This window comes from Mobula birostris, chromosome 8, assembly GCF_030028105.1.
Source record: "Mobula birostris isolate sMobBir1 chromosome 8, sMobBir1.hap1, whole genome shotgun sequence".
NCBI classification, from domain to species: Eukaryota; Metazoa; Chordata; class Chondrichthyes; order Myliobatiformes; family Myliobatidae; genus Mobula; species Mobula birostris.
Genome location: NC_092377.1, coordinates 162,071,827 through 162,216,005, shown reverse-complemented (window position 1 = coordinate 162,216,005; position 144,179 = coordinate 162,071,827). Strand labels below are relative to the sequence as shown.

Here is a 144,179-nt window from a genome sequence, read left to right as displayed (position 1 = left end):
CTTATGAATCTTTTCTGCACCCTCTCTGGCTAAATCACATCTTTAGCCTCCAACCTGATAGCATGAACATCAAATTCTCTAATTTATGGTAATTTCTTCCCCCTTCCCCTTCTCTATTTTCCATTCCCCATCTGCCCCCCCACTCTTTCTCTTCTCTATCCCTGCCCATCATCTCCCTCTGATGCCCCTCCTTTCCTTTCTCCCATGGTCCACTCTCCTTTCATATCAGTTCCTTCTTCTTCAGCCCTTTACCTCTTTCACCTATCACCTCCCACCTCCCAGTTTCTCATTTCATCCCTTCCCCTACCCACCCAACCTCCCCCTCATGTGATTTCATTTATCACTTGCCAGTTTGTACTCCTTCCCCTCTCACCCCCCTCCCCAACACCTTTATATTCTGGCTTCATCTTCCTTCTTTTCCAGTCCAATGAAGGGTTTTGGCCCAGAATGTCAACTGTTTATTTCTCTCCATAGATGCTGTCTGACCATCTGAGCTCCTACAACATTTTGTATATATTACTCTGGATTTCCAGCATCTGCAGAATCTCTGGCATTTACATCTTTTCTGTAGCGTGGCAACCAGAATGGCACATAATGCTCCAAATAAATACAGCATAGCCAATATTTTGTACAACTGTAACAGAACATTCCAACTCTTCTACTCTTAGGCCTTTTTCACCACCCTGCCTGTTGAAGTTATCAATTTCAGAAAGCTATGTACTTGTATGCTCAGCTCTCTCTGTTCAACACACTCCCCAGGCCCTTGCCATTCATTATATATGCCTGACCCTAGTTTAACCTCAATGTCAATAAAACCCAGGATTTGATTATAGACTTTAAGAGAGTGAAACTAGAGATCCATGAACCAGTAATCATCAGAGAATGGTTGAGAGGATCAGTAACTTTAAATTCCTGGGTGTCACTATCTCAGAGGACCTGTCCTGGACCCATCATATAAATATTATTGTGAAGAAAGCACGACAGGGCCTCTACTTCCTCAGGAGTCTGTGGAGGTTTGGCAAGTCATTGAAAAGCTTGGCAATCTTCTATAGATGTGTGGTGGAAAGTGTGATGACTGGCTGTATTATGGCCTGGTATAGGGACACAAATGCCTTTGAACAGTAAAATCCTACAAAAGGTAGTGGATTTACCCCAGTACATCATGGGTAAAACCCTCCCAACTACTGAGCACATCTGCGTGAAATGTTGCTGTAGAAAAGCAGCATCCATCATCAAAGATCCTCACCACCCAGGCCATGCTGCCATCAGGTAGAAGATACAGATGCCTCAGGACCTGTACCACCAGGTTCAAGAAGAGTTACTACCCCTCAACTATCAGGCTCTTGAAGAAAAGGAAATAGCTACACTCATTTAAGGACTCTCTTATATTGCTATTTCATGCTTGTTATTTATTGCTATTTATTTATATCTGCGTTTGCACAGTTTGTTTACAATTTCTGATGTTTGCAGTTACTGTTCTATAGGTTTGCTAAGTATGCCAGCAGCAAAAGAATCTCAGGGTTGTACGTGGTGACATATATATACTCTGATAATAAATTCTACGTTGAACTTTGAACTTCAATAATGATATCAAGCAGCACTCACCAATAACATGCACACTGATATTCTATTAGGGTATCACTACAACTACTTGGCTCCAGACCTTATCAAAGCTAAATTCTAGAGATGAGCTAAAAATGATTGCCACTGGTGTCAAGAAAGCATTTGAAGTCATAAAATTAAGAATATTGTAAATTGTAAAGAAGTTAGTGATAAATTGAATTAACCTATAGACAGGGTGATGGAATGGGCAGATATGTGGCAGGTGAAGTTTAATATGCATAAGTGTAAGGTAATACATTTGGAAGGAAGAATGAGAGTAGACAGTATGGAAAGTACACCCAGCATGGCAGCGTAGCATTAGCATAATGCTTTATAGTCATAGTCATACTTTATTGATCCCAGGGGAAATATAACACCAGCAGGTGCAAACAGGGCTCAATTTCTGCTGCTGTCTGTAAGGAATTGTACATTCTCCCCTTGACCTCATGGTTTTCCTCCAGGTGCTTATGTTTCCTGACATATTTCAAAGATGTACAGGTTAGGTTAGTAAGTTAGGGTATGCTATGCTGGTGCTGGAAGCACAGCACCACATGTGGGCCGCCCCCAGCACAATCCTTGGGTGGTGTTGGTTGTTGATGCAAACACATTTTACTGTATCAATCTCGATTAATATTAAGATAGTCTTTAAACTCTTTCATCTTTAATGCTGTCCTAAAAACATGCAGGAGCAGAATGACTTGGTCCGTGGGTACACAAGTCACTGAAAGTGCCAGGGCAGGTTGAAAAATCATTTAATAAGCTATACACAATTCTTTTTCTCATTTCTGATGAGGGATTATAAATTTCAAGTGTTGACTGTTTCTCTTTCCACAGATACTGTTGATCTGCTGAGTTCTTCTAGCATTTTCTGTTTTCTTTTCAGATTTCCAACATCTGAATTTTTTTGATCTTCACAATGCAGCCCAGTCCTTCGCACAACCGAACTCTCCGATATCGACTGTATCTGTTCTTACCAGTGCCTTGGAAAGACAGCTAACAAAATCAAGGGCCCTGCCTACATCAGTCATTTCTCTCTTCTATCCTCTCTCATCGGACAGAAGATGCAAAAGCTTGAGAGCATGACTCACCAAGCTCAAGGACAGGTTTTATTCCACTATTATCAGCCTCTTGAACAGACCTCTTACATGATAAATTTGAACTCTTCATCTCTCAGTCTACCTCATTGTGGTCCTTAGACTACCTGAACTGCATTTCCTCTGTAAAAGCAACATTCTGTTTTCTTTTTACTACCTCTAAGTAATTATACAAAGGATGATCTGGAGGATAGCATGCAAAACAAAAGTTTTTTTTACTGTATTTCAGTATGTGCAATAATAATAATAATCCAATATCAATATTATAAAGGTATATGGTATAAAAGCAGGGAGGCTATGCTGGAGCTTTATAAAACACACTGATAGGCCAGATTATTGTGCTCAATGATTGCCTCATTGTGTGAAAATATTAAAGAGGGACCAGAATTAATTTATGGGAAGAAGTTTCTGGGTGGAACTAGTGAGTTGCTCTGGTTGAGAGCCTGGGCAGAGATGTTGGGCTGAATAGCCTCTTTCTGTGCCGTAGACATTGTATGATTCCAGGATCATGTATAACATCTGACACCCTGGGAAAATTGAATTCAATAGGAATCGAAAGCAAGACATTCCAATGGTTGTGAGCCTTACCTTGCACAAAATTGTTAGAGATCAATTGTCCCAGGCTCAGAATATTACTACAAGCCTTCTTCGTGGCAGTATCCTTGCATACAACCATCTTCAGTTCGTCATCAATGACTTTGCCCTTATGATAACATCATGCAACAAGACCTGAAAAATATAAATAGTACAGTAAGGCTTATTACAAAAGTATCAAGCAATAACAATCACTAACAACAGAAAATTTAATCAACTAGCCTTGATATTGAACGGTATTACCATCATCAATCCACATCCTGGAAGTCACCTTTGAACATAAACCCAACTAGACCAGTTACCTAACCACTGCTGATATAAGAGCAAGCAGATCCTGGGTATCCTGCAGTAAGTGTGGTAAAGGGCAGCACAGCAGCGTAGCAGTTAGCACGCTTTACGGAGACAACTGTAAGATCAGGGTTCGATTCCAACCACTGTCTATAAGGAGTTTGTTTGTTCTGCCTGTGACAACATGGGTTTCTTTTGGGTGCTCCAGTTTCATTCTATATTCCAAAGACATATGGTTAGGAATAGTGAGTTGTGGCCCTGCTGTATTGGTGCTGGAAGCTTGGTGACACTTGTGCGCTGCTCAGCATAATCGTCGCGGATTTGAATTGACACAAATGACACATTTCACTGGATGTTTTGATATACATGTGGCAAACATAGCTAACCTCTAATCTCTATGCTTTGAAATCCCAAAGAGTTCCCACAGCATGTTTGTGATACCATACACCATTCTTATGCCATTCAAGAGGCTTGACGTTATCCAGGACAATAGACCCACTTAACTGGTCCCCCTCTGCCACCCTAAACATTAATTACTTATACCATTATCACACAATGGGAGAAGTGTACATCAACTCCAAAATGTACTGTCGTTACTCATCCAAAACCATGAATTCTACCATCAAGAAGTGCAAGGTCACCAGGCGTGATGTAACACCGTACTCCTGCAGGTTCCTTTCCAAGTCAAACAACCTTCTGACTTAAAAATATATTGTTGTTCCTTTAGTATATCTGAATCTAAATTCTGGAACTCCCCTCACCTCACCAGAAGGACTGCAGTGGTTCAAGGTGGGTACTTTCTCAAGAGCAGTAAGGAATGGGCAATAAAAATTGGCCTTTTTATTGAAGCCTAGAATAGTAGTGTCATTATGGAAAAGGAGACTTCAGCCCACTGAGTCTGCATCAACCAACAACCATCCATTTACACAAATCCTACATTAACTGTATTTTTCAAAATTCTCATCAATGCACCCCAGACTCTGCCACATACCTACATACTAGGGGCAATCTATAGTACTAACCCACACACAGCTTTAGGATGTACAAAAAAACCAAAGCAACCAAAGTAAACCCATGCAGTGTTGGGGAGAATGAACAGTCACCATGCAGACAGTGGTCAAGGTAAGGATTAAATCCAGCTCTCTCACTTTGTGATGCAGCACCTCTACTAGCTGCTGCTCCTGAATCCCCAAAGTCACACAGAGATCGTACAAACCCCTTACAGACAGTGGTGGGAAACGAATCCAAGTCGCCTGTACTGTAAAGTGTTGTGCTAACCACTATGCTACTGTGCTACCCCTGCTTGAGATAGACTCTTGGATTTCCTTTTGTTAGCAGTCAGTCTACTCCCATATAGTCTCTTAGTTTTTCACTTCCTCTCTAATGTCTTTATACAGGAAGTTCTATTGTAATGTTACAAGAAACATCATATTATAGAAAACTGCATTCTATAAACAATAAACAATTGCGCCAATAGGTAAAAGAAGTGTGGGGCTAGAACTTCAGACTTGAAATAAGAAAGTTATTTTTCCCATGTGATTTTCAAAAGTAAAGATGCTAAGCAAACGAAAGACTGGATGTACATTATTGAATGAAGCATCTTTGTACAAGCATCAATAGAAGCGATTTCTTTTTAATTTTCCATGTCCTTTGGCAATGCAATTAGCAACCTGTGTTCTTAAGAAATAATTGTGTCTGATTACTATAGGGAGTTTAGATGTGAAGAGCCTTTTATTCCAGAACTGTGCTTTTCAAAGACAGTTTTTTTATCTGCTTGTCAATTTCTAAAGTAAACTCTTAAGTCTTTCTCTAGTTCCTGGTCAAAGTCATGGTATAACAAAGTTGATGGTGTAGTACAAATACTATAGTGTATTTGTTTTACATGGATCATCTGTATACAACTAGTGTTCATTGATTCAATATAATTATATCCAATCCACATTCTAGAAAGACATGAAAGAACTATCTGTATTCAGTTTGGCTTTTTCTTATAGTTATCTACATTTGATTTGTCATATTTTAACATATCTTAAACAGCTACATGCTTGGACTGTGGGAGTAAACCAGAGCACCCAGAGAAAACCTGTGCAGTCATGGGGAGAACGTACAAACTCCTTACAGGAGCGGTGGGAATTGAACCCGGGTCGCCTGTACTTTAAAGTGCTGTGTTAACCACTATGCTACCGTGCTGCCCAAGAACACACATGTCACCATATACAACCCTGAGATTCATTTCTTGCAGGTATCATCAGCAAATATATAGAATAGTAACTATTACAGAATCAATGAAAGATCAATCAGAGTGTGGAAGACAACAAAGTGTGCAAATGCAAGTATAAATAAATAGCAATAAATTACAACAACATGAGATAATGAGGTAAAGAGTCCTTCAGGTGAGATCATTGATTGTGGGAACTTTTCAATGATGGGGGAAGTGAGTGCAGTTATTCCCTTTAGATCAAGATCCTGACAGTTGTGGTGTGAGTTCTGGAGCTTTTGTACCTTCTACCTGACGGTAGCAGCGAGAAAAGAGCATGGCCTGGGTGTTGCTTTCCTACAACAGCATTTCATGCAGGTGTAGATTGGGAGGGCTTTACCTGTGATGTGCAGGGCCGAATCCACTAATTTTTGTATGATTTTCTGTTCAAAGGCATTGGTATTTCCACACCAATGAAATACATTGGCATTTCACTATTAATATAAGTGTTATATACTCATTCTTCGGGATGTGTGTTTCATAAGGAAGGCTTGAATTTATTGCCTGTCGCTAATTGCCTTGAGAAAGTAACACAGGGCCACCTTGCATGCCAGCAATATTTTAGGGGAATTTTCAGGATTATTGACTCAGAAACAATGAAAGAACAGTTATTTACTTCCATGATAGTGTGCTAAATGATGATGAATAGCTTTATTTGTCACATATACATCAAACATACAGTAAAACACGTCATTGGCGTCAATCAAATCAGCAAGGATTGTGCTGGGGGCAGCCCGCAAGTGACACCACACTTCCAGCCAATATGTACAAATAGCAGGGGAGCTAAAGGAGGTGGTGTACCCACGTGGCTGCAGCCTTGCTTTCCTGGTAGAGGTTGTGTTTTGAAAATGTCAGAATAACCCAAACCCAAACAAGCAATTACTGTTCATTTGCTCTGATATGAAGTGGTTAAAGGTGAAAAGCATTTAGTAAAATTGGATGGAAACATGAGAAATGATGGAGTGGAATCACTGGAAATACTAGTGTGGAATTGGGGTCCTAAATATTGACAGACTACTTGGATTCAATGGTTTGCTCTATCACATCAGACCTAAATACAGTAACCTCTGACAATCCATCATATTTGGGAGTTTGCTGGTGTCAGACCGGCAAATTTTCCTTACTATTATATGTTATTTACATTAATACCTCAGCATAACTTATTTTTTCCTCCAAGTGTTGCACAGTATTGAACAATTTTCCAACAAACAGGACTGTCTCCAGGTGACATGGAAACTTGGACCCCGGTGGATGGAAGGGGAATATAGGATCTGGAACTTCGACGACTGGCGAGGGAGCCCGGAAAATACAGCTTCGGTAAGTATGCGGAATCAGCCTCTGTGAATATCGAGGAAAGTGTGTGGAGCCAGTATCTCGGTGAACTTCAGGAGACTGTTTATTATTTTTCTCGTTATTGTTTCTGCATTATGCAATACATTTGAATTCTCCAGGACGAAAACAGCGTAGTTGAAAGTTTTGAAATCAACGTCCCCTTTAGCTGTCCGGCAGATATCTTCCGTTCAGGTTTTGGCGCGTTTCAGCATTAGCGCATGCGCTGTAAACGCAGCTGCTCCGGCGTAAGGGATAAACAGGTGCGAGCGCGGTCTGGTGCGCATGCGCTGAAAACGCCTGCTCCGGCAGAAGGGATCAACAGGAGAGAGCGCTGCTGGTACGCATGCGCTGAAAACGCAACCGCCCTCGGAGCTCCTGTGACTAACGGGAGGGAGCGCATGCGCGGTCCGAAAAGGTGCATGTGCTACCTGAGCAATGGGAGCGACGACTGGAAAGGAAAGGTAGAAGCAGGGTGAAATCAACCAGAAAAAATACAAAGATGGACGTAATGGAGAATGAAAGGGTCAACTGGTGAACAAAGGAATTGAATTAGTTGGAAATAAATCAAGTGAATAACAAGCTGAGTAAAGAAGTGTCAGGTCACTGGAGTAGGGATCTAATCGCAGACCTAGTACTGTGCACACACACAGTGATATTAATTGAGTAACAAATCCCGAGGTGCAAACAAAGTCAGCGTCAAAGTTCAGGCAGAGATCAAAACATCCAGAGAAATCCAAAAACCAGAATCAGGAAACAGGGAGACGGACAGAGTACAGATATGAAAACTGGAAAGGCTCAGGAAAATTGACTGGCACAATCTGGCAACAAACAGGTGAAAACACAGGACTAAAATACACTGAGCAATAAGCAGAGAGGCAGATGATAGGTGCAGCACAATGAGACAGAAGTGGCAGCAAAACAGGTAATAATGAAGAACAGGTGAGAGGCAGAGTACTCAGTAATACAGAGGCCAGAGTAGAGCAGGAGCACATGGGACATGAAAACAAACAAGAGCACGTGGCAATACAAAACCACAGACTGACAGCTAGGGGGAAAACACAAAAATACAAAGTTCAACTGGAGGTACTGACAAGAAGACTTAAGCAAATAAACAAATGTTAAAATCGCAGTTGAGTCTTCGATCATACAGTGATGTGGGATAATGATGCAGTAACGATCAGCAGAAGGTGCAGGAAATCTGCAATAAAGATGGTATTTTTATTTCTATTCAAAGTTCAAAGTAAAATTTATCAGAGTAAATATATGTCACCTCATACAACTCTAAAAACTAGGTATGATGTGCGGAGGGCTACTTCAAAGGCAAAGAGATAATTTCGAATGAGGTTGGAGGTGACATTGGATGCACAACAACTCTGGCAGGGTCTGCAAGACATTACTTTCTACAAAGTGAAACACAATATGAATGGCAGCGATGCTTTACTACCAGATGAACTCAATACTTTCTATGCACTCTTTGAAAGGGAGAACACAACAACAACTGTGAAGATCCCTGCTGCACCTGATGATCCTGTGATCTCCATCTCAGAGGCAGATGTTAGGCTGTATTTAAAGAGAGTGAACCCTCACAAGGTAGAAGGTCCCGATGGAGTACCTGGTAAGGCTCTGAAAACTTGTGCCTACCAACTAGCAAGGGTATTCGTGGATATTTTCAACCTCTCACTGGTGCGGGCGGAATTTCTCACCCGTTTCAAAAAGGCAACAATTATACCAGTGCCTAAGAAGAATAATGTGGGCTGCCTTAATGACTGTCGCCCAGTAGCACTCACATCGACAATAATGAAATGCTTTGAGAGGTTGCTGATGACTAGACTGCATTCCTGCCTCAGCAAGGACCTGGACCCATTGCAATTTGCCTATCGCCACAATAGGTCAATGGCAGATGCAATCTCAATGGCTTGCCACATGGCTTTAGACCACCTGGACAACACAAAGACCTATGTCAGGATGCTGTTCATCGACTATAGCTCAGCATTTAATACCATCATTCCCACAATCCTGATTGAGAAGTTGCAGAACCTGGGCCTCTGTACCTCCCTCTGCAATTGGATCCTGGACTTTCTAACCGGAAGACCACAGTCTGTGCAGATTGGTGATAACATATCCTCCTCGCTGATGATCAACACCAGCGCACCTCAGAGGTGTGTGCTTAGCCCACTGCTCTACTCTCTATATACACATGACTGTGTGGCTAGGCATAGCTCAAATACCATCTATAAATTTGCTGATGATACAACCATTGTTGGTAGAATCTCAGGTGGTGATGAGAGGGCGTACAAGAGTGAGATATGCCAACTAGTGGAGTGGTGCCACAGCAACAATCTGGCATTCAACATCTGTTAGACAAGAGCTGATTGTGGACTTCAGGAAGGGCAAGATGAAGGAACACATACCAATCCTCTTAGAGGGATCAGAAGTGGAGAGAGTGAGTAGCTTCATGTTCCTGGGTGTCAAGATCTCTGAGGATCTAACCTGGTCCCAACATGTCGATTTAGTTATAAAGAAAGCAAGACAGCGGCTACACTTCATTAGGAGTTTGAAGGGACTTGGCATGTCAACAAATACACTCAAGAACTTCTAAAGATGTACCGTGGAGAGCATTCTGACAGGCTGCATCACTGTCTGGTATGGAGGGGGGGGGGGCTACTGCACAGGATCGAAAGAAGTTGCAGAAGGTTGTAAATCTAGTCAGCTCCATCTTGGGTACTAGCCTACAAAGTACCCAGGACATCTTTAGGGAGTGGTGTCTCAGAAAGGCAGCGCCCATTATTAAGGACCTCCAGTACCCAGGGCATGCCCTTTTCTCACTGTTACCATCAGGTAGGAGGTACAGAAGCCTGAAGGCACACACCCAGCGATTCAGGAACAGCTCCTTCCCCTCTGCCATCCGATTCCTAAATGGACGTTGAACTCTTGGATGCTACCTCACTTTCTTATATACACTATTTCTGTTTATTGCATGTTTTTTAATCTATTCAGTATACGTATACTGTAATTGATTGATTTATTATTATTATTTTTATTTATTATTATTATTTTTCTCTTCTGTTATGTATCGCATTGAACTGCTGCTGCTAAGTTAACAAATTTCACATCACATGCCGGTGATAATAAACCTGATTCTGATTCAGAGATTTTTTTTGCAGGCATGCTTAGCAAATCCGTGGAACAGTAACTGTAAACATCAGGAACTACAAACTCTGCAAATGCAGATGATAAATAAATAGCAATTAAATAGTGAGTATGAAATAACAAGATAAAAGAGTCCTTAAATGAGTGTAGTTATCCCCCTTTGTTCAAGAGCCTGATGGTTGAGGGGTAGTAACTGTACTTGATCCTGGTGGTGAGAGTCCTGAGGCTCCTGTACCTTTATCAAAGTATATTTATATGTTACCATATACAACCCCGAGATTCATTTTCTCGTGGGCATACTCAATGAATTCAAGAACTATAACAGAATCTATGAAAGACCACACCCAACAGGACAGAGAAACAACCAATGTGCAAAAGACAACAAACTGTAAAAATACAAAAAAAAATAAGCAATACACATCAAGAACGTGAGACGAAGAGTTCTTGAATTTGAATCCATAGGTTTAGGAATAGTTCAGTGATGGGGCGAGTGAAACTGAGTGGTTATCCCCTCTGGTTCAAGAGCTTTATGGTTAAGGGGTAGTAACTGGTGATGTGGGTCCTGAGGCTCCTGTAGCAGCCACGAGCAGAGAGCACTGCCAGGGTGGTGGGGGTTCCTGTTGATGAATGCAACAGCACTGCACCGTCCTGTGATTAGGCCAGGGTTAAAATGGGTGGGTTGCTGGGTGGCGCAGCTCACTGGGCTGGAAGAGCCTGTTCTGAGCCGTATCTCTAAATAAAAATGAAAAACAAAACGCTATGTTTGGGGAAAGAGAAATAGTTGACATTTTAGGTCAAAGAGCTTCATTAGATGAGTTCTGAAACGTTAACTTGCCTCTAAAATGAAAACGTTAAGAACTGGTCGACATGGAGTCACATATAAGCCAAAGCAGATATGGATGGCTGATTGCCATTCCAGAAGGAAGTATTGGAACCAGACGGGTTTTTACAATGATCTGCTAGTCTTGTGGTTTTGGTTACTGACACCTATATTTTCATTTTAATTCATAATTTACAGGAATTTAAATTCTGCTGTGATGGTATTCAAACTTGCACCTCCAGATCCAGTGGTCCAAAACTGAGGCTACAAGTCTTGAAAGTTAACTACTCAGCCAGAATGTACTATGTCTTCACTCTGGATGCCTGCCATTTCTGCCCTCCCTCCATTCCTTCCTGGCAGCACCAATAAAGTAAACATTTATCAAGGTCGTGAGGTTGTAATGATTACACGTATCATTATTGTGTTGACACTTTTCAGAACATAATTTGATTGTTGGCTGGAGATTAAAGCACATTGTGGAAAATACATTTTTCCCTTATTGGAACAAAATAGTTATTAAACTTAATTCCTTGGTAAACTTCCTCCACTTCTGTTCGTCAAAGTTCAGAGTAAATTTATTATTAAAGTATGTATATGCTACCATATACTGCCTTGAGATTCATTTTCTTGCAGGCATTCAGAGTAGAACAAAGAAGTACAATAGAATCAATGAAAAATTACACGCAAAGACTGAGAAATTGTGCAAATATATAAAGAAACACGAACGAAATAAACAAACAAACAATACTGGGACTATGAGTTGTAGAATCCTTGAAAGTGAGTCCATAGGTTATGTGCAATGATTAGTTTAGTGTTGTGGTGAATGAAGTTACCCATACTGGTTCAGGAGCCTCATGGTTGAAGAATATCATCCTGAAGCTGATGGTGCGGGTCCTAAGGCTCAGCAAGTCAGGCAGCATCTATAGAGGAAATAAACAGTCAATTTCAATTCTCTCTCACTTTGAGTGTCCAACCTGGTATTTAAATATTGGTTTAACATGGCTCCAGTCATTTGAAATCAAGCTTACTGTAACTCAGGTATACAATGATCTCTGCATAACAATTGAAAGTTTTTCTTATCCTGGAATGCCTTGATGAGATCTACTTTACTGATGAACGTCCCTAACAACAAAAAATCCAAAGTTGCTTTTTTCGTTTTGTAAAATCATGTTTCCACTTAAAAAATTGCTTGAAAGTAGTTAGATGAATTAAGTTACAAGTTGACTTTGGGAGAAGACCTTGAACACAGCCTAGATATTCCAGAATTGTGTCTGCATATAATTAATTCAAGGATAAATGCAAGTTATGCATTGCAGATCATTATGATTCAAAACTACTCATGGATAAAATCCAAATAAAAATTCTAGGAACTTTTATTTAGGAGGAGTTAAGTTTAGCAATGGGAGGAGCTAAGGTGGTGCTAGAGGGCGACTTCTTCAAGTTCATCTGAGAAACAGCTTAAATTCCTCTCCTCAATGTCTCTTCTTTCCTTTTCAAGGTGGCTGGGGTCCTGTCGGAGTCTGTGACCTAAAGCTTCACTCAAACTGTGGCTCTTCATGGGGGCGAGTTCCCGCTCTCGGAGCTCGCCGAGTGGCCATTTTCAATATCTCTGGGAGTGGCCTGGAAGATATGCAGCTTCAGATTGTGGCCTTGGATGGCCCCGTGGGTGACTCTATTTCATGGCGGTGTTGCCAACTGAGGCAACATAGGAGATCGGAATATAAAGACAGCAGGTGCGGCTATCAGAGCCCTCTGCACTCAGGCGATCTCTCTCTCTCTTATTGGTGAAGAGTCTGCTGGTTCTTGAGTCGGGTGAACTTGAATAAGCGATGCTGCAGACTGTAACATCGAAACAGCAAGTTGTTGGTTTCACCCTTTCTGTGACAGGAGTGATACATCTCTCTCTATTGTTGGGGAGAGAGAGGGGGGGAGAGGGGGAGAGAAGGAGTGAGGAGGGAGAGAGAGAGAGAGCCTATGGCATGTTGAAGTGCTGAGTTATGGTCTGCAGTTTTTGATGGACTTGGATCATGCTCTCTTTGGGATCTTTGCTATTGCTTGCATGGTGGGGTGGTGGGGGGTGTCTGATGTTTCCTGCTGGAACAGGTGCGGGGGGGACAGGTTGATGTTTTGATGCTACTTGTGCGTGGGAGGAGGAGGGGTCCAGAAATTTGTCTTCCCCACAGACAGCCACGAAACAAAGAAATAAACAGCAAACCACACCCAAATGCAAAAGAAAAAATCTGGCAAACAGCAACAAAAAATATGAGTAAAAAAACACAGGATATAAAACATAAAATCAAAAGAATCTAGCATATTCAGTTCTGCTCAGTGTTTGTTATCTGCAGGCCACTCCGATTCAAAATTGCCTAAAAAATAGCAGCAAAAAAGGAGCAACTAGAAACCAAAAACACATCATAACGTGAAATACAGTGTCCAATCCACAAACTGCATCGATTAAACCTTGCCCAAGACCCAAGATTCTGGTTCAATCCTCCAACAGCCTCGGGGGTGGGGGGGGGGGTGGAAGAGAGAAACCATTTGAATGTAGGGAATTTCCTTCAGGAGTAGCAAGTGAGAGAACCAACTAAACTTGAGGAACAGCACCTTATATTCTGTCTCCTCTTGCTACTGAACCAATTTCCCCCGGGATCAATGAAGTATGACTATGACTATGACTATGAATTGGCTGTCCCTATCATCGCATCATTTAAAATTAGCATATGAGGCCCTTGGGACGTTATTGCAGATTTCCAGTATTTCAGTTTTTTCACTTTTAGATTTCAATTGAAATCTAAAAATTTCTTTTAGATTTCTATTTCTGAAAGTCACAGTGGTCGGGTCTCTGGGACTGAGTCTGCCTCTGACTCAGATGGGAAGGGGGAAGAAGAGGCATGCTGTGGTGATAGGGATTCGTTAGGGGAACGGACAGGAGGTTCTGTGGGCGAGAGTGAGATTCCCGGATGGTATGTCGCCTCCCGGGTGCCAGGATCCAGAATATCTCAGATAGAGTCCTCAGCATTTTTAAGTAGGAGTGTGAACAGCCAGGAGTCATTGGTCCACCCTACCAATGACTTGGGTAGGATGAGTGATGAGGTTCTTCCAGGAGAGTTCAAAGAGTTAGGTGCTAAGTTAAGGGCCAGGACCTCCAGGGTTGTGATCTCAGGATTGCTACTCATGCCAAGTGCTAATGAGGCTAGACCTAGGAAGATTATACAGTTTAATATGTGGCTAAAGAGTTGGTATAAGAGGGAGGGCATAAGATTTTTGGATCATTGGTCTCTTTTCCAAGGAAGGTGGGACCTGTACAGAAGGGACGGGTTGCACCTGAATTGGAGGGGTCTAATATCCCTGCGGGAAGGTTTGATAATGCGACTCAGTGGGGTGTAATCTAGGATTGCAGGGCAATGGGAACCAGAGTGCAGAACAGTTAGCAGAGAGGTCATGGAGGCAGATGTTGGTAAGACCTCAGACAAAGGAATCAAATGGTTGAGCATGATGTGACAAATTTGAAAAGCATTTATACAGGACTGAAGGTGTTGTATCTGAAAGCGCATAGTATATAGAATAACTTGCAGCACAGTTGAAGATTGGCAGATGCATGCCAAAAGGGCAATGTTACAATAGTCATGGGGGACTTCAATATGGAGGTAGATTGGGGAAGTTAGGTTGGTGCTGGATTACAGGAGGGGGAATTTCTAGAGTGCCTATGAGGTGGCTTTTTAGAGCAACTTGTAGTTATACACACTAAAGAATCAGCTATTCTGGACTGGGTGTTGTGCAATAAACCAGAATTGATTAGACAGCTTAAGGTAAAAGATCCCTGAGGGGAAAGTGGTCACAATATGAGCAAGTTCACCCTGAAATATGAGAAGGAGAAGCTAAAATTAGATGTATCAGTATTACAGTGGAGTAACAGGAATTACATAGGCATGAGAGAGGACCTGGCCAGTATTGATTGGAAAAGAGCACTGGCAGGGATGATGACAGAGCAGCAATGGCTGGAATTTCTGGAAGCAATTCGGAAGTCACAGGATATATACTTCCCAAAGAGGAAGAAGTAAAGGAAAGATAACACAACCATGGCTAAACAAGAAGTCAAAGCCAACATAAAAGCCAAGTGCATATAATAGAGCAAAGTTTAGTGGGAAGTTAGAGGGATGGAAAGCTGTACAAACCAACAGAAGGCAACTAAAAACACCATTAAGAAGGTGAAGATCGAATACAAAAGTAAGGTAGCCAATAATTTTAAAGAGGATACCAAAAGTTTCTTTAGATATATAAAGTGTAAAGGAGTGGATATTGGACCATTGGAAAATGATGTTGGAGAGGTAGTAATGGGGATCAACAAAATAATGGATGAACTGAATAAGTATTTTGCATCAGTTCTCACCGTGGAAGACACTAGCAGCATGGTGGAAGTTCCAGGTGTTGGGCCATGAAGTGTGTGAAGTTACTATAACTAGAGAGAAGGTTCTTGGGGAAACTGAAAGGTCTGAATTAGATAAGTCACCTGGACCAGATGGTGTACACCCCAGAGTTCTGAAAGGGGTGGCTGAAGAGATTGAGGAGTCCTTAGTAATGATCTTTCAAGAATCACTAGATCCTGGAATGGTTCAAGAGGACTGGAAAATTGCAAATGTCATTCCATTCTTCTAAAAGGGAGAAAGGCAGTAGAACGGAAACTATAGGCCAGTTAGTCTGACCCCCCTGTGTTTGGGAAAATTTGGAGTCAATTATTAAGGATGAGGTCTCGCTACTTGGGGGCACATGATAAAATAGGCCGTAGTCAGCATGGTTTCCTCAAGGGAAAATTTTGCCTGACAAACCTGCTGGAATTCTTTGAAGAAGTAACAAGCAGGGTAGAGAAAGGAGAATTGGTTGATGTTGTGTACTTGGATTTTCAGAAGGCCTATGACAAGGTGCCACACATGAGACTGCTTAGCAAGCTACAAGCCCATGGTATTACAGGAAAGGTTCTAGCATGGATAAAGCAGTGGCTGATTGGCAGGAGGCAGAGAGTGGGAATAATGGGAGCCTCTTCTGACTGGCTGCTGGTGACTAGTGGTGTTCCACAGAAGCCTGTGTTGGGGCTGATTCTTTTTGCGTTATATGTCAATGATTTGGATGATAGAATTGACAACTTTGTTACAAAATTTGTAGACTGTATGAAGATAGGTGGGGGGACAGGTAGTTTTGAGGAAGTAGAGAAGCTAGAGAAGGACTTAGATTAGGTGAATGGGCAATGAAATGGCAGATGGAATATAGTGTCGGGAAGTGTATGGTCATGCACTTTCGTAGAAGAAATGAAAGGGTTGACTATTTTCTAAAGGAAGAGAAAATACAAAAAAAAACGCAAAGTGACTTGGGAGTCCTTGTGCAGGATTCCCTAAAGGTTAATTTGCAGATTGAGTCTGTGGTGAGGAAGGCGAATGCAATGTTAGCATTCATTTCAGGAGGACTAGAATATAAAAGCAAGGATGTAATGCTTAGACTTTATAAAGCACTGGTGAGGCCTCACTTGGAGGTTTGGACCCTTTTTCTATTCAAAAGGTTCAAAGGAACATCTAAACAAGCCTGATGCATTTTGAAAACAAGTCCTGTGGAGTGATGAAGTTAAAATAGAACTTTTTGGCCGCAATGAGCAAAGGTATGTTTGGAGAGAAAAGGGTGCAGAATTTCATGAAAAGAACACCTCTCTAACTGTTAAGCATGGGGGTGGATCGAGCATGCTTTGGGCTTGTGTTACAGCCAGTGGCACAGTGAACATTTGCTGGTAGAGGGAAGAATGAATTCAATTAAATACCAGCAAATCCTGGAAGCAAACATCACACCGTCTGTAAAAAAGCTGAAGATGAAAAGAGGATGGCTTCTACAACAGGATAATGATCCTAAACACACCTCAAAATCCACAATAGACTAGCTCAAGAGGTGCAAGCTGAAGGTTTTGCCATGGCCCTCACAGTCCCCTGACCTAAATGTCATCGAGAATCTGTGAACAGACCTCAAAAGAGCAGTGCATGCAAGACGGCCCAAGAATCTCACCGAACTAGAAGCCTTTTGCAAGGAAGAATGGGCGAAAATCCCCCAAACAAGAATTAAAAGACTTAGCTGGCTACAAAAAGCATTTACAAGCTGTAATACTTGCAAAAGTGGGTGTTACTACGTACTGCCATGCAGGGTACCCAAACTTTTGCTGTGGGCCCTTTTCCTTTTTTGTTATTTTGAAACTGTAAAAGATGGAAATAAAGAAGTTTTCTTGCTTAAGATATTAAAGAAACATGTCATTTTTAACCTTATGCCATTTGGAAATCAGTTCATCTTTTACTCGCTTAGCTATTCACAGTAACCTTCTCCGTGGATTGTCACCTTGTTGCGGTGGAGAAGCTTGTGTGGTCCTGTGATCCCGAGAGCAATGCCGTCTGGAGCTATATGGTAGGGTCACCCATGGCGGTAAGGTCAAGGGTGAGGTCCCTGACAAAGAACAATCCAACCAAGACCTCAGCAGTGGAACAGGCTGATGAAGTTACTTTGAACCCAACGGCTGTGAAGGCGGATGAAGTCTGCAACAAATCCAACAGTTCCAATCGTCGTGGTTTCCATGCCATTGGAATCAGTTGGTTGATTTGTGAAGTATTGTCTGCTTCTTGGAGTGCAACATTAAATACACGTTAAACAAATACACACACAGGATCTTCACTCTGCGGGCTGCTTCTTCAGAATGAAGACCATCATCCTCGACCTCGAGGGATAGCCACGACGATGACGGTAACAGAAAGTTTGACCAGGGGTGCCCCAACCTTTGCATGCCACTGTAGGTAGGGTTCCTAAGACTTCTGCACGGTACTGTATTTGTCAATGTGGAGCAGAGAGCAAGTTTGTAAATCTTGCAAGAGCAAAGGATGTTGGGAATGGCGAGGGCGGAGCACTGCGGAGGGAATGTGGGACAGGTGGCAGAGAAGAAGTACCAGTGGCAGGGAGTGACACGGGAGCAGACGCATCTAATCCAGAGACACCAGGCAAAGTCATTTGATTCCAAACAATTGATTTATTGATCATTACAGAATGTTTCTCTGGTGCTTCCCACTCCCTCTCTCTTCCTTCCCCTTTTCCCACTCTCAGTGCACAATAGAGACATATCAAATCAAGCTTATCATCATACACATATGACATGAAATTTGGTTTTTTTTGCAAGGGCAGTAGTACAGTGTATTACACAAAATTACTGGAGTATTATGCACTTGTCTTAGGCACCCTATATAAATATATACATACACATATATGTGTGTGTGCCCGCCCAAGATTTTTGCACAATACTGTTTATAAAGTTACTTCGAACTTTGAACTGTGGGCCTTGGCCTAAAACATCAGCTCTTTATTCCTTTCCATTGATGCTGCCTGACCTGCTGAGTTCCTCCAGCATTTTGTGTGCATTACTATTATTTCCATTGTCAGTTCCAGAATGTTTAGTGTTGATGTTATGTTGCAGGTTTGTCAGACTTGGTTGTTTGTACTCATATTTAAGAAGGCTCCTTTAAAAAGAAATCCTGGGTTACAAGAAAGCATGCTGATGGATGATGAGCAGTCTCCATTGACTCCTCCACTTCGTAACTATCCAATCAAAAGTGACAGGAAACAAATGGGGCATGACCCACACACACCAGGAGGTAAGGTATCCTCCGGGCGTCGCTGTATGTGAAATGACAGGAGTTATTTTGACACTGTTTCTTAGGGCTGTCATATGATCCGGCAAACACACAGCACAGTGTTACACAGCTTTTGAACAAACCAGCAACCCTGTCTTTCAGAGTCTGTATCAAATGTTTTCTACCAGCCCCCAAGCTTCTCACTGAACTCTCTGTCTGTTGCAGCTAAATTTCCTGTTTGCTTGCAAATTTTTTTAGATATGTCTATTAAATGCTAAATATGAGTTAATTTCTTTGCCTTAACACTGTAACAACGCTCCCTGTAAGAAATATTTGTGTGTGAAATATATTATAAAATAAATCCTTGCAGCAAAGGCTGGAGCCTTAAGTAGTTGAAATAGTTTATTTTATTAAATATTGAAAGTCGTTTTGAGTTATTTTTATTGATGCTCAAGTTTATCCTTACATTTCCATTACTGTTTTTATTGTGTAATTGCAGCATTTCACTGAATTATGTATGTGAATGTTGTTGTATTGAATTGTACAGGAGATCCCAGTTGCACTTCTGGTCCACAGTATAATATGTGGGACTATAGTTAGGTTCTCCAGTCAGAGGCAGTGCTGTTATATTCCCGAAGAATGAGGAGATTTGGTCTGTCACCAAGGACTCTAGTAAATTTCTACAGATGTATCGTGGAGAGCATTCTAACTGGTTGTGTCACTGTCTGGTGTGGAGGTGTCACTGTATAAGATCAGTAAAAGCTGCACAGAGCTGCAAAGGTCCATCATAGGAACTACCCTTTCCAATATCGAGCATATCTTCAAATGGCGATGCTTCAGAAGTTTGGCATCCATCGTTATGGACCCTCCACTGCCCAGAACACCCCCTCCTCTCATTGCTACCATCAGGGAGGATGTACAAGAGCTGAAAACACACACTGGACATTTTAAGAATGGTTCCTTCCCCTCCACCATTAGATTTCTGGTCAATAAACCAACCCATGAATGCTTCCTCATTATCTTTGCTCTACTGATTTAATTCATTTTTTAAATATATATTTCTTATTGTAACTTATGGAATTTTTTATGTGTTGAACTGTATTGCTGCCGCAAAGCAACAAATTTCACCACATATATAAAGTGATATTAAACTTGATTCCGATTCTGATATCTAACCAGTCAATATTCTTGCCTCACACATAAAAGTTGCTGATGAACGCAGCAGGCCAGGCAGCATCTCTCCTGCTGCGTTCACCAGCAACTTTTATGTGTGTTGCTTGAAATTCCAGCATCTGCAGATTTCCTCGTGTTTGCGTTTTTAATGCTCTTGCCTTTCCATCTTCACCATAAGAGTGAAAACCTGGGAACTTGCTGTCATGTAGAATGATAAAGACAGATGACAGAGAAATACTGACTTAAGGAGGAGGGAACCAGAGGTCTATGTGGCAGTCCACATTGGGGATCTGAGGTGGACAGGGTCAATAACCTTGAATTCCTCAGTCTTATCATTTCAGATGATCTGTCCAGGGGCCAGCACAAAAGTGCAATTACGGAGAAAGCACAGCAGCACCTCTACTTCCTTAAAAGTTGCAAAGATTCAGCATGACAACTAAAACTTTGGTAAATTTTTATAGACATGTGGGGAAAGAGTCTATTGATTGGTTGTGTCATAGCCTGGTATGGAAACACCAATGCCCTTGACCAGAAAATCTTACAAAAAGTAGTGAATATGGCTTAATCCATCATGAGTAAAGCCCTCCCCAGTATTGAGCACATCTGTCTCAGGAAAGCAGCATCCATTATCAAGGACTCCCCCCCCCCCCACCACCACCACCACCACCACCACCCAGGCCTTACTCTCTTCTCAGTACTGTCATCAGGAAGATGGCCCACGAGCCTCTGGACCCACACCACCAGGTTCAAGAACAGTTATTACCCCTCAACCATCAGGCTCTTAAACCAAAGGGGATACTTCATTTGCCCCATCACTGAACTGTTCTCACAACCTATGGAATCACATTCAAGGACTCTTCATCTCATGTTCTTGATACTTATTGTTTATTTATTTATTATTATTTTTTTCTCTTCTAGCTGCCCAGTTTGTTGACTTTTGCACATTGGATGTTTATCTGTCCTGTTGGGTGCAGTCGTTCATTGATTCTATTGGCTTCTTGGATTTACTGTGAATGCCCACAAGAAAATGAATCTCAGGTCTGTGTATCATGACATACATTGACTTCAATAATAAATTAACCTTGGACTTGCAGGAAATTCTGGAAGTATTCAAAACGATGGATAGCATCAGTAGAAAGAAAGAGACAGAGTTATAATTTAAGGTCGGTGACTCTTCATCAAAATTGAATTTTGGTTTTTCTCTATCTCCCTTTGTAAGCTGGGTACCTTCTCCCTCTTTACAACTTGACCAGAGTTTTCATGTTTGCTGGAATGCTGTCCAAATTTACAAAGTAAAATTGAATAAGCTTCCATTGATTCCACAACCAGGATCCCATCCATCAAGGCTCTGGCTTGCATTGCTATTAACTAACGAGTCTGTGAAGTGCCCTGAAGTACTACAGTCCCACCCAGCTCAACCATTACATACTCATCTGCTAAGTAGAATGTTTCCTTAGTGAGCAGCACAAATCTCCTTGACTTGGTTGTCCACATAGCTCCAGTGCACTGATTGTTTCATTTTCTGCTCTTTTGCTTCTTTAAGGAGGCCCTAAGTGTCATTTCCCTTCTGGGTCAGGAGTAGGGGCTTGTGAACTCAGGTAGCATCTGAAATGAAAGCAATGCTTCCAGTGTTCAGACCAGCTCAGCCTTATAAAAACTATTTTTAAAAGCATATTTCCTCTGCATGTTGATCCACCAGGCATGAAAAGGAAAGTGTAGCAACTTCTCTCAACTCAAAAGTTTTGGGCGCCTTATGTAAGAAATGTTGTGCTGACATTGGAAAGGTTTCAAAAGAGGTTCACAAAAATGATTCTGGGATGGAAAGCACAAAGAAGAGTAAATCTGCAGATGCTGGAGATTCAAGTAACACACAAAATGCCGGAGGATCTCAGCAGGCCAGGCAGCATCTATAGAGAAGAGTACAGTTGACGTTTCGGGCCGAGACCCTTCGGCTGGAGTCTTGCTGAAGGGTCTCGGCCTGAAACATTGACTGTACTCTTTTCCATAGATGCTACTCCGGGATTGAAAGGCTTGTCATATGAGGAATGTTTGATGGCTTTGGGCAACGTCATGGAAATCTATTGCATGGTGAAAGGCCTTGATAGAGGGGATGTGGAGAGGATGTTTCCTGTGGTGGGGGAGTCTAAAACCAGAGGTCACATCCTCAGTATAGAGGGGCATCCTATTTAGACTGGAGATAAGGAGGAATTTCTTTAGCCAGGGAGTGGTAAATCTGCGAAATTCGTTGCCACAGGCAGCTGAGGAGGTGAAGTCATTGGGCAGAGACTGATAAAATCTTGATTAGTCAGGGCATGAAGGGATATGGGGAGAAGGCAGGAAATTGGGGCTGAGAGGGAATGCATTGATAAACTGGCAGAGCAGACACGATGGGCCAAATGGCATAATTCTGCTCCTATATCTTATAGTCTTGTGGTCTTAAAAGTGAAGGGAGAGATGTTTGTTAAAACAACAAGTACTTTGTGAAATAATGTCAGGACGCTGGAGCAGGGATCCAATCGCAGACCCAGTACTGTGCTCACAGTGATATTAATTGAGTAACAAATCCCGAGGTACAAACAAAGTCGGCGTCAAAGTTCAGGCAGAGATCAAAACATCCAGAGAAATCCAAAAACCAGAATCAGGAAACAGGGAGACGGACAGAGTACAGGTATGAATGCTGGAAAGGCTCAGGAAAATTCACTGGCACAATCTGGCAACAAATAGGTGAAAACACAGGATTGAAATACACTGAGCAATAAACAGAGAGGCAGATGATAGGTGGAGCACAATGAGACAGAAGTGGCAGCAAAACAGGTAATAATGAAGAACAGGTGAGAGGTGGAGTACTTACTAATACAGAGGCCAGAGTAGAGCAGGAGCCGGGACAGGAGCACATGGGGCATGAAAACAAACAAGAGCACATGGCAATACAAAACCACACACTGACGGCTAGGGGGAAACCACACAAAAAGACAAAATTCAACTGGAGGTACTGGCAAATAAACACAAATCTTTAAACGAAATTCATGTCAGGATGAGTTGTGTCAGGAATACCATAGTACTCTGCTCTGCCATTCAATCATGGCTGATTTATTTTCCCTCTGAATTCCATTCTCCTGCATTCTCCCCATAATCTTTGACACCCATACTAACCGATCTCTGCTTTAAGCATACTCAAATGACTTGGCCTCCACAGTCATCTGTGGCAATGGAGTTTCTCATGCATTTTATGTGTTGTTCTGGAACCCAGCATCTGCAGATTCTCTTGTGTTACTAAATGAGAGTGGAGTGAGTGATCAGCATCTTTAGATACTATAGAATATGTGAGCTGCATATTCAGTATTTAGAATGGGCAATACATATATTGATACAGTTCGAGGTAGCAGCATTCTACAATAATCAAAGTGAGTAGTTTGTAGCTTCACATAACGATAGATTCAATTAATAACTGCTGAGTGGGTGAGTGCCATTGCAGGATAAATATATTTGTAACACATTTATGCTACTTAACATCAAATGCACAGTGTAAAATCATTTTTAAAATCTATTTTGCATGTTTATCCAGCAGTATAATTTTCTCACAGTGAACCCCATTTGCTTGGCAAGTTGCTGGTGTAAATACTCCCTCTAAGTTACTACAGAGAGTCTTGAAACAAGGCATGAATGTGCCCACTATTCAGAATGCCACTTGCATTTCTGATATTTAACATTTTACCAGTCCACATTGCCCTTCAGTTTCAGAAGTCGGTTCCTATACACGTTTTTTAAAGCACTAATTGCACTTCCTTTCCGTTTCATTTGGATGATGTCCCATTTCTCTCCTTCCCCACCTGCAGGCAATGAACTGTTCAGGGTGAAGGAGCAGCTTCACAGAACATTACCTTGGTGTATCTCCATTTACCAGGACAGAGATCAGATTATTGGAAATCTTCCCATATGTGATACCTTTCAAAACTGGCCTCGAGTTAGCAATGTGAAGCTGATTTGTTCTGGTAACAGACTTGCAGCGTGTGATGTGGAAAGAGGCAGCTTTCTTTTCTGCAATCACAGTGGCCTAGAAATTCTGGTGCGTCCAAAAGCATCAGTGATGTTCATAGTCATAGATTAGGCTGGACAGAATAAGTGATGGTAAACACAAGAAAGTCTGTGGATGCTGGAAATCCAGAGCAACACACACAAAATGTTGGAGGAACTCAGTAGGTCAGGCAGCAGCTATGGAAATGAATAGATAGTTGATGTTTCAGGCCGAGACCCTTCTCTATTCATTTCCATAGATGCTGCGTGACTGACCGGCTGAGTTCCTCCAGCATTTTGTGTGTGTTGCCACTGAGTAAGTAATGGGTTGTTAATGGTTTAGAAGAAGTTTGAAGCCAGATCTGAGTTGGAGGTGAATGGGGTGTCATTCAGTTTAATAACTGAGCATAATGGAGTTGAGAGGGAAAATAAATCTGCCATGATTGAATGGTGGAGCAGACCCGATGGATTGAATGGCAGAGCAGACTCAATGGGCCAAGTGGTCTAATATTGCTCCTATGACTTGTAGCTTTGTGATTTGAGTTGATGGTGGCTTATGAGGAAGGTGTTGAAAATCAGGCCTCATGAGGGTCAGCCACTGGTTTGAGGACCAGGACAGTGGGAGAAAAAGTGCAACGTAACATAGTGGCTAGAGCGACACTATTACACCTCAGTGCATTCTGGAGTTTGGAGTTTAATTCTGGCGCCGTTCTGTAAGGAGTCTCTGTACGTCCCTCCCCCCGCCCCCTCGTGGAAGGCAAGGGTTTTCTTTGTGTCCTCCGGTTTCTCCTGCAGTCCAAAGATTTACTGCGTCGGTTAATTGGTCATCGTAAATTGTCCCAGAAGGGCCTACTTTGAGCTGTATCGCTAAAGAAATAAAATAAGTAAATCATGTGGGGTCCTTGGACAAGTCAATCAGTATGGACATTCCAGTGGATTAAATGGCAAATGCTGTCGGACTTGTATGTGTCCAGGACAAAGAAATAGGCAGGGAAAATCATTGCAGACACTATCCGCCCTGCAAACTGCCTTTTCCAAAAGCTCCCTTCTGAAGAGCACCAGAGGGCTATTAAAACAAAAACTTCACATGATCTTAAAAGTTTCTTCCTTCAGGCTGTTAACCTGATCAACCATTCCAGTTAGTCCCCCACAACTTCCCATATCTGTTACCCTTATCACTGCACTGCAATGTAGACAGCTTAAATGACTTTTTATAGTGCTGTACATTGTAAATACATTTTGTCATTTATGCAAATTTTATTCCATATCTGTACTTTAACCTCTATTTTTACTTTGCTCATTTTTTTCCTGCTTTGAGCTGGTTCCATGGTTCATCTTTGTTTCGTGGCTGTCTGTGAGGAAGATGAATCTTATGGCGGTATACTGTATGCATACTTTGATAATAAGTGAATTGAATTTTTAAAATTATTTATAATTGTTGAATGATGTTGCTTTTTGTTGCATGTCAAGCCCTGATCAGCACACCGCTGCAAATTCCTTGTACATGAAAATGTATATGGCAAATAAAGTTGATCCTAATGCTTGCCTGCTATGGCAAGCCTAATTTGGTCAAATTACTGTACCTTTTACAGAGCACTTGTGATAAGTAACACTGATGATAACAATTTTGCTTCCTGAATACATTTGGGTGTATTTTATGGATTTTGAGCTGCTGATCATGAAAATCATGACATTTACCTGTCATGCACCATTTTTTTTTAAATCGCCTATACTTGTTATTTCAATTCATAATTCAAGTCGGAATAATTGACACCAAGATGAAGGAAAGCATTTTTGTTGGCCCACAAATCAAACAGGTCAACAATGACAGATAACTTGAAGAACTTCAAATGGGACCAGAGGAAAATCACATGGAAGGCATTCAAGAATGTTGTTGAAAGTTTTCTTGGCAACTACAGAGCACTAAACTACGTGCAGCTCGTTGACAACATGTTTCAGGCACACAAAACCATGAAGTCACTGAAGATTCATTTTCTGCATTCCCATTTAGACTTCTTCCCTGCAAATCTTGGTGCTGTCAGTGACGAGCACGGTGGAAGGTTCCACTCGGACGTTGCGATCATGGAGATACAGTATCAGGGCAACTGGAATCCATCATTGCTGGCTGATTATTGTTGGACACAGAAGCAAGAAGCCTCAGGCACTGAGAACAAATGAAAATCATCAACAAAATATTTTAGCCTAGTTGAACTATTGCAAAGTGTCAGCACTATTATGCAATTAAACACATTATTTTCTCACGACCAGACTGTGCAACAGTTTCTTCCCCCAAGCCATCAGACTCCTCAATTCACAGAGACTAGACTGACATCTACATAATTTATTATTATATTGTAATTTGTCCTCTACTGTGCCTATTGTCTTGTTTATTATTTATTGTACTGCCCTGCACTGTTTTGTGCACTTTATGTAGTCCTTTGTAGGTCTGTAGTCTAGTGTAGTTTTTGTGATGCCTTACGTAGTCTAGTGTAGCCTTGTGTTGTCTCACTTAATCTAGTGATAGTTTTGTGTTGTTTCATGTAGTACCATGGTCCTGGAGGAACGTTGTTTCATTTTTACTGTGTACTGTACCAGCAGTTTATGGTCAAAATGACAATAAAAAGCGACTTGACTATTTTCAATAAAGGTTAATTTCTTGTTTCTCGAAATTCCTACGTGATACAAGTAGTTGAAGTTATATTTGTTTTCAGTTTCAAGTGGTCTATCATAAACAAAAAAAGTTCTGAGGAAAGCAACACTTTCGAAAAAAAAATTATTGGCCAGAGTAATTGAGCCTCTCCTATTGACAGCATTACAAAATAAATGTATTACAGAGTATTTGCAAAATGATTTGACAGGGGCGATATACATGTGAGAAATAAAGCTAATCTTTAGAATCTTGTCTGTTGCTTTAGATCAGGGGTTCCCAACCTGAGGTCCATGGACTACTTGATAAGGCTCCATGGTATGAAAAAGTTTGGGAACTCCCGTTCTGGATTCTAGCACCTGCAGTCACTTGTGTCTTCTTCTCTGCAGTGATGTTTTTATGATCAGCCAACTTTCAGTTGTTTGTAGGTGTGAAACGTATGTGTATTGTACATCTTAGAATCACTGTGTGGAAGGAGACCATTTGGCCTATCAAATCTGCTGAGCACATTTCTTTTTATCCATTTAAGAAGTTAAAATCAGCTTTGAGTGCTATACTGAATCACTTCCCAGTACTATAATTAAATCTTCCGTTTGCTATTTCCCCTATTTGCGCCTGTCAGATTGTAGCCATAAAAAATGATTTTCACCATACTACCTCTGATTCTTCTGACAATCACTTACTTCTGTGACCTTTGGTCCTTGGTTCCTTCTCCAATAGGAACAGTGCCCCTTTAGTTCCTCTGCCCACACCCTTCTTGATTTAAAATACACTCAGTGGCCACTTTATTATGTACCTCCTGTACCTAATAAACTGGTCACTCAGTGTATGTTTGTGGTCTTCTACGGCTGTAGCCCGTCCACTTCAAAGTTCAACATGTGCATTCAGATAACCTTCACACCACTGTTGTAATGTGTGGTTATTTGACTTACTGTCTGACTTGAACCCGTCTGGCCATTCTCCTTTGACCTCCTCTCCTGCTGTTTTGCCCACAGAACTGCCGCTCACTGGATTTTTTTTTTTGATTTTCACTTCATTCTCTGTAAACTCGAGTGTGAAAGTGCCAGGAGATCAGTTTCTGAGATTCCCAAACAAGCCTGTCTGACACCAACAATCATTCCACAGTCAAAGTCGCTTAGATCACATTTCTTCCCCAGTCTGATTGTTGGTCTGAACAACAACTGAACCCCTTGAAAATGTCTGCATGCTCTTATGCATTGAGTTGCTGCCATACTATTGGTTGATTAGGTCTTTGTGTTAACGAGCAGGTATACAGGTGTCCATAATGAAGTGACCACTGAGTGTATCTCTGACAGATGTCCTTGCATACTCTTCGGCTCTAAGAAGAACAAACCCAGGTTCTCCATCCTATCCACATCACTAAATTGCAGTGCCTGTAACAAGCCAGTGTTTCATAAAGGTTCATCGTGACTTCCTTAGTGATGCTTCAAAAAAGTGGCATCCATCCTTAAGGACTCCCATTAAGGACCTTGTCTGGTGTCATTACTCCCATCAGGGAAGAGGTACAGGAGCCTGAAGACACACGCTCAATGTTTTAGGAACAGTTTCTTCCCCTCCATCATCAGGTTTCTGAATGAGCAAAGAACCAACCCATGAATACTACCTCACTATTTTTGCTCTTTTTTTTAGGGCAGCCATGAAGGTCCTCCATCTCTGTCTGTCCTTGACCATCTTCTCTATTGTGCCCCAGGTTCCTCATTTATGCCTCTATGGTACAGCACCAAGTTGTCTTTGGTCTCCCATGTTTCTTCCGCCCTTCAAGGGTCCAATAAAGTGTTGCCTTCAGGTGCCCAATCCATCTCCAATGTTTCCTCGCGATGATTGTGGCTATGTCCTCTTGATGACACTGAAGGGGTAGGAAGTGGTTGGACACCTTTCTTGGCCAGAAAATACAGAGGATCTTCTAGAGGCTTATGGTGTGGAATGCCGATAGCTTGGCAAGGTTGCTCTCTGTATTATGTTGGTATTCTGACTCGTACAAGAGTGCGGGCAGAGCACAGCTCTGGCATAGCCTCACCTTTGTGTGGACGCTGTACTTGGTTGATCCCCATATGTTGATCATTGATCTGAAGAAGTTACTTGCTTTGCTGAGTCTGCGTAACGAGCAGTAAATAAGTATTTTTGATCTCTTTCTGCATTAGTTTTGTTTATACTGCGTATATATTTCTTAATGTAATTTATAGTACTTTTCATGTATTGTACTGTACTGCTGCTACAAAACAACAAATTTCACAACATATGTCAATAAAACTGGATTCTGATTCTGTCATACTATAGATTCTTACTTTCTACCTTACCTTTCATTTATAATTTTGTATACCTCCAATAATATTTGGTCCATTGAATGTTCCTGTGTACTGTAGATGGTTAAGGCCTGAAGTTCTGATTCTAACCTTGTTTATAAAGCCAGGAATTCCATATGCTAATTTTAGCTGGTTTATTTTAGAATTTTTTAATGAAAGAACAGCTTGCAATGGCATAGACTAGTTGTTTTGAATGGCATAAGCCATTTGCATAATTTATGTGTAACAGTTTGGAGCAAGTAACTTAGCTACAATCATTCCTGGTGCTGAATTTCTGAAGGTGATGCAGCCTTGGACCAAGCTGGAGTCAGTCTCAAGCTCTTCTTATAAAAGACCTGCTTTGTAGAATCACTTCATTAACAGTTTTTACAGTGCAACCAGCCAGCGTGACATAAAATCCTGCAAAAAATAATGCCGCTGTGTGTACTGGATGGCTTTTCGGTGATTGTTCACTTTATTCGCCTAATCATTACTTTGTGCAGTGAGGAAGAACATTCAAACTGCTGACCAAAGTTTTAAATCCCTTTTTTAAGAGTTTCTTGCTGTCTCCTTTTGAGTGTCTCTAAGCTAATCTTTGAATAAGAGAGAGCCAAGTGGAGCCTGAAGTGGTCCTGCCGGGTTAATAGGGGGCTAATGAAGTTTGGGTTGCTCTGTTTGTTTTCTTAATGAGTCTAACACAGAAACAAAAGTCACAATGAAGCATATTTTAAAAAGCAGCTCTGGAGTGCTGGTCCCCTGTTGTGATTGCAGTTGCCAGTTTTACATCACTAACTATAAAAGAGGTTTTGAATTCTTTTATCAGTGAAATGATCTTTAAAATTCAAGATGCGAGATCAAGATTGTTTTTCATGTCATTTCCACTAGAGGAGAATGAAATAATTGTTACTCCAGATGTGAAGCAGCATATACAAAAACAAACTAAGATAAAGAACAGAATAATTAAAAACTACAATAAATGCAAATACATAAGATAGCTTCTGTACATAGATGATTGTACGTCTATAAAGTGACACTAGGCACAGGAGTGTCTGTACATAAGGAAATGATAAAGTACTGGTCGCAGTGTGGGTTAGTGAGAGGAGGTGTTGATCATACATACTGCTTGGGGAAAAAACTGATTGAATATTATCTGTTTCCTATCGAAAATATGCTGTCTATATGACTGTAATAATGTATAGGATTTTAAAACCTAAAAAATTACTGAAAGCTTTGATTTTTTTTCCTCCAGCGATGAGCTTGTAAACTAAAATGTGTTGTGCAACAAAGAGAATGAAAGAATAGTGTGTCTTGTATTCTGAAGCATTGTACATTAAATTAATTATATTGCTCAACTTAATGGCACATATAAGCACAGCAGCAGTTTTACACGCAGTCAGTTACCAGTTAATTAGTATTTCCAAGTTGTTGATTTAGGGAAGAATGGTGGCCAAGGTCCCAGGAGAATTTTTTTTATCAAACATGGAGTGTTCAACGTGAATAAATCTGTAATGTGGGAAAAGGAGATGGGATAGCCTTGAAAATAAAGAATGAAGTAAAGAGAGTAGGAGGAAAAGGAGCTTAGTCCAATAACATTGAACCTATGTGGGTAATGGTATTGGTGTACAAAATGTGAAAGGGCTGACGTTGTGTAATTCCCTCGGGGAAATAAAGATAAGTTTAAATGGTTTGGCATGGACTAGGTGGGGCTCGTGTCGCTTCAGTGACCCGGAGCGTTATGTTAGCTGCAGTTGGGGCCTTGTGCTTTGACTCTTGGTAGGGTCAGTCATGCCAAACAGATCAAAGGGTAGAGGCCAGACTAAGAGTGGTCCACCGGTCCTCCAGGTTCTGGGTTTCAGCTCAGGGCTAACAACCCTGACAGGTAAAACAAAATTTCATTTCATTGCTGTCCTGAACGCCAACAGTGTAGCAGGCATCAGATGATGATAATGATATGACTCTAAAACAGTGGTCAAGTGGGGGCTAACTACAGCAGTCAGAGATGGAACTATAGAAAAATGAAATTAAAGGAATCTTAGAAGGGAAACTATTAGATCCTTAGCTACATATACAATCTATATTCGTAATTGTGTTGAGAGCGCTGTTGAATTTATCCATTCTGATATTGATCCAAAGTTGAGTGGGAAGTTAAGCCGGGAGGAGAATGTAAATGTCTGCTTGGTCGAGGAAGTGCCAAGTGAAAGGTAATGTGGGAAGATGTGACGTTATGCTTTGATATGGAGAATCAGAATCAGGTTCATTATCACTGACATTTGTTGTGAAATTAGTTGCGGCAGCAGTACAGTGCAAGATGTGAGAATTGCTATAGATCACAAAGATGAATAAATAGTATAAAAGAGGAATAATGAGATAGTGTTCATGGACTGTTGGGAATTCTGAGGGAGCAGCTGACTAATTTTAACTGATAATCTCAGAATTGGGCAGATTGTAACTATCAGCAAAGTGTGACCATGAAATAAATAGAGGGAAAATAGTGCATGAACAGAAACAATCAAAATATACATAACTGGATTATGAGAGGTTGTACATATGGAAAGGAAGAGATTTCTAAAAGTAAACTGGGGTTCCATAGAATCAAAGTCAGAAGAAATCATAGAGGCAATTCAGGAAAGGGTAAGTATTTTAAACAAATGCCTACTTTCAGGATAGAGGTTACAACAAACAAACCAGGAATTGAGGTGGACTAAAGAGTACATGAGACTGAGGAAGTAGTGATTATTAGTTTAAAAAATAGTCATTGGTAAAGTGGATTTGATGACACATTCACTTGGGTTTTTAAAAGAGGCAGCTGCAGACATAGCATCTGCGCATTGGATTTTATCCTCCTGATTTTTTTTATTCTAGATGAAACACAACTTTACATTTCCATCACGGGCAAAGTCATTGAGCATATCTACAAAGAGTGCTGCCACTAGAAAGCAGCGTCCATTATTCAAAGACTCCCACCATCCAGGCCATGCTGTTTTCTCACTGCTGCCATCGGGCAGGAGGTACAAAAACCATCAGGTCCCACACCACCAGGTTCAGGAACAGTTATTACCCCTCAACCATCAGGTCCCACACTACCAGGTTCAGGAACAGTTATTACCCCTCAACCATCAGGTCCCACACCACCAGGTTCAGGAACAGTTATTACTCCTCAATCATCAGGTCCCACACCACCAGGTTCAGAGACAGTTGTTACCCCTCAACCATCAGGTCCCACACCACCAGGTTCAGGAACAGTTATTACCCTACAACCATCAGGTGCCACACCACCAAGTTCAGGAACAGTTATTACCCTACAACCATCAGGTCCCACACCACCAGGTTCAGGAACAGTTATTACCCTACAACCATCAGGTCCCACACCACCAGGTTCAGGAACAGTTATTACCCTACAACCATCAGGTGCCACACCACCAAGTTCAGGAACAGTTATTACCCTACAACCATCAGGTGCCACACCACCAAGTTCAGGAACAGTTATTACCCTACAACCATCAGGTCCCACACCACCAGGTTCAGGAGCATTTATTACCTTACAACCATCAGGTCCCACACCACCAGGTTCAGGGACAGTTATTACCCTACAACCATCAGGTCCCACACCACCAAGTTCAGGAACAGTTATTATCCTACAACCATCAGGTCCCACACCACCAGGTTCAGGAACAGTTATTACCCCTCAACCATCAGGTCCCACACCACCAGGTTCAGGAACAGTTATTACCCTACAACCATCAGGTCCCACACCACCAGGTTCAGGAACAGTTATTACCCCTCAACCATCAGGTCCCACACCACCAGGTTCAGGAACAGTTATTACCCCTCAACCATCAGGTCCCACACCACCAGGTTCAGGAACAGTTATTACCCTACAACCATCAGGTCCCACACCACCAGGTTCAGGAGCATTTATTACCCTACAACCATCAGGTCCCACACCACCAGGTTCAGGAACAGTTATTACCCCTCAACCATCAGGTCCCACACCACCAGGTTCAGGAGCATTTATTACCTTACAACCAGCAGACTCCTGAACCAGTGTGGTCAACTTCACTCATCTCAACACTGATAGATTCACTTTCAAGAACTCTACAACTCATGCGTTCGGTATTATTTACTTATTAATTAATTATTTTTTTATATTTGCAGTTTGTCTTCCTTTGCACATTAGTTGCTTGTCAGTCTTTGTGTGTAATTTTTCATTGATTCTATTGTATTTCTTTGTTCTACTGTGAATGCCTGCAAGAAAATGAATCTCAGGTTAGTATATGGTGACATACACGTACTTTGATAATAAATTTTCTTTGAACTTGGAGTAAGAAAGAAGCGAGTGACAGAATATAAGGAAAATACACATTTTTGCCTGAGATAAAAAGCAAAAGCTAAGATATATCACTAAAGTTGTTGTAACAGACCCTTGGAAAACCACAGAAGGATAGGTTGGGTGGTAAAAGGAAAATCATCTTGGAAAAATCTATGAAAGGGTTTTTATAATGCACCTAGTGGAGTAGATAAGAGTGAGCTAAGTAGGAACCAGTGAGTGCAGATCATTTGGATTTTTAGGAGGAATTTTATAAGTAATTGCACCAAATACACTTTATTGTATTTTTGTCAATATATTAGCATGTCTTTAGGATTAACTAATGAAAAGAATCAGAAGCTTGAAATCATTTACATTAGCGTGAAGAGTGGAGAAGTAGAATAAATTTTTAGATGAGATAAATGCTGGTATTCAGAGAGATTCACACGTCCATGTTGCTTTGCAAGCTCAGGAAGTAATTAAGAAGGTAAATGTTGTGTAAGCCATCATTTAGGGAGTTGGAATACTAGTCTAGGGAGGTTTTGCTGCAGTTACGTAAGACATTGGTGAGATTATACCTTAATGCTTTATATGTGTTTGTTATTCCTCTCTGAAAAAGGATAGAATTATCCCTCGAAGTGATGGAGACAATTTACTGGATTGAATGCTGGGGTGAGAAGGCTATTTATGAGGAGAGGTTGGAAGGATTATCCTGTATCTTCTTGACTCTAAAAGAATGACTCAATATTTGTGAACTACTGAATTGAATTACATCCTGTTTCCTTGGGTTTAATAGGGTTGATCCTGAGAAATTGACTGGGCAGTCCAGGAGTAGGAGTAATGGTGTCAGAATAAAGGGTTGGTCATATATAATTGAGATTAGAATGTCATCACTTGAACAATGTAATTCTTCAGTTTCCTACTCTGAAGTGTTAGATGTATATTTCAAAAACTGGTTGTGTGATCAAATGATACAGGTAGGATGAGAAAGTGGGTTTGGTGAAGAAATTCTCCCATTATTGAATAGTGGAGTTGGATGAGAGGAAATATGGTCCTCTCTTATTCCATTTTGTTCTCAGATGCAGGAGAGAACCTTTGGTAATGTAGTGTCCTTCAGTACTGCACTGAAACAGAATCCTACATTTAATATTAGAACATACAACAGGTCCTTTGGCCCATGATGTTGTACCGAATTTATAACCCTGAGATCAATCTAACCTTCCCTCTATTTTTCTATCAACCTTGGGCCAATTTTAAGATATCCCTCATGAATCTATCAGCACCTCTGGCAGGACATTCCACGCACCCACCAGTCAAAGTGTACAAAAACTTACCTCAACACTTTCCTTCACCTTAAAATTATGCCCCCTCATATTAGCCATTTCTGTCCTGGGAAAACATCAATGGCTGTCCGCTTGATCTATGCCTCTTATCATCTTGTACACCTCTGTCAAGTCACTTCTCACTCTCCTTTGTTCCAAAGAGAAATGCCCCAGCTCTGTCAATTGTTCTTGGCAAAGTGGTTTGCCATTGACTTCTTCTGGGCAGTGTCTTTACATAATGGGTGACCCTAGCCATTATCAATACTCTTCGGAGATTGTCTGCCGGGTGTCAGTGGTTACATAACCAGGACTTGTGATTTGTACCAGCTGCTCATATGACCATCTGCCCCCATGGCTTCACACTGCCCTGATCGGGGGGCTAAGCAGGTGCTACACCTTGCCCAAGTCTAACCTGCAGGCTAGTGGAGGGAAGAAGTACCTTACACTTTTTTGGAAGAGATGTATCTCCATCCTATCACCCAAACAATTAATCCAACAGTTTAACTAACACAGAGAGTATTTTATGACTGCAGCTGTGAAACTTAAGTTGTATTAACTGTCAATGTAGAAAGCTTTTAAGTAAGATCAATTATGTCGGGTATACCTAAAATAAAAATGGTCTGAAGCAGAAATTTTACCAGTCTATTTTAATCTTTAAATCAGCAAATTGTCACAATACCACCCTCCGCCAACTTCTCTCCAGACGTAGTACATCTGCTTATGTCGTCAATCACATCATTGCAGAAAGAGAAACGGTGAGATCTTCCAAAAAGTGTTATTAGTTGGCCTATATTTTATTTTATGTGGAGAAGTTAACTTGTGCTACACACAAATTACATTTTAAAACTCAGTAACAAAACAGGATTTGATCTTTTGTTCACATGTATGTAACACACTTAACTAAATTAGCTCTGAGCCATAGACATACAGATTCATTGAGGCTACACTGACAATAAACATTTTGAGTTTGGGTAAAAAATTCCTGAGTGCATTGAAAGTCTGTGAATGATTGCAGCATTCTTGTCAATCCAAGTTTCAACAAGAGAACCAAGGCTGAATTTGGCAGGACGCCACAAAATGCTGGAGGAACTCAGCAGGTCAGGTGGCATCTATGGAGAGGAATAAAAAGATGACATTTCGGGGCTGAGACCCTTCATCAGGACCTGAGTTCTTCCAGCATTTGGTGAGTGTTTCTCCAGGTTTCCAGGATCTGTAGAATCTCTCGTGTTTGGATTTGACAGGAGTTAAAAGGGACCAACTTTACTCTTTATGTTTCTGTGGAGTGTGAGGCATCCATGGAGTCGTGGGTGTGTCTTACTTCAACTATGTATCAAAGTGTTCACTCCCACCTTGTTCCAACACCGCTGCCCTCTCGATATGGAGCGTTGTAATTGGAACTTTTTTAATGTATAGATATAATGTTTGCCAAAAGGAACACTCACAACACACTGGAGGAACTCAGCAGGTCGGGCAGCATCTGTGGAAATGATCAGTCAACGTTTCAGGCCAGAACCCTTCGTCAGGACTGTAGAGGGAAGGGGCAGAGGCCCTATGAAGAAGGTTGGGGGAGGGTGGGAAGGAGAAGGCTGGTAGGTTCCAGGTGAAAAACCAGTAAGGGGAAAGACAAAGGGGTGGGGGAGGGGAAGCAGGGAGGTGATAGGCAGGAAAGATGAAGAAAGAATAGGGGAAAACACAATGGGTAGTAGAAGGAGGCAGAACCATGAGGGAGGTGATAGGCAGCTGGGGGAGGGGGCAGAGTGAAACTGGGGTAGGGGAAGGGAGGGGGAGGGAATTACCAGAAGTTGGAGAATTCTATGTTCATACCAAGGGGCTGGAGACTACCTAGACGGTATATGAGGTGTTGCTCCTCCAACCTGAGTTTAGCCTCATCACGGCAGTAGAGGAGACCATGTATGGACATATCCGAATGCGAATGTGAAGCAGAGAACGTGAAGCCAAAAGGATGCATTACCCTACTGATGGCCAGAAGTTAGTGTGTAGAAATAATACAACAGTCTTTCATGAAAATGTGCAAATGTAGAAATCATTATTTATTTAACAGCTTTTAGCTACTAAAAAGGACTTTTAAAACCATTATTATATAGACATTTTGTTAAAGAACTCTTATTAAAATAATACCATATGGCACAATTTTTTTGACTAAAATAGCACACAATTATTTTCCATTCAACTGAAAAAATAGAAATTTGATATTGCCACTCTATTTTTGTCTGTATATTACACACAGTATCCCTTGACCTGAGATGCATTTATGCACAGATAAACAAGAAAGTGCTGGAAATACAGTGATTATTGAGTTAGCATTCCACATCAGTATTTTTTCTAGCAATGAGAAATCAGTTTCCAATTCCGATGAAGATTCTGAAAATAAATATTCATTTTAACAGTACATTTCTTTAAAACTTCTTTCTAACAGCACAATTCCAGCATTTTCAGATTTCCAGTTTTCCCCCCTGTAATTTGCATTTGAAGATGGCGCCTTCTGAACAGACTGAAAGGGAGAGACTGCCGTCTGGTGGCTCCATCAAGCAAGAGCAGCGCACACAAAATGTTGGAGGAACTCAGCAGGTCAGGCAGCATGTACGGAAAAGAGTACAGTCGACGTTTTGGGCCGAAACTGGGTGGACACCGCTGAAGGGATTTGGCCCGGAACATCGATGGTACTCTCTTCCTAGGTGCTGCCTGGCCTGCTGAGTTCCTCCAGCATTTTGTGTGTGTTGCTCGGATTTCCAACATCTGCAGATTTTCTCTTGTCCATCGAGACCATTTTGAGAACACTAGGTAATACCCTGTGCATTTACAATTGTACATCTTTTTAAACATTTCTCTAGTTTCAACCCTTGAATCTGCAGTTCTCACAGTGCCATTCTGTAGCCAAACTGTACCCTTACAACACACAAATGCATGTTATCTGAATCCCAACTACAAAACAAAACTTGGTCCGTTATTTTCACCTCTAGCTATCAGATAGCTAATGGGCCGAGACTTTGTTAACTTGAAAGGCCTTTGATCCAAAAAACCTCATTAATTGCATTTAAGCCAGTGAAAATAAACTGTAGGAGACCAGCAAAAACAACAGGTCGATGAAACAAAAATTGATAACCACTTGTTCACTGTTGTACCCGTCAGTAAGCCTGACTACTGAACAACATGTGATATTATCCCATTAGGTGAAATCATTGTAATAATTTTAGGGACTGCTTGGGTTCGTTTGTCAGTATTAGATTCTGGGCATTGTTTGGATTCTAAAAGGGAAATCAGAGAAATAAAACTTATCCCTAATAATCCCGGGGTAGATCAATAAGCTTTAACGGTTTTCTTCTCAGACAGACGAGCTAAGTGAGGAGAGCTGAAACGTGGCGCTTCTGTCCAATTAAATCACTGGCCTTTATTGCATGCGAATTTGAGTTCAAGAATAGAGGTATCTTTCTCCAAGAGTCTGGGTGAGGCTAAATCTTGTGTTCAAGTCTGGTTTCCCTGCTTTGAGAAATATAAATTTGCCAGATTGATTCCTTGGTGGGGAGGGGGAGGGGGTGGGGTGGATTTGTTACATAAGGAGAGATGAAGCAGACTGAGCCTGTAATAGGTCCAAAATGAAATGCACAGAATTCCAGCGGGACACGACAGTGTAGGTATGGGGAGGCTTCCTGTGGTTGGGATATCCCATGAAATTTCATCACACAGAGGGTAGTGAATCTGTATCTTTAGCTTTATGTGTCACATGTACTTCGAAACATTCAAACATACAGTGAAATGCGTTGTTTGTGGCAAATCAAATCAGCGAGGATTGTACTGGGCAGCCTGCAAGTATCACCATGCTTCCAGTACCAACATCGCATGCCCACAACTCACTAGCCCAAACCAGAATGTCTTTGGACTGTGGGAGGAAAGCTGAGCACCCGGAGGAAACTCATGGTGAGGGGGAGAATGCACAAACGTCTTACAGGCAGCGGTGGGAATTGAAGGGCGATCGGTGGTCGCTGGCGCTGTAAAGCAAAAGGCTAACTGCCGAACTACCATACTGTGAACCTTTGGAATTCTCCACCTATTGAATAGAAGAGGCTTAATTATTAGGTACACTTAAAGAAGATTCTCACAAAGGGATTGAAGGAATATGGGGTTAATGAAAGGGAGTGGATTTCATAACTGGGTAGGCACAAGAGACAGATCCAGTTTCTTATAATCCAGCAGACATGCACATTCAGTTGCAGATCAAATGGTGATGATTTAGCAATCATTTGGAAAGCAGTGACTAAACCTAAGCTCTGAATAGATGGAGAACATATTGAAGATAATAGAAAATGCAGGTGTGGGCAGATGCAGTTTGCTTGAGCTATTCTGCAATTATGTTATTTTGTTTTCTGTCCGCTTTATTCCCCTACAGTAAAGACAGCTGAAGGGTGCTGACAGGACCAAACTGTTGTTGCTCCAATCAGTAGACAGAATGCAAAGGAAGCTCAGTCCCGGCACGACCAATGTTTGGTGGAAAATACCTGAAGGGAAAGTTGAAACTTTCCCAGAATGGTTTATAGAGTCATAGAGAAGTACAGCACAGAAACAAGCTCTTCGGCCCATCTAGTCCATGCCAAAACCATTTAAACTGCCCACTCCCATCGACCTGCACTGAACCATAGCCCTCCAGGCCCCTCTCATCCATGTACCTAGGTAAACTTCTCTTAAATGTTGAAATTGAGCTCGCATACAGCACTTGTGCCGGCAGCTCATTCCACACTCCCACAACCCTCTAAGTGAAGAAGTTTCCCCTCATGTTCCTTTAAACTTTTCACCTTTCGCCCTTAACCCACGGCCTCTGGTTGTAGTCCCTCCCAGCCTCAGTGGAAAAAGCCTGCTTGCATTTACTCTATCTATACCCCTCACTATTTTATATCCCTCTATCAAATCTCCTCTCAATCTTCTATGTTCTAAGGAATAAAATACAAACCTATTCAATCTTTCCTTATAACTCAGGTCCTCCAGAGCTGGTAAATTCTCTCTGTAATCTTTCAACCTTGTTTACATCTTTCCTGTAGGTAGGTGACTAAACTGCATACAATACTCTAAATTAGGCCTCACTAACGTCTTATACAACTTCAACATAGTATCCCATTTCCTGTACTCAATACATTGATTTATGAAGGCCAACGTGCCAAAAACTTTCTTTTTTACCACATTTACCAGTGACGCCACTATCAATAAATTATGGAGCTATTTTCCCACATCCCTTAGTTCTACCACAGTCCTCAGTGCCCCACCATTCACTGTGTAAGATGGTTGGTCCTACTGAAGTACAAATCTTTGCACTTATCTGCATTAAATTCCATCTGCCATTTTTCAGCCCATTCTCAGCTGATGCTGATTCCTCTGCCAGCCAGGATAGCTTTCCTCACTGTCCATTACATCCCACGATCTTGGTGTCATCCACAAATTTGCTGATCCGGTTAACCACATTATTATCCAGATCACTGATATAAATGAAAATTTTATCTATAGTTTTCGTATCATCTGATTGCAGTTCTCTCTATTCTTTTCCTCTACCACCCTGTACCAGGAACGCATAGAGGGTCCTTGAACAAGTGAGAATGGATAGACACACCAACATTTCAGATGATCCCCTTCATTGAATCTGTGCTAATATATTTGTACAGGAGGCCTCCAGCTGGAATGTCTGTCTGTTTAACTTCCCCTCTTTTAGGTGGTGAGCACCTTAAGTACTCCTTTGGTCTTTGCAATGTTTTTGCTAGAAATGTAAATCTGGCTCCTGTTCTCCTCTGAAATGGAATTTGGGTTTGGTTTTGAGTTTGTTAAATGCTAATCCTGTGCCCAAGTATTAAAAGCTTGAGCTTTAAACCAGCTGGTTTTCCCATTTAAAGAAAACATCTTATCATAAATAACAAAAAAGCAGATCTTAATGTCGGTAGGAGAGAGTGGGCTTGTTCTGTAGAACAGATATATAACAGACATCTTCCTTATGTTAAATCTTCTTGAAGGGACTTTAAACCACAGAAACAATTACAGCTTTGAAATAAAATACCCCCGGTGCAGTGAAATCTTGAGATAATTCAAACTTGGATATTCACGTTATATTTTCCTTTACCCTCATTAAGAGTTTGTAGGCCAATGTGCAATACTAAACCCATTAAGTGCTGCTGGATCCTTTATAGCAATAACTGTATCGCAGTTCCTGAGAAATTCTGAAATACATTTCAGCACTGCTAATTGTGGACATTTCATTTAAAAAAAAGATTTAAGAAAGAAGCTTAGCTTTATTTGTCACATGTACACCAGAAAATACAGTGAAATGTGTTGTTTGCATCAACGACCAACACAGTCCAAGGATGTGCTGGGAATCAGACCGCAAGTGTCACCATACTTGCGGCGCCAACATTGCATGCCTATAACTTGCTAACCCCAACCCGTACGTCTTTGGAACTTGGGAAGAAACTGGAGCACCTGAAAGAAACACACATGGTCATGGGGATAATGTGCAGGTGGTAGCAGGAATGGAACCCTAATTGTTGGTGCTGTAAAGAATTGTGCTTACAGCTACACTACAGTGCCACCTCCCCCCCCAGTTAATAATAGGGTTTGGCTCCAGTGCAAAAGCTTCTGTATTATTAACACCCAGGTACAAAGCTATACTACTATCAGCTCACCTGAGAAGCTTAAAAGATTGATCTAATAGGTTGGGAACCTATTTTCATTGCCACTTCCATTATGAGTGAGCTAACAAGGTGCCTTTTTAAAAAAATAATTATCTACGCAGTTTCTTTCTCCATATACATTATTAGCTCCAAATGGCAGACTAACTTTAGACCCACTAGGTTTGTCCACTGAGTAGCCATTTCGTATATTTGATAATTATATGGTTTCTGTCTTAAGCAAGGAGGAAAGTGTACAAAGTGCACAGTGTGCAGGAATTGTTTTGATTTGATGCAGTAGTATAAAACTGGTAATGTTGAACTTGCAAACCATTTTACATTGCTTCCCAATTTAATTTCCACTGAAGCCGCTGAGCATAAAATACACGATTGTGCAAAGTTGAGGTATCTCTGCTGCCTTGCCTCTGATAAAATTCAAGCATCACAAAACAGAACCATACAATTAAGGAAAGCTAGACCTAAATCAAAAGCAAACACAATACGCAACTTGTATCAGTAACCTGCAGGCATTTCTTTGTTTCTTTTCTATTCTATTAATGATACGTAAACCTAGTAGAGATGTCTGAAAAGAACAAATAATAGTTTTGTTTTGGTATGTTCTGACTGCAGTCCTGTGACACTTTGCATGGCAGCCATCTGTTTGGCTTTTCTAAACCATTCAATGTTTTTTTTAATTTTTGGTTTTTCTTCCGCTTTATACATGCAAATACAGTATTGACACTTTACCAGAGTAGAGATCACTGGTTGACAACAGTTGCTTTCATTAATGAATGAATCACAGAAGATGGAGGGCAATACCATCAAATATCGTTGAGATTTTGCCTCAAGCCTGCAGATAGATGGACCTTACAGCACAGAAACAGGCCCTTTGGTTCAATTTATCTGTAATATTTATGGCTAACAGGATTCTTCACCCTGCTTTTATCTTACCTATCACATATATGACAAAGGATGACTGGTGGCCCAGAGCCTTGCAAGGGCATAAGGCACAATGCTAGAGAGAAAAAAAATCCAGTAAAATTAGTGACCAGCAGCCACTGGCTGTAAACCTGCCTTGTTTATGGTTAGTCACTCCACACAGACCATGAAATAATGCCCCGATGAGGGGTTTTAGTCCAAATCACTGACTCTTTATTCCTCTCCATAGATGCTGCCTGACCTGCTGATTTAACAGCATTTTGTGTGTGTTACTCTGGATTTCTGGACACCTGCAGAATCTCTTGTCTATGTGAACACGAACTCTGTATCACTTTAGACAGTGTTTTGGCCCTCTATGCCTTTGCCAAACTGTGCAGCAGATCTTTTCAGTTAGTGAATAGGTTCCTCAGTGTGACTGAGCCAGGAGGTCACATTTTCAAAATGCAGGCTGTGCTTACATAAACATTATAAAACAAATTTAAAATACAAAAATAAAATACCCCCCCCCCAACTCTTATGTTGGTCACTACCATCTTGTATAATATTTTCTTGACTTTCTTCATATATTTCGTTACCAGAGTCTGATTTCAACAGCCTCAATGTGTTTTAAACAAAGTTTTGCTCTACAACAATTCTTTTTAAATTAATTTTCTATGCCTGCTTGGAATAATTTTCCTGTATGTCCTCCGCTCTGACACATTTCTCTTCACTTTGACAATTGGTACCTCTTCCTGGTTGAGGGATGGGCTGGAATGTGATTTTTTAAGGTTGCCTCCTTCTTCTTCCAAGGTGCTAAACAACTGAGCATCCAGTTTGTCAAGGTCATCAGTGTGTTCTTTCAGCTTGATTTTTAGAAGCTTCACGTAGGTTTCAATCCGGCATTTCTGCAAATAGTAAATGCATTTGAAAATTGTTCTCGAGCAGTTTGGTGAGTGACACTTTCGAAAGAATAAGGGCAAATTGTAAAACACAGAAAATGTTGGAGGAACTCACCAGGTCAGGCAGCATCTATGGAAAGGAATAAAGAGTCGGCGTTTTGGACCAAGACCCTCCATCAGGACGCGGAATGCTTTCCTTTCCATAGATGCTGCTGGACCTGCAGAGTTCCTCCAGCACGTGCATATTTATTTATTTATTTGTTGATTGATTGAGATATAGCATGGAGTAGGCCCTTCCTGCCTTTTGAGTCATGCCGTCCAGCTATTCTCCTGATTTAGCCCTTGCCTAACCCTGCCTTGTCGCGTATTGAGTGTTACTCTGGAATTCCAGCACCTACAGGATCTCTTGTGTGTATTATAGATTGCACAAGAGTATCTAAAACATTATGTACAGCTTTGATTTCCACATTGGAGGAAGGATTTGATAATGCTGGAGCAGGTGCAGAGATGACCTGAGGATTCAAAGTCTATCAAATACAAACCAACCTCACCGTCCACTCTTTCCTATCCTGGTTTCCCCAATTCTCCAGTTTTTCCCCATTCTTCATGCTAACACAAAGCAAATAGTTGCTATCCCTTGGAAGATTAACTGCTTCATGTGGTTCTGATATGAGGTCATCTGTAAAATAATTCAGATTTTATATCTATACTGATGCTACCTGATCAGCTGAGTATTTCTAGCATTCTCCTTTACATAACTATGTTCGGTATCTGCCAACTTATTTTTCCCCAGCACATTTTTTTCCTCTCTACAATTCTCATTCATCTCCCTGAATCCTCCAGCAATGATTAAATTAACATTCATCACCCTTTCTTAAATGGTTAAAGATTAGCTTTTGTTGTCACATATATATTGAAACATACAGTGAAATTTGTAGTTTGTGTCAATGACCAGTGCAGTACGGGGAATGTGCTGGGCAGCTTGCAAGTGGTGCCATACTGCTGGCACCAACATAGCGTACCCATAACCTACTAACCTTAACCTTACATCTTTGGAATGTGGGAGGAAACCAGAGCACTCGGAGGAAACCCACGCAGTCACAGGGAGAGAGTACAAACTCCTTACAGACAGTGTGGAGGCCACATCATTGGGGGTACTAAAAGCAGAGGTTAATAGGTTCTTGATTAGTCAGAGTATCAAAGGTTATGGAGCGAAGGCAGGAGAATAAGGTTAAGAGGGAAAATAAATCAGCCATGACCAAATAGCAGAGCAGACTTGATGGGCAAATGGCCAAATTTCTGCTCCTATGTCTTATGGTCTTATTTAAGATAATAATTAGGAGGAGTAGCTTCACAGAGAAGCACAGCATAGAAGCAGGCCCTTCAGCCCATCTAATCCATGCTGAAACCATTTAAACTGCCTACACCAGGCCCATAGCCCTCCATACCACTACTATCCATGTACCTATCCAAACTTGTCTTAACTGTTGAAATCAAGCTCACGTGCACCACTTACAATAGCAGCTCATTCTATATTCTAACAACCCTCTGAGTGAAAAAGTTTCCTCTTGTGTTCCCCTTAAACTTCCCACCTTTCACTTTTAATCCATGATCTCTGTTTGAATGGAATGAAGTTGAGGAAAGAAAATACTCCCAAACTGTGGTTGGGACTAAAGCTTCTTTCTTAAAAGGGCACCAAAGACTGAAGCTGTCAATGCATTTAGAAAGTAGTTGATGTTGTGTAAATACAAGATTCGGGACTGGCATCTGGAGAAGTGGGTTTAGTCTTAATCCTGTACTTCCCTCTTAGAATTTTATATGATACTTCAAATTTAGACTTCTCTAATGCAATAGTTCTGCCGTTTCTCTAACAACAGACTTCTCTGCATCCCTGTCCTTAAATACTTTTTTTACACGCAGCTTCCATCAGTCTCCATCACTAGATTTAGCTTCACTTTCACTTCCACTTTTTCTATTAAATTGTACCCAAATGTTTTTTTTCTTCTACTATGCTGCTGATGTTTCGGATACAAAGCTATACCAACTGTAAACCCTAAGCTAGTTTCACTAACAAGGCTATTTCCCTGCTATCAAAAAGCACCTCATAATTCATTTTAGTTACTTTCCATACTAGTCTCTCCATTTCTTTGGACTTTCCCTTCTCTCAGTATTAAACAATCAAATAGTTTTCTTGAAATCACTGTTATTATTGTGAAGAAAATTGCTACTTTAGTTAGTTAATACCTTTCATAAATTAGCACAGTAGTATTGTGATCACGCGAATTGAGCATGTTGTCTATGGATGGGTTCTCAGGTGACTGTAGAGGCCAATCTGGGATCCATATATTCTGGAGCATTATGGGCAACAGTAAGTGGTGGTTGTGGTTAGTGGTTGGGTCTTTTGGTTGTTTAGTCTCTCCTTTCACAGCTCTAATAATATCAAAACCAAGCATCATTCTGGAAATTCAGAATTTGCTGATGTTGAGATGGGGTTTCTTCCTGAGAATCTGCATAACTTTTCAGAATTATTGCTTCCTATTCAATTGTGTCCCACTTTATGTGTTCTAAATTTATTTACTTTTAATTACTTTAAAAAAGCTAATTTTCTATTTTTATATACTCTAGCCAAATTATAATAATCTTTAAAAAATCATAAAGTGACAACATGGACTGTTTGGTGCAGTGAATGAAATACTCTCTCCTCTCAGTTCATCTTCACCCGACTCTACTGGCACATACTGTACTACCTAAGTTTGTGCATTGCTATTTCAGAACACTGGTGTGCCAGCATTCAAGTCTGTCAGGTTCAGCTACTGTATCCAGTGTTTACTGTATGATCTCCTCTACAATTACTCATTGTAGATTGGTGTACCACTTCATCAAACACCTTCGCTTTGTCTGCAACAGGGTGGATTTCCCAGTGCCCAACCATTTTAATTCCACTCTCCAACCCCATTCCGGCATGTCGGTCCATGCCCTCCTCTACTGCCACAATGAGGGCAGTCTCAGGTTGGAGAAGCAACACATATTCCTGATGGCATGAACGTAGATTTCTCCAACTTCCAGTAATTAGTCCCTTTTTCCATTCTCCAATCTGGCTCCTCTCTTACCCTTTCTCTTCTCTTCACTTGCTTATCTCTTCCCTCTGGTTCCCCTCCTCATTCACTTTCTCGCATGGCCCACTCTCCTCTTCTTTCAGATTCCATATTCTAAAGCCTTTTACATTTTCCACCTAGCACCTTCTGGCTTCTCACTTCATCCTCTCCCCCCTCCCCACCACCTTCTTATCCTGGCTTCTTCCCCCTTCCTTTCCAATCCGGAAGAAGGGTCTCAGCCAAAAATGTCGACAGCTTATTCCCCTCCATAGATTCTGCCTTACCTGCTGAGCTCCTCCAGCATTTTGTATGTGTTGCTCTAGCTTTCAAGCACAGTGCTTACATTTAAAGGGGTCAATTCCTGGAGTTCATTAGTTAAATTTCAAAAAAAGGAGATTTAAATTTGGAAAATCAGTATTCAACTGCTCAGAACCTAGAACACTGGCACTAAATGTATGACCTTCCTCTGGGAGATCACACGATCCTACACAATCTGGGTTATCTCTCCGGAAGGTGTGAAGATTATGGCAGCTTTAGCAAGTCACCTTCATTAGTATAAACACATTTGGCAAATCAAAGATCTGCTATGTATACAGTATTTTTAAATCAAAGTGGTGGAGTCCGAGCCCGAGAGCAAGGAACGAGCTGAGGTTTGGCTGATTTAAGTACCAGGCCAGATTGGAAAGGTCAGGGTGCCAGGGCCGGAGGAGAGGGACAGGCTGGTGTTCAGTTTACTGCTCAGGAGGTTTACTCATCTCTGTGCTGACCAGAGGCTGTGGCCTGCAACCGTCAGGCTCCAAGATCGGCTTCGTGGCTGCAAACTCACTTTTGTGATCTTCAGTTCTGAATGCTATTTGTTTACCTCTATTGTTTGCGCGACTTGTTTTTTTCCCCCTGCACGTTAGGTGTCTGACGGGTTTCTTTATTTAATGCATTCTACTGAGTTTTGTGGCTGCCTGTAAGGAGACACATCTCAAAGTTGTATATAGTATAAATTGTTGTTGTTCCTTTCCATGCTTTGTGGCCTATTGGGTGGCAACACTGCTATTTCTTTAGCATTTTTGTCTGTTTTTTTTATGAGTCTGAGTTGCTAGCTCGTTGCTCAACCCAGCATGGACGGAAAGCGTGCAAGGAGCCAGATGGATTCGAACCACTCGCCTTAAAGTCCGGTGCGGATGCCACTGCACCACTGGCCGGTATATAGTATATATACTGTGATAATAAATGTACTTTGAACTTTGTACCTCGTATTCAAAATACTCCTGCTTCAACTTGTACTCTTCAAACTCCTTTGCTTTGCTCTTCTTGTCGGGAACATTCAGTTGATGATCATCAAGATCGTCTAAAATCGACTGCAACATGGAATCATGGGATTCAAGCTGTGCCTCCTGAAACAAAGCATGAAGTTTATTGTAGAGATGTCAAGAGATTGGAGCATTAGGTTAATTGAAGCCCACTAGCAGGTGTCTTATTTAGAAGGTAGCCTTCTGCCCCGTCGTGCTCCCCTGCTATTTGTACCCAATCTAAAATATGCATCCTTATTCAACTCAGTGACTGTAAGTGCCTTTGGTTATTAATATATTATTGTCACATGTACCAAGATACAGTTTGCAGGCCATCTAGATAGATCATACCATACATTGAGGCAGTACAAAAGGAAAAATAAACAAAATGCACAAGATAGAGTAGCAGGCACAGAGAAAGTGCAGTGCAGTTTAACTTTACCTCTCTGTCTTAGAAATTAACCTTTCTGTATCTTCAAGAACCTTTCTATACCTTTAACTTTTCCATATCTTCAAGGAGCGATGCCTCAAAAAGGCGACATCCATCATTAAGAGCCCCCATCATCCAGGATAGGTCCTGCTCTCATTGCTACCGTCAGGAAGGAGGTACAGAAGCCTGAAGACACACACTCAGTGATTCAGGAACAGCTTCTTCCCCTCTGCCATCTGATTTCTGAATGGGCATTGCACCCATGAACACTACCTCAATACTTTTTTATTTTGTTATTCCTTTTTTTTTGCATTACTTATTTAATTGAACTATTTATTTACAACAAATTTCACGACATAGGCTGGTGATAATAAACCTGCTTCTGATTACACAGCACAATAACAGGCCCCTCATCCCACGATATCCGTGCTGACTATGATGCCAATTTCAATTAATGTCATTTGTTTGTGCCTGGTCTATATCCCTCCCTCCCCTGCCCATTTAAATTCCTCTTAATCATTGCTATTGTACCTGACAACACAGACTATTTAGTCATAATCATGCAGCATTACAGCACAGAATTAGGCCCTTTGGCCCATCTGGTCCATGCCAAACTGTTACTCTGCCTTGTCCCATCAACCTGCACTCAGACCACAGACCTCCATACCCCTCCCATCCAAGTACTTATCCAAACTTCTTTTAAATGTTGAAATCAAATCTGCATCCACCACTTATGCTGGCAGCTTGTCCCACACTCTCACCGCCCTCTGAGTGAAGAAGCTTCTCCCTCTAGTTCCCCTTAAATATTTCACCTTTCACCCTTAACCTATGACCTCCAGTTCTAGTCTCACCCTACCCCAGTGGAAAAAGCCTGCTTTCATTTACCCTATCTTTCCCCCTCATAATTTTGTGCACTTCAATCTAATCTTCCCTCATCCTGCTATGCTCCAGGGAATAAAATCCTAACCTATTCAAGCTTTCTCTGTAACTCAGGTCCTGAGGTCCCAGAAACATCCTTGTAAATAGTTACCACTTTTTAATTTTTGGGAATTTTCTGTGAGTTGTCTTTTGTAGATTACCCTTTAACAACTCTTCAATAATACATCATTAACAGTAAAGTGCTCAGGGATGTTCTGTAAAGAACATGAAAGATATTATATGAATCTTTCTTTCTTTTATTTGCCCTAATCAAAGTAGAACCTCCAAGAGAACCATAACCTTTATGTAGGGTTTGGAGGCTTACATGCCTCAACAACTCACAGAGCTATGTTGGCTAGAGAGAGGTACTTGTGCTTTGGCTCTTGGTAGGGTCACTCATATAAAACAAGTCAAAGGGTAGAGGCCAGACTAAAGTGGTCCACTGGTCCTCCAAGTTCAGCTCAGGGCTAACAACCCAGACTGTTAAAAAAGATTGTTATAGAAACAGCAATGAAGAATTCTTCTATATACGTGTGTGACAGTATGGACAGACAGAGATGGAGGACCTTCATTGCTGCCGTAAATGCCAGTGGCATAATGGGCAATGAGTAATCAAGGTAGAAAAGGGTTCCTCTAATTTTTGCTTCAGTCCATCAAATTAAATTTATTGTTAATGTACGTACATCTCATTCATACTACACAAAATGTGGGCTTAGTGACTGTGAGCTTTGCAGGCCTCTGTGTGATGGACTATGGACCCATTTTGCCTGCTCTTGGCTTCAGTTTCATGCGCTCAATTTTGTTCTGAATGCTGACACTTGCTTTATTGTTTGCATGATTTGATCTGATTTTTTTTCTTTTTCTCACTCTCTGTGCATTGGGTGTAGTTGGGTTCTTTTGGGTTTCTTGTCTTCTGTTAAGCAGAAGAATCTCAAGGTTTGTATAATTTATGTGTACAATAAAATGTACTTTGAACTTGAACAAAATTCAGCTTTCAGAGTCCTTGAACTGATTTGTAATCTTCAATTTTTATAAGCAGAAAAACATAGATGTTTGGAGGATTCTGACTTCTGTATCATCCCAGTAAGGGCAACCCCCATGTTATACCTGCTTGAATAACAGAAATTTGCTCTTACAAGTCACTAGCTGAAAATTTGAGAATCCGAATAGACTTTATCTTTACAGAATTTATTTGTAGAAGAAAAAGTAACAAAACACAAAATGTAAAATTGATTGAACTTGCACTTCTTCATAAGTGTACAAATGACACAACTTCACGTAACAATACAGACCACTATTTTTTTTTAGGAACCCAATGACATGGAGGTTGCTTGGAATTGTGTTCACCCCTGCAATACGCAATTCCTCATGATTTCTCTAGCTCTACCCTGACAACATAAACAAAATTAAGCAAAGTTGCAGTAGAGTGATACGGAAGCATTAGGACAGTAGAGTAGCAGTACATGTGACAAATAAAGCTAATCTCTTTTAGAAGAATTATGCAAAGTAGTGAGTTTATCATCTTAAATCCAAATAACCATAAGTAGAAACAAGGTATTCATTTTATTTACTAACTGTGGTTGGAGGGTAAGTATTGGCAAGAACATTATGTATAACTTTCACCCCGCCTAAAGTCAAGTCAAAGTTGTCATTTAACTATGTACATGTATATAACCATATAATGTATATAGAAACAGGACAATGTTTCTTCGAACCAGGGTGTAAAGCACGTAACACGCATAGCACATGATAATTATGAAGATAAGGATAAAATCTACAGATGAATCACACATAAATAACAAGCTAAAGGAGACAAACTTAAAATAAATAATTGAGGGTCAAAGGTATACCAATTTATAGAAAGCATCAAAAGCAACTTGTAGGCTTCGGAAAGTAAGAGAGATGGAAAAACCAAAGCACAGAATATGTAATTTTATTTTATGGAGAGTATGGTAATTAAAGGAAGTTGGGAAAGTGAACGTTTTTGTGTCTGTGAGCAATGTCACCCAATCATCATCTTCAATATGTGCCACATTGTCATCATGGTCTTCTATCAGCTTATTCTTTTCTCTATCCATGACCAAGATTGTTCTTGGCAAATGTTTCTACAGAAGTGGTTTGCCATTGCCTTCTTTTGCACAGTGTCTTTACAAGACAGGTGACCCCAACCATTACCAATACTCTTCACTGATTGTCTGCCTGCGTTAATAGTCGCAGTGATATGCACCAAGCTGCTCATACGACCATCCACCACCTGCTTCACTGGCTTCACATGACCCTCATCAGTGGGGAGGCTAAGCAGGTGCTACATCTTGCCCAAGGGTGACCTGCAGGCTAGCGGAGGGAAGGAGCGCCTTACACCTCCTTTGGTAGAGAAGTAGCTCCACTTTGCCACCAGCTATTACAAGATCTCAGAGAACTATATTTTGATATTTTACTATTTTCTTAGGAAACAAACACTTTGGTAGTAATAATACACTAAAACTAAATTATATCAATGCATACAGGACTGTACCTCTGACTGTTTAGAGGCAGTGGCTGGGTAAATTGGACGACTGAACTTCCTCTTTGATCCAATAGCTGCTGGGAATGGCGGTGAGGAAAACATAGCAGCCACGAGATTGATGCGGGTGATCCAGGAATACATCTGTTCGGCACTTCTATTGGGGACGACAGAAAGGCAGTGTTATTATTGAAGTACTTTCAGTAATTGAAATATAATCACTTTCAAGGAAAATTTCAGGCCTGAAGGAAACTGTAAATCTGGTGGTACGACTTACTCAGAACGTCCACAATTTGCTCCAAGCATGTCTTGAAATATTGTGCTTATGCATTATAATAGAGTTCATAATGAACAACACCCTGGCTTGTGTTTTCCAGAGATGGGAAATGCTCGTTGATATCATCTCTGGAAATCAATACTCATAGTTTCCATAATTCTTCTCTTAGCAGGCATTAACTCCTGCTGTAAACTCTGGGTGATGGAATTACTAATTTTATAGAAAGCATTCAGGATCATCTCCTAAAATGTGTTTGAATCAACCAGTGAGGTTGTTATTTCAAATATTTTGCAATATGATTAATGAATAATTTCACAGTAAGTGCTCACAGTTAGATAGAATTTTACCTTGAACTTAAGAGTAACACACCCATGCCTAAAACTACACTTTAACATTTATAGTTGTGAAAAGCCGAGTTTCATAGTTATGAGGATAGATAGCTAAGGTTAATTGGAAAATAAAATCAATAGTTTTGGTGGTTTATAAACAATGATAAAATATATAAAGAAATACTCATTAATTCTTAGTGATTATTAATTTCACTGAGAAATAAAACTTCTTCTGAAAACTGATTCATCATGACTAACCGAGGAGTTTATTAGTTTGAAAGAACAGAACAGTACATCACATGGACAGGCCCTTCGGCCCACAATATCTATGTCGTCCTTGATGCTAACTTAAGACAATCCCTTGGGTCTACACATACCCAAATGACAATTAAATGCTTCGATCATATCTGATTCCACCACTTCCCTTGGCAGTATGTTCCAGACACCCACCACTCTTTATATAAAATACTTCAGTGCAAATATCCTTAAACTTTTCCCCTCTCACTTTAAATCCATGTTCTTCTGTATCTGACATTTCCACCCAAGGAAAGGACTCTTACTCTCTACCTTACCATAATTTTAAATATTTATAACCCCTCCTTCTCCTACACTCCACAGAAAGCGATCCAAGTTTGTCTAACCTCTCCTTATAGCTAATACTCTCTAATCCATGAACATCCTGGTGTACCTCTCTTAGACCTTCCACATCCCTCCTACAACTTATTTATTGAGATACAGCTTGAAATAGTTTCAAGCTGCGCTGCCCAGCAATGCTAGCCTAATCACAGGACAATCTACAATGACCAATTAACCTACCAACCAGTACGTCTTTGGACTGTGGGAGGAAACTGGAGCACTTGGAGGAAAACAACATAGGCACGGGGAGAACATACAAACTCCTTACGGACAGCAGCAGGAATTCAACCCCGGTCGCTGGTAACCATAAACCTGAGCTACACACAATACTACAAAAGTTTTACATAGATGCAACATATTTTGCCAACTTATATAGTTAGTATCCCGACAAATAAAGGTAACTATACAGTACGCTATATCCATTTGTGTTGCCAGTTCCAGGAAACTATGGATTTATACCCCATGAATCCTCTGTACATCAATGCTCCCAAGGATCCAGCAATTTACTGTATACTTTCAGGATACATTTGACTTACAAAAGTGCAACACCCCATACTTGTCCAGAAGATCCTTATAATGTTTTATTTTTTAAAAAATTAGAGGTACAGCACAGTAACAGGCTGTTTCGGCCCAATGAGTCCAGTTACACCCATGTGACCAACTAACCTACCAACTGGTTGGAGTGCGGGAGGAAACCAAATTATAGTACATCTTATGTATGGCACTGTACTGCTGCCACAGAACAAGTCTCACGACATATGCCAGTGATAATAAACCTGATTCTGACAACCTGGGAGTAGATGAAGGGAACGTGGAGAGAATAGGTTACAGGACAAAATAAGTTGTGGAACAGTATCACTCGATGAGTCAAAATGATCTCCTTCTTGGTCATAAGGATTCATAAAGGGGGTGGTATGGCAGCACAGTAACTACTGTAACGCCTTACAGTGCCAGAGAGTTGTTCAATTCCCGCCATTGTTTATAAGGAGTTTGTACGTTCTCCCTGTGATTGTGTGGGATTCCTCCAGATGCTCCAATTTACTCCCACTTTGTTTTAGAGATACAGTACGGTGAAAGGCCCTTCTGGCCCAATGAGCCCATACCACCCAATTACACCCATGTGACCAATTACTGTAACAGACTAACCTGTAGGTAATGCTACCACCAGGTTCAGGAGCTGTTATTACCCTTTAGACATCAGGCTCTTGAATCAGAGGGGATAACTTCACTCACCCCGTCACTGAACTGTTCCCACAACTTATGGACCCACTTCCAAAGATTCTTCATCTCATATTCTCAACATTTATTGCTTGCTTATTTACTTAGTTATTTATCTATATATCTATCATTTTATCTACATATCTTTTGTATTTGCACAATTTATTGTCTTTTGCACATCTATCCATCTGTTGGGTGCAATCTTTCATTGATTTTATTGCATTTTTCTATTTATTGTGAATATCCACAAGAAAATAAATCTCAGGGTTGTATCTTTTAATTTTTTTTTATTGAGATACAGCGTGGAATAGCCTCTTCTGGCCCTTTGAGTTGTGTCACTCAGTAATCCCCTAATTTAATCATAGCCTAATCACAGGACATTTTTCAATGACCAATTAACCTACCAACCGGTAAGTCTTTGGACTGTGGGAGGAAACCAGAGCAGCCGGAGGAAACCCATGCTGTCACAGGGAGAACGTACAAATAGGCAGTGGCGGGAATTGAACCCAGGTCGCCTGTACTGTAAAGCATTGTGCTAACCATTACGCTACCATGCCACCCAACATAATGTATATGTAAATACATATATGTACTTTGATAATAAATTTACTTTGAAGTTTGAACCAGTTAGTAAAGATTAGTTAATTGTGGGTATGCTATGTTGGCGCTGGAGGTGTGGCAACATTTGTGGATTGCCTCCAGCACATATTCAGACCGCGGTGGGCGTTGACGTAAACAACATATTTCACTATATACATTTCATCATATACGTTGGGAAAGCATTAGATCCTTTTTCATTTCACTGTATGTTTCGATATTTTGATGTCACATGTAACAAATAAAGCTAATATTTAAGCACGAAAACCAAAACTATTCAACGATTAAGCTGCACATTTGAATTCACTTTGGATACTTAGACCTATTGGAGTTTATTTCCACAATAATTAATAATAACTGAGAGGCGCTCTGGGAGAGGAGTGTCGAAGGTACTAGGATTCACTCAGTGTTTTTGTCACAGCAAAACTGATATGATACTTACTGAGCCTGGAACAGGAAGATTCGCCAGTCAGCTGTCTGCAGACGGAAAACATGAGGGCGCTTGTTATATTCAGCAGCTTTGATTGCCAGTGAGTGGTGAATGCTGATCGCCTCCTCTGATGACTGCTTGTCAGGCCTGTACTCATCCTGGCAAGAGTAATGTAATAATGCATTTCATTTTGTTACTAGGACTGAGAGTAGATAAGAACACCTTGACAACAGAACCAAGGTAGATGCAACTTTAGATTTTATCAACTCACACTTACTGACAAAGAAATATTGCAATGTGGGTTGACGTAGTTTTAAGGATTAGCTTTAAAACCCAGGATCTCCTTTACTGGTTTAATTTTACAGCTTTTCTAGAGTTAGCTGGCATTCCTCAACATACTTTCAGAGTGGCCAGATCCTATCTGATCTCTGGTTGCCCCACTGGATCAGTGAGATTTATTGTTATTCTAGAGCAGGGATTCACAACTAGGGGCCCAAAAATGTTTGGGAACCCCTGTTCAGGCAACATCTATGGAGAGGAACAAAGAGTCAAAGTTTCAGACTGAGAAGGGTCTGCCCAATGTGAAGTACATAGCCTTCAGTACTGGAACATTCTGTAGGCACCACATAGTGTCCTTGAGAAAACTACAGTAATGAGTTTTAGTAAGTTTGAAGCCCAGGAATGGAAAGGTCAATAGATTGGTGGATACAGACTACTTCATCACAGGCAAAGCCCATCCCACCATTGAACACATTTAAATGGAGTGCTGCCACAAGAAAGCAGCATCCATCATTAAGGATCGCTACCATCCAGGCCATGCTCTCTTCTCACTACTACTATTGGGTAGGAGGTGCAGAAGCCATAGGTCTCACACAGTCAGGTTCAAGAACAGCTATTACCCTACAACCATCAGATTCCTGAACCGATAACTTCAGTCACCCCTACTCTGACTCATTCTATGACCTAGGCTCACTTTCAAGGACTTTTTATAACTAGTGTTTCCAATAATAATTTTACTTGCACAGTTTGTCTTCTTTTGCATATTGGTCTTTGTCTATTTATCTATAGTTTTTTTTGTAAAATCTTATTGTATTTTTTTACTGTAAATGCTTGCAAGAAAATGAATCCCAAGGTAGTAAGTGGTAACATATATGTACTTTGATAATAAATTTACTTTGAACTTTATCATTATCTCATTGACCATGCCTTCAGATTTTGTGTTTCATTGTTTTAGAATTATTTGGTGCTTAAATTCCCTTGTGAAAAAGGAGGTATATTAAAACTCTTGGAGAAAATATGGTTCAAAATAGTACTATTTTGTTCTATTATTTTGCAATGTTCACTGTAGATTAGTTTAAGTGGACTACAAAATTGTGTTAGTAACATGGGATCTAGCATGTATAAGATCTATAGTACGTATCTCCCGAATGCCATCTGGTTCAGTTTAAAAACTCCCACAAATATTACCACTGATTCAGCTTCATTTCTGAAATATGATATTAAAATATATTGCACTTACTGTTGAATTAAAAATAATAATGGAAGAAGGGTAGAGGTCTGTCAGCACTTCCCAATGATCCAACACTGTGTGAAGTTTAGTACAATCAAAATCGAAGTAAATTAATTATCAATGTACGTATATGTGATCAGATACTACCTTGAGATTCATTTTCTTGCAGGCACTCACAGGAAAATAAAGAAATACAATAGAGTTTATAAAAAAAAGATTGACAAACAACCAATGTGCAAAAGAAGACACATGGCACAAATCAAAATAAATAATACTGAGAACATGAGTTGTCGAGTCCTTGACGGTGAGTCTGTAGGTTGGGAAATCAGTTCAGAATGAGGTGAGTGAAGTTATCCGAAGGTTGATGGTTGTAGGGTAATAATTGTTCCTGAACCTCGTGGTGTGGGACCCAAAACATTTGTACCTCCTGCCCGATGGTCGTAGGGTGACGGGAGTGTGACCTGGGTGGCTGAGGTCCTTGATGAGGGATGTTGCTTTCTTGTGGCAGCGCTCCATGAGAATGGGCTCAATGGTGGGGAGGACTTTGCTTGTGATGGACTGGGCTACACAGACCACTTTCTGTAGGCTTTTCCATTCCTGGGCTTCAAATTTGTTGAAGAGCTTCTGAGTTACAATATATTCCTAAATTTTTCTTCACTCTTTATCTGTAGTTCAATGAAAGGACACTAGGTGGTGCTAACAGAATGCTCCAGTACCGAAGGCTCCGTATTTCACATAGGGCAGCAAAAATAGGAAATGTCCAACTTTGACCACTAGAGACGAACATATTCAGTCTGATTGGGCTCATGACTGGCCAGATAGTTCAATGTTCTCATTCCCTACGCCCATTAAACGTTTTAGAATTGCTAAAGTGGCACCTATTGGCTTAAAAGCAGATGCAAACCTACCCCTGCCAAATTGTAGCATCACACAAAATGCTGGAGGAACACGGTGGATCAGTCTATACAGGGAAATGGACAGTTGATGTTTTGGGTTGAGACCATCAGCATCTGCAGCCTTTCTGGGTCTGCAAGTTGTAATTAGACCTCAGTTAAAATCTGGATCAAAGCTCCATTGACATAATAGAGTATATTAGGGAATGATTATTAATATCCTTGTAGATTCGTAGAAAGAAAAGCTGGCATAGAGGGACAGTGTTCCCATTTTGTTATTTTTACCATGACCTTAAAGATATAGGGGTAAAATTAGGCCATTTGGCCAATCAATTCTGCTCTGCTCTGTCATTTGACCGAGGCTGATTTCTTTTCCCGTAGGAGATTTGCAGTCAGAACTGGTCAGGTCACCTCAGAAGTGATCTAGTACTAAATCTGAAAACTTAGATGTACTTGGTATAATTCATATCTAACAATTCAGAAATGTTAACAACTTGCAATTGAATTCTGTATTTCATGTTTTTTTGAATAGAATAGAAGGAGACTTTTCTTTTCCAAACCATCACACTTTGAATGCAGTTTTACTCCTCTTTTCGGAATGTGGTGAGAGAAGATGAAGAATTCCATAGATGAAACTCTGAGGAGAAATGAGTTGAGTTATGAGTAAATGGTGAATTGAACTTATACCCAGTGGCCACTTTATTAGACGCCTCCTGCACCTAATAAAGTGGCCACTGGGTGTATGTTTATGGTATTCTGGTACGGTGTAGCCTATCCACTTCAATATTTGATGCATTATGTATTCAGAGATGCTCTTCTGCACACCATTGTTGTAACACATGGTTATTTGAGTTATTATCCCCATTCTGTCAGCTTGAACCAGTTTGGTTCTCCTCTGACCTCTCTTATTAGCAAAGCATTTTTTGCCCACAGAACTGCTGTTCACTGGATTTTTTTTTGTGTTTTGCACCATTCGCTGCAGACACTAAAGGCTGTTTTGCATGGAGTTCCCAGCAGATCAGCAGTTTCTGAGACACTCAACACTCAACTCATTCCACAATCAAAGTCACTTAGATCACATTTCTTCCCCATTCTGATGTCTGGTCTGAACAACAACTGAACCTCTTGACCATGTCAGCATGCTCTTATGCATTGAGTTGCTGCCACATGATTGGCTGATTAGATATTTGCATTAACGGCCAGGTGTACAGGTGTACCTAATAAAGTGGCCTCTGAGTGTGTGTACTGATGAAGAGTCTTGGCCCGAAATATCAACTGTTTATTCATTTCCATAGATGCTGCCTGACCTGCTGAGTTCCTCCAGTATTGTGTGTGTGTTGCTCTGGATTTCCAGCATATGCAGGATATCTTGAGTTTATGAATTGAACTTAGTTAGAATATTAAAAACAGAAATATCAACGCTACAGGCTGAAAAGCAGTTTGAGAGTTGTTTAAGGCCTGATTTGAGAGATTACCTTCAGCAAGTAGATGATTGTTCCCTTTAATACAGCATAAAAAGTTTTCCAGCTTCTCTTTCCCCAGGGTGCTGCGGATCACAGGAAAGCAAGAATTAGAAATAACCTGCATCACTGAGGCCAATTTTACTGAAATAGAGAACATGAAATAGAGACCTTCATCAATCGTGGGATTGAGTTTAGGAGCCGAGAGGTAATGTTGCAGCTATATAGGACCCTGGTCAGACCCCACTTGGAGTACTGTGCTCAGTTCTGGTCACCTCACTACAGGAAGGATGTGGAAACCATAGAAAGGGTGCAGAGGAGATTTACAAGGATGTTGCCTGGATTGGGGAGCATGCCTTATGAGAATAGATTGAGTGAACTCAGCCTTTTCTCCTTGGAGCGACGGAGGATGAGAGGTGACCTGATAGAGGTGTACAAGATGCTAAGAGGCATTGATCATGTGGATAGTCAGAGGCTTTTTCCCGGGGCTGAAATGGCTAGCATGAGAGGGCACAGTTTTAAGGTGCTTGGAAGTAGGTGCAGAGGAGATGTCAGGGGTAAGTTTTTTTACGCAAAGAGTGGTAAGTGCGTGGAATGGGCTGCCAGTGACAGTGGTGGAGATGCATACGACAGGGTCTTTTAAGAGACTTCTGGATAGGTACATGGAGCTTAGAAAACCATAGGGCTATGGGTAATCCTAGTTAATTTCTAAGGTAAGGACATGTTCGGCACAGCTTTGTGGGCCGAAGGGCCTGTATTGTGCTGTAGGTTTTCTATGTTAAAACTGTGCTTCTCTTTAGGTCTCTGTTGTGTTCAGTGTTGTCCTGCTGAGCACTGTGGGCGTGCTATGTGGGACTGGAACGTGTAGTGGCACTTGCAGGCTGCCTCCGGCACATCCTTAGATTGTGTTAGTTGTTGACGCAAATGATGTATTTCACTGTATGTTTCCACGTACGTACGATAAATAATGAACATGAAATCTGAATCTGAATCTGGAATCTGACCTCACACAGTTTTATGTAGATCCTGTGGCTATACAATTCTTTCACAAATGAGAGCTGAGGCTCAGTGTTGAGCACAGAGACGTCCTCCCTCGGCTTCCTCGGCTATGGTAGCATTAATGAAAGCATTCAGTTGGCCTCTGAGGAAGGGTGATTGAAAGCTTGGGGATATTGTAGTGGCGATGGGTGAGGCAGAAGTGGCAGTGACAGGGGAAAACCACAAGAGGTGTGATTTGGGGAGATGCAGTCTGGAAGTTAATGGATAAAAGATTAGCTTTATTTGTCACATGTACATTGAAACACAGTGAAATGTCGTTTGTGTGCTTAGTTGCCAGCACTTCTGGCACCAACATAGCACGCCCAGAACTCACTAACCCATATCTGGAATGTGGGAGGGATCCCACGTGGCCACACAGAGAATATGCAAACTGCTTACAGACAATGGCGGGAATTAAATTGACCCCTGATCGGTGGTCACTGGTGCTGTAGTAGCATTACGCCACCCACTACACTATAGTGCCGTCTCGTGAGATGGACATCTCGGATTCTCCTGCACAGGCACATGCAAGGTGAAGATCCTTGGAAGTAACATTAATGTACAGAGCATTCAGCCATCCAGTTACAATCTGCTTGACTTTGATAGGTCTTATGCTGCAAGGAAGAATTCTGTCGATGACATCAAAACATATAAATTATTTGATGCCACTACACCTGCCCAATGATCCTTACATGTTCTCACATTATTGTATATGGAGATCCCCAAGCAAATTTTCAGATGAACACCACCAATGCAGTGAAAAATGCAATTTTTTTGGATAAAATTAGGCATGTTGTATGCAAATATGCAATATGTAATAGATGATTGCCCAGGGTTTCCTATGTCCTATAGGATTGCCCTGCATTCTGGGGGCATTTACTATCCTGGACACTGTTACAAGTAACCCAAGAGATAAGAACAAGGTGGATTGCAGGACAGCTGGGGACCCTTCATTGCTGCAGCCTTCACTGCCGTTGTGATGTGTCATCATCTGCCACCAGCTCCGCTGCTGAGCTCTTGGTTGTATCAGTCTTTGTCTAGAACTTCCCCCTTGATCTTATCACCATTACTGACCATAAGCGCCAGACAGCTAAACTCCAGATGGCGTTGCTCTTGGGATCTCAGGAACTCAAAAGCCTCTCCACTTAGAAGGTGATGCCGCAGTTCCTATTTTTTAATGGTATGTCTTCTCGTTGACTGATAGATCAAAATGTAACCCTTTTCTTTAAGTGTTGGGCTACCTCAGAAATGAGAGCGTTGTATGACAGATTTCAGCTCATTGTGTATCATGGTGATTGAAGTTGAAACAATTGGAGAATAATGGAACACTAAAGGATGTGGGCAAAGATCTCTGAAGCCGATGTATCATAAGACCATAAGACATAGGAGCAGAATTAGGCCATTCAGCCCATCAAATCAGCACTGCCATTCCAGCATGGCTGATCCTAGGTTCCTCTCAACCCCATACACCTTCCTTCTAACCATATCCTTTGATGCCCTGACCAATCAGGAAACTATTAACTTCTGCATTAAATATACCCACGGACTTGGCCTCTACTGCAGTCTGTGGCAGAGCATTCTACAGATTCACCACTCTCTGGCTAACAAACTTCCTCCTTACATCTGTTCTAAAAAGTCACCCCTTAATTTTGAGGCTGTGCCCTCTAGTTCTGGATACCCCTACCATAAGAAATATCCTCTCCGCATCCACCTTATTTAGTCCTTTCAACATTTGGTAAGTTTCAATGAGATCCCCCCCGCATTCTTCTAAATTCTAGTGAATACAGACCCAAAGCTCCCAAACGCTCCTCATATGTTAACCCCTTCATCGCCAGAATCATCCTTGTGAACCTCCTCTGGACTCTTCAATGACAACAGATCTTTTCTGAGATATGGGGCCCAAAACTGTTGACAATACTCCAAGTGCGGCCTGACTAGTGTCTTATAAAACCTCAGCATCCTCTATTTGCTTTTATCTTTTATTTCCCTTGAAATAAATGGCAACATTACATTTGCTTTCTTTACCACAGACTCAACCTGTAAATTAACCTTCTGGGAGTCTTGCATGAAGACTCCTAAGTCCCTTTGCATCACTGATGTTCGAACCTTCTCCCCATTTAGATAATAGTCTGCACTATTGTTCCTTTTACCAAAATGCATTATCATACATTTCCTAAAGCTGCTTTCCATCTGCCACTTTCTTGCCCATTCTTCCAACTTGTCTAAGACCTGCTGCAATCGCATTGATTCCTCAGCACTGCCTACCCCTCCACCTATCTTCGTACCTTCCACAAACTTTGCCACAAAAAGCCATCAATTCGTTTATCTAAATCATTGACAATGTGAGGAGTAGTGGTCCCAATCCCCTAGTCATATGGGAAGATGGAGCAAATTTAAAGGGCTGAAAGATTTCTGTGCTTCCATTTAATGAAATAATCTGAATCTAAAAGGTCATAAGTTAGTGACATGATTTGATTACTTTTACAAAAAAGATTCCACTCCCTTCTTTTGATTCCTACAAGTAATTCTAAATGTATATCATTGGAAAGTCCATTTAACACTTTCTCCAGATCATCATCTTATAAATAGAGTCATAGAGCACACTGACAGGCCCTTTGGCCCGTCTAGTCCACACCAAACTGCCATTCTGCCTGGTGCATCAACCCACACCCGGACCATAGCGCTTTATGCCCCTCCCCAACCATGTACTTATCTAAACTCCTCTTAAATGTCGAAATCGAACCTGTATCTACCACTTCCACTGGCAGCTCGTTCCACACTCTCACCACCCTCTGAGTGAAGAAGTTCCCCCTCATGTCCCCCTTAAACATTTTGCCTTGTACCCTTAAAATTTTACAACCTCTCTCATACAGTGCTGTGTCACATTGATCTCTAAGTTCGTGCAAGGAATTACTTTCTGACTGCACTCTCCCTGAGCAGAACAAGCTATCACTGTGCATACAACCACCCATGAACCCACATCCTTCCGCTGTAACTTGTAGGCCATTGCTATGTGCTTGTTGCCATGGCAGCAGCTTTGAGGCCTTGGAGGTGAATTTGTTTGGCCATCTGCAGTGACAGTTTTCAAATTGGGAGAAGCAGCTTTCAAATTGTTGCTGATAGCAAATGTTTCTGTAGAAGACCCGGGGCAGATAATTATATAGGAATAGAGGTGGCATGCTTGCATGAGGTAAATCTATCATGTGATGTTTAAATTTCTATCGTAATTTGATCCAACCCTCACCTCACCTCACCTACACTATGATAACTACACTGTACTTTGATGCTATTTATAGCAACATGTTGATAACTCTTACCTCTCTGCCTCTTGTCCAATTTTGGTCTCTGAAAACTGCTTACCCATAAGACATAGGAGTTGAATTCAGCCCTTCGGGTATGCGCTGTCATTCAATCATGGGTGATTTATTAACCCTCTCAACCCCATTCTCCTGCCTTCACCCCGTAACATTTGATGCCCTTACTAATCAAGAACCTATCAACCTCTAATTTAGATATACCCAATGACTTAGATTCCACAACTATCTACGGCAATGAGTTCCACAGATTCAGCACCCTCTGGCTGAATGACTTGTTATTTAACCCAACTCAATAGTATGTTATACCTCATCTATACAATGACAACTACACCGTACTTTGGTGCTATTTATAGCAAAGTGTATATTGTTCTTACTCTCTGGCCCTTGTCTCATTTTGGTCTCTGACAACTGCTTACAATTTCCTCCATTATGTAGAACGTTTGTGCAAATTAATCCCCTTTCTTAACCTCCACAAAGCTTGAGATTTCTGTTGTTTTCATCCTCCTTTCTCACAGCCATGAAGTGTTACACATTGACTCTGACTCAGAGGTGGTGGGTTCAATTCTAACCTTGGGACATGAGCAGGAAACATGGACGATCACTTCAATGCACTATAGTTATAATGTTAACTCAAGGTCCTTCCTTACTTCTCCCTCTGTTTCTCTTTCTATAGTAGTGGACAGTGCTGGGATTCTTCCAACTGGAACAGTGAAAGGGAAAAGTCACTAACTTTTTTTGCCATCGGTGTCCGCGTGGAACTTGCGGCTGAGAAATCCTTGCTTGTAGGTTGGAGCTTTGTGATCTTGTGGGACTTCCAGGAAGGGGCTGCCTTTGTCTGTCGCACCTGTTATGTTAATAGTATCTTCTGACGTTGGCATGATGGATTTCTGCAGCTCTTCTTCATCTCTTGAATAATTAATGAAAAAGAAGATGGATTTTAATCTGATCTGGTTCTGTATGATGAATATTTTAATAATAGCTAATGCAATCTGTTACTACTTGATCCATCAGGATGGCATCATAATCAGTTGCTCTGAGAACATGTTACAAGCCATCCTCAGATTAAGAATGCCAGATTATAGACACAGCTACACTAAATTCAAAAGTTTGATGTACCATTCATTACTATGAACAGCACCATTAGTTCCCCCCCCCCTCCATTTTTAGTAAGTGTTCTTTCTTATCAATCTTATGTGTTTTGGTGCCATTCTTTACTATACTGTGAAGGTACAGTTACCATATTGAGTGATTCTTATGTATTTTCCAATTTATGGACAAAGTCTACTTATGGACTTGTAAAAATGGAACTCATTCGTTACCACATTAATTAACTGCATAATTACAGTATTTGTTGGATTGTACTAATCCGCATGTCCCTACCTAGATTGGTTCTGTATAAACCTGATCTCCTATCCTAATCTCCTTATGGCTTTCACTGGATTAAGACTCAAACACCTTTTATATCAACTTGATTTCTCTTACAAGATTCGCTGTAGGCTAAAGACTCATGCCTGAGTTCTGCATAAATCTGATGTCTGACACCATCTACACCTGACGTTCCTCACTGAGCTGGGTGAAGATCTGACGTTCCAATCTGGGCTCTACAGGTACATGGACCTGATACCCCTCACTACGTTCTCTATGAAACTGAATTTCCTTGCTAGTTCCTGTATGGATCAGTTCTGTAGTGATCTGATGTATTTTGCCAGTGGAGTGACTGTCCAGCTCTCATGACCCTACTACTGCATGGATCTGATAATCTTCACAGGAGTCTGTATAAACCTAATTTCTTTCAACAGTTTCTGTATAGACATGATATCCCTCTTTTGACTTTCTCCATGTATCCAATTGGACAAGATAACTTGCTTTATGAAATAGATAGCTCCAGTTTCTGGGGCTTTTTGTTAGGTACTTACACGGCCCATTCGAGCTTCTTACTTTTTATTGAATGGTACAGACCCTGGAAAGCAGAAATAGAGGATTATTTGAAAGTTCAGCAGAGACAGCCAGTGAGCAAGCAGTTTACAACACAGGAGACCAGATGCTGGAATCTGGAGCAAGCAGCAAACTGCTGGAGGAACGCAGCAGGTCAGGAAGAAAAAAGTAATCTAAATTGTTACCTTAAGAAAGTCTTTTGGAAAATCCTTCCCATCATTCATCCCTTCCAAGTTAGTTATGAAATCTTGACTAGACATACTTTTGCCAAGATTCTAAAGAACAAAAGATACCAGCAGTGAGGAAGTATAGAACATAGTACATTTAATTTACTGTAAGATCAATCTAACCCTTCCCTCCCACATAGCCCTCTGTTTTTCTTTCATCCATGTGCCTATCTAAGAGTAACAGGGAGAATGTATAAATTCCTCCCAAGTCACTGGTGCTGTAGTAGTGTTGCACAAACTGTTATGTCACCGTGCCACCCCCAACCCCCAACCCCCAAACCTCCATTCTGCAGATCTCCATTTCTAAATGGAGACAAAAGAGACAGCAGATGCTGAAATCTGGAGCAACAGGCAATCTGCTGGAAGAACTCAGCACGTGTGGGATGGAAGGAACATTGATGTTTCAGGTCAAAACCCTGTACCAGCTCTCCTACAGATGTTGCTCAACCACTGAACTCTTCAGCAATTTGACTGTTGCTCCATTCCTTGGCAGATGGCTAAGCCATACCCCAAACTTGCCAAATATTTTTAATGTTTAGAAGTGTGTTCAGATCTGGTCACCTCACTACAGGAAGGATGTGGATACTACAGAGGGAGTGCAGAGGAGATTTACAAGGATGTTGCCTGGATTGGAGGGCATACCTTATTAGAATAGGTTGAGTGAACTCGGCCTTTTCTCCTTGGAGCGACAGAGGATAAGAGGTGACCTGATAGAGGTGTATAAGATGATGAGAGGCATCGATCGTGTTGATAGCCAGAGGCTTTTTCCCCAGGGCTGAAATGGCTAACACGAAGGGGCATAATTTTAAGGTGCTTGGAAACAGGTACCGAGGGGATGTCAGGGGTAAGTATTTCACACGGAGAGTAGTGGGTGCATGGAACGCACTGCCGGCAGCAGTCATGGAAGCAGATACAATAGGATCTTTTAAGAGCCTCTTAGATAGGTACATGGAGCTTGGAAGAATTCTAGGCATTCTCTAGAGTAGGTTACATGGTTGGCACAACATTGCGAGTCTGTAATGTATATAAATTTCAATGTTCTATGTAAGTGTCCTTGATGTTCAAAACTATTGGAAAATGGGTGGCAGTGGAGCAGCAGATAGCACTGCTGCCTCGTAGCGCCAATGACCCAGGTTTGTTCTTGTTAGATAATAGGTTACGACCAAAGGAAAAATGGTTGGAGTTGCTTAGCACTTTAGTGCAAGGGTGTTTATTAGGTGCATCTAAAAATCAAATTTACAAAATTAGCTAAAATGAAGCGAAAACTTGTCAATACAAAAAGAAAACACAATAACAACTCCGTACTTTGTCAAGTGTGAACTCCTGGCGGCCCCAATCTCTCTCTCCTACTCAGGGCAAAGAGCCCTGTTCATTAGGCACGAGGACATACCATTTTTAATCACCCACAAAGTTAACTAAGACTGCACATGAATTAGAATATGATGCACCCAAAATGTAGTTATAATCATATTTCAAAATAAACAAGTATCTACCTTAAATACAGAACACAAACAATATTATGCACATTTACACATCCCCATTAATAAAGAAATTGAATATTTTGCTGTGTGTGGTCAACCTGGGTGCATGTGCTTGGTTTGGGACCTATTATGAGAATATAGCGTGGAAGACATTGAAATGCATGCACTCAGCATAACAACTGCAGAATGACAAGGTGTGTGTGCATGTGTATGAGGGTTGTGTTTACCAAGCGCTCGCCATCACAGTTCATAATTTGTGGGTGCCCCTTTGTGCCAAATTTGCACATCCTTCCACTGGATTCTCCTGTTTCCTTCCACACCCCAAAGATGTGCTGATTAGTAAGTTAATTAGAATTAGAATCAGGTTTATTCTCAACAACCAGCACAGTCCGAGTATTGTGCTGGGGGCAGCCTGCCAGCGTCATCACGCTTCCAGCACCAATGTAGCACGCCCGCAACTCAGAAACCCTAACTCATACCTCTTTGGACTGTGGAGAGAAACTGGAGCACCCAAAGGAAACCGGAGCACCCAAAGGAAACCCTAGCGGCCACAGAGAAAATGTACAAACTCCTTACAGATAGAGGGGGGATTCGGCGAGCAGTGGCACTGTAGAATGAGAGGGACAGAGAGAGGGAGAGAGAGAAGGGAGGGAGATGGAGAGACTGACGGTATATGAAACCATAAGACATAAAAGCAAAATTAGGCCATTTGGCCCATTGAGTATGCTCCGCCATTCCATCATGGTTGATTTGTTATCCCCCTGAACCCCATTCTCCTGCCTTCTCCCCGTAACCTTTGATGACCTCATTAATCAAGACCCCTATCAACCTCTGCTTTAAATATACCCAATGACCAGACATCTGTGCCGATGAATTCCACACAGATTGACCACCTCTGTCTAAAGAAATTCCTCCTTATATCTGTTCCAAATGGACACCTGTCTATTCTGAGCCTGTGCCCTCTGGTCCTTGAACCCCCTACTATGAAGAGATACCCTCTCCACATTGACTCTGTACAGGCACAGTATGTTGACCCCCCCCCCCCACCACCCCACACGCACACATTTTATACATACACACAGGGCAGCACAATGCTTTACAGTACAGGTGACCTAAGTTCTATTCACGCCGCTGCCTGTAAGGAGTTTGTACATTCTCCCTGTGACCGCGTGGGCTTCCTTCAGATGCTCCAATTTCCTCCCACAATCTACAGACGTACTGGTTGACAGGTTAACTGGTTATTACAACTTGGCCCGTGATTAGGATAGGGTTAAATCAGGGGGGATTGCTGGGCGGTGTGGCTCGTAGGGCTGAAGGTACGTATTCTGTGCTGTATCTCAAAAAGTCAATAAAAATAATATACACACATACACAAATATGCCAGATTGCTGGGAAACTTACATTGCCATGAAGATCTGAATTTAAAAGCATAAGTGCGCAGGTTATGGTGTGAACAGCATCTGCAAAAGAAAGCATGAAATAAAATCAGACAAACATTTTTTTTACTGTCATTGTTCTTTTTAATTCCATGTTTAAACATGATATGGTAGGAAGCATGAACACCAATTGACAACTGAATAATTTTTTGGTTCTGCTTTTTCACATCTACAATGCATAAAGATAGAAAAGAAGTAATTGGAACAATGATCTTATAGTGCTGAGCAAACTGGGAGATGGCGATTGTTTTCCATCATGTACTCAGTCAAATCTCATCTTGGAAAGCATTACATATAGGTGATTCACTGTTCAGTTAATATTGGGAAATATTTTCCCGTATTTAGAGTTAGCTCCATAAATTGGGCCTGATTACCATCCAATTTTACCATCAGTTTCTCTTTGCCAGATAGACAATTCTGTCAATTCACAAATAAAAAGCTTTAATTAGATGAAAGTAAGGTGGCAAAAAGTACTGGAAATGTTACTTGTCAGGCAGTCGTGTTATATCAGTCTGTAAAAGCATGTGGAAACCATGTAGTGAACAGTGCTGTATAGTGAGGCTGTCCCACCCAGTCTCTGGTACCTCTGCTATGAATAATGTCCGGATTACAGTGCTGGTATCGGTTTGAGAAGTGATGTAAAACTCGCTCCCGTTCCTGAGTCTCTCCAGTCAAAGCAAATGCCATTAGGAATTTTCTGTGGACAACATCATGATTTAAAATAATTGACATTAAAAGCTTATTAAAAAATCTTCACATGTACAACATAAAATTTCAGCGAAAACAATTTTGTGAGAAGCAGAACACACAAGATGCTGGAGGAACTCAGCAGGTCAGGCATGGAAATGAATAAACAGTCGACATTTCGGGCCGAGACCCTTCTTCAGGACTGAGAAGGAAGGGGGAAGATGCCAGAATAAAAAGCTGTGTGGGGGGGAGGGGAAAGAGGTTAGCTAGAAGGTGATAGGTGAAGCCGTGTGGGTGGGAAAGGTCAACAGCTGGAGAAGAAGGATTCTAACAGGAGAGGAGATGGACCATACGGGAAAGGGAAGGAGGAGAGGACCCAGGGGGAAGTGATAGGCAGATGAGAAGAGGTGAAAGGTATGAGAGGGGTATAGAGGAAGGGGGGTGGAATTTGGGTACTGGAAGAAGTCCATATTCATGCCACCCTGAGGGTGGCTTCATCTTGACACAACAGGGGTCCATGGACTGACACATCTGCATTGGAATGGGAATCAGAATTAAAATGTTTGGCGACCAGGATTTTCGCTTGTGGCGGATGGAGTGGAGGTGCTCGACGAAGCGGTCCCCCAGTGTAGAGGAGGGCTGGACACAATAGATGACCCCAGAGTATCTGTAAGATATCCAAGACCCACCCTACCTTAGTGCCTGATCAAGGCTCATCTCTCTGAAGTCAAACAATTGCAGGTATTCCTCAGCCACCATCTGACTGAATTCATTACTAAAGGATAAAAAAAGAGGATAAAAGAAAAAAAGATTTTCAGCTTATTGCAGGTATTGGATGTTTGCAATTAATCTAATAAAGTTTGTTAATTCAGCTAAAACACATCCGTGCTCACCAGCCTTGGGAATGATGGTGTGTAACTGTAGTGAATTTATTTATGTAATTCTGTCTGATGTATTACTTCTTTGAGGATTAGGTTACTTATTTTAAAAGGTTAACAATGCAATGAAAGTAGTAGATGGAAAAAGTAAACGTGAAAATGTGAATACCATAAGACCATAAAATATGGGAGCAGAATTAGGCTATTTAAGTCTGCTCCACCATTTGATCATGGCTGATCCATTTCCCTCTCAGCCATTCTCCTGCCTTCTCCCCAATTCCCTTCATGCCCTGACTAATTAAGAATCTATCAACTGTAGGTTAAGAATCTATCTTATCGACAAAAATGGGTTTCTAGTAACCTTTAGTTTAAATTGATATCTTCTTATTATCTCTTGTAGGTTGTCAAAGTCATAAAGTCATTGAGCAGAGAAATGGGCTGTTTGACCCACTGTATCCATACCAGTTTTCTTCCCTATCTACATTTAATCCCATTGCCCACATTACTACCATACTCTTCTATGCCTTGTCTGTTTAACTGTCTTTCTGAATGCCTCTTAAACATAGTAATTGAATCTGAATCCACCACCTCCTCTGGCAGCATGTTCCAGATACCAATGACTCTCTGTAGAAAACCCACCCTTTAGATTTCCAACATCTCACCTTAAATCTATGCCAACTTGTGTTTGGATATCCTTGCCATGAGGAACAGTGTTTGATTATCTACCCTATCACAGCATCTTTTAATCACCTGTCAGCCTCTTTCACTCCAAGCGAAAAGGGCCTAGCCTACCCAATGTTTCTCCATAATTAAAGTCCACCAGTCCAAGTTCAAAGTTTGAGGTTAAAAACAAATCAAAGTACATAAACGTCACCATGTACAACCCTGAGATTTACTTCATTGCGAGCATGCTCTATAAATTCATAATAGAATCAATGAAAGACCGCACCAACTTGTGGGTTCAACCAGTGAGCAAAAGACAACAAAACATGCAGATACAGAAAAAAAGAAAGAAAGAGTAATAATAAATAAGTAATAAATATTGAGAACATGAGATGAAGAGTCCTTGAAAGTTTGGGGTCGGTTGTTCAAAGTTCAAAATCCAGGAAAGATCCTGGTGAATCTCCTCTGATCCTCAATCCAGAACACACCTTTCCTATAATGTGGTGACTAGTCACAACTTTGCTGTGGTGTGAAACCCATTTGTGATGATATTATACTTCACAGGGCCTTGCTGCTTTGCAACATTTGTGAGCATATTGCCAGGAATTCCCAAGAATTTGGGGTCCTGGGGGCCACCCTTGACAGGTCTTCAGCATCCGTTTCAAGTAAGTGCAGGTAGGGGTAGCAATGCTAGCTAGATTTTTTTTCAAAGATTAGTTTTATTTATCACATGTACGTTGAAATATATGGTGAAATGCATTGTTTACATCAAATCAAATCAGCAAGAATTGTTGTCATGCTTCCAGTGCCAACACAGCAGACCCACAACCGACCAACTGTAACTGTGTGTCTTCAGAATGTGGTGGGAAACCAGAACACCCAGAGGAAACCCACGCAGTCACAGGGAAAGTGTTCAAACTCCTTACCGACAGTGGCGTGAATGGAACCCCGGTCAGTGATCACTGGCACCATAAAATGATTGCACTAATCACTAGATTACTGTGCTAACCCACATGAGCACAAACTGACTCATTACTCATAGGACCGCCTGTCTTTTCTGATATAAAATTCCCCAAACTGCAACTGCTATGAGACATTGCTAGATACGTAGAAGAATTTCACTATCAAAGACCCACGTGGTATTTTAAAATCCTGGTGGAACTAAAACACTTGATTTGGTTAAATTCATGCTGGAAATTCTAATGTTTTAGAGACACAAGAGAGACTGATAGAATGGAACTTAACATCAATTCCTCCTTCCTTGGCAGTGTAATCACAAAATGTAAAACAAAATGTACACTTACTCAAATAATTTCTTATTTTTAATAAATCTTTGAATGACTTTTACAGTTTAATTCTCTGAGTACTTGAACAAGTGCAATGTTAGTTTTACGTAGATATGTTTTTACCAATGTTAAGGTTCATATGCATTTAAATGAGACAATTTTAGCCTAATAAGTAATAATTACACACATTCATATTCTTTTCTCACTTCAGGTGTCTGAAACCTAAATGGGATTAAAACTTGTAATTGTAGCAATCAGAGATCTCTTTATCAGCATGTAATTTTTTTTTCTAATATTAGTAACCAACAAAAATGAGGGGCGGAACCAAATACAATGCTGCCAAAACGCCAATTAGATTTGCTCCCCTTTGGAGCCAAGTCCTAATAATACTCTTAAAATGGGCAGTAATCAAAAGCTACAATCGGTAAACGTGTGAAAGTTAAAATTGTAATGCTGTTACTTTACAAAATCCAGTCTTGCTGATTTCTTTTGCCAAAGCTATATAAAAACTTAGCATTAAAATTAAACCTTCAGAGTTAAACTGCAGACTCCCCAGATCACTAAGTTATTAGTAAGCGCCCACTTCCAATGTAAAAGTCGCTTGAAATATGTTATTTTAGATAATTAATTTCATTAAGAGGGGTCATTTGTATTGTAATTATTGATGTAGTATTAACTCCCTGCTTTTGATCTTAATATTTTAATTGGAAACAGTCCTAATTTTTCAAAAGGCGATGGTGAAACTGAGGCCATTAGGACAAATGTAATTAGATGACTGCATGTTTGCTTGCCCTGAACTGTTCAGCCCTTTCATAACATTATAAATACAAAATCATGGAATGGAGATGGAGATACTGTGGATTCCAGTTAATTGGGGCGCATTGGGACCAGTACATTTTGGCCCAAGTAAGTGGCTCCCAAATAAGCCAAGGTTTCATGGAAATAGTTAAAAAGACAAATTACCCCTTCACTGAGAAAGAAACAATGTATTTAAATGAAATACAGAACAAATTGGAACACCACCAATACTACTATGATACTATTAATCTGTGTATTGGTTCCTAATAGTTGTTGATGGAGGATTTCATCCAGTGTACACTGCCATGTTCTTTTGACTGACTGTAAATGAACAAAATCAGCAAAGACACCTAGTGCAGATAATGGACTGCCTTCATACAATGCTTTCCATGACTGCAACCTCCAAATCTTCATTTTCATTGTAACATTCAATATGGTTGCTGATACCTTCAAATTCTCCATGGTTCCTAACTTGCTGAAGTAGTGAAATTGTTTCATTTTCACCCACAGCCATTTCCGGCATCTCCAAGCCTGAATGCTTGAAACCGCACCGAGCAAAATGGTTCCGAATTGTCTTACTGCTTATTTCTCATCAACTGTTAGTGTCAAAAATAAATGTTTCTTGAACACAAACACACGCAACTGTTGCCATTTAAAAACTGCTCACTCTAAGCATGGAGTAGTGTCTAATGACTGGTACTAGTTAGAAAATGTTCGGCAACAGTCTTCTGTCCCATTTAAGCAGCATAGTGTCCCAAATAAATGAAGAGAATCCCATCTATTTTCTCGATTAGTTTTTGTTCAAGAGTTACCTCAAATAAGTGGTTGCCCCAATGAACCAATTAACCAGAATTCACTGTAATTGATACTTACAAGTTGTTCGATTAGTTACGTAATCAGAAGACTCTTTAATCCTATTTGTGTCCTAGAGTTATATAGCACTGTGGGCCTTTCAGCCAAACTCATCCATGTTGATGAAGGTGTCTTCTGAAACTCGTCCCATTCATATCTGCTTTGACCACTTTCCATGGCAGCTCATTCCATATGTTCACTACCTTCTGCATTAAGAAGTTGCCCCTCAGGTCCCTTTTAAAATCTTCCCCTCTCATCTCTAACTTATGTCCCTTATTTTTTGTTTTATTTTTCTATGGAAGAAGGTGTGTGCATTCTCCCTATCTATGATGATGATGAAGATGGGTGGTTCTTCGTTTGGGAAGATCAGGAGGGAAGAAAAGCCCTCAGGAGTGACGGCACGATTGTTGGTGACTGTAGGGGCCAACTTCCTGCCTGCACTGCGTGGGTTTATAGTGAGGGTTGGCGCGTGCGGACTGATTCCATTCTTTATGCAGGGGACATTCCACAATGACACAGTGACCTGCAATGACTGTGATGACCACAAGGCTCTAGGTTGAGTATCGGAGTTTTCCTTCTGGACAGACTGTCTGGCAAGGCTAACAAGTCCCATCTACCTGGATTTGGAATCGGAGTTGTCCTTCTCCTCGACTGTTCACCAGCCAAGGCTGATGAGTCCAGCCTGCTCGCCCAGACACCCGGTCTCACCATGACATAGCAAATTCAGTAAGAACAGGAACACCATGTGAAGGTGTTGCTATGGGTATGGTAGTGTAGGAGAGGCCACATGTGAGTGCCCTCCGGCATGGCAAACCAAACAGTGGTGCTGCAGCGATCACTACACCTGGAAAGGAGAGGCTATGGGAAATGCTTCACTTTCCTTAAGTGAGCAGGACGTCCAGCCCAGGACTCACCCCTCCCTCCCAATCTATACCCCTGATGATTTTATATACCTCTATAAGGTCACCCCACTGCTTCCTACATTCCAAGGTAGAAGGTCCAAACCTGCCCAACCTCTCCCTAGACTCCAAGCTGGTGAGGCTGACATCGGTGATGGGCAAGTTACTGGACTGGATTCTGAGCAACAGAATCTACAGGCATTTGGATAGTCAGGATGGCTTTGTGAGTGAGAGAGGTCACATCCGACAAACCTGATAGTTTTCTGAAGAGTTCTGAAGAGTTCTGAAGACGAAGAGGACAGATGAGAGCAGGGTAGTGGATACTGTATGGATGTCAGCAAGACCTTTGATAAGGTTCTGCCTGGGAAGGTTAGATAGCATGGGATCCAGCTACCAAACCAGATTCATAATTATCCCAATAGTAATAAGCAGAGGGTGATGGTGGAAGGTTGAGGCTAGAGGCCTGTGACTAGTAGTGCGCCATGTGAATCAGTGCTGGAATACTTCTTGTTCATTATTTATATGTAATTTGGATGAGAATATACAAGGCATGGTAAGTAAGTTTGCAGAAAATACTAAACTAGGTGGTATTGTAGAAAATTATCAATAATGTCAGTCTTTGTTTATAATATAGTTTTGATAATTCTATTATTTTCTTTATTTTCCTGTAAATAACTGCAAGAAAATGAATCTCAAAGTAGTGTATGGTGACATATTTATTAATTTTACCTAGAGTTACAGCACAGACAGACCTGTTGGGTCCAATGATCCACACTGCCCAGCACCCCACCCATTTAACACTAGCCTAATCACAGGATGATTTACAATGGCCAATTAACTTACTAACTGGTACATCTTTGGACCGTGGGACGAAACCAGAGCACCTGGAGGAAACCCACGCGGTCACAGGAATTAGGGGAGGAGGAAGGTTGATTCAATTACTGGTGCTTGTATGTGGGAGGGGGAGGGGGGCTTTGGGGTTGTACTGTTTGAGGTTTTTTTCATGTTTCATGGACGTCTGTGAAGAGTAAGAATTTCAGGTTGTATGTTATATACACTCTCTGATATTACATTAAACCATTGAACTCTGAACCTCAGAACGCCCCAAGCTGTAATAGTGTTGTGCTAACCACTACGCTACCATAGCATACTTCGATAATAAATTTACTTTGACTTTGAACTTTTTCTCTCCTTTGGACTTTCTTCAATTCTTTTCTTCATTCACTGTTTTCTTTCCTCCCCACCTTTCCTAAGGTGCTATACTTGACACGATATTGAACATAAGACCATAAGAGACCATAAGATATAGGAGCAGAAGTAGGCCATTTGGCCCATCGAGTCTACTCCGCTATTCAATCATGGGCTGATCCAATTCTCCCAGTCATCCCCCCTCCCCTGCCTTGATGCCCTGGCTTGAACACTATCAGTACAAAGAAATGCCTGCACATGTGATATCGCATCAGCATTCACTATGGATATAGTTCATTGTGAGATCATTGGATACTATCTGCTACCTCACAAAGGAACTACAAACCAATCCTCATAGGGGGATCAGAAGCGGAGAGAGTGAGCAATTTCAAGTTCCTCTATGTCTATAGCTCTAAGGACCTAACCTGGACCCAACATATTGATGCATCTACAAAGAAGGCATGACAGTGGCTATATTTTTCATTAGGACTTTGAGAAGATTTGGTATGTCACCAAAAACTCTCGCAAATTTCTACAGATGTACTGAGGGCAGCATTCCAACTGGCTGCATGACTGTATGGTGTGGGGGTGGGGGGAGGCTACTGCACAGGATTGAAGTAAGCTGCAGAGAATTGTAAAATTAGTCAGCTCCATCATGGGCACTAGTCTCCGTAGTATCCGGGTCATCTTCAAGGAGTGGTGCCTCAAAAAGGACCTCCACCACCCAGGACACGCTCTTATCTCATTGCTACCATCAGAAAGGAGGTATAAAGCCTGAAGGTACACACTCAATGATTCAGGAACAGCTTTTTCCCCTCTGCCATCTGATTTCTGAATGGACATTGAACCCATGAACACTACCTCACTACTTTTTTATATATTTACTGTCATTCACAGTTTTTGCTCTTTTTTTTATCATCAAATTGCACTGCTGCCGCAAAGTTAACAAACTTCACGACATATGCTGGTGATATTCAACCTGACTCTAATTCTGAATCTTGTATTCCAAGACAATCTGTGTCTTCTGGTACCTTATTCAAATGAAATAATCATTCTTCATTGAGGTTCATACCAACACAGCAAGATCTACTAAATGGGTTAAACTGATCAGCCCACCATAGAGTTGGACAATCAGATTGAAAAAAAAGATTAGCATTAAGTGAATTACTTTCAGATGAACTGTAGCATTTCTAAGCGTTCTGGCTGAGTCCAGCTTTCTGGCCCGTATGGTTCAGTTGAGTGGATATACACATGTTTGTACTTTAATGTTATTGCTGGAGAGAGATCTTTTCATGATAGAAACAGTCAGTATTGGAAAGCAGAGATTAATTTCACCACTAATGAGGGGAATCTTTCACAGACAGAGCAGAAACAGACTAAATACATAACGATGTACTTAAATGAACCCATTTCTCACTTCTTATCCTTTTGATCCTGAAAAGAATTGAACTGCATTGTTTTAACAGTTAAGCACACTTTTGCTTAAATGCATTTATTTTATACTAATTCTGTAAACGACAAAATAGAATTGTGGAAATTATTCTGCAAAAGACATACTTCTTTTCTACGTAGGGTGCGATCTCCGTCTTCTTAAACCCGTCAAGATTGTAAAGCTTGTAAGCTAACTTAATGGCAACTTCTCGATCCGGTTTATTCCCATTAGCTAGTAGAGCTTCCAAGTCAGTTGTTTCCTTTGTGATGTTTGTTTCGGGCAGAGTTCCAGCTTGTTGCTTGTTCTGAATACCATCTCTATATTGAAACAAATAAAGTAACAGTTCTGTTAAGACATAAAACCTTGTAATTATGTGAGTATTCTCTCTGTCTTCCACCATAATTTCAGTGAAAACAGCACAAAATTCCAGGGCCTGAAAGATATGGGAATGAAAAAAACTTCAGCCCAGCAAACCCTTTGAAATATCAGCCCCACATCCCTTAATACCTTTTCTTCCCAGAATGCTATTTATTCATTAAGAGATACAGCACAGAACGGGCCCTTCCAGCACGAAGAGCCGCACAGCACAGCAACCCACCTGCCTAACTCTAGCCTAATCACAGAACAATTTACAATGACCAATTAACCTACTAACCGGTACGTCTTTCAACCATGGGAGGAAACCAGAGCACTTGGAGGAAACCCACATGTTCAGGGGAGAATATACAAACTCCCTACAGTTGGCACCAGAATTAAACTCCGAACTCTAACACCGTGAGGTGTAGTGGCCCCACAAAATATCGATTGGAGTAACCCACTATCACTTGCCAGCTTGTATTCTTACCATACTCCCACCACCTCTTATTCTGGCTTCTTCCCCTTCCCGTCTTGGCCCGAAACGTTGACTCTTTATTCCTCTCCATAGATGCTGCCTGACCTACTGAATTCCTCCAGTATTTTCTGTTTGTTGTTAACATCTGTTGGGTCGATTTGGGTCACTTCCTTCACTTACCATTTCTTTAATATATTTATTTCTCACATCTTTAGTATACTTAGTAATCATCTGCAGATTGGATCCTATGTATATGGAGCACAGACCTTTATCCTTCAGTTTCCCTCTCACCAAACATGCAGAATAAATATGATGGTAGCCTTGCATTGGCCCAAATGTGGTAACACGTAATACAGAGGTTGAAACTCTCTCATTAAGATCAAGGCATTTGCATGACCCTCACTTCTTTGGTTTCAAATCACTACCCCACACTAGCTAAATCTTGGATGAACAGTAAAGCTAAATCCATTTGGCAATGAGTGCTGAAAGAGCATCTCCCTGACCACAGCAGGGTGAAGTAACTGTCTTTTCCACTATTCTTCAAAGTAGCTGCTCTATTATACTTGTTAAAATATGACCTAGGATAACCTGAGTATTTAACTGGCACAAGGATAAATCATTATAATTAAATTTCAACTTGTTTAAGAATAATGGACTCTTAAAAATCAAATCACTCAAAGCACCGCCATATAGACCATAAGATATAGGAACAGAGTTAGGCCATTCAGCCCATCGAGTCTGCTCCACCACAGAGGACAGTGGACCATGGGAGAAAGGAAGAAAGCAGAGAGCCAGAGGGAGGTGATGGGCAGGCCACAAGGGCAGAGGAGGGGGAGGAAAGGCGTGAGAGGGCCACCAGATTGATGAAAATCAAAGTGAGGGGGACAACAAGAGGAGTGGTTACCAGAAGTTAGAGATATTGATGTTCATGCCCTCAGGTTGGAAACTACCCAGACAAAGTATGAAATGCTTTTCCTTCGACCTGTGCTTGGCCACATCATGGTAGCGTGGGAAGACATGATAGAATGGGAATAGGAAGTGGAATTAAAGTGATTGGCTACTGGGAGATCCTGGCTGTTATGGTGGACAGAGCAAAGGTACTTGACAAAGTGGTCCCCCAATTTGACTTGGATCTCACCAATGTAGAGGAGGCTGCACTGGGAGCACTGGATACAGTAATTGACCCCAAGCGACTCACAGGTGAAACACTGCTTCACCTGGAAGAACTGTTTAGGGCCCAGAATGGTGGTGAGATACAGAGTTTTCCTTTTGTGTGATATAAGAATTGGAGTGCCAACTTGCAAGTTTGCTTCTCAAAGTCCAAATCTACATCCCCATTGAGAGAGGTGGAAACAGTTAAGGCTGGCCAATAGGGCTCTGATGAAGCTGGTGTACAGGCCAATCCCCTGTATAGTGGTTACAATGGATTACAGAAATAATGATGAACTCCAACCAGACCATCGTCTTTGGACGATGGAGATGAGAGGTCATCAATGGCCTATGCTCCACTAGTAACATTAAGCCATTTTCATCGTGTGGTACTATTGCTATTAGGTTGTGAATTCCAAATCTGGCCCAGATAATCCTGGAGGAATAGCATTATATTTCCAAGTCACGTTGATGTGAGACTTGTGACGGGGAGATCTTGCAGGTGCACTAATTTATGGTTTAGGTGACAGACTCTGCAGACCTACTGTGTACCTTCATACACACAGCCTTGGTGAGTTGCTGCAGCATATTTTGTAGAACATGCACACTGCAGTCATTGTAGAACATTGATGGATGAATTTGAATTTGAAATAGTGGAACGGGTGCCAATCAATTGAACCTTTTTTTCCTGAATGGTTAAAAAAGCTTTGGAAAGTCAGGAGATGAGTCATTCACCTGCTCTGATTTGCTCTTATAACCACACGTGCCTGTGCCTCATCTTGTCAGTGGATCAAAGAATGCTAATAAAGGAGATGGTGACTTTAACCAGCAGTCAGGTGATGGAGGAGCTTGAAACACTGGGTGGAAGTTATGATTCTGGGTGTATTGTTGTGTCATTTGTCTGAGGAATAAGTACTTCTATTTTTAAACGTGACAGACAAAAGAACCAGAACCACAAGAAGAAACTCTTCTACAATAAGTGGTTGGGGTTTAAAATCCAGAACCAGCTCGGGTAATGGAAATAGATCCAGTTAAGCCTTTAGAGGAGAATTGGATAAATATTTGTTCAAGAAATACCATATAATAATAGACCCTTCTGGCCCTTTGAGCCCAATTACACCCATGTGATCAATAACTTGCTAACCCAGACGTCTTTGGAATGTGGGAGGAAACTGGAGCACCCGGAGGAAACCCACATAGTCATGTGGAGAATGTACAAACTCCTTAGAGCGGTGGGAACTGAACCTGGGTTGCTGGCGCTGTAATTGTATTATCCTAACTGCTACACTACTGTGGGGAGGGAACGTCAACTCAGACCATGAGAGGCCTGCGTCAGGCATTTTCATGCCTTACAAGGTGCAGATTGGAAGTCTGTGTGGGGCGCCACTCCTCACACAGACTACAGCAATGTGTGATTAAGTGCCTTGCTCAAGGGCACAAACACGCTGCCACAACTGAGGCTCGAACTAGCGACCTTCAGATCACTAGACAAATGCCTTAACCACTTGGCCACGTGCCCGCTACTGTACCACCCCATAAATTCAAGTTACTTTGGGAAATTGATCTTGCAGAGAGTTGGGGCAAACCCAGTGGGCTAAATAGTTTCCTTCTAATTGGTACTCTTCTACGGTATGTTCTATATTAAATGAATATGTCCTCACTTGGTGATTATAATGTACGTGATATGACCCATGCCGCCCAATACATATAGTGAGTTACCCAACCTGTAATTTACTCAGCTCATTGCATAATAGTAAACACAAGAGATTCTGTAGAAACTGGAAATCTTGAGCAATGCACACAAAATGCTGGAGGAACTCAACAAGGAGCTGTACTTATTGTGTATCATTGTTCTGTCGTCGCCTGTATTGTTGCATACTGTTGTGCTGAGATGGTGCACAATCTAACAAACGACTGAGTAATTACCTTGGATGTTTTCATTAGGATCACAAGACTCTGTGACATTGACATTGGTAATGTAGAATACTGCAAGTCTGGTTCACTGGTTTATTGGCAAGCCTGACGCTCGCCAATTGGAACTGGACTCTCTGACAGTGGTGTCTGAAAAGAGGACGCTGTCCAAGTTGCATGCCATCTTGGACAGTGTCTCCCATCCACTATGTAATGTACTGGGTGGGCACAGGAGTACATTCAGCCAGAGACTCACCACCGAGATGCAACACAGAGCGTCATAGGAGGTCATTCCTGCCTGTGGCCATCAAACTTTACAACTCCTCCCTCGGAGGGTCAGACACCCCGAGCCAATAGGCTAGTCCTGGACTTATTTCCTGGCATAATTTACATATTACTATTTAACTATTTATGGTTTTATTACTATTTAATTATTTATGGTGCAACTGTAATGAAAACCAATTTCCCCCGGGATCAATAAAGTATGACTATGACTATGACTGATGGCAGGGAAGCTGCATTGTGACGGTTGTGGCGAGGACTAGGCCCCATCCGCAGGGTCGCCTTGGATACAGCCGGTGGGGGAAGAAAGCAAGAGCTTCTGCTGTGCGTGTTGGAATTATGCTAGGCTGGGGGCTGGCCCCTCCTGTCGGTGCTGCTCTCCAGAGTTTGCTCAGTCCCTGAATTTGGCTTTTGCTCAGTGCTGCTTTCCAGTGTTCACTCGGTGGAAGAACAAGCTGGACGGGACAATGTAGTCATGCCACATTGCGTTACATTATTTTTTTCTTTGTGATTGCATGCTTTTCTGAAATTGTAGCCATATGTGCTATTTACAGTGTGCTATGTGTTGCTGGTAATGTTTTTGCACCTTGGCCTCAGAGGAACACTGTTTCGTTCGGCTATTTTAATGTTTGGTTGAATGTTAATTAAATTTGAAGTCATGTGGCTATTATGGACAGGAATAAACAGTCGACGTTTTGGGCTAAGACCCTTCATCAAAACATATATTCCCGATGAAAGGTCTTTGCCCAAAACGTTAACTGTTTATTTCCCTCCATAGATGCTGCCTGACTTGCTGAATTCCTCTAGCATTTTGGCTGTGTTGCATTGCTTAATGATAATAGGTAACTATATAACTTTATGTTGATACGCAATTATCCAGCATTGCCAGGTATCACCTTGGCCAGGATGTTAGACCAATAAGTAAATAAGGTAGCTTGAGTTTTAGTTTCCTTACTTTCCAGTGATGACATCTGTGGTTTCTTCTTTCTCTTCTTCCTCCTGTTCTTGAGGCAAGTCACTCAGTTCCATTCTTTCAACGTTTTTATCAGCATTATTGTAACTGCAATTGACTGGATCTTTCTTTCCAATTACTGTGCATTCTTGCTGTTGGCCTATGTGCAAACCCATCTGACTATCCATAGTTGGGTTCCAAATCTCCCTATCGGCTACTGGAGATGGCTGCTTTGCTTCCTGACAATCACAAAGTAACAGTTTTGGTTTTTCTGAGTCCCGCATCTGGCTGGTTTTTGGCGTATCAGTAGACACATCTATTTTGCAAACATCATCTACATAATCCCTGGAAGTGCCTCTCACTGAAGTATCCTGATTGTCAGGGAAAAGTACTGGCTGAGGTATTGAAGTGATGTTCACGGGAGGGTTGGATTCTTTTACATGCAGAGAGAAAAGAGAAATAATTAGAGGTGGCTGGGAAGAACAAGAAGCATGAAAAATATTCACAATAAAAAACTAAGAACTGGTAAGATGCAAATACATACCAGCATATGCTTCCTTAGAATTGAAAATAATGGGCAGAGATTCTTTACTGCTTGTTACTTTTAACTCTTCGGTGAATGTCTGCTGTCCAAAAGAGAAGAGGGTGGTGTCCTGTGGCAAGAGAAATGGACCATTGGTTACATATTACCAATTTTTATGTGACTTAACAAGAGCTCCAAAATCCAGTATTTTAGTCATATTTCCATGTTTGATTTCTTTAACTTCAAAGTATATTTATTATCAAGATACGTATATGTCACCATATACTACCCTGAGATTCAGTTTTTCATGAGCGTTCACAGTAGAACAAAGAAATACAGATGAATCATTGAAAAATGACCAATGTATAAAAGACAAATAGTGCAAATATATAATAATAACAATAGTAAATAATTTTGATTTGCAGAGTCCTTGAAAGTAAGTCTTTAGGTTGTGTTGAGCATTGAGGTGAGTGAAGTTATCCACACTGGTTCAGGAGTCTGATGGTTGAGGGGAAATAACTGTTCCTGAACCTTTTTGTACCTTCTTTCCAATGACAACAGTGAGGAAAGAGCATAGATAGATATTTTATTGATCCCAAAGGACATTGTAGTGTCACAGTAGCATTACAAGTGCCCAGATATGAATATTAGAAGAGAAGTAGAAAGAATAAAAAGTAAGTTACCTCAAACAATCTAATGGGGGGGGGGGGTCGTCACCACTTCCCCAACTATAGGTTGCTTATTATAGAGCCTAATGGCAGAGGGTAAAAATGACCTCATATAGCGCTATTTGGAGCAGCGCAGTTGTCCTAGACTGTTATAAATAGTGCTCCCCTGTTCAGTTAAGGTGCCATGCAGAGGGTGAGGAACATTGTCCAGAATTCCCAGGATTTTCTGTAGGGTCCTTTGTTCTACCACAGCCTCCAGTGTGTCTGTTTGACTCTTATAACAGAGCCAGTCTTTCTAATCAGTTTATTGACCCTGTTGGCATCACCCATGTTGATGCCATTGCTCCAGCACACCACTGCACAGAAGATCGTACTGGTAACGACAGACTGGTAGAACATGTAAAGGAGAGGCCTGCATATTTCAAAGGACCTCAGTCTCCTCAGGAAGTAGAGGAATCTCTGGCCCTTCTTGTACACAGCCTCTGTGTTGGTGCTCCACTCAAGTCTGTCATCCAGGTGCACCCCCACGTACTTGTAAGTCCTCACCACATCCACATACTCCCCATCAATAGTAACAGGGAGCAGGCTTAGTCTTCCTAAAGTCCATCACCATCTCCTTTGTCTTACTGATGTTGAGCTGCAGATGATTCAGCTTGCACCATTTGACAAAGTCCTCCTCCAGGGCCCTGCATTCATCCTCCCATCCTCTCTTATACACCTAACTGTTGCTGAGTCATGAGAGAATTTTTGCAGATGGCATGACTCAGCGTTGTACCTGAAGTCCGAGGTATACAGGGTAAACAGGAAGGGAGTCAATATCTTCCCTGTGGGGCCCAAGTGTTGCATGGTCTGGATGGTGGAGATGTTTGGTGATGGATACTGGATTCTTGTAGCAGGCTCCTTCTAGATGTTCTCCATGATGGGCAGGGCTTTTCCTGGGACAGGCTGGGCTGTATCCACTACTTTTTGTAGGTTTTTCACGCAGAAATTATCTGCTTATGGTAAAAAGGTGAATTGACAACTTATATTAAAAGTTAGTGAAGACTACCTCTGATAAATTAATGTACTGAAGCATAATGACCAAGAAAGATTTAGGTTGCTTCTCTCTCTGTGCTGTTAGAGTTATAGAGAAGTACAGCACAGAAACAGGCCCTTTGGCCCATCTAGTCCATGCCAAAACCATTTAAACTGCCAACTCCTATTGACCTGCACTGGGACCATAGTCCTCCATACCCCTACCATACATGTATCTATCTAACTTCTCTTTCAACCTTGTTTACATCTTTCCTGTAAGTAGGTGACCAAATCTACACACAATACTCCAAATTAGGCCTCAGCAACATCTTATACAACTTCAAGATAACATCCTATCTCCTATACTCAATACATTGATTTATGAAGGCCAATGTGCCAAAAGCTTTCTTTACAACCCTATCTACCTTTGATGCTACTTTCAACGAATTATGGACCTGTATTCCAAGAACCCATTGTTCTACCTCACTCCTCGGTGCCCTACTATTCACCGTGTAAGACCTACATTGGCTGGTTCTACTGAAGCACAAAACCTCACACTTGTCAGTATTAAATTCTAAATCCAGTTAGAAACATAGAAAACCTACAGCACAATACAGGCCCTTCGGCCCACAATGCTGTGCCAAACATGTACTTACTTTAGAAATTACCTAGGGTTACCCACAGCCCTCCATTTTTCTAAGCTCCATGTACCTATCCAAGAGTCTCTTAAAAGACCCTATCGTATCCGCCTCCACCGCCGTTGCCGGCAGCCCATTCCACACACTCACCACTCTCTGCATAAAAAACTTACCCCTGACATCTCCTCTGTACCTGCTTCCAAGCACCTTAAAACTGTGTCCTTTTGTGTTAGCCATTTCAGCCCTGGGAAAAAGCCTCTGACTATCCAGATGATCAATGCCTCTCAGCATTTTGTACACCTCTATCAGGTCACCTCTCATCCTCCGCCGCTCCAAGGAGAAAAGGCCGAGTTCACTCAACCTGTTTTCATAAGGCATGCTCCCCAATCCAGGCAACATCCTTGTGAATCCCCTCTGCACCCTTTCGATAGTTTCCACATCCTTCTTGTAGTGACGTGACCAGAACTGAGCACAGTACTCCAAGTGGGGTCTGACCAGGGTCCTATACAGCTGTAACATTACCCCTCGGCTCTTGAACTCAGTCCCACAATTGATGAAGGCCAATGCACCATATGCCTTCTTAACCACAGAATCAACCTGCGTAGCAGCTTTGAGTGTCCGATGGACTCGGACCCCAAGATCCCTCTGATCCTCCACACTGCCAAGAGTCTTACCATTAATACTATATTCTGCCATCATATTTGCCCAACCAAAATGAACCACCTCACACTTATATAGGTTGAACTCCATCTGCCACTTCTCAGCCCAGTTTTGCATCCTCATCGATGTCCTGCTGTAACCTCTGACAGACCCTTCACACTATCCACAACACCCCCAACCTCTGTGTCATCAGCAAATTTACTAACCAATCCCTCCACTTCCTCATCCAGGTCATTTATAAAAATCACGAAGAGAAGGAGTCTCAGAACAGATCCCTGAGGCACACCACTGGTCACCAACCTCCATGCAGAATATGATCCATCTACAACCACTCTTTGCCTTCTGTGGACAAGCCAATTCTGGATCCACAAAGCAATGTCCCTTTAGATCCCATGCTTCCTTACTTTCTCAATAAGCCTTGCATGGGGTCCCTTATCAAATGCCTTGCTGAAATCCATATACACTACATCTACTGCTCTACCTTCATCAACGTGTTTAGTCACATCCTCAATAAATTCGATCAGGCTCGTAAGGCACGACCTGCCTTTGACAAAGCCATGCTGACTATTCCTAATCATATCATGCCTCTCCAAATGTTCATAAATCCTGCCTCTCAGGATCTTTTCCATCAACTTGAAGTCAGACTCACTGGACTATAATTTCCTGGGCTATCTCTACTCCTTTTCTTGAATAAGGGAACAACATCTGCAACCTTCTAATCCTCTGGAACCTTTCCTGTCCGCGTTGATGATGCACAGATCATTGGCAGAGGCGCAGCAATCTCCTCCTTCACCTTCCACAGTAGCCTGGGGTACATCTTGTCTGGTCCCGGAGACTTATCCAACTTGATGCTTTCCAAAAGTTCCATCACATCCTCTTTCTTAATGTCTGTTTGCTCAAGCTTTTAAATTCTCTGTAAGTCATCCCTACAATCGCCAAGATCCTTTTCCATAGTGAATACTGAAGCAAAGTATTCATTAAGTATCTCTGCTGTCCCCTCTGGTTCCATACACACTTTTCCACTGTCACACTTGATTGGTCCTATTCTCTCATGTCTTATCCTCTTGCTCTTCACATACTTGTAGAATGCCTTGGGGTTTTTCTTAATCCTGCTCGCCAAGGCCTCCTCATTGCCCCTTCTGGCTCTCCTAATTTCATTCTTAAACTCCTTCCTGCTAGCCTTATAATCTTCTAGATCTCTATCATTACCTGGTTTTTTGAACCTTTCATAAGCTTTTCTTATCTTCTTGACTAGGTTCTCAACAGCCTTTGTACACCACGGGTCCTGTACTCTACCATCTTTTCCCTGTCTCATTGGAGCGTACCTATGCAGAACGTACACAAATATCCCCTGAACATTTGTCACATTTCTGACGTATATTTCCCTGAGAACATCTGTTCCCAATTAATGCTTCCTAGTTCCTGCCTGATAGATTCATATTTCCCCTTACTCCAATTAAACACTTTCCTAACTTGTCTGTTCCTATCCCTCTCTAATACTATGGTAAAGTAGATAGAATTGTGGTCACTATCTCCAAAATGCTCTTCTACTGAGAGACCTGACACCTGACCAGGTTCATTTCCCAATACCAGATCAAGTACAACCTCTCCTCTTGTCGGCTTATCAACATATTGTGTCAGGAAACCTTCCTGGACACACCTAACAAACTCCACCCCATCTAAACCTCTTGTTCTAGGGAGATGTCAATCAATTAAAATCTCCCACCACCACCATCCTGTTATTATTGCACCTTTCCAAAATCTTTCTCCCTATCTGCTCCTTGATGTCCCTGTTACTATTGGGTGGTCTATAAAAAAAACACCTAGTAGAGTTATTGATCCCTTCCTGTTCCTAACTTCCACCCACAGAGACCCAGGAGACAATCCCTTCATGACTTCCTCCTTTTCTGCAGCTATGACACTATCTCTGATCAGCAGTACCACGCCCACACCTCTTTTGCCTCCCTCCCTGTCCTTTCTGAAACATCTAAAGCCTGGCACTCAAAGTAACCATTCCTGCCCCTGAGCCATCCGAGTCTCTGTAATGGCCACAACATCACACCTCCAAGTACTGATCCACCCTCTAAGCTCATCCACTTTGTTCATGATGCTTCTTGCATTAAAATAGACACATCTCAAACCATCCGTCTGAGCGCATCCCTTCTCTATCACCTGCTTATCCTCCCTCCCACACTGCCTACAAGCTTTCTCTATTTGTGAGCCAACAGCCCCTTCCTGCGTCTCTTCTGTTTGGTTTCCACGCCCCAGCAATTCTTGTTTAAACTCTCCCCAAAAGCCTTAGCAAAACTTCCTGCTGGGATATTGGTCCCCCTCAGATTCAAGTGCAACCCATCCTTTTTGTACAGGTCACGCCTGCCCCAAAAGAGGTCCCAATGATCCAGAAGTCTGAATCACTGCCCCCTGCTCCAATCCCTCAGCCACTAATTCATCCTCCACAGCACTCTATTCCTAACCTCACTGTCGCGTGGCACAGGCAGTAATCCCGGGATTACTATCTTTGAGGTCCTGCTTCTCAACTTCCTTCCTAACTCCCTGTAGTCTGTTTTCAGGACCTCCTCCCTTTTCCTACCTATGTCATTGGTACCAATATGTACCTCGACCTCTGGCTGTTCACCTTCCCACTTCAGGATATCGTGGACACAATCAGAAACATCCCGGACTCTGGCACCTGGGAGGCAAACTACCATCCATGTTTCTTTCCTGCGACCACAAAATTACCTGTCTGACCTCCTAACTATAGAGTCCCCTATCACTGTTGCCATCATCTTCCTTTTCCTACCCTTCTGAGCCACAGGGCCAGACTCTGTGCCAGAGGCACAGCCACTGTTGCTTCCCCCAGGTAGGTCATCCCCCCAACAGTACTCAAACAGGAGTACCTATTGTTAAGGGGGACAGCCGCAGGGGTACTCTCTAGAACCTGACTCTTTCCCTTCCCTCTCCTGACTGTTACCCACTTATCTGTCTCCCGAGGCCCCGGTGTGACTACCTGCCTATAGTTCCTATCGCCTCCTCACTTTCCCTGACTAGACAAAGGTCATCGAGCTGCATCTCCAATTCCCTAACCCGGTCCCTAAGGAGCTGCTTCCCCCAGGGAGGCCGCTAGCTCCTCACTATCACCCCAAACATGAGAAAATCTGCAGATGCTGGAAATTCAAGCACACACACAAAATGCCGGTGGAATGCAGCAGGCCAGGCAGCATCTATAGGAAGAAGTACAGTCACGTTTCAGATACAGATACTCCCTCTTCTCCAGCCTTGTATTCCTTTTGCCAATCAACTGTCCAGCTCTTGGCTTCATCCCTCCCCCTCCCGTCTTCTCCTATCATTTTGGGTCTCCCCCACTCCCGCCATTTTCAAATCTCATACTATCTGTTAGTTCTGACGAAGGGTCTCGATCCGAAACGTCGACTGTACTTCTTCCTATAGATGCTGCCTGGCCTGCTGCGTTCCACCAGCATTTTGTGTGTGTTGCTTCACTATCACCTCCTCACTTTTCCTGACCAGACAAAGGTCATCGAGCTGCAGCTCCAGTTCCCTAACACGGTCTCTAAGGAGCTGCAGCTCAATGTTCCTGGTGCAGATGTGGCCTTCCGGGAGACTGCGAGTCTTCTAGGTTTCCCACATCTGACACCCAGTACAAAATACTGGCCTCACAGACATACTTCCTGTTTCTATTCCTCACAGATAACTTACCTCAACTCGACCCGTTATACAATGATACTCCTGAGCACTTGGAGAATTGAGGATCAAGGGTCAACTTTATGCCATATACATTTACATGCATTAGGAATTTGCTGCAGTGTATTGGCATGACATGTAACAAAAACAACATTAAACAATTATAAAGAATAAAGAATTATATGAAAACTAAATTTAGAGGTTAAAGTGTGGATGTGGAAAAAAGTGTGAATAAGTACATAAATACCAGCATGTATTTACAATGTAGACAACCGTATAAAGTAAATTTTGTTATCAAAGTACCCCAATATCATCATATACAACCCCGAGATTCATTTTCTTGTGGGCATATTCAAATCTATAGAATAGCAACTACTGTATAACAGAATCAATGAATGACCGCCAAACTAGGTGTTTGAACCAGAATGCAGAAGACAACAAACTGTACAAATTCAAAAAAGAAGAAACAACAAAGTAAATAGGCAATAAGTATCAAGAACATGAGAATAAGAGTCCTTGAAAGTGAGCCCATTGGTTGTGGGAACATTTCAACGATGGTGCAAGTGAAGTTGAGTGAAGTTATCTACTTTCGTTCAAGAGCCTAATAGCTGAGGGGTAGTAAGTGTTTCTAAACCTGGTGGTGCGAGTCCCAAGTCTCTTGTACCTTCTTCCTGATAGCAGCAGCGAGAAGACAAAGTGGTATAAAGGATATAAAGTGTTTATAGTGCAGTACAGTGACTGAGGTAATAGATGGAGGAGTGTGTGTGTGTGTGTGTGTGTGTGTGTGTGTGTGTGTGTGTGTCTTACTAGAATGGTGGATCAGATAAACTGTCTGGGAAAAGAGACTTTTAAGATGGCGTGTAGTTCTTATTTTAATAGCTCTATAATGCTTTCCAGAAGGGAGCTTTTGGAAAAGGCAGTTTTCAGGGTAGATGATATCTGTCCTGCCAAAGGGTTTTGGCCTGAAACGTTGACTATACTCTTTTCCTAGATGCTGCCCGGCCTGCTGAGCTCCCCCAGGACCTTGTGAGTGTCTGCAATGATTTCTTTCTGCCTGTTCCTTTGTCCGGGACACATGCAAGTCCTGTAGTGATGGTAGAAACAGCCAATGAGCTTTTCTGCAGACCTGAGAGCTTGCCGTAGTTTCCGTATATTTTGAGAAGATGCTGCGCCACACCAGACAGTTATGGCTGATGTAAGGATGCTGTCTATGATGGCAGACTAGAATTGCACCAGTATGTTGTGTTCTTATGTACTGGTGAAACAGGAGGAAAAAATATTGTTCCCATTTCTACCTGGTGAAATGAATTTCTAATCCACTGGTGTCCTGGTAGGTAAAATGTATTGAATTGTTTAATTTCAGGATCCATATTTAGCTGAGACACAAGGTGAGAACTGGTGTTAAGAATTGACAGGTTGCGGCTTGCGTGAGATAAGGTACATTTCGGTAGAAGCATCATGGGTGAGTTGATTTCCTGTCTGAGACTGTGGTAGTTGAGATCATTTTAATCACTGACTCTTGCGGAGATCATGAAGAAATAGTAGGAAAGTCCTTAGTTTCTGTATAAATATCTTGGAAACGTGGGAGTTTATAATCTCATCCTCTCAAAGGAGAGTTGCAATTTTGCCACTGCTACTCTGTCTTAAGCCCAGTTGTACATTTGCTCTCAATGGTTGGAGAACGGTGTTAAGCTTCTCTGATGAGGCTCTGGCCAAAACTATATAGAGAACCCACAATAATTTGCATGAACAGGAAATTGTGCCTGCTTTAGAATGTACCGCAATTATCTGAAAAAACCCTGCAGATAATACGTACCAGAAATGTTCATTGTCTGAAAGAGTTTAATAGCCAGCTTCCTTTTAACTTTCCACCTGCTTGGTTTTAGATGATTCAAATGCTAGAAATGCAATACCTATTCTGCAGTTTCCTTTTTTTTTAATTGCTGAACTGGATCAGAAGTAGCAATGACAAGCGTGCAGATCTGTAGCAGGTGTCATGTCTGGAGGTGTTAGCGGATGCACAGAGAGAGGTCAGGATACATATATAGATTAGGCAATGTGATATCTGTGACAGAGAATGATTAGGCAGCTGACAGGAATTAAAGAGCGAGGAATGGGGCCAATTGATTTGTCTGCAAGAAGCTGTTGATGAATTTGAAGGGGCCCTGTTTTACAGCCAGAATGATGGTGCTGCTGTATCAAGCTCCAGGGTTCAGGTTTAATCCTGACCTGGGTGTCATCTGTCTGGAGTTTGCACCTTCTACCTGTGGACTGTACGGGTTTTTCCTGGGTGCTCCAGTTCATTCCCACATCCCAAATACACGCTGGAAGGTGTACTTGCTGCAGTTAATTACCACTAAGTTAATGACATTAAAAAGATCAAAGGGGGAAGTTGAAGGTATGAGTGAGTTCCAGTAAATTGGAAGAGTGTAGGGAAATATGGAGAGTGGGAATGGGGACTAATAGGATTTCTCCCTCAGGAGCCATCATAACCCTAAATAGGTTGAATGGCCTTCGTCGGAACATCCTAGTCCTGTGATTTGAAGTCCTCTGTAGAAGTTTGTACACCCTTCCCAAGAGTGGAAGGGTTTCCTCCAGGTGCTTTGGTTTCTTCCCACAGCCCAAAGCTGAGCCAGTCAGTAGGTTAATTGGTCATTGTAAATCGTTACGTGATTAGTTTGAGGGTAAAGAGGCAGTTTGCTGGGCAATGTGGCTCCCGTTCTTCACTGCATCTCGTGTGACAAGAATACACATAGATTAAGATGTAGCTGGCCTGGGCTGGCACCAGTGGAATGAGCAGTTGGTCTGCCACCTGTCTTCAGGAGAGAGAGAGATAAGGAAAACAATGGAGCAGCATTCGGAGATGTGTAATGAAGGGGAAGGAGAGCTGTCAAGATCAGCTCCCCCTTTGAACCCTGAACTGTTTGAAGTGATGGACAGGCGATACCCCAGCAGGGGGATAAAAAGGGACAGGTTCGCTAAGGCAGGACACACACACGACACCCGAGGTAACAAGACCCTGGAGGCGGTGCGTCTCTCACAAGTCGGTGGGAAGTACTGGGCCATAGACGCACAGGGTGGAAAGGCACGATCAGCGGGAACCTGGTGTGTGTCCACCCTTGCCTGGGTGCCAGGTTCACCGCAGGGAAACGATCGTATCTGGAAACGGAGGGGTCACGGTCGGTGACCTCAGATGACATCACAAAGGACTCGCCCGAAAGCTGTCTGCAAAGGTCTGTGTGGAAGCCTTGAATATTCATTCATTTTGCTCTCTCTCTCTCCTTCCCCCCACTGTCCATCGCCACGGCAGCGATTACTGCGAACTGAACTGAACTTTGCGTCACTTTGAAACTAGTCATTTACCCCTAGACAACAATAGAGCTTGATTGATCCTGTTATCTGAATTCTGTGTACATGTATGTTTATCATTGCTGAACTGTTGCATTCATTATCCTTTTGATTAGAGTACTGTGTTGCTTGTTTCTTTAATAAAACTTTCTTAGTTCTAGTAATCCAGACTCCAACTGAGTGATCCATTTCTGCTGGTTTGGCAACCCAGTTACAGGGTACGTAACACTCGAAACAAATAATTTTCTCCATGGTTTTGGAATAGCTCAATCACTTTTTATATATCAAATTATAACTTAAAATTAGTATTGAATCTGCCTTTACCTTACTTTCAGGCAGATGTTCCGGAACGGGGGCTGATGCTTCTGCTCAGGCAGGTGGGGAAAAGGGGGAGAGGTGGAATGTTGATGCTTTACTCCTGCTTGTGCATGGGAGGGGGGGGAGGGTGGGCATTTGGGGTTCTAATGTTTTCCTGTCATTCATTCTTTGGGGGTTTTCTTCTGTTTCATGGATGTCCGACTAGTTTTCTTACTTTTTTCTTCTTACTTTTTTAACTTACATTATTTGTTGTATTTTTTTTTCACGGTAACACGTCGAAGCTGCACCCTCTCTAACATGCTGGTAGGGAGAGTTTTATTTGGGTTTTTAGCGCTGGAAGTAGTTACATTCGGACACGTCTCATTAGCGGGGCAGCAGGATGGCCGCATTGTTTATTCCAGGGACCAGCTGATTGCGCTTATGCCGGCCAGTTTAGCGATCAGAGCGGCGGACACCCCAGCTGAAATCTGGAGGGAAACATACAGAGGATGCAGAGGGGGATCTAAAAGGCGAGGAAAGAGGACCGGGTCAAGACAACAGAGACTTATGGAGAAGAGGAGTTTGGTGGGTAATAAAATGGACACGTTGACGACGCTAGCCAGGAGTCAGAACATTTTGGGAGAGCAGTGTTATGTGTTTTACTGAAACGTGGCTGCACGAGGACATACCCGACCAAAACTTTTCCACAGAGGGCTTCCAGACCGTTTGGGCTGGCCAGAAGTGCACTGAGAGCGGTAAGCGTAAAGGAGTTGGGGACTTGCTGTTCTAATTAACAACGGATGGTGCAACCCTGGTCATATTACGTTCAAGGAACGTGTTTGTAGCCCGGATATTGAACTTTTTGCAGTTGGACTCCGGCCATATTCCACCGAGATACAACACTGGGCGTCATGGGAGGTTGTTCCTGCCTGTGGCCATCGAACTTTGCAGCTCCTCCCGTGGAGGGTCAGACACCCTGAGTCAATAGACTGGTCCTGGACTTATTTCCCTCTGGCATAGTTTGCATATTGTTGTTTGATTGTTTGCGGTTTTTGTATTGCTATATTTATGCTGTATTCTTGGTTGGTGCAGCTGTAACGAAACTCAATTTCCCTCAGGATCAATAAAGTATGTCTATGTCTGCGGAGAGTAAGAATTTCAGGTTGTATATTGTATACATTCTCTGACATTAAATGGAACCCTTGAACATAAAAAAAAAGACTTCTAGGACAGATGATCTGTTGGTCTTCCCTGTAAAAGGATTTAAGTGCAAGAGCAAGGATGTTCTTCTGGAGTGTTGTCTCCTTATCAGAGGAACAATGTCCTTACCATAGATAAGTGTCACACATAGTGACCAGAATGATTCCTGGAATGGTAGAACTGACATATGAAGAGAGACTGAGGTGATTAGGACCATGTTCACTGGACTACTAAAGAGTAAGCAGGAATATCATCAAACAAAAAAGATTCTAACAGGACTACACAGAGTGAAGATGTTCCGGATGGCTGGAGAGCCCAGAACCAAAGATTCCAGACACAGAATATGGCAGAGGATAATTAGGACTGAGATGAGGAGAAATTTCTTTACCCTGAAAGTGGCAAACCTGTGGAATTCCCAGAAAGCATTTGAGACTAAATTATTAAACAAATTCAGGTGAGAATTAGATGTCATATTAATGTTTAAAGAGATTGATGGATGTTTTGTTCTTATTTATTTAGTGATACACCAGGGTAACAGGCCCTTCCAGCCCAATAACCCAAATGACCAAATAACCTACCAACTCATATGTATTTGGAATGTACGAGGAAGCCGGAACACCTGGAGAAAAGCTACGTATTCACGGGGAGAATGTACAATCTCTTTACAGACAGCAGTGGGAACTGAACCCCGACCGCTGACGCTGTAAAGCCTGAAGAAAAACTTGGAGAGAAAGCAGGAACAGGATAATGAACTTGGGTGATTATGTCGTACAAGTCTACCTCTCCCTCACTATGATTTTTTCCTTCTTCCTGCAGAATTCGTGACCTTGACCACCAGGCAGCCACATCCCTGTAGTAAGCTGAATTTGTAATTGCATTTCTTTCAGTTCATTCCTTATACTCTCTGTGCTAAGCAATAAATGGACCACATATTTACTGCCCTTTCTGTTCTATTTTACTAACTAATTACTATTCCTCACACCTGATTTAATTCCTTCGCAACTTTTAGTCTTCCATCATCAGTTGTAATTAAGACTTCTTTTACTACGGCATTCAAAATGTTTTGCCCTTGAGACCTCCCCTTTTTTTAAACCAGTTTCAAGTCCTCATAATTGACCCGTTTATCCTTATTCTAGAACCCTGACCCAAATTCTTCAGGTTGACCTTCCCCAGCTGTGTTGGCCCTTCATGCATAATGTTGGTGCTCTTGGTGGGTTTCCAGTGGTTTTATATTACATGGTACTTTCCTTATTGTCAATAGGCTGTCCAAAGCAGGATTGATACAGGACATCCTATAACTTTCCTGGTATTAATAAAAAAGGTCAAGTCTTGGGACATGAAAGGCATCATAGCCAGAATCTGGGGGTCAGTAGAGGTTGCTGTTGGTTTCCCACTAAGATTAAAAAATAATAAACAGAAACAGTTCAAATCAAAACTCTGCCATGGACGGTCCCATGCCCGGCTGCGAAAGGAGGAGGGTTGGGCATGGGGCTAGCATCCCCATTCCATAAAAACCCAGAGCTACAGAAGCTCCAGAGACCTTCCAGGTGAAGGATCTTCACCTGGAAGATGTATGTAGTCATGTGGTGAAACCAGAAGCTATAAGGCCAATCAACTTTCATCAGCCCAGTTCAGAGGGCTGTGGTGAACTGCTGTCCATTCCATCTAAGTCTTTCAATATTCGATAGGTTTCGATTAGATTCCCCCCTCATTCTTCAAAGTTCCAGCAAGTACAGGCCCAGAGCTATTAAATGCTCTTCATATGTTAACTCTTTCATTCCCAGGATCATTGTCATGAACTATCTCTGGACCCTCTCGAATGCCACCATATCCTTCTTAGAAATGGCCCAAAACCGCTCACAGTACTCCAGATGTGGTCTGAACAGTGCTTCATAAAGCCTCAGCATTACATCCTTGTTTTTATATTCTAGCTTTCTGGAAATGCATGCTAACATTGCACGTGTCTTCCTCGCAACTCAACCTGCAAGTTAATCTTCAGGGAATCCTGCACCAGGACTCCCCAAGACCCTTTGCACCTCTGATTTCTGCATCTGCTCCTCCTCAGCTCAAGAGGAACTGCGAGCGATACGACAGGAAACTGAAATCTATGTTCGAGTGGCAACAGGAAGTGGGTCGATATAGAATCGATGTTGCTGAAGCTGTGGTGGTGCAGAGATACAGCAAGTGCTTCCCTGTGACCCCGCTTTGATCGGGTCCTCTAGAACTGTGTGGTGTTTGTCTGTCCGTCCTTGCCTGCATGGGGGTCCTCTGGTTTCATAGAGTCATTGAGTTATGAATAGATACCAGCCCAGAAACATGTCCATAAGACATAAGAGCAGAATTAGACCATTAGGCCCATCAAGTCAGCTCTGCCATTCCATCATGGCTGATTCATTGTCTTTCACAATCCTATTCTCCTGCCTTCCCCCCCATAACCTTTGAATGCCCATACTAAGGAGGGAGGAGAAGATGGCGGCACGACCGCAGCGTGCCCGGCCACTTCGGTGGAGATGTCTGTTATCTGTCAAGTAGGGGACCGTGCACAATTCTGATTTGATGGAGATGGACGTGAGAGTACAGAGGAACATCTGGAAAAACTTCTGAAATGCCCGCTTCACTGCCACTGCTACTATGTGGTAACCGGAATCTCCAGAGCAGAAGGCCCCGAAATCCTCGGCTTTGCGTGTTTCAGCGGCCAGGGAGAGGTTGAATGTGCTCGGCTGAGGATGGCGCTCGGGAGGCTGTATCGGAGGGCTGGTCGGAAGCTCGAAGTTTTCGAACGGATGGACTCAGTGTCGGCTGTGGTCGGCTGCTTCCAAGGCATCGGCAAGTTGACGGTGCCTGGAGGTTTATGGCAGGGAGCTTCTCCCTTTTGCCGCCTGCTATCAGGGACTCGGGGACTTTTGAGACTTTATTTACCGTACCCATGGTTTGTTCTTCATCAAATTATGGTATTGCTTTGCACTGCTGTAACTATATATTTTAATTATGTGGTTCTGTCAGTGTTAGTCTTTGGTTTGTCCTGTTTTCTGTGATATCACTCCAAAGAAACATTGTATCATTTCTTAATGCATGTATGCATTTCTAAGTGACAATAAAAAGAGGACTGAGTGTTCTCATAATCTAATCTAATCAAGGACCTATCAATCTCCGCTTTAAATATACCCAATGACTTGACCGCCACAGCTGTCTGTGGCAATGTCTTCCACAGATTCACCACCCTTTGGCTAAAGAAATTCCTCTCCATCTCTGTTCTAGAGGGACATGCTTGTATTCTGAGGCAGCCCACTCTGGTTCTAGACTCCCCCATAATAGACTCTCCACGTCCACTTTATTTAGACCTTCCAACATTCAGTAGGTTTTAATGAGATCTCCCCACATTCCTCTAAACGCCAGCAAGTACAGAACCATCAAACACTCCTCATACGTTAACCTTTAGTCCACCAAGTCCACACAGATCAACCACCCAGTCGACTAATTCTGCTTCAATGTCTTTTATTTTATTCTCCCCAAATTTCAACAACTCCTGCCACATTTCAACCCACTCATTCATACACAAGAGTGGCCAGTTAACCTACTAACTTACATGCCTTTGGAATGTAGGAGGAAATGGAGCACTCAAAAACCCTCACAATCACAGGGAGAACATGTAAACTCCACACAGACAGCATTCAAGTTCAGGATTGAGCCTGGGTCTTTGGTACTATGAAAACCAGAAAGAACCAAGGAATTTATGGTTAATTAACTACTGAATGTAGGCAGGTAGGAGCTGTTGGATTCATTCATTATGTGCCATATTGTATGACATGAGCGATCCTGGTCTTTCTATCACCACGATTGTTCTTGGTAAATTTTTCTACAGAAGTGGTTTGCCATTGCCTTCTTTTGGTTACAAGATGGGTGACTCCAGCAATTCTTAATACTTTTCAGAGACTGTATGCCTGGCATCACTGGTCGCATAACCAGGACTTGCTCTTATGGCTTCATGTGACCCTGATTAGGGGGTTAAACAGGTGCTACACCTTGCCCAAGGGTGACCCGCAGGCTAGCGGAGGGAAGGAGCGCCTTACACCTCCTTTGGTAGAGATGTATCTCCACCTCACGACCCAGCTGTTGGATTAGGGTGCAGAATTGTTATTTTACTTGAAATTTAACTTTCCGATGCTTGCTTGTATTTTATATAATTACCTATATACTTGTAATCATTCAGTGAATTTTCCAGTAATTGTAGTGTAGCTATTTCTGTATTTTTCTAGAAATTCGAAATAATTTGGAAGATGTGCAGCTTGGGTAGATGACAGTTGGGTTGAGTTGCTCTCCCAATTTTGGCAATTTATTGGCAAACGTTTCATCACCATGCAAGGGGACATCATTAGTGCACTGTTAATTGTGGAGTGGCCACCGAATGCTTGGCCCTTATAGACTTTTCATTCAGCTAAGGCCAAGCATTCGGAGACCACTCCACAATTAACAGCACACTAATGATGTCTCCTCGTACGGTGATGAAACATTTTCTAGAAGCTTTTCAGTTTTCCTGTTGTGGATGTCTCGCCACTTGAATCTGGCTATTTTATAGGTGAATTGTTATCACTGGAGTGTTATTATCCTCTAGTCTGAGCTAGTTTTCTTGTAAAAGCCAACCACGATTTCTTTCAGTCTCAATTCTTCTTTACTTATTCTTTGTTCTTGTAACCCTTAATAAAACAGCCATAAGCAACAAGTTTTATGCCTCGTTCTAACTTTTGAACCTCTGTATCGAAAGAACACCAGGATCCAACAGTGGTAAGTAAACGAGAATGGAATTACTGGGCATGCCTCTAAGAGTACCACAAACTTGTTGTGGTTTGGAGGCTTGCCGTGCCTCAGTGACTCGGAGAGCTATATTGGCTACCATCAGGGCTTTATACTTTGGCTCTTGGTAGGGTTCGCCGTGTTAAACAAGTCAAAGGGTAGAGGCCAGGCAAAGAGTGGTCCACTGGGCCTCCAAGTTCGAATGTTCAACTCAGGGCCAATAATACTGACTGGTCAAATATAACTGTTATGGAAACACCAATGACCCAGATCCCATTTTTTTTTTAGATACTTACAAATTAGAAACTTTTTAAATACTATACTACCTACTTTTCCAACTTCATATCCAATTGATATCACGAAAAAATTTTTAGGTTTAAACCCTTATCAGAAGGGTTTGATAGCAACTGTTTATGATATGATTATGAAAATACAGCCAGGTATATCTGATAAAATTAAGAATGAATGGGAAAGGGAACTTCAACTTCTCTTACCTATGGAGAAATGGGAGAAAATATTTCAATTAGTTAACTTTTCCTCTATATGTGCTAAACATATGTTGATACAATTTAAGGTGGTGCATAGGGCCCGCATGTCTAAAGCTAAACTAGCTCGTTTTTACTCTCGCATAAGTCCTGTTTGTGATAGATGTCATTCTGAGGTGGCTTCTTCGACTCATATGTTCTGGTCTTGCCCTCTTTTGGAAAGACATTTTTGATATTACTTCAACAGTTTTGCATATTGATTTACAACCTCATCCTATTACCTCAATTTTTGGTTTACCAGTGATGGAACATAGTTACTTATCCTCCTCAGCTTGACAGATGATCGTGTTTGTTACATTAATGGCTAGAAGATCCATTTTATTGAATTGGAAAGAGATTAATCCTCCTACTACATTTCAATGATTTTCCCAAACTATATCTTGTTTAAATTAGAAAAAATCAGAAGTGTCACTTTTGATCCTTCGGTTAAATTTGAAGAGACTTGGAGGCTATTTATTCAACACTTTCATATGATGTAGCTTGACCTTTTCCGAATCCTTTTTATTAACCAAAAATATATGGACAGAGGAGCGGAGTTAATGACATTAATGACTGTATCCAATGTAATATAATAGCCCAGCTTTGTTTAGTTTAGTTTGTTTAGTTTAGCGTTTTTTTTTCCAATTTGGGGTTTTTTTCTCGATTTTTTTCATTTTTCTTTTTATCATGTTTAATTATATTAAGAGTTTGGGAGGCTTAGTATACCTGTGTTATCTGTAGTTTATATTCACATATGTTAATTACCAATAATGTAATCCCAATCTCTTTTTACTAGTATTGTTATGTTTATGAATTTGAAAATTAAATTAATAAAAAGATTGAAAAAGGAAACACCAATGAAAAATCCTTCTACATCTGAGTGATCAAGGTCAGGCAGAGATGGACGACCTTCATTGCTGCCCTAAATGCCAGCAGGTTAATGGGCAGTAAGTAAATATTGGGCATGGGAGAGATAGATTACAGGAAACAATTAGTTGGCAGAACAGGAAAAAATTAATAGGTGGGGGAGGGGGAGGGGGTGATAGGTCTGCCTTTAGAACCAGCGATGTTGTAAGGAAAAACGATCCGGGGTCTGTATTGTAAGCACTCAGGCCCTTACTTTTCACTCTACTAGCATCGCCATTCATTGGATCAGCATCTGAAATTTTCTGCAATTCTAATAAGATTCCATCACATGTTCCCTTCCCTTCCTTTCTTACAGCATTTTGATTAGTACCTTCCCCCACTATACTGTGCTTTCCCTAAAAATATCTTCAAGGTACTTATGGAAAGAGATAGTATGGTCCAAAAATTTTGGTCCTAATTTTGAGGAAGGAAGATTTCCATATCATCAGACAGGACCTGGTAAAATTAGACTGGGATTAATTAGATACACATACTGTAGCTGCATGCAGTTCAATCTGTATCTGACAAGTAGGAGTCCCTCCAAATGAAATAGTGAGAGTTCAGGAGCAACACATTCCTGTAAAAAATGAAGGGTAAGTCTGGCAACTCCACTACAAGAGTGGTTAGTGCAGCTTGGTACAGAGCAGCTAGTGTAATGCTCTACAGCAGCAGCAACTTGGGTCCAATTCCTGCTTCTGTCTAACGGAGTTTATACGTTCTTCCCATGACCTCATGGGTTTCCACCCACATTCCAAAGACATACGGTTAAGGTTAGGGTTAGTAAGTTATGCCTGTGCTGTGTTAGTACCAGAAGCATGGCGACATTTGCAGGCTGCACCCAGCACAATCCTCAGACTGTGTTGGTCATCAATGCAAATGATGCAATTCACTGTAGGCTTCCACGAACATGTGACAAATAAAGCTAATCTTCAATTTTTTTTTTCCATCACTGCCTACCACTGCCTATTTCAAGGCACTTTTCCATCCAGCTGGTGGAAATGCAATACCTGGGCTTTCATCTCTTCTCTTCCCTTCCCAACACCCAGACGCCATCCAGTATTTCCCAGTGAAGCATCAATTCGCCTTACACTTCTTCTAAACCAATTAGTATTGTGATAGATATTCACTGCTTGTTTTTTTTTGATAACCTTGCTTTCTAAACACAGCATCTTGTAAAATGAAACAGTTCTAAGTAAACTTCCAATTAACAGTTTTTTTTAAACTTCTGGTTGTAAATAGAAGTCAGTCTTCAGTTCTTAAAATGTGAATGGAAGGCAGTCTTTATAGAACAGCTCTGCAAATAGGCTCTGTATTTTGTAGACTGTCTGTAAAAAGTCGCTGCGCCTGCTTTATTATTGCTTAGGAGTAAAGTATAACACAATTCCTTATTTAAGTTGGGTTGTTTTAAACAGAGAAGCAGACTCTTAAGTTGCTTAGTTCAAGGAAACTTGAGGAACAGATGGATATCATTTAGCATATCAATAACTGATATGTTTATAGTTTGAAAGGTTTATGTACTTGAAGAAGTCAGCTTTACATTAACGGTACATAGGTAGGATTCATGTCTTCAAAAGATGCTCTTAGACATTTGTGTTAAGATGATATCTGAGGAAATATCACATGCTTGTGAAGTCACTCAAAATGGCAGAAAAGGGTAAAAAATTAGAGCAGCAGCTCAGGCTTATTAGGAATGGGATAAGGAACATCAAGAAACATGGAAGAATGAGAATCGATTCCTCCATCTTCAGTTTCTGCAATGGACAACTCATTTGTCTGCATCTTTGATATGTCTTTTTAGTTGATAGCAATTGTACCCATGTTTTGGAAATCCTTTGTCCTTTATGTTTTGGGTTTTGGAAACGGTTTGTGAAATTATCTGTAATCTGGAAATGTTTTATAATGTTTGAAGTTTCAAGATAAGATAGGAATCCTCTTTGAGTTTTAAATGTGTTTTTAGAATGATGTTTGGATTTTAGCATGTATAACTGAAAATAAATGAACTGTGTCTTAAACTATTTTGTTAACATCTTCTCCTTGATAGCAAGAGGGGACCCACTGCTCAAATAGTGGGGTATTGGTAGCTAAACTCACTTTGGATAATAAACAGGGAAATGAACTAGTCTTTGAAGATTGGGTAGTTACAGTATAATCTCCCTTTATTGAGAGTATTTGCGGCTACAGTGGTGCTAGGAAGTCTGCGAACCCTGTAGAATTTTCTCTATTTCTGCATAAATATGACCTAAAATGTGATCAGATCTTCACACAAGTCCTAAAACTAGATAAAGAGAACCCAATTAAATAAATAACACAGAAACATTGTACTTGTATATTTTATTTACTGAGAAAAATAATCCAATATTACATGTGTTAGTTGGAAAAGTATGTGAACTCTTGCTTTCAGTAACTGGTGTGACCCCCCCTTGTACAGCAATAACTTAAACCAAACGTTTCCAGTAACTGTTGATCAATCCTACACATTGGCTTGGTTGAATTTTAAGCCATTCCTCCTTACAAAACTGCTTCCACTCTGGGATGTCGGTGGACTCCCTTACATGAACTGCTTGCTTCAGATCCTTCCAAAATATTTCTGTAGGATTAAGGTCAGGACTTTGACTCAGCTATTCCAAAACACAAACTGTCTTCTTTTTAAACTACTCTGTTGTTGATTTATTATTGTCTTGTGGATTATTATCTTGTTGCATTATCCAGCTTCTATTAAGCTTCAGGTGACAGACTGCTGTTCTGACAATTCTCCTGTAAAATGTCTTGATACAATTTTGAATTTATTGTTCCCTCAATGATTGCAAGCTGTCCAGGCCCTGAGGCAGCAAAGCAGCCCCAAACCATGATGCTCCTTCCATCATGCTTCACAGTTGGGATGAGGTTTTGGTGTTAGTGTTTTCCCTCCAAACAGCAATGTGCATTTCTGCCAAAAGGTTCATCTTCTGTCTCATCTGTCCACAGAATGTTGTCTCAGAAGTGTTGTAGAACATCCAGGTGGTCTTTTGCAAACTTGAGACATGCAACAATGTTTTCTCTGGGAGAGCAGTGGTTTCATCCGTGGTGTCCTTCCATGAACACCATTCTTGTTCAGTGTTTTTCTTATAGTGGACACATGAACAGAGACTTTAGCAAGTTCTAGAGATTTTTTGCAGGCCTTTTGCTATTACCCTTGGGTTCTTTTTCACCTCTTTCACCATTGCATGTTGTACTCTTGGTGTGATCTTTGCAAGATGCCCACTCTTCGGGAGAGTGGCAACAGTAACAAATTTCCTCCATTTGTAGACAATTTCTCTTACTGTGGACTGATGAACGCTCAAGCCTTTAGAAACGCTTTTGTAGCCTTTTCCAGCATCATGCATCTCTACAATTCTTCTTCTAAGGTCCTCTGAAAGTTGTTTCAATCAAGGCATGGTGCACATAAACAGTTCTTTCTTGAGAAGAGCAGGCTCTGTTAATAACCTGACTTCATGTGTCATTTTTACAGGGCAAGAAACCTCTACAACCCACACCTCTGGTCTCATCTCATTGGTTGGAACACCTGACTCCAAATAGCTTTTGTCGAAGGCATTACCCCAGAGGTTCATGTACCTTTTCTAACAAATACATGTAACATTGGATCATGTATTTATTCTCAATAAATAAATGAACTAATATAATGTTTTTGTGTTAATTATTTAATTAGGTTCTCTTTATCTAGTTTTAGGACTTATGTGAAGATCTGATCACATTTTAGGTCATACTTATGCAGAAATAGAAAAAATTTTACAGGGTTCACAAACTTTCTAGCACCACTGTACTTGTACCCAATAGGACTGAAAGTCCTCATTTGAGATTAGAACTTCACGGTTACCAAACCCAATACTATCACTGTATTCACAACATAGTCTCCTTTACATTGGTAAAACCCAAGGCAGATTGGATGATTGCTTTACAAAGAACCTGGTTTCAACCAGCAGCAGTGTCTGAGTGTCATGCTGCTTGCTCCATTGACCCCCAACCCATTACCTGTCTGTGCTTTGCTTCACCGTTACAGATTCTGAATTATCGATCACATCTACATCGAAACTTCTCCAGGGATTGTCACCTTGTGAGTTCTTGAGAGCAATGTTGTCTGGAGTTTAACCATCGGGCACTTAGCTCTTCGTACGTTCTTCTATAGCAAGATCCATAGCATAAGGTCTAGAAGGAGGTTCCAAGAGCAACCCAACCAGGACCTCAGCCATGGAGCTGGTGGAAGATGATGACACACCACAATGGCAGTGAAGTTGGAAGAAAGCAGAGGCAGCAAAGGGCCTCCAGTCATCTTATATTCCATGCCACCGGACTGTAACACCGATCTGTCAAGCACCGTATGGCAGCTGCCCATGCACCACATTAAACAATTTCACACACAGGCATTCTCCTTTAAGGGAATCTACCCTAATATCACTGATTAAGTCACGAGGGGATCAACAAGCAGCAAAAGGAGCAGGATTGTGAGGTCTGGAAACCCCAAGTCTCCAGATTGGCTTCTATAGCCACCTGACGACCCACTAATAGATAACAGGTAACCCCTCAGGCGAACATGAAGTGATTGTACTAACATGAAACATGTAGTGAGATGCATAGTTTGTGTTAATAATCAACACACTCAAGGATGTTGTGGGGGCAGCCCACAAGTGTCGCCACGTATTCCACAACATGGCATGCCCACAAGGTTCATCAGAACAACACAAGCAGCCAACAACAAAACAAAACAAAATAAGACAGCAGCAAAATAGGTGCTTTATCCACCCTCCCGCACACACAGACAGGCCTCATCCCCAACCACAGGGCAGGCCTCATCCAACCTCTAGTCCCTTGCCCAGACTCACTGACTTGATCATTTGGCCTCTACCTCTGGATTTACCAACTTCAGTCTTCGACCTTTCAGACTTTCTACCTTGTCGATCTATTCCTTTCCTTCTGAAGTGCATCAGAAACGCTTCAGGGCCCAACACCAACTTGATGAACACCACAGCATCTTCCATTTAGGGATGCTTCAGCCCTCTGTAATCAATACCAAATCCTCCAACTTTAGGTAATTGACTCTTTCTATCTACATCAGAACTGGCCATTTTTTTTGTCTCAGATTTTCCTCTGTTGTATAACTAGACTATTGGGCATGTCCAACAACCTTGCCATTAGTACGCATTACACAGAGAAAGAAGCTTAATCTGTTACATAAAGAATTAAGTCGGCACAAAGATATTTTCTTTGTTCTAACCATCCTTCTCCCACCTTCTCAGTCACCCATAACTAACTTGTTTTCTCTCTTCCCAGTTCCAATAAAGGGCACTAAACATTAACTCTTTCCATTTCCACAGAGGGTGCCTAACCTACTGAAAGTTGCCAGCGGAAACTTGATACCAATCATGACTTAATTTTTAACTTCCGATGCACATTGGCTCGTAAATGAGAATTGGAATTTGTTAGACATTTCCATTTTGTCATATTACATGAAATATGTGCTTTGACAGATTATCTTGGGCAACAAATGTAGAAGTGATCAACCATACTCCACGGCCATGTGGTTAGCCTGTTCCTGTATCCTGTTATTCATCTTAATTGGCTACATTCTGTGCAAATAGTAAACCAAGTTGCATTTTACCATTATGCTTCAAAACCTCCATAGTCATCCCTGTAGCAAAGAAATCAGTTGTAGCCTGTCTGAATGATTACCCTCCCGTTGCCCTGATCCCTATAGTGATGAAATGTTTTGAACGGCTTGTCAAGCCTCATATCACAGCCAGCCTCCCCTCATCACTGGATCCTCTACAGTTTGCTTATCGTCCAAATCGCTCTACGGAGGACGCAATATCCACCACACTGCACACAGTTCTCTCTCACTTGGACAACAAAGACACTTATGCCAGAATCCTGTACATTGATTTCAGTTCAGCGTTCAATACCATCATCCCACAGAGACTAGTGGAGAAACTGTCGCTGCTTGGCCTTAACACTGCCATGTGTCGCTGGATTCTGGATTTCTTGACAGAGAGACCACAGTCAGTCCGTGTTGGCAGGACATCTCTGACTCCATCACACTGAGCACTGGATCCCCACAAGGCTGTGTGCTTAGCCCATTGCTGTTTACACTGCTAACACATGACTGTGCAGCCAGATTCAAGGAGAACCCGATCATTAAATTTGCTGATGATACCACAGTGGTGGGGCTCATCAGCAAAAATGATGAAACAATGTACAGGGAGGAGGTCAAACACCTAGAGAGCTGGTGCAGTGATAACAACTTGATGCTTAATGTCACCAAAACCAAGGAAATGATCGTCGATTTCAGACGGTCTCAGCCTGAGCACACACCCCTCAGCATCAGCGGCTCCACAGTGGAGAGAGTGGAAAACATCAAGTTCCTTGGGGTGCAGATCTCGGACAACCTCACCTGGTCCAGGAACACCACTGGGATCATGAAACGGGCCCAGCAGAGATTGCACTTTCTGAGGAAGCTTAAACAAGCATCACTCCCCACTAACATCTTAACTACATTCTACAGAGGTGTGGTTGAGAGTGTGCTGACCTTTTGCATCACAACCTGGTACTCCAGCTGCAGTGCTGTCGACAAAAAAACCTTGCAGAGGGTGGTTAGGGGAGCAGAGAAGGTTATTGGGGTCTCCCTACCTTCTGTCCAAGACCTCTTTCAGAGTTGATGCCTCCAGAAGACACGGTACATCATTAAAGACCTCTCACACCCTCTCCATGAACTGTTTGCTCTTCTGCCATCAGGCAAACGTTACAGGAGCATCAAAACTAAAACCACAAGGCTACTAAACAGCTTCCTCCCACAGGCAGTCAGACTGCTAAATAGCTGCTCTACCTGACTCTGCTTTGGACACTTTTAACTTGCACTGGACACTTATAACTTGATTTTAACTGACATGTGGCTGTTGTGTTTTACTATTTATTGTTGTGTTTATTATTTAATGTTGCATTTGTTATGTTATGATTGCACTGCTCCTGGGAAACACTGTCTCATTCTGCCCTGCAGAGCTGATGTACGGTTAGAATGACAATAAAGTTTTTTTGAGTCTTTTTGAATGACCTTTAAGCAGAATGACACATGATCAAATATTATGCTTTTTTTGCACTTTCTTACAGAATCAAAGATTAAAACAGCACAGAAATAGGCCCTTCGCCTTAATTGGTCATGCCAACCATCTCTCTCTCTCTCTCTCTACTGCCTGTTACGGTGCTGGCATTTAGGGCAGCAAAGAAGGTTCTCCACTTCTGGCACTATTCAGGCTTTCTTCACCATGTCAACAGCTTCCTCTCAATTTTCTCTTCTGTCAGTCATACAAGTCCCGGGTCAAGATTTAGGAATACCATTGCTCTCAAATGTAGAAAATTCTTCATTGCTGTTTCCGTAACAATTTTGTTTCACCAGTCAGGGTTGTTGGCCCCAGGTTGAACCCCCGAACCTGGAGGACCAGTGGACCACTCTTAGTCTGACCTCTACCTTTTGACCTGTTTAACATGGGTGACCCTACCAAGGGCCAAACTGTAAAGACCTGACTCCAGCCAGCACAGCTTTCCAGGTCATCGAGGCATGCAAGCCTTCAAACCCAATAACAAAGTTGTGGCCCTCTTGGAGGGTGCCAACCATGATGCTTACCAAATTAGACCCATATCCCTCCAACCCAACCTATTACATACTCCCCCAAATGTCTTTTAAACATTGTTATTGTACCACTTCCTCTGGCGGATCATTCCATCAATGCACCACCCTCTGCGTGAAGACTATAAGACATAGGAGAAGAATTAGGCCATTCAGCCCATTGGATCTGCTCCTTCATGGCTGATTTATTACCCCTCTCAAATCCATTCTCCTGCCTTCTCCCCATAACCTTTGACGTACTCACTAATTAAGAACATATCAACCTCCGCTTTAATATACCCAATGACTTGGTCTCCGCAACAAATTCCACAGCTTCACCACCATCTGGATAAAAAAAATTCCTCCTCATCTCTATTCCATAGTGAGGTAAACTAAAGAACAAAATGACTCAATAAACTACAGATTAGGACTTCTGATTTCTTGGAATACCAAGATGTCAAAAAATGAAACAGCAAAACTGAAAGTTCCTTCCAACCTGTTTAATACGGACATTGTGCAAGGCTGTTCTAAATTGTTGTTTATAGTGCATACTGGCTTCTGAATCAATGATGTAATCCCTTAAATTTTTCCAAACACACCTTTCACAATGATAACATTCTTTTTTCCCCCTAAATCAGTTTAATAAGTGGTGGACAGAGGGGATGGCTATAAAAGTCTGCAAAATGATCTGGACCAGCAAGGAAACTGGACTGAAAAATGGCAGATGGAATTTAATGCAGAAGTCTGAGGTGTTTCACTTTAAGAGGACAAACCAGGGTAAGACGTATACAGTGAATGGTATTGCACTGAGGTATGTGGTAGAACAAGAGGACCTGGGAATACAGATCCATACTTCCTTGGAAGTGATATCATGGTCATAAAAAGAGCTTTTGGCACATTGACCTTCATAAATCAGGGCACTAAGTACAGGAGTTGGGATGTTATGTTGAAATTACATAAGATATTAGTGAGGCCAAATTTAGAGTATGGTGTGAGGTCCTGGTCACCTATCTACAGGAAAGAAATCAAAAAGCTTTAAAGAGTGAAGAGAAAATATACACAGAAGTCAACAGGATCAATTGTATCTGAGTCATAGGTTGAATAGGCTAGGCTTTTTCACAGGAGAATAAGGGTAGATCTCATATTGAGGTATATGAAATTATGAGAGGTATAGATAAGGTGAATGCATGCATGTAGGCTGGATGAGACTACAGCTAGAGCTTATAGATTTAGGGTGCAAAGTGAAATATTTAAGGGGAACATGGAGGGAACTTCTTTAATCAAAGGGTGGTGAGAGTGTGGAATGAGCTGACAGGGGAAGTGGTAGATGTGGGATCAATTGTAACATTTAAGAGAAGTTTGAATGAGAGAGGTATGGAGGGGTTTGGTCCGGGTGCAGGTAGATAGGGCTAATCAGAAACTCAGGCTATAACAGGCTAGATGGGTTGAAATGCCCGTTTCTCTGCTGTCATATTCTATACCCTGGCAGCTTCCTGGTAAACCTCTCCTGCATATACTCTAAGCCTCCACATCCTTCCTATAACAAGGTAACCAGAATTGAATGCAACACTCCAGATGCGGCATAACTAGAATTTTAAAGCTGCAACTTCCTGATTCTTGAGCTTAATGCCTTAACTAATAAAGACAAGCATGCCATACGCCTTATTAATCACACTCAGCCTGTATGGCCACTTTCAAAGAGCTATGAACCCAAGATTCCTCTGTGGATAAACACTGTTAAGGCTCCTGCCATTTTCAGTGTACTGTCCTTTGATATTTCATCTCCCATATTGCAACACCTGAAACTAGGCCAGATTAAACTCCACCTGCCATTTATCTTACCATATTTGCAACAGATCTATTTCCCACTGTATCCTTTGGCAATCTTGAACACTATCCACAAAGTCACCAATCTTCATATTATCTATGAACTTACTATCCACGTTTTATCCAAATCATATACATATATAAACCATAAGACATAGGAGCGGAATTAGGCCATTCAGCCCATCGAGCCTACTCCACCATTTGATCATGGCCAATTTACTTTACTATCAACTCCACTCTCCTGCCTTCTTCCCGTCACTTTTGACACCATTACTAATTAAGAGCCCACCAACCTCCACTTCAAATATACCCAATGACCTGGCCTCTACAGCTGTCTGTGGCCAGTTTTGCAGATGATATGAAGATTGGTGGAGGGGCAGGTAGTGTTGAGGAAACAAGTAGCCTGCAGAAAGACTTAGACAGATTAGGAGAGTGGGCAAGAGAGTGGAAAATGAAATACAATCTTGGAAAATGCATGGTCATGCACTTTGGTGGTAGAAATAAATGTACAGACTATTTGCTAAATGGGAAGAAAATCCAAAAATTTGAGAGGCAAACGGACTTGGGAGACCTTGTACAGAACACCCTAAAGATTAATTTGCAGGTAGAGTTGGTGGTGAGAAAGGCAAATGCAATATTAGCATTCATTTCAAGAGGTCTAGAAAACAAGAGCAGGGATGTGATGTTGAGGCTTTATAAGGCACTGATTAGGCCTCACCTTAAGTAATGTGAACAGTTTTGGGTTCATCTAAGAAAAGCTGTACTGGTATTGGAGAGGATTCAGAGGAGGTTCACAAGGATTATTCTGGGAATGAAAGGGTTATCATACGGGTAATATTTGATGACCCTGGGTCTGTACTCGCTGGAATTCAGAAGGGTGAGGGGGGAATCTCATTGAAACTTTTCAAATGTTGAAAGGCCTAGACAGAGTAGATCTGGAAAGGATGTTTCCATGGTGAGGGAGTCTAGGACAAGAGGGCACAGCCTCAGGATAGAGGAACATCCATTTAAAACAGAGATGTGAAGAAATTTCTTTAGCCAGAGGGTGGTGAGTTTGTGGAATTTATTACCAGAGGCAGAGGTGAGGCATGTCATTGGGTGTATTTAAGGCAGAGCTTGATCGGTTCTTGATTGGACACAGCATCAAAGGTTAGGGGGAGAAGTCTGTGGAGTGGGGCTGAGGAGGGGAAAAAAGGATCAGTCATGATTGAATGGCAGAGCAGACTCAATGGGCCAAATTGCCTAATTCTGCTCCTACGTCTTATGGTCTTATTATATGCCTGCTACATCATAGTTCAATCCAGACTGTGTCCATACTTCAAGTCAGTATTTAGCAGATGCACCTTTGGCAGCAATTACAGCCTTGAGTCTGTGTAGACATGTCTCTATCAGCTTAGCACATGACACCATAATTTTTCCCCATTTTTCTTTACAAAACTGCTCAAGCTCTGTCAGACTACATGGAAATTGTGACTGAACAGCCCTTTTCAAGTCCAGCCACAAATTCCCGATTGGATTCAGGTCTGCGCCCTGACTTGGCCACTCCAGGATGGTAACTTTGTTATTTTTAAGCTATTTCTATGTAGCTCTGGCTTTTTGTTTGGGGTCATTGTATTGCTGGGAAACAAATATTCTCCCACGTCACAGTTCTCTTGCAGACTTCCCTGTATTTTGCTGCATTCATTTTACCCTGTACCTTCACAAGCCTTCCAAGGCCTGCTGCAGTAAAGCATCCCCACAGCATAAGACCATAAGACCCCACAACACAGGAGCAGAATCAGGCCATCTGGCCCATTCAGTCTGCTCCGCCATTCGTGAAGCAGCCACCGCCATGCTTCATGGTAGAATGGTGTGTTTTTGATGATATGTGGTGTTTGTCTTACGTCAAACATAGCATTTAGTCTGATGGCCAAAAAGCTCAATTTTGGTTTCATCAGACCATAGAACCTTCTTCCAGCTGACTTCAGAGTCTCCCACATGCCTTTTGGCAAACTCTAGCCGAGATTTCATGTGAGTTTTTTCAACAGTGGTTTTCTCTTTGCCACTCTCCTATAAAGCTGTCACTGGTGAAGCAACCGGGCAACTGTTGTTGGATGTGCAGCCTCTCCTATCTCAGCCACTGAAGCTTGGAACTCCTCCAGAGTTGTCATAGGTCTCCCAGTGGCCTCTCTCACTAGACCCCTTCTTGCACGGTCATTCAGTTTTGCTGTGCCATATCCTTGATGACTGTCATTACTATACTCCAAGGGATATTCAAGATTGGTCTCATAAGCCACTTGAGAGCCCATAAGTAGATCAACAGAACGAAGACCATCATCCTCGGCTTCGAGGGATAGCCACAACGACTGATTCAGTAACTTGAAATTTTTCTTGCATCTAATTCCTGACTTGTGCGTTTCAATCACAAACAAGAGAAAATCTGTGGATACTGGAAATCCAAGCAACACACACCAAATGCTGGAGGAATTCAGCAGGCCAGGCAGCACCTATGGAAAAGAGTCAGCAGTCGATATTTCAGGCTGAGACTCTTCAAAGGGATTATACTCTTTTTCATAGATGCTGCCTGGCCTGCTGAGTTCTTCCAGCATTTTGTGTGTGTTGCTTATGCTTTTCAATCCCCTTTGAAAAGCAGACAGTGTAAGATGTAAGGTCTTAAATTAATACTTCACATCTGTTAAGCAGGTTTGCAAGATTAAAAACATTATATAAAAGTAATTTGTAATTGTGACTATTAGCCTGGGTACAAGAACCCTCAAGTTGGCCATTAGGTGGCTTTTGCAAATATCTTTCCCCACCCACCTTCCCCCCTCACCTGGTCTCACCTGTCCTCTGCCAGCTTGTACTCCTTCCCCTCCCTCCACCTTCTTCCCTCTGCCCTTCCAGTCCTGAGAAGGGTTCAGCCCAAAACATTGGCTGTTTATTCCTCTCCATAGATGCTGCCTGATTTGCTGTGTTCCTCCAGCATTTCACGTGCATTGCTTTTTCACAAAATGTTTTAATACATTCCCATGAAAGTTAATATGCAACATGGATTTCGCTATAACATTTAATTATCAAAAACAGGTCATTGTGTTACAAACTGATGACTTAATTCTGTCTCTCTTTATTCACCTGCCTCATCTACACACTGCATCATTTTTTTCCAATGGTCTGTTCTTCCCTTAAATATCTCTCATTCAACTACAATGCATTCATCACCTCTCAATCTTTTGTTAAGATGCAATCTTAAATGAGATTTAAATGACATTGACTGTGGAATGATTGTTGGTATCAGATGGGGTGCTTTGCATACCCCGGAAACTGCTGATCTCCTGGGATATTCATGCACAACAGTCTCTAGAGTTTACAGAGAATGGTGCAAGAAACAAAAAAAAAAAAATCCAGTAAGCAGCAGTTCTGTGGGAAAAAGCACCCTGTTAATAATGAGAGAGATCAGAGGAGAATTACCAGATTGGTTCAAGCTGACAGGAAGGCGAGAGAAACTCGAATAACCACATGTTACAACAGTGATGTGCAGAAGAGCATCTCTGCATGCACAGGATGTCAAACCTTGAAGTGGATGGGCTACAGCAGCAGAAGACCACAAACAGGAGGTACCTAATAATGTGGCCACCAAGCGCTTATTTACTCTAGATAAGGAGATCCCAACCTAGGGTACATGGACCCCTTGGTTAATGGTAGTTCATGGCAGAAGAAAGGCTGGGAACCCCAGCTCTAGATCCCTTAATCTCACCAGCCAGTTTCTAACACCCGCTACATAATTTCAAAATACTTCCTCCGTAACGTTTCACAATTTGAAATGCCTTATATTCTCCACAGAATGACGATCACCACCAGTGTTTCAAGTCTCCTTGCACTTACATTTTCACGGTATAAAATCTGCTCTGTGTTCTTGATAACATCTCAACATCCTTCCTATTATGCAGAGACTAGAACAGCAATCCATCTGTGGTTTTATATTGATGTAGATTCACCACGGCATCTCTTTTCTCAATCATTTCCTGCAACCCTTTCTTCATTATGCTTTTGACTGGTTTGATGAGAAATGAGAAAATAAGAACTGAAGACTTGGGGAAGTAAAGAATTGAACATTAACAGTGCGGTTAGAATACTACAAAATGGAACCTGCTCTGAACATGAATTCAACTAAACCTGCTTGATTAATTGGTCAAATTTACCAAGAGGTGAGCTGATTAGAATATTTGTTTTAACTTAAAGTAAGTTTTCTTTCTGAATTATTATTGACGAGGAAAACAACAGACAATTCACTAACTAGAGCTCAGGCTGACTGACTTGGGTATTGGTCAGTAAATCTAAAATCTTTCCTGCAATTGGATGTCAGTAAAACATGCAGCAACATCCAAAATTCAAGCATGTTATGATTTGTGACCAAGCTGGCTACATCTGCTGTTTAAAATTTGATTCATTATTTACACGTTCAGTTGAATGTACACTCAACTGAACAGGAGTACTCTTTTTTTTTGATACACCTGTACCCCTGCAAATATCTAATGGGCCAATCAGCAACTCAATACATTAAAAAATGCAAACGTGATCAAGAGGTTCAGTTGTTGATCAGACCAAACATCAGAATGGGGAAGAAATGGGATCTAAGTGACTCTGACCGTGGAATGATTGTTGGTGCCAGACAGGGTGGCTTGAGCATTTCAAAAGATCACTATGAGTGTATTTGTAAAACCCAGTGCAATGAAAATACCCACAGGGACTGGACGGCTTGGTATTTCCCTAGAGGAAATAACTTGGAATGTGGAGAATCTTACCCATGTGTTTATAACAGGTCTGTTTTATTCAAGGGGAATTTGTACTGCAGATAAACAAAAAAAAAGCTGCTGATGTAAGAAGCATGCCCATTTTCACAAAATGACGGGCTCAATACGCTTCTGACAGAAATTAATTGCTCGAGTTACTGGCCATAAACAGGATATTGGAAAGTTATTTTCTAAAATGACATTATGAAATACTAGTAGAACAACCAAGGTGCTGTCAAAGCCCAGCGCTGATGGGTTAGTGCACCTGAACCCAGTACTGACTGCTTCGTGTTGCAGTAAAATGAGCACCAAACTACAGTGAAGTATGCTTATAGCACCAATCATATGGTTGCCGGATGCCAACAGCAATTTTATATTACCACAATATAACAGATGCATTGTGCACTAAACCCAGCAGTGACCCCTGGCATAGCCAGCCCATCGCATCTGCCCCTGCTTCTGGCAGAGGATAATTTTCAGTCACATCATTTAATCCTAAACCCAACAGTGGAAATTCTGATCTACCACTTTAAAAAGAGATGTATGTGAACATCGGCAAATCTCTGCTCCTTTTACCTTACATCATTTTCCTCCATTATTCACTGACTTACTGTATTCAACACCAGAGGACAGCTACTACATTTTAAATCAAAGTTTTAACACATTCTTCTCATCTTAAGACTCCCAAAATTTCTTAAGTTTTTTACATTAGATGAGCTTCCATTATACCAGAAGACATAGAAGCAGAATGAGGCCATTCAGCCAATCTAGTCTGCTTCTCCATTCCATCATGGCTGATTTATTTTCTCTCTCAACCCCATCCTCCTGCCTTCTCCCTGTAATCTTTGACATCTTTACTAATCAAGAACCTATCAACCCCCTCATTAAATATAACCAATGACTTGGCCTCCACAGCCATCTGTGGCAATGAATTCCACAGATTTACCACTCTCTGGCTAAAGAAATTCTTCCTCATCTCCATTCTAAAAGAATGCCCTTCTATTCTGAGACTGATCTTAAGACTATCCCACCATAGGAGACTTCCTTTCCACATCCACTCTTTCAAGACCTTTCAGCATTTGATAGGTTTCAATTAAGTCACTCCTCATTCTTCTGATTGAAATATTAAATAAAATATTTGATATTTAATTATATTCCATATTAAATAAAATATGGAACTGAAGGATAATACATTCCAGAAGGGATGTAGAGGGAAGTCAGTGGTCAATCTCCATCTTTCCCACTTTGATTAAAAAGAGATTCCATTACCTCACTCTCCATCTGTTGGTTATTCCATCCCACCAGCTCCTTATGCACTAAAGGAATGTATGAGGGTAGAGTAGACACTGCATCCTGTATGTTTATCAGACAGCAATTTTCTGTGTTAACTTCCTCAGCTGCTTCAATTTCCATTTCACTGCTAATTGGCTCACAGCTCTTTGGCATTACCACTGGATCTGGGTCACACTTCTTATCCAATGTCTCCTCAGTTGTGGCAACTTCTGTGGTTAAAATTGGAATAAATGCTTTGTTTTGATGCCACACATCCTGTTGTAAAAAAGCAACATCTGATGGGTCCATAATAACTTCATCAGGAGATGTGGCTGCGTCAGAAACCTGGGATAAAGCCTCAGACTTATCCCTCAACAATTCCTCATCAGTTTCTTCATTGACAGAGGGTGTTAAGGGCTCCGATGGACCCGGGCTATCAGTAGTCATTGAATCTGAATGATTAAGAAGACTGTCAGTACTTTCTTCAGCATAATTCCCTGTATCATTGGTGTTTTTGGTCAGTAATACAGCTTGTACCCATGGTGTAGATCCATTACTTTCAAATGAACTTGTGCTTTCAGATCGATTAGAAGCATCTAATTTGTCTTCCAAATCCTTGAAAAGCTCATTATCCGTTAGTTCACTGACACACCCTTCAATTGGTCCTAAATCTGGATTCTCACTCTGGGCAAGCATACTTTTGTTTTCAAAATCAAAGCTTAAGAAAGGATTTTCCATAATAACATTACGATCACCAAGATCTTCAGCAAGATCCTCCACGAAACTGTTGGCACCCGGCTCCATTTCATTAACTGAATTGGCCGAGATCTGAAAAAGGTTTGTTTCAAGTAGAGTGCCGCCGACTTCTGTCCTTGACTCTGAAAATTGTATTAACTCAGAGATGTCACAATTCAGAGGAGCTAGATTTTGTGCACCAGTGCCTTTGTCTTCTTCAATGTTGTCATCACCTTCTGTACTGCCTAAATCTTGTGCAGAAGATATTTGTTCCATGTTAGTCAGGGAATCAAAATGATCCATCTTCAGTTATCAAAGGGAAGTTACAAAGGGTCTGCTGTTGATTTCAATGGAGTGCGTAAAGATATAGTCAGCTATTTGCCATGATGACCTGTGAAAAAGTAATAATTTAAGTGATTGCAAATTCATTGGTAAATGTTCCAACTTGTCTTGAACTATGGTTGCATAAACATTACAAAGAGAATGTGTATTTTGAAGTTTTGCTCAGTTTCTAGAATGAGGTCCATAGGAAGAAAGAAAAAAAGAAGCAAATATCAGATTGGGTGTCACTATTTCAGAAGACCTGTCCTAAACCTAGTATGTAAGTGCAATTGTGAAGAAAGCACAACAGCGCCTCTCTTCCTTAGGAATCTGCTGAGGTTCAGAATGAGATCTAAAAAATTGACAAACTTTTATAGAGGTGGAGAGATAATTGACCGGCTGCATCATGGCCTGCTATGGAAACACCAATGCCTTTGAACAGATTACACCACAAAAGGTAGTGGGCCAGTACATTACAGCTAAAGCCCTCCCAACCATTGAGCACATCTACCTTTGTACTTGAAATGCTGTCGTAGGGAAACTGCATCCATCATCAGAGATCCTCACCACCCAGGCCATACTCTTCTCCTGCTGCTGCCATCAGGGAGAAGGTACAACAGCCTCAGGACTCACCACCATCAAGTCCAAGAACAGTTACTATCCCTCAACCATCAGGTTCTTGAACAAAAGGGGATAAACTACACTCACTTGCCCATCCATTGATATGTTCCCACAACCAATAATCTCACTTTAAGGACCCTTTATCTTGTTATTTCATGTTCTTATTACTTATTGCTATTTATTTATATTTGCATTTGCACAGTTCATTGTCTTCTGCACTCCACTTGATCTTTCATTGATCCTGTTATAGTTACTATTCTATAGATTTGCTGAGTATGCCCTCAGGAATATGAATCTCAAGATTGTATATGGTGAGATATTTGTACTTTGATAATAAAATTTACTTTCAACTGTGAATGAGTTCCTGGTGAATCAAATTGAATATACATTTAATGGCCAAGCTATTAGGTATAGGAGTGGAACCCGGTGTGGTCTTCTGTCACCTGTCTGGCCACTCTCCCCGACCTCTCTCATTAACAGCAGTCGAAGAAATAAAAACATTTTAATTTATAAATTAAGATACGACAACTGCAGAATAAACTTGGGCATGGTCCAGCTTGTACAGAAATGTGAGGATCAATACTGCCTTTAAAGAGATGACTAAAAAAATTTTACTTTTGAAAAGTAACTTGCATTTATATACCTTTTCATGGTCTGACGTGGTCCTGAAGTCCCAACAGTCTATGAAGTACTTTGGAATTCCAATTGTAAAAGAGGCAGATTAACACCTCCACTTATTAACTAATCCTACCACTACTACATCCACATCATCTAGTCACTTTATGCACATACAATCAGTCCATGCATATTTATTTATTTATTGACATACAGCGCAGAATACATCCTTCCAGTCCTTTGAGCCGTACCTCCCAGCAATCACCCAATTTAACCCCAGCCTAATCACGGTACAATTTACAATGACCAAATAACCCACCAACCAGTTCGTCTTTGGAACGTGGGTGGAAACCGGAGCACCCGGAGGAAACCCACGTGGTCATGGGGAGAACGTACAAACTCCTTACAGGCAGTGGCGGGAATTGAACTTGGGTCAGTGGTACTGTACAGCACTGTGCTAACCACTATGCTAACAAGCCACCTCAGGTGTTACTTGTATATTGTGTTTTATAGGATTGCTTTTGTATCTATACACATTGTATTCTTTACGCCTATTGTGTTTTTTCAACCTGCATCAGAACCAGAGAACCACCTTGTTCTCTTTTATACTCGCGTACTGAAGAATGACAATAAGCAATCTTGAATCTTCAACCTTGTACACTTGGAATGTGGAGACAATACTTCTATTTACCTGATGGCATTTTTGATGAATCATTAATAGTAGGGGTGGCACACTGCTTTACAGTAGGTACAGGTAACCTGGGTTCAATTCCCACTGCTGGCTGTAAGGAGTTTCTGCATTCTCCCCATGACTGTGTGGGTTTCCTCCGGGTGCTCTGGTTTCCTCCCACAGTCCAAAGACGTACTGTTTGGTAGGTTACTTGGTCGGTAGGTTACTTGGTCATTGCAAATTGTCCCGTGATTAGGCTAGGATTAAATCAGGACATTGCTAGGTAGCGTGGCTTGAAGGGCCGGAAAGAGCTACTCCATGCTGTATCACAATAAATAAAAAAAATTAAAATAAATACTCATTTAAGAAATTCAAGTACAGACCACAGAGAGGCAAAGTTGTACCCTAATTATTAAATTTAAATCATTAATCGTTCTGCTATTATTTGACCTTGCCTTGTGGACATTCTGTTGGGAAGCATTCATTTTACAAAGATTACAGTGTTAGGCGATGTAAACTTGTACATTTAAAAGTTAAAAGTTGTTAACTTTTAAATGTAACTTAAAAGTTACGTTTTTAAGTTACAATGTAAAGTTGTAAATTAAAAGTACAAATGCAGGAACAAAATTTTTTATTTACAACATGGAATGCTCAAATTTCTTGAGAATCACAAATTTCCTATATTAATCACTTAAAAGAATTTTTTTCATAGAAATTGGAGCACAAAATTGTTCTCATTCTGTTTCCTGACCTTCCCCTTGTTATTCTGTATTCATTCTTTTCAAATATTTATCTAGTTTTTGTTCAAGTGACATCATTCTCTGCTTCAATCGTATTTTGCGATGAAACATTGTCCTCAAACAAATTCTCCCAAATTACCCCTTTGTTTATTTAGTGATAGCTCAAAAATCTATATCTCCTTGTTACTAAATCAACAGTCCATGGAACAGCCTTTCATTTTTTGTCACCTCCAAAGTTCTAAATTGTTCGAGAATGTCTATTGAAAAATCCCTTTAACTTTTATTTCAAGAATTATTCTTTTTATTATTACTACCCCTCAACCACCAGGTTCTTGAACAAAAGGGGATAAACTACACTCACTTGCCCATCCATTGAGATGTTCCCACAACCAATGATCTCACTTTAAGGACCCTTTTTCTCATTTTCTCATGATCTTGTTTTTACTACTATTTACTTATACCTGCATTTGCACAGTTTGTTGTCTTCTGCACTTTGGTTGATATTTCATTGATCCTGTTTACAGTTACTATTCTATAGATTTGCTGAGTCTGCCCACAGGAAAAAGAATCTCAGGGTTGTATATGATGACATATATACACTTTAACGTTACAATTTACTTTGAACTTTTAATTGTATCTTTATACTTACAACTAATATTTATATTCTTAATACTGTCATTTATTGGAGTTATATTGCAATCTTAATACTGTAATAATAATTGTAAATTTGAAGTAGAATGTTGTGAATCAAACTATGTCAAGTTTCAGATGGATGCCTTTTTAAGACTCGATGTACATAGGGTATTTACGGCCTTTGCTGATCTTGTATCTAGCTTTAGAAGTAAAATATGCAGCTTATTTGACTGATTATGTAGACCCACTCTAATGAAAGTTGTCGTAGCTGAGGTCCTGTGGCTTTTCAGTGAGTACTTCTAACAAGGGAGGAAATTGTATCACTACAACTATAATAAAACCTTTTGCCCAAACATAAAATAGATCTGAAATCATGCCCTTTTGTAAATGATACAGAATGTGTTATAAAATTACTAGTGAAAAGATTTGGGGCAATTTAGGAGATTGTAGGGTGACAAATTTTTGGCCTACACTGTAATACATGCACTTGTTTGGATTCAACAAGATGCAATTCTCTTCCTGCTGAGGGCAACCTCCATTTCTGTACACTGATTCAGCACCGCCATTAACATCAAAACAAGGTGGTTTAGCACTTGGAGGTTCAGTTTCACTCCATTTAGCTTAGTTCAATCCAGCAGGAAATACAAAGATGATCTCTGTAACTGTAATATTTGATCTGTCAGAAGAATAATTGAAGTGTAAAGTTACTTTACAATGGCCCCTTCTAATTATCGTGTCAAAACATTAATCAATGCCTGACCTAATGTGGTTTTCAGTTTGATAGTAAAACCATAAAGTTTTTGTCATAAAAAAAGTGCAGCACAGAAACAGGCTCTTTGGCCTATCTAATCCATGCAGAGACTATTTGAACTGCCTATTCCCTTCGAGCTGCACAGGGACCATAGCCCTCCACACCCCTACCATCCATGTACCTGTCCAAACTTCGCTTAAACATTGAAATTGAGCTCACATGCACCATTTGTGCTGGCAGCTCATTCCCCACTTTCATGACCCTCTGAGTGAAGATGTTAGAAATTTTAAGAAACACAGAAGACTTTTAATCAAGACATGCAGGCAGAAATTGAACTATTGTCATATGACTCATAATTATTAACTATTAACTCATAATGATGTTCATTAAGTCTTAATAAGTACGCTCGTCAGAAACTATTTGGATTAGCAACATTCTATCCCAAATTTATATTATTAAGACCAACTAAGATTACAATATAGCTCCAACAAATTACAGTATTAAGAATATAACTTCTATGCGTTTGAGAAGTGCTTGAGTGATAAATCCTTATTTCAGATCTTGTATCCCTGCGTTATACAGGGATACAAGGCAGCCGGTAGAATATACAGTACATTGCCTTCTGATATGACACCTGTATATTGAGACCACCAGTCTCAAAAGATCAAAAAAATCAAACCCACATCCTTGGTGAGACATGCTCTGGGGAATTCCTATCTGTTTCCAATAAGTCAACTTTAATGGAACAAAAATGAACGCTGTTTTTACATCCAGCATCATCTGTGTCCAGTCCACGGGGAATTGGATGAGAGGCGCTTTGTTGTCCTTAGCGAAGGCTCTGCAAAGTGTGTTTGAGATGAGACTTTCTAAAACATCCACCACCTTTACCAAAAGCAGGCCTCGCTTTTGCTAAATCTGATTAGATTAGTTTTGAAGTAAAGTTAGTCAACTCACCCATCGGACTTCCCATGTGTCATAGCCCCTGAATGAAGCCAGTTCCCTGACGAGTTGGCCAGTGTTGTTGTCCGCAGGGGTAGCGTATGGGAGATGGGTGGCCTCAGTCAGTACAGACTTTTCTACTCTGCCCTAGTTTCTAACAAACTATTTTCTCTCTCTCTCTCAGTCTCTGCTCAAGTTGACACATGCTCACTTCCTTCCGCAAGTTCAACGTTTGACAGAAAATTAGTGGAGCGGGAGGAGCCACGGCGAGCGGAGGAGATTACGGAAAGTTAAACTGATTTCTTCGTGCTGCTGAACAACTATCACCAAGAAGAGATTTAGATCGGGATTTGAACTGATGAAAGGCTGTGCTGTGTTGGCCTGTGGCCCCAGAGCGTGCACACTCTCCAACACAGTTCTGCCGCTCCCCTGTGTAAAAATGGTTGCTACCATCAGTGACAGTCAGAGGCTTCCGTTTGCTTGACAGGATCAAATGGTCTCGCATGCAAGATATCGGAAAAATAATGCAACCCTGCCAACACAACACCTGCTGTTGTGGAGAGCTGCACCGCTTTAAACAAAACGTATTTAAATGAATCAGCATCCTTATAAGCTGAAATGTCAACTGATCATTTAACTCTTTCAAACCCGTTGCCAGAGTGCAGAATAGTTCATCACATTACTGATTTGAAAATATTAACGTACAGAAAAATATAGTAATCTTTCCCCTTTAGACTTATTACAAGAATTGCATGAGGACTTGAAATACAGAAAAGGCCCCCCCCCCAGGACAGAAATGGCTAATACCAGGGGCAACACACATCAAAGTTGCTGGTGAACGCAGCAGGCCAGGCAGCATCTCTAGGAAGAGGTACAGTCGACGTTTCAGGCCGAGACCCTTCGTCAGGGTCCATAATTTTATGGTTGGTGGAAAGCAGAGGGGGGATGTCAGAGGTCGGTTGGATTTTTTTCACACGGGAGTGCTGGGTGCGTGGAACGTGCTGCTGAAGGTGATGTTAGGGGCAGATACATTAAGGACATTTGAGAAACATTTAGATAGGCACATGGATGAAAGCAAAATGGAGTCTAAAAGTAGGTTAGATTGACAGAGTAGATTAAAAGTTTGGCACAACGTTATCGGCCGAAAAGCCTGTAAAGTGTTGGAATGTTCCATATTAAAATCAAGATTTCATGGTTTGTTTAGAGAACATATGACATAGAACAGTACGACCAGGCCCTTTGGCCCACAATGTTGTGCTGAACCAATTAAATTAGTAATCAAATGGCCAACTAATATAATCCCCTCTGCCTACACAATATTCTATTTCCTGCACATCATACACCTATCCAACAGTCTCTTAAAAGTCCCTAATGTATTTGCCTCTACCAGCACCCAGACACCCACCCACTCTGTGCACAAAACTTGCTGCACACATCTCCTTTGAATTTACCCCCTCTCACCTTAAATGCATGCCCTCTGGCATTAGGCATTTCAACCCAGGGGAAAAAAATGTTGCCTGCCTGTGCTTCTTCGTTATGATTCAGTTTCCACTCACATAGATAATATTCATGACTTTAGCTATTGAGGCTGGAAAATCCTGAGATTTCCTGCCCAGATCTCTCACTCCTAACTCCCTAAAACTTTCCACTTATGCTTAGCATCTGACCAGTTGTCCTCACCTCAGTCGATGGTGTTGTACCAATCTTTTGTTTTGTGAGATTATGCACTTCTGAGACTCACTGGGATGTTCTAAGTCATTTCCATGTGGTAGCAGTTGCACTCACAATTACTCAGGAAGGTGGCTCATCAAAGTTCAAAATTCAAAGTAAATTTATTATCAAAGAACATATATTTCACTGAAAATAGTCATAGTCACAGTCATAGTCATACTTTATTGATCCTGGGGGAAATTGGTTTTCGTTACAGTTGCACCATAAATAATAAATAGTAATAGAACTATAAATAGTTCAATAGTAATATGTGAATTATGCCAGTAAATTATGAGATAAGTCCAGGACCAGCCTATTGGCTCAGGGTGTCTGACCCTCCAAGGGAGGAGTTGTAAAATTTGATGGCCACAGGCAGGAATGACTTCCTATGACGCTCTGTGCTGCATCTCGGTGGAATGAGTCTCTGGCTGAATGTGCTCCTGTGCCCACCCAGTACATTATGTAGTGGATGGGAGACATTGACCAAGATGGCATGCAACTTGGACAGCATCCTCTTTTCAGACACCACCGTCAGAGAGTCCAGTTCCATCCCCACAACATCACTGACCTTACGAATGAGTTTGTTGATTCTGTTGGTGTCTGTTACCCTCAGCCTGCTGCCCCAGCACACAACAGCAAACATGATAGCACTGGCCACCACAGACTCGTAGAACATCCTCAGCATCGTCCAGCAGATGTTAAAGGACCTCAGTCTCCTCAGGAAATAGAGACGGCTCTGACCCTTCTTGTAGACAGCCTCAGTGTTCTTTGACCAGTCCAGTTTATTGTCAATTCGTATCCCCAGGTATTTGTAATCCTCCACCATGTCCACACTGACCCCCTGGATGGAAACAGGGGTCACCGGTGCCTTAGCTCTCCTCAGGTCTACCACCAGCTCCTTAGTCTTTTTCACATTAAGCTGCAGATAATTCTGCTCACACCATGTGACAAAGTTTCCTACCGTAGAGATTCAAACATGAGATTCATTTTCTTGCGGGCTTACTCAATAAATCTAATAACCATAATAGAATCAATGAAAGACCACGCCAACTGGGCGGAACAACCAGAGTGCAAAAGTCAACAAGCTGTGCAAATACAAGAAGAAAAAAAGAAATAATAATAATAATAATGAATAAATAAGCAATAAATATTGAGAACATGAAATGAAGTGTCCTTGAAAGTGAATCCATATGCTGTGGGAACAGTTCAGTGATGGGGCAAGCAAAGTTGAATGAAGTTATCCCCTCTGGTTCAAGAGCCTGATGGTTGAAGCATAATAATTGATCCTGAAACAGGTGGTGCGGGTTCTTAGACTCTTGTACCTTTGTTCTGATGGCAGCAATGAGAAGAGAGGTTCCTGATGATGGATGCTGCTTTGCTTTGACAGTGTTTCATGTAGATGTGCTGAATGGCAGGGAGGGCTTTACCCGTGATGGACTGAGCCTTATTTACAACTTTTTGTAGGATTTTCCATTCAAGGGCATTGGTGTTTCCATACCAGGCTGTGATGCAGCCAGTCAATGTACTCTCCACCACACATCTATAGAAGTCTGTTAAAGCTTTAGGTGTCATGCCGAATCTTCGCATACTCCTAAGGAAGTAGAAGCACTGCCGTGCTTTCTTCATAATTTCACTTACGTGCTGGGCCCAGGACTGATCCTCTGAAATGACAACACCGAGGAACTTAAAGTTGAGGACCCTCTCCACATCTGATCCCCTGTCACGTACCCCGTGACGGGTTAAGGAACCAGCAGAAATGGAAACACTTTGGAGTCTGGTATTGCTATTAACATAAGTTATTTTTATTAATAACTACATAATACAGTAATATATAACCAGATAAATCAAACAAGTTAGCTGTGTTATGTGTATATATGTGTCCAAATATAACTCCCAATCTATTGAGCTTGGGGGAGACAAAGCTTAGGGTCTTGAGATGGTAAAGTATGAAAGTTCAGTTCATCCACGGAATAGGTGATGAGAGAGAGATATTTGTAATCCAGGGTAAATGTCGAGAGAAGGCAATTACATTGATATTCCAGATTCCACGACAGCAATACAAAATAACAATAGTACTAGGTTTTATCTCCGAAGTTCTTCCATTCCACACAAGAAATATCACCAACAGTGATCTTCAACGAATATCCTTCCAACACAAGTGGTACTACACCCGAATTCAGCTATGGGTCATTCCAACGTGGAGGCCACAGGATACTCAAACAGAATCCACATATGGATTATCACCAACAGTAGCTTATCAATAAGGCGACCCCCTTCAAGGGAACCAACCCCAAACACACAACGTGATAGCCACTTATCGAGTTCCACAACATACGAAATAACTCCAACAGTGATGTGCCACAGGGGTGCCTTTCTTCAGTGAACTACCACACCCAAACAAGGGTAACACACAAGTGGTATTCATAAAGGTACTCCCCTCACCAGAGAACCCACTCTTGTGGATTAACTATGTGACAGTCACACCTTCGTATTCGAATGGAATCAACTCACCCTTACGGGCTACTTAGGAGAGAGTCCAAACAGTGACCTCTTTGTCACTAGGTTTCTTCTGTTTCAAACCTTCCTCTGCCCTCTTCTCTTCCTGCAAACTTATTCTAGTTGCAGAAAACTTGTGAGAGTCATTTATCAATACTCAGGATTGATCTCAACTCACCCCTTTTGGGCTACTGAAAGTTTAAACCAGGACCTCACTCACTGGCGTCGTTCATTGACCGAATCCATCTTGACTCTGAGCATGTGTTTCTGCATGTCCTTGTATATTCAAAATAAACTACAGAAAAACCATAACATCGATTGTCCATCAAATAACTCCACCTCTCTCTCTCTCTCTTTCCATGGCAACCCAAAAGCTGACAGCAGTAGTCAGTGTTCTTGTAAAAGTGTAACTGCGAGCTGAAAGGCAGACTCTGCCCCTCTCTCTCTCAGCAGAAATCCAAAAGTTAGTCTCAGTTCTTTCTTGTGCCTTAAAGTGACAGTCCACAGCAAAAAGGAACCCTAGGGGTACATAATGAGTACATAATGTGGAACTTCAGTTCCCTCCTCCTATTGTTAAGTTTTCCACCTTAAGGATATTTTTGATGTTGAATATTCAGGTCTTTGCTCTGTGTCCTTTCTGCTTTTGCTTGTCGCCACAGATCATTTTGGTGAGCTGTGACATATTGTGATGCATCAGTGATGCTGATGTCACGTTCACACATGTTGCCAGTCCAGTACACTGGGAACAGATAAAGCTGAGCATGGAACCCTTTGGTTCACAATGTTTGCTAATACTTTAACCTACTCTAAGATCAATCTAACTCTTCCCTCCCACATAGACCTTCATTTTTCTTTCATCCATTTGCCTATCTAAGAGTCTCTAAAATGTGTCTAATGCATCTGCCTCTACCACCATCCCTGGCAGGGCGTTCCACACACCTACAATTCTCTGTGTAAAAAACCTGCCTCTGACATTCCCCCCAAAACTTTCTTCCAGTCATCTAAAAAGTATGTCCTTTTGTATTAGCTATTTCCACCCTGGGAAAAAGTCTCCACCTCTCCACTCTATCTATGCCTATTGTCATTTTGTACACCTATATAAAGAAACTTCTCATCCTTCCTCACTCCAAAGAGAAAAGCACTAGCTTGCTCAACTATCCTCATAAGACATGTTCTCTGATTCAGGTAGCATCTTGGTAAATTTCCTTTGCACCCTTCCAACTCCTTCCTATAATGAGGTGATCAGAATTGAATGCAATATTTCAGGAGTGATCTAACCAGAATTTTATAAAGCTGAAACATTACCTCCAGCAACATACACAAAATGCTGGAGGAACTCAGCAGGTCAAGCAGCATCTATGAAAGAGCGTAAACAGTCGACGTTTCAGGCTGAGACCCTTCTTGAGGAACTCCCGGCTCTTGAACTCAATCTCCCGACTAATGAAGGCCAATACACCATATGCCTTCTTAACCATCCTGACAACTGCAACTTAGAGGGATCTATGAACGTGAACACCAAGATCCCTCTGTTCCTCCACATTGCTAAGAATCTTGCAGTTAACCCAGTATTCTGCCTCAACTTTGACCTTCCAAAGTGAATCCTTTTACACTTTTTCGGATTGAAGTCCATCTCCCACTTCTCATCCCAACTTTTAATCCTATTAATGTCTCCTTCTCATCATTATCATTATGTGCCAAGTCGTGCAACAAAGGCAATCATAGTCTTCCATCTGTCTTTAATCCGAAAAGTTCTAATAATGCTGTAAAGTGGCTAGCACAACGCTTTACAGTACCAGCGACCTGGGTCAAGTTCCTGACCCTGACTCTAAGGAGTTTGTACATTCTCCCCGTGACTGCGTGGATTTCCTTTGGATGCTTTAGTTTCCTCTCACAGTCCAAAAAATGTACCAGTTGGTCAATTGCTCATTGTAAATTGTGCCGTGATTAGGCTAGAGTTGAATTGGGGGTTCCTGGGCAGTGCTCAAAGGGCCAGAAAGGCCTACTCTGCATTGTATCTAAATAAATAAATTTTAAAAGCTCTTCCAAACTTTTGCCTGTCCATCTCTTGATGTAATTCATGAATGTCATGCACTGTCGACCGCAACTTTTTTTCCCAGTAATTTTTCCTGTTACTGCAAGATGTTCGAGCTTCTCTTTCCTCAGTGTGTGTCCCATTCTAATCTAACACAACCTTCTATGCTACCTAACCACTACCAATCTAGGAGTCATCTGCAGACTTGCTAACCAGTCCTCCACTTCCTCAGCCAAGTTATTTATAAAAACCACAAAGGTCAGGGGTCACAGAATAGATCCCTGTGAAACACCACCCGTCACTGACCTCCAGGCAGAATATATTCCATCTACCACTGCCCTCTGCCTGCTTTGGGCAAGCCAATTCTGAACCCACACCGCCAAGTTTCCCTAGATCTCAAGCCCTCTGAATGAGCCTGCCATGGCGAACCTTGCGAACTTACTGCAATACTGTGCAAAATTCTTCGGCACTTAAGCATTGTATCAGGCAATGCGGAGCAGAGAATGAATTTGTAAATCTGGTGGGAGCCAAGGAAATTGGGAATGGTGAGGGTGCAGTGCCACAGGAGGGTTTGTATGTGGGTCAGGTGGCGGAGAAGGAGTGCCAGGGGCAGGGGTGACATGGGTGCAGACACACCCACCCCAGAGATACCCGGCAAGGTCATTTGAATCCAAAAAATTGGTTTATTGACCATTACAGAATGTCTCTCTGGTGCTTCCCACTTCCTTTCCTTTTCCCAACCATGATTCCCCTCTCCCTGCCCCCTTCCCACTGTCGGTCCACAATAGAGACCCATATCAGAATCAGGTTTATCATCACTCACATACATTGTATTAGCTAATGCTGTTGGGGAGGGCTTAAACTAGATTTGCAGGGGAGTGGGAACCGAAGTGAAGAGGCAAAGGATGGGGAAGTTGGAGCACAAGCAGAGACAGCTTGTAGGGAGTTTGTGAGGAAGGAGAGGCAGATGTTAGAGCAAAGATGCACTCAGCCTGATGGTTTGAGATGTGTCTATTTTAATGCAAGGAGTATCATGAACAAGGCAGATGAACTTACAGCATGGATCAATTTGTGGAACTGTGACGTTGTGGCCTTCACAGAGACTCGGATGTCTCAGGAGCAGGAATGGCTGCTGACTGTGCCAGGCTTTCGATGTTTCAAAAAGAATAGAGTGGGGGGCAAAAGAGGTGGGGCATGGCATTGAAAATTAGGGATACTGTCACAGCTGCAGAAAAGGAGGAAGTCATGTAGGGATGGTTCACTGAGTCAGTGTGAGTGGAAGTCAGAAACAGGAAAGGGACAATAACTCTAGTGGGTGTTTTTATAGACCCCCCCCCCCCCAATAGTAACAGGAATATTGAGGAGCAGATAGGGAGGCAGATTTTGGAATGGTGCAATAATAATAGGGTTGTTGTGATAGGAGATTTTAACTTTCCTAATATTGATTGGCATCTCCTTAGCGCAAGGATGGAGTTTGTTAGGTGTGTTCAGGAAGGTTTCCTGACACAATATGTCAACAAGCCAAATAGGAGAGAGGCTGTATTTGAGCTGGTATTGGGAAATGAACCTGGTCAGCTGTCAGATCCCTCAGTGGGAGAGCATTTTGGAGGTAGTGACCACAACTCTATCTCCTTCACCATAGCGCTGGAGAGGGATAGGAACAGACAATTTGGGAAAACATTTAATTCGGGTATGGGGAAACATGATGCTATTAGGCAGGAACTTGGGAGCATAAATTGGGAGCAGATGTTCTCAGGGAAATGTACAACAGAAATGTGGCAAATGTTCAGGGAACATTCAGGTACGTTCCATTGAGGCAGAGAAAGGATGGTGGGGTTAAAGAGCCATGGTGTACAAAGGATGTAGAAAATCTACTTAAGACAAAAAGAAAAGCTTACAAAACATTCAAGAAACCAGGTACTGTTAGAGCTCTAAAAAAATTACAAGGTTGCTAGGAAGGAGCTTAAGAATGGAATTAGGAGAGCCAGAAGGGGCCATGAGAAGGCCTTGGTAAACAGGATTAAGGAAAACCCCAAGGCATTCTATAAGTATGTGAAGAGCAAGAGGATGAGCCATGTGAGAATAGAATCAATCAGGTGTGATAGTGGAAACGTATGCATGGAGTCAGAGGAGGTAGCGGAGGTACTTAATGAATACTTTGCTTCAGTATTCACCAGCGAAAAGAACCTTGGCAATTGTGGGGATGACTTACAGAGGACTGAAACGCTTGAGCATATAGACATTAAGAAAGAAGATGTGCTGGAGATTTTAAAAAGCATTGTTAGGTGAGTCACTGACACCAGATGAGACATACCCTAGGCTACTGTAGGAAGTGAGACAGGAGATTACTGAGCCTCTTGCGATGATCTTTGCAACATCAATAGGGATGGGAGAAGTACCTGAGGATTGCAGGGATGCAAATGCTGTTCCCTTGTTCAAGAAAGGGAATAAGAGATAACCGAGAAAATTATAGACCAGCAAGTCTGACTTCAGTGGTGGGCAAGTTGTTGGAGAAGATCCTGAGAGGCAGGATTTATGAGCATTTGAAGAGACATAATCTGATTAGGGATAATCAGCATGGCTTTGTCAAGTGCAGGTCATACCTTACGAGCCTAATTGAATTCTTTGAAGAAGTAACAAAACACATTGATGAAGGTAGAGCAGTGGATGTAGTGTATATGGATTCAGTAAATCATTTGATAAGGTTCCCCATGCAAGGCTCCTTCAGAAAGTAAGGAGGCCTAGGATCCAAGAAGACCTTGCTTTGTGGATGCAGAATTGGCTTGCCCACAGAAGGCAAAGGGTGGTTGTAGACGGTTCGTATTCTGCATGGAGGTTGGTGACCAGCGGTGCTCTGCAGGGATCTGTTCTGGGAACCCTCCTCTTATGCGATTTTTATAAATGACCTGGATGAAGAAGTAGAAGGGTGGGTTAGTAAGTTTGCTGATGACACAAAGGTTGGGGGTGTTGTGGATAGACTGGAAGGTTGTCAGAGGTTACAGCGGGACATCAATAAGATGCAGAAGTGGCAGATGGACTTCAACCCAGACGCGGGTTCCGGGTTCCTGGTTTTCATGTCCATGTCCTTGCCCTCACCCTGTATCCTAGTCCTGTCCCTAGTACTTCAGTGTCTCTGTCTTGCACTTGGGTCCATTCCTAGCCACCTCCTTATGACAGTTCAAGAGCTGTGAGGTAATGTTACAGCTATATAAGACCTTGGTCAGATCCCACTTAAGTGTTAAGTTCTGGTCACCTCACTACAGGAAGGATGTGGATATCATAGAAAGAGTGCAGAGGAGATTTACAAGGTTGTTGGCTGGATTGGAGGGTGTACTTTATGAGAATAGGTTGACTAAACTTTGCCTTTTCTCCTTGGAGCGATGGAGGATGAGGGGTGACCTGATAGAGGTGTATAAGATGAAGGGCATTGATCGTGTGGATAGCCAGAGGCTTTTTCCCCAGGGCTGAAATGGCTAACACAAGGGGGCATAGTTTTCCCACAATGGACTTGCTTTCAAGGACTCATGTTTTCAGTATTTGTTTTATTATTATTTATTTCTTTTTGCATAGCTTATTGTCTTTTGCATACTGGTTGAACACCCAAGTTAGAGTGGTCTTTCAATGATTCTATTGTGGTTAATATTCTAGTATGAATTTATTGAGTATGCCCTGAAGAAAATGAATCTCAGGGTTGTATGTGGAGACATATATGTACTTTGAGACTATATTTACTTTGAACTTTGAACCTTTGGTTTTGCATATTGGTTGTTTATCATTCCTTGTTTGTGCGTAGTTTCTCATTGATTCTATTGTGAATGCCTGCCAGAAATTGAATCTCAGGGTAGTATATGGTGACATACACATACTTTAATAATAAACTCACTTTCTAAGGAGAGAGGGTTATGCTATGGTTTAGATGAAATAAGACAGGAGGAGGCTTGAGTGGACCTTAAATGTTTGCACATAGTGGTAGAGACAAAGGGACTGTTCCAATGGCATACATCCTGTATATATGACATAGGAGCAGAATTAGGCCATTTAGCCCATCAAGTCTGCTCCACCATTCCATCATGGCCGATTTATTATTCCTCTCAACTCCATTCTCGTGCCTTATCCCTGTAACATTTGACACCTTATTAATCAAGAACTGATCGACCTCTGCTTTAAGTATACTTAATCACTTGACCTCCACAGCCATAGGCACCAATGAATTCCATAAATTCATCATTTATCCTCTGGCTAAAAACATTCCTCCTTATTTCTGATCTGAAGAGACATCCTTCTATTCTGAGAATCCTATTCTGAGACAGTGCCCTCTGGTCCTAGACTCCCCCACTATTAGAAATCTTCTCAGTATGTCTCCTCTATCTAGGCTTTTCAATATTTGACAGGTTTCAATGAGAACTTCTCTGGAATTTTCAATGAGGTTTTCTCTTGAATCTTCATCAGGACTCATATTCATATTCTATGTATATCCTGTTTAATTCTATGATCAGTGGGTCCAAGTCTATGATTTCCTAAAAGCATATTCTGGCATTTTACCCCTTTTTTCTCAGTCTTAAGAAGGGTCTCAACCGAAAACATCAACCTTTATTCATTTCCATAGATGCTGCCCGACCTGCTAAGTTCCTTCAGCATTTTGTGTGTGTGGCTTTGGATTTCCAGCATCTGCAGAGTTTCTCATGTTCCCTGAGTTTATAGGATGGCAAAGAAGGTGTATGGCAGGCAGGCCTGCCTATATTAGTTGAGGAACTGTAGTTCAAGAGTTGGAAGTTATGTTGCAGCTTTATAAAACTCTAATTAGGCCGCATCTGGAGTATTGGTCTGGTCACCCATTACAGGAAGGATGTGGAAGCTTTGGAGAGGTGCAGAAGAGGTTTATCAGGATGCTGCCTGGATTAGAGGGCATGGGATATGAGGAGATGTCATTCAATCTTGGGTTGTCTTCTCTGGAGCAGAGGGGAGACAGAAAATAAGTTTATAAAATTATGAAAGGCATAGATAGAGTAGCCAGCCATAGATAGAATAGCCAATGTTTTTTCCCAGGGTGAAATGTCTAATACTAGATGGCAGGTATTTAAGATAAGAGGAGTTAAGTTCAAAGAAGATGTGCAGAGCAGGTTTTTTTTATATACACAGAGTGGTGGGTGTCTGGAATGTGCAGCCAGGAGGGGTGGAGGCAGATACGATAGTGGATTTAGGAGGCTTTAAGATAGTAGCAATTGGAGGGATATGCAGGTGCATTGTGTAAGCAGAAGGGAGTAGTATAGTTAGGCATTTAATTGCTAGTTTAATTAGTTCGCCACAACATGGGACTGACAGATTTAGTTAGTCAGTTTGGTACAACAGGTTGGTAACAGATTTTTCAAACTCTTGGTTGTTATTAATAACCTAACACAACTTTAATTCACATGTTAAGATGCTGTTGAATATGATAATAAATTTTCAAGTGAACCCAGTAAACTTAAATGAATCATGGGGACACGAACCCCAATGAATTCAAAGGATCAAAGGTACATTTATTATCAAACTATGTATACGTTATACAACTTTGAGATTTGTCTCCTAACAAACAGCCCCAAAACAAAGAAACTGAAAAAAATACCATAAAAAGACCATCAAACGCCCAATGTGCAGAGAAAAGAGAGCAATCATGACAACATAAACTCAAACAAATAATGTTCTGAACTGAAGTCCACGGAGTCCATCCATAGACCCCCTAGTTCAGTGCAGAGCAGACCAGCGAGCAGAAATAGCCTGACTCTTGCCTCCACTTCCGGCACCATAAGCTTTTCAGTCTGGCCCCATACCTAAATTGGGGTTGAGAGGGAATGTGGTAAATATCACCTAGTGAACCAGATGGTAGACATTGGGATTTCCATATAGACAGGCAGAGAGCGGCTTATCAGAGTTTTACTGTAAATTACTGGCAATACACCTGATATGTCATGCAAATTGGTTCTGGTTGAATCCTGAAAGACCTGCTGGATGGGTAGCTGGCAGAGGGTGTACATTCATTTAGTCACCTGCAGTTTCACTTCAAGTACATATGCAAAGAAGAACTGAAGCTGGCCAACATCTATTTGAACAACTGGGAAGGCATAGCAGACAGTCGGGTTCTGGCAGTTCGAAAAGGCATACAAAGATCAGAAAGTACCCGCATCGGCAAGGTGGCTGCCAAGAGAGCTCGACAGGAGAGGGCCGTTCCAACCAGATGTCCGACTTCCTTCACCTGCAGCCTGTGTGGAAGGGACTGTCACTCCAGAGTGGGACTCCTTAGCCACTCTAGGAAGTGCACCACCACGAGCTGACTTCCTCGTGTGCCACCCACTTCAAGACAGAAGGAAGCCAACATCACCTGACACGTCTCCAAACACTTTGACAAGTTTCTATAGATGCACCGTGGAGAGTATCCAAACTGGTTGCATCACAGCCTGGTATGGAGACATCAATATCCACGAAATGGAAAAGTCGACTGAAATTGGTGGATACAGCCCAGTCCATCATAGGCAAAGCCCCCTGACCATTGATCACATTTACAAAGAGCGCTGATACAAGAAAGCAGCATCCATCATCGAAGACCCCCACCATCCAGGCCATGCTCTCTTCCACTGAGCAGGAGGTACAGATCATTAGGTTCAGCAACAGTTACTCCCAACATTTTTATGCCATGGATGAATACCGTTCAGCAAGGGGTCCATGGACCCTAGGTTGGGAACCCCTGCTAACAATCAGGCTCCTGAACCAGTGTGCATAACTTCAATCACCATTACTCTGTATTGGTTCTATGACCTACAGACTCACTTTCAACAACTTTTTACAACTCATGTACTCTGTACTTTTTTTTATTTGCACAGTTTTCCTTTTACACATTGATTGTTTGTCAGTCTTGGTCCATTTTTGTATAGTTTTTTCATAAATTCTATTATATTTTCCCCTGTAAGTGCCTGCAAGAAGGTGGATCTAATGGTAAGATATGGTAAGATATACCTACTTTGAAATTAAATTTACTTTGAACTTTGAACTGACTGACAGCACTGAGAATATCCGACAATGTTCATGACATGGAACTATATGAACTAATTTTTTCCATTATCGTTTTAAACAAACATTGCACAGGGACCTCCAATGAGGAAAACAGTTGATTTCCCCAAAGGGCATTTATGATCTAAAATGCTCAAACAAATTTCTACGGTGGCACAGTCAGACCTGGAAACCATAGTAATAGTGTTGCATTATGGAAAACATCCATAATGAGAGGCCCAACAACTGAAGGATAAAGCAGAGCCACAAATTTGACTTTGACTTCCAAGCCAGAATACTTAGGCAAAATAAATTAAGCCAAGGGTTGAGAAAACTGTATCCTAACATATGGTAATATTCAAATTGGGAACTCAGTGCCTTTCATGGTAAAATTACTTATAAAGAATATTAACTTCAGTCAGTTGAGGCTCAAAGTCAAAACCCACAAAGTCTGGGGCACAGTGAGTCTGGAGGTAGAGGCTGAAGGTCAAAGACTGAAAATAGATGCCTGAATGAGAGACGAGGGCACGGGGATGGGGGTCGCAAGGTCCCAGGTAACCGGGGTCAGAGGTCCATGTGAGACCTAAGGGTCAAACCCGTGAGTGACGGGTCCTGGGGGTGTCTGAGAGTCTGAGGATCTGGAGACAGGAACTGCAGGCAGCCTATCCTGAGGTTGGAGGCCTGACTGTATGTATGAGTTGGTGGATGGGGGGGTGGTGAAAGTGACGGGAAAGGGGCTTATTTTGCTGTTGTCTTGGTGTTGTTGTGGTGTGTATTGTTCTGTGGACATTGTGGGCATGCAATGTTGGCACCAGAGTGTGTAGCGGCAATTGTGGCCTGCCCCCTGCACATACTTGACCATGCTGGTTGTCAACACAAACGATGCATTTCACCCTGTGTTTTGATGTACATGCGATAAATCCAAGAATTTTAAAAACCAAGACCTCATCAGCGAGTCCAGCCTTCCAAGTCAGAGCTCGGGTCCTCATTCATCATCATCTGCCAGTCCTGAGTTGATACCAAGGATTAATGATGTCAGGCTCACTGACCTAAAATTTCCGGGCTTATGCTTAAAACCTTCCTTAAACAATGGAACAACATTAGCTATCCTCCAATCCTCTGGCACCTAACCTGTTGCTAAGAACTTTTAAAACATCTCTGCTGGGTCTCCTGCAAATTCTGGACTAGCCTCCTTGTCGTGTTCTGAGTATTTATCCACCCTGATTTACCTCAAGCCAGCAAACACCTCTCCTCTGTAATCTGTATACGGATTCTGTATATGGACCATGACCTCACTGCTGTTTTGCCTCATTCCTACAGACTCTGTGTCTGTTCCCAAGTAAATACAGATGCAAAAAAAATCCATTTAAGATCTCCCCATCTCTTTCAGAAGGTAATAGGTCAAACCAGATAAGGAATGTTACATTGAACACATACTCAAACTAGAAGAACAACACTTCATATCCCAACTGGGTGGCTTACATCCAATGATATGAACTTTGAATTTGCCATGCCAGGTGATCTTCATCCTGTACGTTCCTTTCTCACCTGTCCAACCAGGATCTCTCTCCCTTTATTCCCCTTTTTCACACCCCATCACCCATCAGCAAGACTGGATACCACCACTCATATGGTTACTTCTGCCCACTGCCCACACACCTACCCACCGGGCTTCTTCCTCCCTGGTTCATCTTTATTCCATTTGTTGATACAGTCTATCTACAGGGTCTCAATCTAAAACATCAACTGTCCCTTTCCTTCCACAGATGCTGCCTGACCCATTGACTTCCAGCAGTTTATTTTCTGCTCCAGATTCCACCATCTGCAGTCCCTTGTGTCTCCTGGACCTGATATTGGCTGAATCAAAAGTAGGGATATAGGAGGGAGATGAAGAATCTAGTTGAACGGTGCCACAACAACATCATCAGCGAGACCAAAGAGCTGATTATTGACTACAGGAGGAAGAAGCCGGAGGTACATGGGTCAGTTCTCATTAGGGGATCGGGGTTGGAGAAGGCTAGTAACTTTAAATTCCTTTAAATTCATATCGTTGGACCTGTCCTGGGGCCAGCACATAAGTGCTATCAGAAAGAAGCCACAACCTAGAAGTTTGTGCGTATATGGCAAGTCATCTAAAACTTTGACAGACTTCTATAGATGTACAGTGGTGAGTATCCTGGTCTTGTATGGAAACACCAACACCGAAGAGTGGAAAAATCTACAAAAAGTGGTGAACACAGCCCAGTCATCATAAGCGAAGCCCTGCCCACCACTGAGCACACCTACAAGGAGTTCTGCCACAAGAAAGCAGCATCCATCATCAAGGACCACCATTATTCAGGACATATTCTCATCTTGCTGCTGCCATTGGAAAGAAGGTTCAGGAGCATTTGGCCTTTAACCACCAGGTTCACGAACAGCTATTACCCTTTAACCATCAGGCTCATAAACTAGTGTGGATAACTTCACTCAGCTGAGCACTGAGAAGATTCACAACCTATGGACTCACTTTCAAGGACTCATCAACATGTTTTCAGTATTAGCTAATATTTTATATTTGCACAGTTCATCTTCTTTTGCATATTGCTTGTTTGTCAGTCTTTGTGTGCAGTTTTTAATCTATTCTATTCTATTTCTCTGCTCTACGGTGAATGCCTGCAAGAAAATTAATCTCAAGGTAGTATATAATGACATATATGTACTTTGATAATAAATTGGGCGGCAGGGTGGAGATACGTCTCTACCAAAGGTGATGTAAGGCACTCCTTCCCTCCACTAGCCTGCTGGCCACCCTTGGGTAACGTGTAGCACCTGCTTAGCCCCCCGATCAGAGTCATATGAAGCTATAGGAACAGGTGGGGGATGGTTGTATGAGCAACTGGTGCATATCACAAGTCCAAGCTATGTGACCACTGAGGTCAAGCAGTATTGATAAGGTTGGGGTCACCCATCTTGTAAAGACACTGCCCAGGGGAAGGCAATTAGCAAACCACTGCTGTAGAAAAACTTGCTGGGATCAATCAAGGTCAAAGACCATGATCACCCATGTTATATGACACAGCACGTAATGATAATGATGATCATAAATCTACTTTGAACTTTGAATTGGTGAATTGACATCTTCTATGCTATTACAAGTATATGGTTAAGTGTAATCACAAGGTGGCAGTATTATGGAGCATATGACTGCAAGTCTGATCCCCATCATTTCTTTACATTTTGTAAAGCAACTCAGCAAACACACAGATTGGTACAGGGCAGAAGGCAGTAATTTAACCCTTCTGGGCTTTACTGGCTCCAGCTTTACTGCATGAGCAATCCAGTGAGTCCAACCCCTTGCCCTCTCCCCTGCTCTGTGATTTATTACCTTACAGATACTTAACTCATTTCAATGCTACAATTGAATCTGCCTCTACTACTTCCACTGCTTCTCAGGGCTGAACTATGTGCTGTGAAAATAATTTAATTTTCTCTTTAACCCTTCACCTTCTGTCTGTGTCCCCTGAATCTTGACTTTTCCACTAATAGAAACAAACTCTTTCTATCTACTCTATCTACGCCCTTCATGCTTTTCAATATCTCATCATGTCTCCTTACAACTTTTTCAGCTGCAAGGAGACTCACTCCAGTTTGTTGTAAAATTAACAGCTCCTTCAAATCTGGAATCCTTTTTCTATTTTCCCTTCTGCAATCTCTCTGAAGTCTTTCCTTGGGGTGCCACTGTAGTGTTGTGGTGAGCACAATGTTTTATAGTCCAAGTGACCCAGGTCCAATCCCTGCGGCTGTTTCCACGTTCTTTCCGTGACCACGTGGGTTTCCTTTGGGTTTTCCAGTTTTCCCCCACAGTCTAAAGACGTACAAGTTGCTTGGTTAATTGGTCATTGTATATTGTCCTGTGATTAGGCTAGGGTTAAATCGGGGTTTGTTGGGTGGTTTGTGTGTGTTGCTGGGTGGAGCAGGGCTAAGGGCAGGAAGGGCATTACCACGCTGCATCTCCATAAATAAATAAAGTACTGGATGAATGGATGGATGGATGAATAGATCGATAGATAAAGTGTGCACACAGAACTGGACACAATATTCCAGTGTGGCTAAGAAAATTTTTATAAAGGTTCATCTCAACTTCCTTGCACATGACTCATTTATTATCCCTCTCAACCGCATTCTCCCGATTTCACCCCATAACCTTTGACCCCCTTACTAATCAATAATCTATCAACCTCCACTGTCTGTGGTAATGAATTTCACATATTCACCATGCTCTGGCTAATGAAATTTCTCATCTCTGTTCTAAAGAGATGTCCTTCTTTTCTGGGGCTATGCCCTCTTGTCCTAGACTCTCCAAACTATGGGAAACATCCTCTCCATGTCCACTCTAGCTAGGCATTTTGAAATTGGATATTTTTCAATGACACCCCCTCGCATTCTTCCAAACATATTGCAAGTACAGGCCCTGAGCTTTATTTCTTCTTTTTGTATTTGCACAGTTTGTTGTCTTCTGTACTCTAGTTGAACACCCCAGTTAGTCAGTCTTACATTAATTCTGTTATGGTTATTATTCTATAGATTTATTGAGTATGCCCACAAGAAAATGAATCCCAGGGAGGTACATGAGGACACGAGGAAATCTGCAGATGCTGGAATTTCAAGCAGCACACATAAAAAATGCTGGTGAACGCAGCAGGCCAGGCAGCATCTCTAGGAAGAGGTGCAGTCGACGTTTCAGGCCGAGACCCTTCGTCAGGACTAACTGAAAGAAGAGATAGTAAGAGATTTGCGAGGGGGAGGGGGAGATCTGAAATGATAGGAGAAGACAGGAGGGGGAAGGGATGGAGCTAAGAGCTGGAAAGTTGATTGGCAAAAGGGATATGAGAGGATCATGGGACGGACGGGAGGCCTAGGGAGAAAGAAAGGGGGAGGGGGGAAGCCCAGAGGATGGGCAAGGAGTGTAGTGAGAGGGACAGAGGGAGAAAAAGGAGAGAGAAAAAAATATATAATAATAAAAGGTAAATGAATAATGGATGGGGTACGAAGGGGATTAGCGGAAGTTTGAGAAGTCAATGTTCATGCCATCAGGTTGGAGGCTACCCAGATGGAATATAAGGTGTCGTTCCTCCAACCTGAGTGTGGCTTCATCTTGACGGTGCAGGAGGCCGTGGATAGGGCATGTGCAGCACTTGTTCCGCTTACAAGGATAAGTGCCAGGAGGGAGATTCGGGTGTGGGGGGGGAACGAATGGACAAGGGAGCCACGTAGGGAGCGATCCCTGCGGAAAGCAGAGAGAGGGGGTAGGGAAAGATGTGCTTAGTGGTGGGATCCCGTTGGAGGTGGCAGAAGTTACGGAGAATAATATGTTGGACCCAGAGGCTGGTGGGGTGGTAGGTGAGGACCAGGGGAACCCTATTCCTAGTGGGGTGGCGGGAGGATGGGGTGAGAGCAGATGTGCATGAAATGGGGGAGATGCGTTTGAGAGCAGTGTTGATGGTGGAGGAAGGGAAGCCCCTTTCTTTAAAAAAGGACATCTCCTTTGTCCTGGAATGAAAAGCCTCATATTGAGGCTCATGGGTTCAAGGCCCGTTTAAAAATCTGATGGTGGAGGAGAAGAAGCTAAACATAGAGTCTGTGTCTTCAAGGTCCTGTACCATTTCCCAGTATTACATGGTAGTAATGAGAAGGGGGCAGGTCCTGTGTGAGGGTCCTTAATGATAGATGCTGCCTTTTGAGGCATCGCTTTTTGAAGGTGTTCTCGATGCTGTGGAGGCTAGTGCCCTTGGTGGAACTGGCAGTCTACAACACCCTTGCAACTTTTTCCGATCTTGTGCAATGGCCCCTCAACACCAGGTGGTGATGCAACCTGTTAAGAATGTTTTCAGTGGTACATCTTTCTTCAGGGGCACAATTGAGAGCATCTCATCTGCCTGGTACAGGAACTACTTCCCTCAATCGCAGGACTCTGCAGAGAGTGGTGCGGACAGCCCAGCGCATCTGTAGATGTGAACTTCCCACTATTCAGGACACTTACAAAGACAGGTGTGCAAAAAGGGCCCGAAGGATCAGTGGGGACCCGAGTCACCCCAACCACAAACTGTTCCAGCTGCTACCAGCCGGGAAACGGTACCGCAGCATAAAAGCCAGGACCAACTGGCTTTGTATTTCTATGTTATATTGACTGTCCTGTTGTACATACTATTTATTATAAATTACTATAAATTGCACATTGCACGTTTAGATGAAGATGTAATGTAAAGATTTTTACTATCCATGTAATTGAAGGATATAAGTAACAAAGTCAATTCAATTCATTGTACAAATGTAGTCACAACAAATCTGTTCAAATGCCTAATGAAATAATTGTATCAATATGTTGGGCACAGGATAGATCTTCAGAGATGTTGATGTGGAAGTTGCAGTAAGGCAAGGGTTAAAAACGTCCAGGCAAGTGTAGCTTGGGGTAGCTGTAGTCAAGTGAGACCTTTGAAGTGAGACTGTTGGACCCAACCTCGCTTACTGCAGACAACATAGGTGAGAATGACTGTGGTAGAGTGTAATCAGCCTACAAGAATACAGCTTCCCTTTAGACAGTAGGGGGTGCTGTAGACAGATGAGATGGGAATAATGAAAGGATGTGAAATACACCCAGCAACTAAGGGATACATAGAACATAAGAGCATAAGAAATAAGAGCAGGAGTCGGCCATCTGGTCAGTCGATCCTGCTCCACCATTCAATAAGATCATGACTGATCCAGCCATGGACTCATCTCCACCTACCTGCCTTTTCCCCCATAACCCTTAATTCCCCAACTAGACAAAAATCTATCCAACCTTGTCTTAAATATATTTACTGAGGTAGCTTCCTCTGCTTCATTGGGCAGAGAATTCCACAGATTCACCACTTTCTGGGAAAAGCAGTTCCTCCTCATCTCCATCCTAAATCTACTCCCCCGAATCTTGAGGCTATGTCCGCTCGTTCTAGTCTCAACAGTGGAAACAACTTTCCTGCCTCTATCTTATCTATCCCTTTCATAATTTTATATGTTTCTATGCAATTTCCTGTCATTCTTCTGAATTCCAGAGAGTATAATCCCAGGTGACTCAATCTCTCCTCATAGTCTAACCCCCTCATCTCTGGTATCAACCTGGTGGACCTCCTCTGCACCACCTCCAAAGCCACTACATCCTTCCTCAAATAAGGAGACCAGACCTGCATGCAGTACTCCAGGTGCAGCCTCACCAGTACCCTGTACAACTGCAGCATAACCTCCCTACTCTTAATTTCAATTCCTCTAACAATGAAGGCCAACATTCCATTTGCCTTCTTGATAGCCTGCTGCACCTGCAAATCAACCTTTTGTGATTCATGCACAAGCACTCACAAGTCCCAGTGCACAGCAGCATGCTGCAATTTTTTTACCATTTAAATGATAATCTGCTCTTGCATTTTTCCTTCCAAAGTGGATGACCTCGCATTTACCAACATTGTCCTCCATCTGCCAGACCCTTGCCCACTCACTTAACCTACCTAAATCTCTCTGCAGACTCTCTGTACCTTCTGCACAATTTTGCTTTTCCATTCAATTTAGTATAATCAGCAAACTTGATACACTACATTTAGTCCCCTCTTCCAGATCGTTAATGTATATCGTGAACAGTTGTGGGTCCAACATCGACCCATGACACACTGCTTACCACTGATTGCCAATCAGAGTAACACACATGTATCCCAACTCTCTGCTTTCCATTAGTTAACTAATCCTCTATCCATGTTAATACATCACCTCCAACTCTATGCATCCGTATCTTATGGGTAAGTCTTTTATGCGGAACCTTATTGAATGCCTTCTGGAAATCCAGTAAGTAACGTCCATCTGTTCCCCTCTATCCACTGTGCTCATTATATCCTCAAAGAACTCCAGTAAGTTTTTCAAACAGGACCCGCCTTTGCTAACTCATAAACATTACTAACACGATAATTGCTCAAAGGAGGAGGGAGGAGAAGATGGCGGTGCGATGCAGCGCGCGCGGCCGTTCCAAATGAATATTGATATGTGTAACTGGGGGTGCCGTGCACAATCTGGATTTGATGGGCCAGCCGTGAAGCGCAGAGGAACATCTGGAGAAACTTCTGAAATGCCTGCTTCGCTGCCACTGCTACTGTGCGATCCAGAATCTCCAGAGGGGAAGGCTCCAAATCCTCGGCTTTGCGTATCGCCTGTTGCCAGGGCCGAGGTCAAAACGCTCGGCAGAGATGGTGCTCGGTGCTCAGTGTCGAATGGGTGATCGGAGGCTCGGAGTTTTTCGGTTGGACTCGGAGTCGGACTGTGGTTGGATGCTTCCGGGATGCTGCATCGGCAAGTTGGCGGCGCTGGAGGTTTACCGTCTGCGTGAGATGATGGGACTTTTGAGAGACTCTGAGACTTTTACTGTGCCATGGTCTGTTCTTATCAAATTACAGTATTGCTTTGCACTGTTGTAACTACATGATATAATTATGTGGTTTTTATTAGTTTTTCAGTCCTTTTGTCATGTGTTTTCCTGATATCATTCTGGAAAAACATTTTCATTATTTCTTAATGCATGCATAACTAAATGACAATAAAAGAGGACAGCGTGTCCTGATAATCATAATCATAAGTGTCATCAGTTGACAGTGTAGTTTCTATTGACTTTTAACATCTCTATCATCAATGGCAATTGATCCTCAAATAAGGAATTCACACATCTACGATTTACCAACTGGTCAATATCCATGACTGATAAGCTAATTCTGTATACAATAGTAGTTTTCTGTTTTGGCTTTAGAACAGTGTGGTGACAAGTAAATAAAATAGATTTGAATCTTAAGAGTACGTGTGTCCTGGGCCCAATTATTTTAGTTACTTTATTTTATTATTGGTGCAACACTGACTCCTAGGAGCTTGAAACTCTCTTGCTCTCTCTTTCCACTGCGGAACCCTCGATGAGGACTGATGTGTGTCCCTCCACTCTCTTGGTTGTGCCATCTAAATTAAGAGGGCTATGTATAAGGTAAGAGGTAGCACATTTAGAGGTGATTTATTTATTTATTAATTGACATACAATGTGGAATAAGCTCTTTCGGCTGTTTGATTTGCGCCGCCCAGGAATCCTCCAATTAAATCCTTGCCTAATCATGGGACAATTTACAATGACCATGACTGGAGGGTTCCTGTACTGTGGAAAACGTCCTGCCTCGTCCCTGTGCCAAAGACACCGCGCCCCAGCGGCCTCAATGACTACAGACCGGTGGCATTGACCTTCCACATCA

At 41.7% G+C, this 144,179-nt stretch overlaps 1 protein-coding gene across 2 annotated transcripts; it reads right to left on the bottom strand.

Annotated features, from left to right (window-relative positions):
* Positions 1 to 36,213: 36,213 nt before the first annotated feature.
* LOC140201891 (PH and SEC7 domain-containing protein 3-like) lies at positions 36,214 to 121,812 on the bottom strand. 2 transcript variants are annotated; one of them, XM_072266657.1, is made up of 16 exons: positions 121,650 to 121,812; positions 115,607 to 116,735; positions 82,388 to 82,496; positions 81,847 to 82,276; positions 76,843 to 77,034; positions 69,416 to 69,496; positions 68,619 to 68,731; positions 68,000 to 68,058; positions 65,076 to 65,165; positions 64,872 to 64,915; positions 63,686 to 63,861; positions 58,616 to 58,686; positions 54,750 to 54,895; positions 51,263 to 51,407; positions 47,361 to 47,504; positions 36,214 to 43,027 (listed from the first exon to the last, which is right to left on the bottom strand). In XM_072266657.1, exons 2-16 carry the CDS (start codon positions 116,645 to 116,647, stop codon positions 42,782 to 42,784), a joined length of 3,087 nt encoding a protein of 1,028 aa, XP_072122758.1. In that variant the 5' UTR covers positions 116,648 to 116,735; positions 121,650 to 121,812; the 3' UTR covers positions 36,214 to 42,781. The 2 variants fall into 2 exon arrangements, with proteins under 2 accessions (XP_072122758.1, XP_072122759.1); XM_072266658.1 differs by lacking the exon at positions 115,607 to 116,735 and having other exon boundaries at positions 36,216 to 43,027; positions 121,650 to 121,770.
* Positions 121,813 to 144,179: the final 22,367 nt, after the last annotated feature.

Excerpts from the sequence above, each read along its gene's own strand:
- LOC140201891 (XM_072266657.1), bottom strand. The coding sequence starts at position 116,647 with ATGGATCATTTTGATTCCCTGACTAACATGGAACAAATATCTTCTGCA. Across the intron at positions 82,497-115,606 it reads ACCAACAGATGGAGAGTGAG|GACACCACCCTCTTCTCTTT; the intron begins GTAATGGAATCT and ends CTCTTGCCACAG. Across the intron at positions 47,505-51,262 it reads CTGCCTCTAAACAGTCAGAG|GAGGCACAGCTTGAATCCCA; the intron begins GTACAGTCCTGT and ends GCTTTGTTTCAG.